Source organism: Melitaea cinxia, chromosome 22 (assembly GCF_905220565.1).
Source record: "Melitaea cinxia chromosome 22, ilMelCinx1.1, whole genome shotgun sequence".
Classification (NCBI taxonomy): Eukaryota; Metazoa; Arthropoda; class Insecta; order Lepidoptera; family Nymphalidae; genus Melitaea; species Melitaea cinxia.
In genome coordinates this window covers 7617346-7728655 of record NC_059415.1, presented here as the reverse complement: position 1 = coordinate 7728655, position 111310 = coordinate 7617346, and the positions used below count along the sequence as shown (strand labels likewise).

At 32.2% G+C, this 111310-nt stretch overlaps 3 protein-coding genes across 3 annotated transcripts; all 3 read right to left on the bottom strand.

The window, feature by feature from the left end:
• Positions 1–56945: 56945 nt before the first annotated feature.
• LOC123664435 (glucose dehydrogenase [FAD, quinone]-like) lies at positions 56946–64659 on the bottom strand. Its single transcript, XM_045598979.1, has 4 exons — positions 64114–64659; positions 58961–59118; positions 58456–58570; positions 56946–58268 (listed from the first exon to the last, which is right to left on the bottom strand). The coding sequence occupies exons 1-4, from the start codon at positions 64657–64659 to the stop codon at positions 56946–56948; spliced, it is 2142 nt and encodes a 713-aa protein (XP_045454935.1).
• A 6409-nt stretch (positions 64660–71068) lies between these two features.
• On the bottom strand, positions 71069–95140 carry LOC123664434 (glucose dehydrogenase [FAD, quinone]-like). Its single transcript, XM_045598978.1, has 5 exons — positions 95123–95140; positions 92075–92647; positions 81665–81822; positions 73583–73697; positions 71069–72709 (listed from the first exon to the last, which is right to left on the bottom strand). Exons 1-5 carry the CDS (start codon positions 95138–95140, stop codon positions 71384–71386), a joined length of 2190 nt encoding a protein of 729 aa, XP_045454934.1. The 3' UTR covers positions 71069–71383.
• A 247-nt stretch (positions 95141–95387) lies between these two features.
• Positions 95388–98518, bottom strand: LOC123664433 (UDP-glycosyltransferase UGT5-like). The gene is made up of 4 exons (XM_045598977.1): positions 97709–98518; positions 97380–97602; positions 96722–96941; positions 95388–95714 (listed from the first exon to the last, which is right to left on the bottom strand). The coding sequence occupies exons 1-4, from the start codon at positions 98516–98518 to the stop codon at positions 95435–95437; spliced, it is 1533 nt and encodes a 510-aa protein (XP_045454933.1). The 3' UTR covers positions 95388–95434.
• Between the last annotated feature and the right edge of the window lie 12792 nt (positions 98519–111310).

The following is a 111310-nucleotide window of genomic DNA, read 5'->3' as shown; positions in this document are numbered from 1 at the left end:
GTGGAATTGCGTTGTTAATTAAACTTCTCCTACACAGAGAAGAGGCCTATGCTAAATTACATAGTAGGATGTTACAATTGTGTTGTTGATGTGTTTATTTCTTTAATCACACCAGTAAATATATATAAATATCACTGATCAATTTCTTTCTATTTTGTTTACACACACATATATATATATATAATTTTAAAGTACACTTCTATGGCGCTTTATTCTCATTAATGTCGTTTTTCTAAAGGTTGTCTTGAAGAGATCGTATCTTTAGCGATACCACCACCTTCTGTACACATTACTTTTTTCGTTTTCTTTTCTTGCATATTTTATGTTACATGTATTGTTTTTGGTTGTACAATACAGTATATTTGTATATGTGTATCAATCTCTTTCGTGTCTTCTCCATTCTACGTAACGGCACGTAAATTTCTGTCTGATTGTCTATATGAACTCGTAAATATCTCACATCTAGGCAAAATTCACTCTCCTATTAAGATAAAGGAGAAAATTCTACTCCACTGCGGATTTGCGAAAACACGTAACATTACAGACATTTATTAGAATTATCCTCGTGACGACATAGATTTTTATGATGTTATAACCTGTGCGCATTTTTTTTGTATATATTGCCATTTTCATTCATTCATCCATTCATTTCATTGCCTATTGCTGTGATACTTTTACGAAAATACATAAAAGTGTATATTGGATATTATATATATTTTTTTGTATTTATTATTCAGAAAAAGGTTTGCATAAAGGAAAATTTTAAAAAATCTGACACGTTCACGGAAAGAATTTCGGTACGAACTTCAAGTCAAATATATTTAAAATACTTTAGAATTTCATTCTAATCTGTCAGTCATGTCTACGTGCAGTTACTACATACGGGATGCAAATTCAACTGAAATGGTCTGACAAGTATCTAGCAGTTACCGAGTATGAGAACGTATTTTTTGACTAGAAAGAAAATGCTATGAGTCTTTTGTAAGATCGTTTCGTATTAGGAAACAGTTCAAAGATATTGATAATGTTACGTGCAGTTGTTAGAATACGAGTACGTGGATTAAAATCGATTGTGGTAGTCTAGAAATCCAAATTATAAACAGTTCAACTCATCTCGGCATGTTTGTGTAAAAGAATACAAAAACAAGAATAGAAAACTAGAAAACAACAACAACAACACAACAACAACAAGAATAGAAAACGTTGCGATTGTGTAATATTAAAAATTGAGCTCTAAATAGTGTAAATTTAACGCAAAAGTTAATGTCTTTTACATTACGATGATTGCAAACAAGTTTTTATTTTATATATTTTTTATTTCTTTATTTTATTTAGGGACATTTATACACTAGTACATGTCAGTCCCATCGTAAGCTTATATTAACAATACAATGAGACGATGCTTCTGAGCCTGAATAATATTATGGCCTCATTACAAGTTGGGCGCGCGAGTATACCATGGAATATTCCAGTATCTAATCTATTTAAAATTTCATCCAACAAGTTTATGATCCTCCACATGATCATACCACAGATATATAGAGTCACGGGTATTTTTCTAAGAAACTGTTCGCTAACATCCAGACCACATTACACAACTGTTTGACTTATATCAATGTTTATCATAAACGGAAATTGAACCAACGACAGCTAGTAAACAGCCGAAACCGATTATAAAAATACATTATACATTACATTGAAATTCTATTGAAAATATAAGTTAATTACTTCTTCCTACTCGCATTGCACCAATAGCATTCAATCGAATACAAATCAATCATAAAAAATATATATAAAAACACCACACCAACTCTCCGTTGATACTCAAACAAAAAATCAGAAGGCAGCAGTCAATGTAAAGTTTTTATATTTAAACTTTTCAACTTGTTGAAATAATATTAATGGTATCATTAAAACCTAAAAACAAATTACGAAGCGACGGTTACATTTGAGGACGTCTTGAAAACTTTTAATATAGACATTTGTATGAGATGTAGTGTGCTCGTAATTTGCTTAAATGTTCCACTGTTTAAGTGAAGGTCGATGCATGCATCTCGCAAAGCGCTCGCAGTCTGAAACGCTATCGTGCGCACTTGATTGCCGAGGGCTTGTGGAACGGGAGCTTGCTATGTTTTTGTTAATACATTTGTGATTTTTTAAAATGTATGTTTTTTGAATGCTTTTAATACTTGTTGTCCTATTATTCGAATAAATTGTATAGTTGTTACAGTTATACTAGTTACGGCATTATTGATTAAGAATTGTTAACGAAAATGGAAATAAAAAAATGTACATACGTCTCACCTTAGTAGGATTTTCCTCTGTGTCGGGGTACAGATACTCACACTGCAAGCATATGTATCTCCAATACAAATATTTGCCGTGAGCGGGGATCGAACCCGCACTCACCAGCGAAACAGCCAGTGCTATGATCGCTGCGTCAATGCGTCGTCAGATATTTTGTTAATTTATAACTTACGTTAAATATAAAGTAAGTAGTTAAATATAAAGTAAAAGTTAAGTTAGTAGTTAAATATAAAGTAGCTTTTTGTCGATCATTTGTTCTACAAAATCTCGTTTTACATACAAATCATCAAATCAGGCCGACGCGACGCACAGAAATTTAAAAAGATCAACAATACGTTTTACAACCATAGCAATGTAAAACTTTATCGCGACGCATTCTCATTTAACCACTATTAAAAAATAAGTATATATATAAACGATACTGTGTACTAGTAAAGATGGAGCTCTAAATAGCACGAATTTGACGCAAAAGTTAATGTCCTTTCTACATTACGAGGATTGCAAACAAGTTCTTTTTTTAATAATATATAAATTCGTGAAAATTTGTCATCAGCTCTCGGCCTATCCTCACTGCACGTCTCCGCAGTAACAGCGCGTAATTAGACAAAAGCGTCGTGTAAATGCGACTGCACTTAATACCGACAATTACTCGTGTTCCCGAAAACTTGCAACATTTTCAATACGGACTACATTCCTTTCCTTTTTTTAAATTTAAAGTTATGTCTTTTGTATATTATCATTTATAGTTTGAAATACGAAGTAGTTGCTGATGGTAATGGTGACACATTGAACTAGATTTGGTTTCTTATTTATTAATAGTTTATAACTTCTTTATTATTAACAGAATTTTAAATACAGATATAATAATTGTGTTTGCTCGCAAACGAAAAAAAAACCGACTTCAATTACATCGACGAGTAATACAACGTAGATTGACGAAAAAATAGTCAAGTAACTACGCGTTATCAAAGATTACTCAAAAAGTAGTTATCAGATCTCGATAAAATTTATATTTGACCACATGATAAACATCAGCTTTCGATTAAATTAAAAATTATCAAAATCGATATACCCATAAAAAAGTTATTGCGGATTTTCGAGAGTTTCCCTCGATTTCTCTAAGATTTCATCATCAGATCCTGGTTTCCTTATCATGGTACTAAACTAGGAATATCTTCTTTCCAATAAAAAAAGAATTATCAAAATTGGTACATCTAGTAGAAAGTTATGCGGTATAATACAACGTAGGTCGACGAAAAAAGCGTCAAGTAAAAACGCATTATTAGATATAACTCGAAAAGTAGTTGTTAGATCTCAAATAAATTTAAATGGGACCAATTGACACACACCACCTTTCGATTAAAACAAAATTTGTCGAAATCGGTCCACCCGGTCAAAAGTTCTGAAGTAACATACATAAAAAAAATACAGTCGAATTGAGAACCCCCCCCCCCCCCTTTTTTTTGGAAGTCGGTTAATAAAGTGAATAAAAAAAGAATTATGTTAAAAATGAGGTTTCATCGTGAAATCAGCAGTCTTCCAAGAATCTTAGGTTGGAGGAACGAATAAGTACCTTGATATCCTCAACTACCTACCAACTACTAACCTCGTATATAAGCAGGTAATATAATACAAATATTTATCTAAAAAAACTTATACATTACGATGTCTTTTTAGTTACATATTCAAGTTGTTTTAATTTCGTTCATTTGTAGTTTACGGCTGCCTCTCAATTTTACCCGCATTGTATCAGATTGAATTGCTATCAGATAATTAAAGTTTATGATTAGATCTTGAGTATTTACAAATAAAATCATTGTTTACTTACTTTTTTACGAGTAATGTCATAGATTACATTTTAAATTCGGATTTAAATAAATACCATGTATTTTTTTAAATAACAATTCAAATTTTCAAAAATATTTTTTGGAGAATTTCAACAAAATCCCTACACCTGAGATTCATCTTACACCACCGAAAGCGTGATGCGAAAGAATAGCACCCCGTTTAAATATTTCCTTTAAAAATATGTGCTTCAGAAAAAAAAATATAAATTAAAGTTTATGAACTTACGAGACTTGTAAATGATCTGATTTTTTATTATTTTTTAATTATCTGTTGTGATAAAAAATATTTTAACCAGAACAAAAATCTTAGGTATAGATTTAATTACGCAAAACTGAAAATGATATTGTGCGGGCTTTAAAATTTACTAAAGACAAGAAGTTGAAAACGTGTGTTCTAGTCACATTAGCTTAGACGGGAAAATTTAAAAACTTATACTAAAATCGATCTTATCCTATTTATCCTACTGCTACTTTCCAAGCGATTATTATATTAATATAGCGTTTACACTTTATACAAAATTATCAAAGTCAAAATTTCTATTTACTTATAACCTTCGTAATGAAGTAAATTGTAACGAGCTTAAACTTGAAAATGGTAAATTCGGTGAGAATCAAAGTAAATCGGTTGCTTCAACAATAAGTAATTCCGGGACTAGGGATTAATTTTGCAAATGAGATCTTATTATGAATATTCAGATTTGTTAGCAGTCTTAAGATACGCAGATTGTACACATTTATTTTAATATTATTGAAAATATACTACAAAATTTATTATCTGAAATTTTTGTTACCAGTAAAAAATGTCCGGCAATAGGAATAAATCTATTTTAAGAGATTTACCCCAAAGTATACTGGTCAAATACATATATTGATCTAAAACGAATTTGACACAGCGCAGGATTGTGACTGTTGCGCTGGTGGTTGTGGGTTCGATATCCGTACACGGCACACATTTGTATTGGCCATACAGATGTTTTCCGTGGTCTGGGCTTTTGTACTGGGGTATTGTATATGTTTCTGGACCCTCGATACAGGAGATAATCCTAGCGACCGTTGAGTGTGAGACGTTATTTGTTTAGTTATTAAGCTAAAAAAAAATTAAGGCATCTTGGTCGTTATTGTTGGAATTCTAAGTCATATGACAGCTATCGTATAAGCTTACCATGTTACCATGTACCTGTTACCGTACTGTAATATACGTTACGGCTATACTTATATACGTATTGCCGAAACAAAGCGTCAAAACATTTTTTTTATACACATATAACTTTTATACTTTTGTACTTTTTAACAAAAAATTAAACCGCTGTAAAGACTGAAAAGCAAAAAATAATAAACCTTTTTTATTTAACCTTAATAACTAACTTCTTAAAGTAATGAAACTAAGTATATCTAAGTATATATTTTTGTAAATAGTTGAGTTTTTAATTAACCTTAATAACTAAGTTCTTAAACTAATGTAAGTCTCGCTACAGCCTGTAATATCCAACTACTGGGCATAGGCCTCTTTCTCCATGTAGGAGAAGGATCAGAGCTTAATCCACCACGCTGCTTCAATGCGGGTTGGCGGATATATTCCCTACTATGAGTAACGATCGCTATCAGGTGTACATGATAACAACCGGGACCGACGGCTTAACGTGTTCTCCGAGGCACGGTGGGGAGACCCACAAGGACTGCACAAACACCCAGACCACGGCAAACACCCGTATGGCCAATACAAATGTTTGTCGTGTGCGGGGATCGAACCCGCAACCGCCAGCGCAACAGGTACAATCCATAGTTGTAACCGTTGCGCCAACGCGGCGTCATGTAAGTAGAGCTAAGTAATTTTGAGTCGGCGCCAAACAATCAATGTACAAAGATCACTAAACTAGCTTAAATTTAACGAAATAATCAAATCTAATTAACAATACTCTGTAAAAAGTTATGCGTGGTCATACAGTATGAACTTTTTACTGTATGTCTCATACATAAAAAAAAATACGCGTCGACTATATGAAGCCTCACTTCAATAGAATCGTTTTCAAGGTTTTTGATTCAACACATAGACTGAAACGTACCTTTACAACATAAAAACAAGAAAAAAAAATAATTTACTTTTTTAACGACTAGTGTTCAAAGAAAATTTATTCGTACGTGAAAAATCTATCGCTGTCAGGTAATAAAAATATAGGCTCACAAGTAATTCTGTTTTCGTCCTTCTTTTTTGAAGTAGGTTAAAACTGCTTTATATTTCATAATTCCCATGATATTTTATAGCCTAAAATCTCTGTTACCAGCAAAACTATTTTCGTGCAAGTTACGAGGTTAGCGCGTTTAAATAAAATAATAAAACTTTATTGTCTTTTATTAATATAGCAGTGTATTTTTCTAACTTTAAACAAAAACGAAAAAAGGTCCAAAGTAAACAGGTAAAGATAAGCTGTGACCTAATTAATAACAGTACACAAAGCGTTAAAAATCCTTTTAATTTTTCACTCATTCTTATAGCGGTAGAACTTAATCGAGATTTTTTTCTCAAATATTTCAAAGGCAAACAAAACGGGATATTAAGGCGAAGACACTTCGAAGCGACCTCACATAAATTTCCCGGTAGCTTTGCTAAGATTGGTAAAGCTAATTATCCATTGAGTAAAGCTTGATATAGCTTACTTTTAATTTTTTTATTTATTTAACAAACTTTTAGACATAAGCCGTACAGTATTATAAAAGATACATGTCACTTAAAATCCAAATGAAAAATTAATACATTTAAGTAGGCTTCAACAGCAATTTCAAACCGTCATTCTAATAATTTAAATATTTATTTTAATTAATTAACTATTGTTAAAAGTAAAACTACCACCAAATCGGAATTTATATTCTGAAGAAAAGAATTGGCAAGAAACTCCGTAGTTAAAAACAAGTAAAAAGGGTTTGCTTATTCATAAAAATAATAATAAAGGGGTTGCTTATTCATAAAGTACTGTGTGGCTACGGTACTAAAGAATATAGCCACCCCCTCTCTTCCCGTGGGTGTCGTAAGAGGCAACTAAGGGATAACTCTGTTCCACTACGACCTTGGAACTTAAAAAGCCGACCGGTGCCGGGATAACCATTCAACTGCTGGCTTTGAAATACACAGGCCGAAGACGGGCAGCAGCGTCTTCGGTGCGACAAAGCCAGTACTGCGGTCACCAAACCGCCTGCCCAGCGTGGTGACTATGGGTAGCATACATGAGTTCACGTTATTTTTGGCGTAAACTTGTGGAGGCCTATGTCCAGCAGTGGACTGTATAGGCTGTAATGATATTCATAAAAAAGTTAGCAATATATATTCAAAACTAGCCTCGATAGGCTTCCTATTTTCCTAACTGTCAAATGTGTAAAGTTAAAATAATCGGTACGTTTCTTGAAATTTCCTAATCACCAGAAATGGAATAAAAAAATAAATAAATGGCAGGCACAATTTTCTTGATTTTTAATTTCGTAAGAATATTGAACAAAGCATTAGAGAAATAAAAAATTATGATATTGGTGAATTATATAATTTCAAATATAGCTTTGAATCGCTGTATTTCAGTGGTTAAGCAGATTTACAGTATATAGAAATGTACAGAGACTAACGCGGATTTAAGTAACGCATTACTTGCAAACCGGTCTCGTCCGCGGATAAAAGAATCTCAGGACATTAATATTTCAGGTGGCGTTCTTTGTTCTCTTTGCGACTGATTTAAGATTGAGAATGATAATATATAATTATTACTTTTTTATTTATTAATAAAAGTTGCATTTTAATACTATTAGGAGATCCGAACTAACGAACTTCACCCATCTGTTTAATGGATGAAAATTATTTTATATTTATTTTAGTATATTAGAATAAAAAACTGTGTAAGTGGTGGATGAAAAATTCCTGGCGGGAAATTGAAAAATTATAGGCTATACTTAATGCAAAATTGAAAATTTTATTTTTATTTAAAAATGCACGTATAAATAAATTAATAATACCTACGGACTACTGTTACGCATTATTTTTCTAGCATAGCTATTAGGTTGGCAGGAATAAACAAATATATTAATATATATTGATACTAGTTATTTTTACTCACATGTTTAAAAAATTAATCTTACATCAATATACAATGACATAGGTTGCTAAGTCTGGTTTGAATGTCATTTGCCGAATATAATATATCCTGGCCAGGAATTTTCCAGCCAAATTTTTCGCGAATTATCTCTTACATACTAAAGAAGATAATTTTTACCCATTAAGCAGATGAGCAGAAGCAGATCTTTTTTGTCTTTATTTATATTCGTATCTTAGACTATACGTTTTAATTAGTCTTATTATATGGATTGTAGGTGCATGTGATAATTTGTTATCAAGTGGTTCACAAGTTCGTTTTTTGGTATTATAAAGAGAAGAAAATGCTGAATAGACTTGGTTATTATTATAGTTTGCGTCATTTGTACATTAATATTTAAATTTCTTTCAAAATTTGATGGACTAACTTATTGTTAACTTATTACTCAAATAGCAATCACCACATTAGACATTTATTATTTTATAGTAATTAAATACCATATTCATATCGACGCTAGAAAGCGAACAGGTAGTAACCCACAAAAGTACAATTGTTCACCAGAGCCGAAAAACTTTTTATTTTTTTTTAATTTTAATCATAACTTGCGTATTTATGGACCTAGAGTTGCCATTTTTTGACACTATATTTATGATTTTTTGCTAAATAGCTTATCTTAAATGGATTTAATCTAAAGTTTATTTAAAATAATATTTTGTGGGTTACGACATTTGACAATATATTTTACAATCCATTAAAACGTAGTAACTGAAGTAAGTAAACGTATGGAACGACGAAAATCGCACTTTTTTTTGGAAAGCAAAAAGTTGGTAACCATCATTACTTTAGGTAACATCACATATAAAAACCTCATAATAATGAACAATGTTTGATATTTTGTAATCAGTATGTAGTAACTAGCATTGTTTTGCATAATCCGAAAAATCTAATTGTAGTAAAGGTAAATCAATTGAACTGAGGTTGCTAAACAGCCTACAGTAAGAGTCAAAGAAATAAAACGTATATACTAGAAATAAATGTATTTTTGATATGTTTATTTAAAAAAATCAAAAAGTATTTTTTAACCGACTTCCAAAAAAGGAGGAGGTTCTCAATTCGACTGTATTTTTTTTAAATGTATGTTACATCAGAATTTTTGACCGGGTAGAGCGATTTCGACAAATTTTGTTTTAATCGAAAGGTGGTGTGTGCCAATTGGTCCCATTTAAATTTATTTGAGATCTAACAACTACTTTTCGAGTTATATCTAATAATGCGTTTTTACTTGACGCTTTTTTCGTCGACCTACGTTGTATTATACCGCATAACTTTCTACTGGATGTACCGATTTTGATAATTCTTTTTTTGTTGGAAAGGGGATATCCCTAGTTTGGTACCATAATAAGGAAACTAGGATCTGATGATGGGATCCTAGATAAATCAAGGGAAACTCTCGAAAATCCGCAATAACTTTTTACTGGGTGTACCGATTTTGATAATTTTTAATTTAATCGAAAGCTAATGTTTATCATGTAGTCACATATAAATTTTATCGAGATCTGATAACTACTTTTTGAGTAATCTTTGATAACGCGTAGTTGCTTGACTATTTTTTCGTCGATCTACGTTGTATTACTTGTCGATGTAATTGAAAGTCGGTTTTTTTCGTTTGCGAGCAAACACAATTATTAACATGTTGTTTCGTTTTTTAAACCATTATTTGACCAATTGAATTTAAGAATACAAATCAGTTTAATTTAATATTTGCAAAAAAAAATGCAATTAGACCTAAACAAAACATGATGTACCTTCTTGCATTAATCTAAATTAAAACAATCATTATTACGTATTTATCCATAAAACATTAACAATCAACAGTTTCTGTCATAATATATAAAAATAAATAAAAAATAATTTTTGTTATAATAAACCCTACAAACCTTTAAAAATAATCAGTATTTTCTTTAGCTTCTATAAACTAAAAATAATTACTTTAACAATCGTCTTCAGCATCGGTGTCAGGTAAACAATCTTTGACTTTTGCGCTGGTCTTAAAATCTAAATATTCTTTAGTGAATCTTTTCGGAATTACCAGTTTTTCTACTATTTTTTTTAAATCTACATATTTCTTTTGACAAATTGGCAACTTTGAAGAGTACAACTTCTGTTTTGGGGTCGCATTGCTCAACGCACTGAGTTTAACTTCATTGGTGTCTGCATCTGGCATCATGGAGGTTTTCACGAACATTTTTTCGGGGTGTTTCTTCCGGAATGTAACAATTGATATTTTAGAGATTTGTATGTTCTGGTTTTTTTTTGAATGTGTGTTCCACAATATCTTCAAATCCTGAAAAGTCTTCTCCATTCAGAACGTTCACAATATACAAAGGCGATCTTATCGCTGAAGAGCGATTTCTTCCAGATAACCTTTGGGCACAGGACATGATATAGTAGTGACGGATAGGAAGTGTACAATATTCTTAAGGATGAATAAAAATATAAAATATGCATGTTAAAATTCTGAATGTTATTATATATTAAGGGACATATATAGTACTTCTTTAGACGTTGCTTAAAACAGGCTGGAGTAGAAGCACGTCTTATTGAAAGCGGAAGAGAATTCCAAAGGCGGACAGCTTTAGCAGTGAAGGAATTACAATAGAGGGAGGATTTATGGGAAGGAACTTTTAGAAGTAAATTGGAATCAGATCTAAGGGAACGTTCATGGGAATTGCAAAGATACGTGAACCGTTCTTTAAGATATTGAGGGGAAAACGAATCGGGAGCCACTTGAGTTTCTTGCGGAAATCGGAGACGTGGTCGTATTTGCGAATCCCAAATACGAACCTTATACAAAGATTCTGGAGTCGCTCAAGCTTATTCAGGATATATGCGTTGTGTTGAACCTAAAATCGTTAGTAATGTTGTGAAACAAAGTTACTTGTTTCATTAGATCCTTGTAAATGGTGTAAATAAAGAGAAAAAAAATAACTAAAATTAACCGTGTAAAGCGTTATAAGCATCACAATATAAAAAAATATCACCTACTAAAAGGTATTAAACGCAAGTGACCATAACTTTACGAGCAGCAAAACTGTAGTAACCCGCATTAGATATGGAATTATTGATGTTGTAACTTTTAGATTAGTTTTTTTTGTAGAAAACAAATTGTCGTAAGAAACAGAGTAAAAAATAATACCTGTTTTTTTGTTATTTACATCGTTTTATTGGTGCAAAAATGAAAAAAATATGGCAATTTTGAAAATCCTATATTCCATTCGACGCGTAATTTTTTTCTTATTCTAATGACGCAATAAAAAAATATTTCGATGTGTGTTGGTTACTACTTGTTTGCTTTCTCGCGTCGATATTATGAACAAGAATTTAACAAATGTCTTTTACGTTCGTCGTTTGTTCCGTGTCAAGCACACCTTAATAGCTAAAGTACAGCATTATTCCTTCTACTTTTATATCGACCCACAAAAGATATTTACTATTTTAAAATTTCGTGATAGTTCAAAACAAAGAAATATTTAGAAATAATATTAACTATACATACATCTTAATGATGACAAGGCTGTATTAAATTTTGAGCGAAATATTTTGTTAAAAGGTTAAGACAGTTTGTAAACGGAACCAAAAATAAAGAGTAGGAGTAAATAGAACTAATATGATCGATAACAGATATGCTGTCTGTCGCAACTTCCCCCTTACTCAGCTAACTGTGAAATTAAGCTCCCATGCCTCGAGGGGTTAGCAGCTTTGAGCACGACATCGCACAGATGACCTCACAAGTAGGATTCTAACTGTTGTAATTAGGGCGTTCTTTGGAAGAGAAGTCTAATAAGCAGAAATGTAAATTTAAATTTATAATGATCAAAGTATAAATTTCTTGTTTGTTTTTATTTTATTTTATATATAAAAAAAATTGTTTTTTTCTGATTGAGAAATCAGAAGATATGAACTATTAATGGAAATAATACATTTTACGATATATTGCAAATAAGATATTGTGAGTGTGCCAGTGACTGCATGCAATAGTGCTGAAATTTCAATTTTTTTTTTAAATATATTCAGTTTACTTCACATTAACTATAATTCATTGATTAAAAATAAATATAATTTTAATTTGTAAAGTGCTTTTTAAATACTATATTCTTGTATATACTTGAATGAAGTAATTTTTGATTTTGAAAAATACTTTCATTGATCATGAAAGTTAAAAAAATCATGAAAATCATGTTTGAAAATTTGTTTACAAAAAAGCAATTCTTAATAATTTATTCTATTTCATATACCTATTTGCCTTATTAATCGAAATATTTATGTGATTTCTACAATAACCTTTGTTAGTTACATCTCGTGCAGATCTAATCTTGTCATCCGAATTGAAAATTTTATCTAAAGTGATATTATAAATCCGAAGAGTTTGTTTGTTTGAACGCGCTAATGTCAGGAACTACTGGCCCGATTTGAAAATTTTTTTCAGCGTTAGATATCTCATTTGTCGCGGAAGGCTATAAGCTATATATCATCACGCTAACATCAATAAGAGCGGAGCGCTAATGAAGAATGTTTCAAAATCGGTTTCTTTTTAATAAAGTTAGCATAATGCAAATTTCTTAAAAAGTTTTTGAATATTTTTCTAGAAAATCCACTGAGGTCGTCCCGTGATTTTATTTCTTCATGCTTTATAATTATAAATTCGAATAATAATCTATTTTACTTTTATAAACGCCTATGACGCCTATAAATATATATATGTGTGTGTGTGTGTATGAGTGTGTAATGTGTATATGTATGTATATTTACGTATTATATGTATATATTATGTATGTATACCTCCATGCCGTCTAATTCTTTTGTCATGTCCTTTTCATGGTAGAGGTTGTCTGGAAGAGATCGCTCTTTTAGCGATAAGACCGCCTTTTGTACATGTCTATATTTTCTTTTTCGGTGTAAATTTTTTTTTCTCTGATAGTGTACAATAAAGAGTATTTGTATTGTATTGTATTGTAAACGCCTGTAACAGTTCCTAAGTTGGAAGTTGATAATAAAAGAAAGTTTAGTATTAAAACGCAAATGTTTATTTATACTTTTAAATATAAATAAATATTAATCTTATATTATTTACAAAAGTAGGATAAAAAAAATTCTTAATAATATATAACAATATCTTAGGAGAAAAATTGTAACACTATATACACTAAAGTTTTCTGTATTATCAGCAATTTACAGAAAAACTACTTCGAAGACTTTATACCATTCGCAGACTTATTTATTCGTATTTTACCCAAAATTAGTTATATGTTTAAACAGAGTCAAAATAAAATCTGTATTCTTAAAAATTTCAATTCTCAATGCAAGCATCAAATCGCGCTTTTATATACTTTTTTTAACACCTTTACTTTTCTAATGTTCATTAATATCGTCTCGCCGCCTCCACACTTCATACTGGGTAATCCTCAACTGCCACAGATGCGATTTTGATAATTCTTTTTTTGTAGGAAAGAAGATATCCCTAGTTTAGTACCATGATAAGAAAACCAGGATCTGATGATGGGATCCCAGAGAAATCGAGGGAAACTCTTGAAAATCCGCAATAACTTTTTTCTGGGTGTACCGATTTTAATACTTTTTAATTTAATCGAAAGCTGATGTTTGTCATGTGGTCACATATAAATTTTATTGAGATCTGATAACTACTTTTTGAGTAATCTTTGATAACGCGTAGTTACTTGACTATTTTTTCGTCGATCTACGTTGTATTACTCGTCGATGTAATTGAAGTCGGTTTTTTTTTCGTTTGCGAGTAAACACAATTATTTAAATATTTACATTGAAAATCAATACAATCGTAAAAACTCTAATAAATATCTTTAAACCGTTTTTCTTAGAGCAGCCGTGTATTTATGGTTATTTTGTCTGCAACTGAAAATTTTGGCTCACAGCGGTCTGAGGTTAAATTAGTTGGAATTGTCTTTAACATTATCTTTTACCATTATGTTTTACTATAATGATATCTTTAATGCATGTTGCAATATTTTAGGAAAAATAATATGTAATGATATTTGCAATATTTGTGATAAAAATACTTAATGTTTAATATCAATGAATAGTATGGTTAATAATTGTGTTTGCTCGCAAACAAAAAAAAAAAGCTTCAATTACATCGACGAGTAATACAACGTAGATCGACGAAAAAATAGTCAAGTAACTACGCGTTTAAAATTTATATGTGACCACATGATAAACGTCAGCTTTCGATAAAATTAAAAATTATTAAAATCGGTATACCCAGTAAAAAGTTATTGCGGATTTTCAAGAGTTTGCCTCGATTTCTCTGGGATCCCATCACCAGATCCTGGTTTCCTTACCATTGTACCAAACTAGGGATATCTCCTTTCAACAAAAAAAAAAAAAAAGAATTATAAAAATCGGTACATCCGGTAGAAAGTTATGCGGTATAATACAACGTAGGTCGACGAAAAAAGCGTCAAGTAAAAACGCATTATTAGATATAACTCAAAAAGTAGTTGTTAGATCTCAAATAAATTTAAATGGGACCAAATGACATACACCACCTTTCGATTAAAAAAAATGTCGAAATCGGTCCACCCAGTCAAAAGTTCTGAAGTAACATACATAAAAAAAAATACAGTCGACTTACTAAATACTATTTTACGGATAATTTGTCTTGCTTGTGATTTGAAAGAAAGATTAATGAAATGTTTAATGTTTTCTTCCAAACGTAATATTTCATTATTCATCTTCCTGTATGGTTATGTTTGGTGCTGTATATCCAAAAAGAGATAAAAGAGAGAGATTAGAAATTTTCATACTGCAAAATACAGTGTTAAGTCTAAGCCCTTCCTATAGGAATGAGTTAATTCGTGTACGTGGGAATATGTTTGTTTTGATATACTTATATTATGGGAAGTGAAAATTAGTTGGAATTTCCAAGACAAGATCTGGTCAACATTTTAATTAATAAATTTTAATATTATAAAAGATTTACAAACAAAATCTTAAAGTAAACACTTAATATCAAACTTCTCAAGTTAATGATAAAGTTAATTCATTAAATTTATATTTAGAAATAACAAAATCTTTTCGACTGTTGTTTAAATAAAACTAGAAAATTGAATAACTTTTAGATACAAATTAGAGGGTTTACGTCTTTAGGATTTTAAATATTTATCCTGTTTTAAGTTAGGCTCTTGTTACTTCGTGGGAGCAACAATTAATGATAAATTTTAATAAAATAACCTATAAGTCAATAAATGATTTACACTCAGTGACCAATGATAATAATCCCATTTATGAGGAGTCTGGAACCATAACAAACGTTCAAACTATGACAAATATTTGTATGGTCTACTTATACCGCGAAAAAAAGTCCACTACTGCAAAAAAAAATCTTTCTCTCTCTCTGGCTACCATACTTAATACGCGAACACACAGAGCAGTGTTATTTAGCTGTAATCTTCTGTAAGGTCCTGAAGGTAATCCAGTTGGGCTCCAAAGATTGCGGAAGACATTTCCCTCTATGCTTTAGCTCAATTAACATATGTCTATCCTTAAAAAATGTATGTAAACTGACAAAAAAAAAATTCTATACAAATAAAACCTTAAATAAAGTCCAGTAGCACATCTCTCGGTCACTTCGCTCGCTTTAACCTGTAATATTCCACTGGTGGGCATAGACCTCTTTCCCTATGTAGCAAAAAACTGAATCCACCACTCTGCTCCAACGCGGGTTAACGGACACATACTTAACAGAAATTAACATGTGTTCATTACGATCCCTTATACTCTTGAATCGTTAACTCTCATAATGACGTACTTATGTATTTGTTTTATACGTATTGCTTTCGTTTGACATTCGGGAGGTAATTCAGAAGGATAACGACTCATAATGCGACCCGGGTAATGTACGTTTGTTTATTGTGATTGTACATATTTATACACTGGAATAAATTAATGTTTGTTTTAACTGAAGGAAATAATACATAAAACCTTTTTTTACATCCAACAAAGTTGACAAACAATCGTACGGCTCACCTGATGGTAAGCGATTACCGTTATAGACGCCTGCGACACCAGTAGCATCGCAAGCGCGTGGTTGACCCTACCCCCAATCCTACTAGGACCTCTGGCCACCTTACTAGCCACAGGAATACAGCACTGGTTGGAATAAGCAGTATTATTTATGTGTGATCTTCTGTAATGTCGAGGTACTTCCCCTAGTCGGGCAGCTCCAGATTTTGAGCAGGATATTTCTTGCTGTGCCCTACCTCAATTAAATTATGAACCTGGGAATAAACTTTAAAGAAAATGAGTGCGTCTCGGGACGCCCTGGAGATAGATAAATTAAACTAAATGTTCACTGTCAACAGCATACTAAACACTGAATAGAAAGGGGGGAAACGTCTTTTTAAAATATGGCTAGCGCTGTGGGTTTAGCGTTAGAGAGGAGGAACCTGGCTGCCGCTGCCGTATGCCTGAGCGAATGGAAAGCCAGGTAGACTGGCGCCGTAACGCGTGACGTAACAAAGCGGCTTACCCTCCCATTAGAAATTATCACTTCAAATTATTGCTGATTTAATACTAGATTACCAGTCAGACGTTGTTCTGTATTCCGAACTTTCAAACGTGTAAATTGATATCGTTAATTGTTTAAGAACAAACGCAGTTAATAGTTTAAGGAGCATTTTTATAACAAAATCTGTGCATATGTTTCTTCCAATCCTGTACAACTCCAAAACTAAAATATAAAAGGCAGTAATTGAAAGAAAGGACCACTAAGGTTTGATCGTCGCTAAAATTGTGCACATTTTGAGCCAGAACAAGATAAGGTTTAGTCTATCTGATACTAGTAGAGTAGTTAATATGGGACGGTAAATTAGGTTAATCGGTAATTATTTTTTAAAGAGTTTCTTGCCGATTTTTCTCTGCAGAATCTACATTCCAAATCGGAGGTAGTTTCACTTTTAACCATAATTAAAATGTTATTTTGTAAAATGACGATTAGAACGTGCTTTTGAAGCCTATTTGAATAAAGTTATTTTTTATTTTGATTTTTAATTCTATTAGTATGTACAGTCACCGTATTAAGGTAAGGGATTATTCAAAACCGGACGAACGTATTGCTCTCCTGAGGCTAGCGGCTTACCTGTGTTGTAACAATTTGTGATTGTTATTACTGTTGCGACATATCGTATGTGAGAGTTCGCGAATATAAATATTGAGAATTTATTTTGAGTTTTCAAATTGTAAATATTGTTTTTATTTTTTAAATACGAAACATATTGTTTTAATCATATTATCTTTACTAATATTATAAAGCTAAAATGTTTGTTTAAATGTTTGTTTAAAAATAGTTGTCACGCTAATCTCAGGCACTACTGGTTGCAAATCTACATGGTATATGGAATTTAAGCTTGTATTGCCTTAAAATATTAAAAATACTGCATAAAATATTAAAGTTACGTAAAAAAATAAACATTTGTTATTATACACAATCGTTTTTGTGTACTGACCGTTTTGAGTTAGTACAAATATTTTTTTCCCGTACGTCCTTGTGGGTCTCTCCATCATGCCTCGGAGAGTACGTTAAGCTGTCGGACCCGATTGTTGTCATAAACACCTGCGATCGTTACTCGTAGTAGTGGGAATATGTTCGCCAACCGATAAAGCTCCGACCCTTCCTACGTGAAGAAACAGGTATGCCCAGCAGTGAGATGTTACACGCTGAACCGATCCATCGAATCTATGAATTCCAAAATGTTATGTAAAGTTGTAAAAGACTTGCATGATAAAATTTATTGTTACTATAAAATTTTTAATTGTGAATTTTGTATACGTGTGTTATAAGTGCACTTTTAAAATCAATAAATAAATAAAGAGTCAAAATAACATTATATATATATATATATATATATATATATATATATATATATATAAAGTAAGTTTAACCAGAAAAAATAACGAATTATCTTACGAAATTATTTAATAAAGTTTTTTAGAACTAACTGTGTATTTTTTTTACCACTGAGCAGCTATGTATCAAGCAATATCAATACAGCGGTGTAATGGAAAGTATATAACTCTTAAAATATTATGAACGTTTTTACCAAACCTTTAAGGTCTTGTCACGTTGACTTGATTGAAAATTTATTTAGGATTCTGAAGAAATTTTAATTTATTTAAATAATGGTATCACTAACAGTGTATACAATAAAAAAAATCCAATAAAATTATATTAACATTATTATATTATATTAACATTTATTTCATGAGTAATTGCTTGTCTAGTTACAAGCAACACTGCATTCATAAATATAAAATATGACTAACAAAAACTTGGAAAATGAAAACTAGCAAAAACAAATGACAATTCAAACTGTGATATCTCGTAGTCCGTTTATATTTAATATTAATTTTAAATTAACAAAGTTTTGACATTTTTAATCTTTGCCATTGATAACATTTTCAGATTGAAGAAACAGCAACTTTACTCATTTTTAACCGAATTAAAAAAAGGGGTGGTTTATGAACCGTTTTTACTCATTCTTTTTTTATTCGAAGCGAGATATCCCAAGCGTTATACCATGATAAAGAAACCAGGATCTGATGATGGTATCCCAATGAAATCGAGGAGAAATCTTCGGAAATCGTAGTGACGACTAGTGCGTTTGTTAATTTTTTTCGTCTGCTTACTTTGTATTACTTGTCGATGTAATTGAAGTTGGTATTTTTCGTTTGCTATCAAACAAAATTTTTATTAAATGAAATCGCTAAACTAATTTTACGAAAGGTTAGGAATGATAATTTTCGGCTGTAGGTACCTATAGAGAAATACTTCGTAGCGAACTCAAAAAGTGCTTGTCAGATTTCGACCTAATTTAAATGGGATCACCACACGGACCGTTCCAGATTTCGTTTAAAAAAATCAACATCTAAATCGCTACTCCCTGTAATAAGTTATGAAATAGCACACGTTAAAAATACAGTTAAATCGAGAATCTCCTCTTTTTTTTGAAGTCGGTTAATAATAACGCATTTTTAGGTATAACTCAAAAAGTACTCGTCAGATTTTGATCAATTATCAAAGATGCAACACGACAAGTAACAGCTTTCGATTTAAAATAATCATTCACCCACAGTAAAAAATTTTGAGGTAAAAACGTAAAACCTAGTTAAGTTGAAAATCTCCTCCTTTTTTGAACTCGGTTAAAAATATCCTTTTTTTATGTCACTAGGTCGGCAAACAAGCCTACGGCTCACCTGATGGTAAGCGATTACCGCAGCTTATAGACACCTGCAACACCAGAAGCATCGCAAGCGCGTTGCCGACCCAATCCCCAATCCCCCAGGAGCTCTGGTCACCTTACTCACCAACAGGAACACAATACTGATTGAAAACAGTATTATTTAGCTGTGGTCTTCTGTAAGGTCGAGGTACTACCCCAGTCGGGCTGCTCCATATTTTGAGCAGGAAATTCCTGCTGTGCCATATTTTGAGCAGGAAAATCCTAACGGTTGTCTTAAAAACTTTACGCTTAGCACCGCATTTAACGTTTTATTTTAAGAAAGATTTATTTAGATTTTTATAATGTACGAGCCAATATTACACAGTCGATACGTCAGGTCCCGCAGAAGTACACTTTACTGCCATACGTTCGAATATAGAATTTATAGCGGTTTGGTAATTTAGAAGGGATAAGAGCTTTATTTTATGACCGTTTTGAGTTAAAGCTGTTTGCTTGTTTGCGTCTTGTGTTTCGTTATTCGTCAATTTACTTCGAATGCCGTTAAAATATTAATCGCGTGTATTAAATTGATATATCGCATACGTTTGTTTTTAAAGGTGGTAAATATCAAGTTTTTGTTTTATTTACGGTTCAGCGTGTGTGTCCCACTGCTAGGAATATGCCTCTTTCTCCATGTAGGAGAAGGGTCAGAGCTTAATCCAACACACTGCTCTAATGCGGGTTGGCGGATATAAGTACTCGTATTATTCCTTACTATGAATAACGATCGCTACCAGGTGTACATGATACAGCGGGGACTGAAAGCTTAACGTGCTCTCTAAGGTACGGTGAGGAGACCCAAGTGGACTAACAATCAAACCGGAAATAAATATTTGTACGAACACAAATATCCACTCCGAGCGGGAATTGAACCGGCGACCGTCGGTGCTTAGGTGCCGCCGACATGGCACACGCATCATGATTAATGGTAGCTTTTATTAATATACTAGCTTTACACAATTTTGGCAGTTTCATTTTCTCCCATTATTGTTTATGTCAATTAGTGAATAACGAACGAACTGTAATTATTTGACAAGTAATACAAAGTAGATCGACAAAAAGTTAGTCAAGTAAATACGCATTATTAGAGATAACTCAAAAAGTACTTGCCAGATATCCATTAAATTTAAATGGGACTACATAACAAGCACCAAATTTCGATCGAAAAAAAAAAATCGGTCAACATAGAAAAAAGTTACGAGGTTCCATAAAAAAAAACCTTGATAACCTTTTCTTTTTTGAAGTCAGGCGACAAGTAGCATTCTCGTGGTGATATAATTTTTAAAATAAGTTATACCTAGTTTAAAAAACTAAAAAAACACGCTTCTATAGCTAATCGAACTAAAAAGTAGAAAATTAATTTTAATTACAAAGAGTTTGTATTACAGTTGTAGAAGATCGAACAATCAATCATAATTAATTACTTCAAAATAAAATTATAACAAAATTTAAGTTATTAAGAGAATAATTCAATTCAGAGTAAAAAACATGCATACATACATACAACCCAAGCTAATAAAAGCATGGAAATAAGTTCAAGATTTGACTTTATCCATTACAAACATTAAAAATATAAACCCTTCTCTTTTTTCTTATTTTTTATAATATTAAAATAGAGTAGCAAAGTGTAATTGACGGGAATAATAGATTCAATTGACTTGATTTATATATAAGTTAGTAGAGAGCTCATTGATTTTAATTTTTCTTTCTATTTATAATAAACTAATATAAGAAATGTACCCATTTAGTAGAAATAGTTTAAGTTCAGTTATATTTCGGTGCTGTGTGGCTACGGCACCAAAGAATATAGCCACCCCCTCTCTTCCCGTGGGTGTCGTAAGAGGCGACTAAGGGATAACAAGGTTCCACTACCACCTTGGAACTTAAGAAGCCGACCGATGGCGGGATAACCATCCAACTGCTGGCTTTCAAACCCACAGGCCGAAGACGGCAGCAGCGTCTTCGGTGCGAGAAAGCCAGCCCTGCCGTCACCAACCCGCCTGCCCAGCGTGGTGACTATGGGCAAAATCCATGAGTTCGCACATTTTTGGCGCGAACTTGTGGAGGCCTATGTCCAGCAGTGGACTGCAATAGGCTGGAATGATGATGATGATGATGATGATGATATTTAGGTTTTGTGCCTAAACTGCAGCTTCTTACTTCCTTGCTTACTTCCAGTGGCGCTATAACCCTTTGTGGGTCTTGGCCTCTTCCACGATTTTTTTCCACTTGTCACGATCGCAGGCGACCCTCCTCCAGTTCATAAACTTGCCCATCGTCCTCAGATCCTACTCCATGCAGTCCATCCATCTTTTCCTGGGTCTTCCTCTCGGTCTCTTCTGCTGTGGTGTTCACTCAGATATAATTTTGGCTGCCCTGGTTTTCGGAATTCTTTCTAAGAAACTACAGTTTCCATTTGGCTGATTTATTTGTATACCCATGGCTTAGAAATGTTATTTAGTAGGCGTATGTACTCGTATATCATAAACTGTTTAGTGTTTTTTATACTAATTTGGAACAATGAAAGTTTTATTAAAGTATCATCATAAATGATTTCCATTTTTATATTTCCATACTATAAATTACAACCGATCTAGTGTAGTGGTGCGAGTAGTCGCCTAAAACATCGACGGTTTGCGGATTCGATTCCCTAGCGGGATGGATATTTTATTTGCACAATTATTTCTTTCCGGTTTGGATGTCTGTGCTTGTGAGCCTTCCCACCGCGCCTCGAAGGGAACGTTAAGCCGTCGGTCCCGTTGGTTATCATAAATACCTGATAGCGATCGTCACTCATAGTAGAAAACATCTGCGAGCCCGCAGTAGAGCAGCGTGATGGATTAAACTCCAATCCTTCTCCTGCATGGAAAAAGAGGCCTATGTGCCTAGCAGTGTGTTGGAAGTTTTTGGTTTGTTATACTTTGAATATAATATTCTCACGTTCTCAAAATACTTCAGTGAGAACAATTAGTAAGGGCTTTGAGGAATAGATTATCACACATAAAAATTCTGGCCAGTAGATTATTTAATACTATGAATTTGCTTTGAATGGTTGTTATTGGTACACATGTATGTATATTAAAATCTGTAAAAATAAAAATGAATTAGGTAAGTTATTCTTGTTATGTGTTCGGTGATACGTACCTATTTAAATAAATATTTATGAGAATCACATACTCACACCAGAATCGAACCCATAATCTTTATGTTGAATGAGTAGAGAACAAAGCAGGATCACTAAAATAGAATTAAATTATAAACTAATTACATTCATTATAAACATTCAGACATTACAAAACAAATAATTGTGTTTGCAGGCAAACGAAAAAAAAACCGACTTCAATTATATCGACAAGTAATACAACGTAGGTAGACGAAAAATTAGTCAAGTAAATACGCATTATCAAAGATTAGTCCAAAAGTTGTAATCAGATCTCGATGAAATATAAATGTGACCATATGATAAACATCGGCTTTCGATTAAATTGAAAATCATCAAAATCAGTACATCCAGTAAAAAGTTATGCGGAATTGCGAAGGTTTCCCTCGATTTATCTGGGATCCCATCTTCAGATCCTGGTTTCCTTATCATGGTATCACACTTAGAATATCTCCTTTCCAACAAAAATAGAATTTTCAAAATCGGTTTTTAAACGACGAATCTATTTCCAAACATATATATATATATACGGTCGAATTGAGTAACTTCCTCCTTTTTTTAAGTCGGTTGAGAAATTGTTCCATATTTATGTCAATAAATAAGACTGGAATTACACAATAAATTGAAATAAATATAATTCAGTAAAAAAAGAAAATACGAGTAGGTTCCTAAGGATATGGATGAATAGGTACCCTAAGGAAATAAATATTGGACTACCTCCCGACGTAGATATTATCAAATTACATTAACCCTAAACTTGGCAGCGTATCTAATAATGCACATTTTATTTAAAAAAATCTGCTGGGTTACAGCGATTGCTTTATAATATATTTTTGTCATATAATGGTAGCATGACTTATAAACTTTCTACCAATAAATATATTTTTGTGCCCTGGTTACACAATTTGACAGTAGCTCGCAAGATCTCAGACCCTGCGCGTGCGGCTACGAGGCTCAAGGCAAGAATTCACTAAATTTTCTTATTTTGCTTATTTAGGAAGTAGCTAATGTATTTATTTTATAGTTCAATAATTGAACTATAGGTTTTAATTTGTATCTGATAGTAAATAGTTTAATTTCCTGGTAAAATACAGACGTCTTTCCTGATGTATCCATAAATGCACATTGCCAGGTTCATTGACGGATTACATTGATTTTGTCGTGTGCACTTAGAGATACATTGCCATGTTATGAATATTATTGCTTGGGAGTGGTAATGTGCATTTTTGGATGCATTGACAGTGATTCGGTGAAATAAATAAATACATTTTTTTATCTTTTTCTTGACATAATTAATAAAATAAACACTATTTAGTTAATTAAGTCTTGTTTGAATCTTCTACGTTGTTTTATCATTAAATAATTTCATGGTTTGCAATCAATCACAAGATCTCAGCGAATTTTGGCATTAGTAACTAAGCCAGGAGCAGATTCATATTTAGAAAAAAGCGAAACTTCGGAAGACGAATTGAAACTTCCTGCACATATATCTGATTCTAACAGCTCACCTGTTCCATCTAAAGCTCCATCGTTAGAAAACTTACATTTGCTTTTAGATAATGATAGCGAAACAGAAGAAAATGTAGTATCAACTAAAGATGGAAATCAATCAGTCGTTCTACCTACATCGACTTCGTCTTGTCCTGATGTTATTACGTGTAGTCCACTGGCTCCAACACATTCACCTCTGACTCCATTAGTACAGTCTAATTCTCCAGCTGCTCGAAATGTACAGTTCCAACATAATGTAGCAGTTTTTGACATAAATCCACACTTACCATCAGTTGCAACAAATAGCTTGAGCAGTTGTCCGGCCGTTTCCTCTTCTAATGCAACTCAGTCCGGATTTAAAAAAATCTACAGTTGTCATAAAAAAACCTTCAAACAAAAAACCTAGGAAAAAAATGGACAACCCAACATTTTCGTGGGAACGCAGAAATCGAAAAATATTTAGCAAACCTCCTAATACACAGTCTCCTACAGAATATTTTGCTATCTTCCTATCTGACGATATAATACAAATGATGGTGGAACAAACGACCTTGTACCATTTCCAATTAAAAGGTACATTGTTGGCGTACAATACTACTGACTATTGGTCAGCCTTTTTAAGATTCGATAAAGTAGCTGATGTAATGAGCATTAAACGGTTCCAGCAAATTCGAAGATATCTGCATTTTGCAGATAATCTACGAGACAACGGTGATCGATATTACAAAATCCGACCATTTCTTGAAAGTGTTCGTCTTAGTTGTTTGATAGTCGATTTATGACGGAAGGTCGTAGGAAGAAGGAAGGTAGAAGCCACAGAAAACACATTTTATGTGTGCCATGATAGAAAAAAGTACGTTAATTTTTTAAGTTTTGTTTTGTAATTGTTCTGACGTGAAAAAAGATGTTAATAAGCATTATTATTCTTCATATTTCATGTTTAAAAAGTCATGTCATATTAAAGTAATTTGTCTTAAAAAAAAATATTTTTCTCTCTTCCCTAGGCAATGTATCCTTAAGGACACACATTGATTTTCAAATAAAATGTAGAAGACTTGGCAATGTATCTTATAAGATACATGCTATATATCATAATATATAAAAAATATATTTTTTTTTAGATTTTTCTCATATATTATTATGCCTTATTAACTATATAGATTAAAAAAAATATGATAAATCGATCACTTTTATCGCTGCCAAGTTTAGGGTTAAATACATTAATTAATTTGATACAGGTAACTATCGTTTAAGTACGTGATAAAGTTAGTGTAACTTATTCTCTTACTGTAACTGATTCCGATTCTGTAACTGCAACTAATTATAATCTGTTACGTATCAGATATCATCATATCAAATGTTACGATTCGTATCTAATCGTTGGTAAGTGAAACTAATCACTCAAATTGTTTTGATAGACGACTTAATCTTCTCAACTCTAAAGTGTTTGACTAATAGACTCTGACTCTTACTCTTGAATACAAGACTATTTTCGCGGTTTCACCCGAGTTGACATTTTGGAGTTTACTTCGTAAAAAACGATACGACATGGCTTGAAGAAAAAAATTTTTTAGTCCACACGACGGAAGTAAAGTTTTCTATCTTCACTAACTTATATCTCCCTCAAAACTTCCGTTCGCCGGACCTGATCGCACTTTTCGTAACGTTCTCGTCACTCATTCACCAGCTTAATCAAGAACTTTTACTTTGAAAATAAAAACGAAACCAAGAATAAAAATAAAGCATAAATGTAGGTAATTTAGACATACTTAAATTAAAAAAATATATATATTCTCGTGCAATTTCGCAACACAATTAAAATAGTTCAAAAGTTTCGAGGATAAGTGAATAATTTAGGTTATTCAGAATTAATTTGCAAAGGAGACGAACTCGAGACGTTGAATTAAAATCTTAAAAGTTTTTTAATAAAAGTCGCAACCGACAGGTGGCTAGAGATTTATTGGCTTCCCGAAATCACCGGTAGTCTGTTTGGCTACCGCATACTTAAGTGTGTTACCTCCATATTAAAAAGTTTGACAGAAACTGATAAATTTCGTCCTTCATACTTTGTAACTTCAAAATTGAATTTTAATCTTAAAATGTTTTCCTTAAATTTATTTTTCTTGAATCACCTAGAGCTTAAATAATAAATGTTCATACTTTTTTTTGTCTATGCTATAAATTTTTTCACTATTGCTAGGGGTTGTCAGTAAGAGATTACTATTAGTAATAAGAGTAACTTTGCACTTTGTTAAGTTAGAATGTTATTACTTTTTTATTTTAATATTAAATGTGTAATTCTGAGTGAATAGATTTAAATAAAAATGTAATGTGAAATCATTGATCGTTTAACGATGTAAAATTCAAGTCTAAGTAGCTTTCATTAACACAAAAAATTAAATACATCACTATTATTGTATTGTTAGGAAAAAATTGGTACAAAAATTATTGTGTTTTCTTTCGTTTCTTTATCAACAATATATTTTTTTCGGGAATAAGTTTAGGACCATATCTGTATAAATAGAATGTCTGAAAATATTTTTATTGTAAAATTGTATACACTAAAAGCGTCGACAAAAATTGAAAGTCTGTTATAAAAAACCCTTCAGGGTTTTCCGCTTCACCATAACAGACGTGTTTTAGTCAATTTGTTTTGTACCGTGTAGTGATTTAACAAAACATAATCTATTCGATTTTTCCGTTGAAATCATAAAATAGAATTTTTCTTTGTTTTCAACTAACTTAAAAAAGGAGGTGCTTCTCATTATATTATTTTTTATGAGTGTTATTTCATAACTTTGTTTTGGGTGTACGGATTTTGATGATTATTTTTTCAAATCGAATGTTAGTGCTTTCTAAGTGGTTGAATTTAAATTTTATCAAGTCTTGACGAGTACTTTTTGAGCTATCTCTAATAATGCGTATTTAATAAATTATTTTTTCACGTTGCATTACTTGTCCATGTAAATTTATATCGGATCGCTTTCAAAACGCGAAACAGAATTCTTTTCCGTTTTACAGTACAAAAAACATTTCCCCCCATCCAGTGACTTGTAGGAAAGTTTAATTCGTGTCCGTAAGATGACTCGCAAATCGATCGGATCGCTTATGTATTCGTACCGTGACGCGCGATCATCGTTTTATTATACGATACCTTTGATACATTCGGAATACCCGATGAATGTTTCGTTTCATCGTATTTTAATTAAATATATTCGAGATGTTTATTATAACTGCTTAATTCTGGTATTATCCAGTTTTATCCTGTATCAGCTTAACCGACTGATGCTTTACTGTCTTGGAAAACTTTATACTTCTTCTTTTTCTTGTCTACAAATTTTTGAATTATCTTAATTCTTCTTCCCATTATTTTTTTTAAAGTTAACTGAATTAATCCAGCTATCCCATTTTTTTTACCAGGTGAACTCTTCAGACGTTTTCCTATATTGTGAACTATGAGACGCATAAAGTTTAAATATTAATTTCATTTTTCGGAAATTTGTGCTCAATTTTCTTAATTTTTCATTTCATTAATAACATGTACAAAGTATTTACAAGAAAAAAAAAAAACGATTTAAATTAGTCGAGCCGTTTTTGAGTTTCGCAAAGCAACATATTTAGCGATTCAAAGTTATTTATATATATTTACTTACCGGCAATGAAGTAAATTAAACGTAATGGACATCAATTAGAATTTTGACGGTTATATTTGTTTCAGTGTTGCGAGGTGGACGAGATTGGAAGCAGAGGGATTAATTAGGAGATAACCTTGTAGCGACAACTTTTTGAATTCTGTCAACTGTAAATGTCTATAAATATCGTATCAAGGTCAAAGAATTCATGTTCTGTTATGGTTGGTTAAGCTGCAACATTGCTTGCTTTAATTACTTATGTGTTTTTAAAAATATATTTTGAATAACATCTTATAAGATATTTTTACCTTTGTAATTTACAAATTTTGTTTTTTAAGAGTTTTATTTCAGTTAAAAATAAAAATATTATCAACGTTTCTGTAAGATCATTGATGCCTGCTCGAGTATCTTGATAAAGTATTTACGCCATTGATTCAGATTAAGCCAGTGACTTGGCCAAATGATGTTTAGTATATACAGTCGGTATTTACGTCTTATAGGTTATTTACATAAGATTTTTTCTTCATAATCACTTTTAATGTGATCATACAAAGAGGCACATTATACGCCTTCATTGCTGGTAGTAAAATTAATACACGTGACGCGGCTGTATGTTTTAATGCAGTCATAAAACTCTTGAACATGATGATTGTCTATAAAACGTTTTAAAATCCAGTTTTAACCGGTATAAACGAGTTAATTGCGCGCATCCGAATTGAGGACATAACTTTTCTGCGTATATTTTAGGATTTTTTGACTATGATATTCATAAATAAATCAATTTAAATGTGTACCTTCGACGCACTGTTCATTTTTCTAGATTGAAGATTTAAAAATGTGTTACTATTTTTTAGTGATTTATTTTTACGACTGGGTTTTGATTTATTTTATAGGAATATTTTTCGAGTTCGATGAAATTTGTATCTGTCTATATATGTTTATTTGTAGTTCTAAAAATTTAGAATTTTTCAGAGTAATGTTGTGCGTCTATATATAAAAAAGGTCAAACCCACAGGTTAACCCCTATCGCCTTTATATATTTAGCTTCCGAAACAGAGTTGTACGTTTGTACATGTAGTTTTGTGTTTATTTGTCATCAGCATAGTTAGTTTCAGGAAGGTTTGGTGGAGTAGTTATAGGAACTGGAGGTTGCATTAACGTTCACTAATTCGATTACCACTCATGACATAATAATATTAATGAAGTCCATTCAAACACCTGAGTGTACACATATTCTCTATTATGAACTATTAACATGAAGGACTTGAGTGTAGGCATTAATTATTGGTTTATAACAACCGCTGATTTGGTTACAGTAGTTCGACTGCCGATCAAAATGGATAATTGTATTTGTACAAATATTTCTTTCCGGTTTGGATATCCTGTCCTGGTGGGTCGCCCCAACGTGCCTCGGAGAGCACGTTAAGCTGTCGATCCCGGTTGTTATCACTGACACCTAATAGCGATCGTTACTCATAGTAGGGAATATGTCAACCTGCAGTGGAGCAGTGTGGTGGATTAAGCTCCAATTCATTTCTTACTTGGAGAAAGAGGTCTATGGCCAGAAGAGGGATATTACAGGCTGAGTCGTGTAGTCATGTAATTGAAGCATTTACTACTTGTACTTGTATCTTGACTCGGTGAAGCATAATGTACTATTGTAAGCTCTTCAACTGTATAATGTCGGTACTTGACATGTGCATGAACATAACTGTCTTATTGTTGCATGTGTGCACATATTGCGATGCATATTATATTGAATTTCGCTATACCAATCTAATGTTTCGGGTCTCGTAAATACATAGTTAAATACGTTTTACAAATTTGCTTGTTAAATTTCAATTTTTATCAAACAACAGCTTACATACACGACCAAACCAACAATTGTTTGATAAACCAAGAATCAAAAATTTTTTGATGAACATGAGTCTTCCAGCGTTCTACATATCTATTTTCATTACAGCCTATACAGTCCACTGCTGGACATAGGCCTCCACAAGTTTACGCCAAAAATAACGTGAACTCGTGTGTTTTGCCCATAGTCACCACGCTGGGCAGGCGGGTTGGTGACCGCAGGGCTGGCTTTGTCGCACCGAAGACGCTGACTACATATCTATTTTATACGCCGTAAAACTAATCAAAACATTTTCAAATTATTTTATTATTTATTTATTTAATTTATTTTATAAAGATATATGAAAGAATATAAATTAAAATCACCAATAATAATATGCCACGAACTTATTCGAACTCATTCGAATTTTACCGGACATCCGTGTTGTCAACATTTTCAATAGGTAACTAACTAGGTACATAATAAATTCGACTACTTACTTTTAGAATCAAAGTACTTATATTAAATTAATTATATAATAATCGTCACACATTAATCAGTTAAACGCTGTATGCCCATAGACCGAAATAATAAAATAAATTATTAATAAATATACTCTTTAGAAACTTGTTATTAAGATCGCGTGTGATCAAATGTTTTTTCAAATAAGTTAAGTTCGACAAATAGATCCTTCATTTATATCAAAATTACTCTTATTTATTACATACAAGGAAACAGGAAAAAAGATTATCATAAAATCTGATAATAAAATAAAATTCTGTAGTGAGAAACATTAAAATATTACTTTTAATATAAAACAAACAAACGCTGTTCATGAAGTCAAAGTTTTAATTTCGCTTAATTGGTAAAATCTCTTATTTGACTTGGCTCTGGCTTCTTGGCGCTTCTTCATAGCTAGTTAATGCTACGGTCAGAAAGGGTACGGGTTAAAGCTTAAATTTAAAATAGAGTATTGAAGAAAACAGTGAACAGGAAGCGTTGAGTGTGAAACTTCGAGACAGATTTCAAGGATAGTATATGAAAATATCTTTGGGAAAGCTATAGAAAACTAAGGAGGGCCTTCCTTCGCAAAATTGATCTATAATAATAATTCAACAGAACACTCTAAGTAAGAGCTCCAAATTTAACAGGAATTATTCTGTCGTTTTACAGGGTATAAAGGCACAGTCATCATATAGTTGTGTATTACACGCCTCCAAGGAGGCTGAGCTTAACTTTCACAAAATGAAAAGTACGGGAAGCGTAAACACTTTAACCTCTATAGTTTTATAACAATTTATTAATATGCTATAAAATACATACTGTTATACAGAATACACATCTAACTATAAATTAAATATCATATGAAGTCTTTTTAATACTATTATCATTAAAAGAATCGATTAAAAAAAATGATGTTGGACATCAACATTTTGAATGTACGAAGGATAACAAAATAACGCTAGAACCACTTGACGAAATATATTTTTTTTATTATGTCAGGAAATTATAAACATAGAAGCCTATTGAATATGAAGTCTAAACAATTCTTCAATTTATTACAACAAATACTTTTACAATATCATCATCATTCATCATCATCTTCATCATTTCAGCCTATCACAGTCCACTGCTGGACATAGGCCTCACAAGTTCACGCCAAAAATGGCATGAACTCATGCGTTTTGCCCATAGTCACCACGCTGTGCAGGCGGGTTGGTGACCGCAGGGCTGGTTTTGTCGCACCGAAGACGCTGCTGCCCGTCTTCGGCCTGTGTATTTTAAAACCAACAGTTGGATGGTTATCCCGCCATCGGTCGGATACGAAACTCTCGGGAAGAGAGGGGGTGGTTATATTCTTTACTGCCATAGTCATACACAATAGACGATCTATCTAATAAACTAATTTCTACCATAATAAATAAATTTTTGATGATTACAGAATTTTTCTGTTAATTTATCTGCAAAATATCCTGGTTCGCACATTTGGTTCACATTAATTGAATAATGTTTATAGTTGGATTGAGGGGTGAGGTGGGACATTTCATCACATTGGAGGCATGCACTTTTGGAGTTTCCAAATATTTAAAAATACTTTCTATGTAAATATATATTTTAAATAGAAGCCTGTGCCGTTCGCTTGCATTTTACAAAGTCAAGAAAGTGTTAAAGTGTATTTAAATTTAAAAATTAAATATTTATATGTTGAAACATTGTGAACTAATGTTAATTCTAAATTAATCACATAGATGGCAGCACTACGTTTTGGTTGTAGACTCGCCGTACTCGCGACTTCATTCACGAGAACTCTTTCGAAGCTAATCCCGCATTTCAAGTGGACGACACATAATTTCGGAATAAAAGTCTAGTATTTTAGAAATTGTTATGACTCAAATTATGGCACGTTTCATTTAAATTTGTCCAGAATGGCGTTATGTGTGGCTAAGATACAAACACTGAAAAATTCAAAATATTCAATTTTGGCTTCGGTATTGATGAAATATTTTTTGATTTTAAACATCTATAGGTGAGCTCAGATTAATAAACAATAGGTGAGGATAAACCTGATTGTTGGCGTGGCGATACAGGCCGTGGCGACGCATCACCACGCTATATGTTGGAATATATGTTCTATACTATACTATAAAATTGAGTTTTCGCGATTTTAAAGAAATTTTGGAATTAATTTTTTTTGTATATAATAAAATAAATGTTTAATCAACGTTTTACATCAGACGGCCGTCATGTGACGGCTCACATTTTTTTATTCAAATATTTTTGACGTGCGAAATAAAACCTCTTACAGTTTTATTTAGCATAGAAACTAGTACTTACTAATATGTTCCTTGTTTCCTTCAAACGTAAATTAAAGGAGCACTTTATTTCACAAGTCAATTTACAATCATCTACTTAGTGAATATGTAAGTATATAATTAACTATCTATTATGTTATGTATTTGTATGTATTTATGTGTGTATGTATATATGTGTGTATGTAAATATGTGTATATGTATGTATGTATAAATGTAAGGTATGTATATATATGTATGATATGTATGTGTGTATGTATTTATACTTATAAGTTTGTAATACATTACAGTTATTCAACTATATTCTTAATATTGTTATTTCTTGCACTGTGTCCCCCGCTATATGACACTCTCTCTCATGACCATTGGTTGACTGGAAGAGACCTCTTCTAGGGATAAGTCCACCTTTGCCATCAACTATATATGTAATTTTCTGTATATTCTGTTGTTAAGTGCAATAAAGTATATAATATGTTACTTAATAATTATCATATACATATACGAAACACACTAATTTATATCTCAAAATCTCTCTTTAATTGAGTCGATTGTGTTCAGTACGTTACTGAACACAGCTCACAGAAACGATGTAATATCCTCAAGACTGTGTTACAATGCATGCGCAATGATGAGCAGATGTTTACTCCAAGTGGCTTTCAATAGTAATCTAAGAATTAGATTGAGCGTTTGAGAGAGAGAGAGCGAATGCAATACTTGATTGATGCATATCATCTGTGGATTTGAATGGAGTGGATAAGATTGTTATTAGATTAAGATTTAGCATATTGTTTGCGGAAATCGTTTATGAATAAGTTAACTTGAATAATAATAAAATTAAAGCTTTAAAGAAAAGTCATGTAAGTTATCAGGGCACATAAGGATATGTCCTGCTCAAAATCTGGAGTAACCCATCTGGGGAAGTATCGTAACTTAACAGAAAATCACAGCTACAACACTGTTCTCAAGTAGTCTTGTGTTCCTGTAGTGAGCAAGGTGCCCAGAGTTCCTGGAGGGGATCAGGGGTAGGGTCGGCAACGCGTTTGCGATGCTTCTGGTATTGCAGGCGTCTATAGGCTACCTAGTCGTAAAAAAAGGTTTGATCGTTTGTCAACATTTTTGTAACAGTTACCCACGTCATATATTATGTTTTCGCAAACAGATTATATGTATGTGTTTTAACAATAGAAGGTGAAAAATAAAGATGAACGGCTGAGTGTAAAGTTGATTGAATACCTTTTTGTCTTACCTTTATGTACTTGCTTACTCCTCTGGCTCAGCAACCCGTAGTAGATAGATCTCGGCCTCCGACACCAAAAGTTTCCAGCGATCCCGGTCCAGAGCTATCTCGCGCCAGTCCGCCGTCACCAGCTAGCGCAAGTCTCTCTGTATCTCGTGTTCCCAGCGGTACTTGGGGCGCCCCACGGGTCTACAGCCGTCAGGTGGCTCTCTTTGCAGCGCGATCGTCTCCCATCCTTACTACGTGGCCGAGCCAGCGAAGTCGTGCTGCTTTGGTTTCTCCGATGATATCGGGTTCTGCCACTAGGTCTTCGATCTCTTGGTTCTTTCTCACCCGTCATCTTCCGTCAGCTTTTTGGGTCGGCCCTAAAATCTACGATAAGGCTGATATTAAGATTAAATTGCCCGAGCGTAATCTGCACTAATACATCCCGTATAAGTTGAAATTCTCATACTTTGTTTAATCACAAATTTGTTTTGAATTAAAAATGTATATATGGATATACTTTCAATGAATTTCCGAGTTACAAGTGCAACGAACGCGGCGGGAACACTGGTGAGGCGGAAGGGTTCTCGAGTGGCGACCGCGTATCGGGCGCCGCAGCGTTGGCAGGCCCCCCACGAGGTGGACCGACGATCTGATCAGGGTCGCGGGAAGCTGCTGGATGCATGCTACGCAGAACCGATCGTCGTGGAAAGCTTTAGGGGAGGCTTATGATGATGATGATGTATTATACATTTCATATTCATTATATGCAAATTTTGCAAACCAGTAAAATCTTGAAAAGGTTAATAATTATAATACGCAATAACGATAAATAACTTACTGAGAATCTCTTAATATTAACTTAATAATAAAAGCAATAAGTTTATTACGATAAAAGACATTCTTTAGTTTCTAAACGCGGATTATTCTCTGATATTTCAGTTCATTTTGATGCTGTCAACAATCTGACAGTTTTTATATCATTTCTCATCCACGATTCCAAGATTTTTCCATACCATATGTACTTTGTTACTATCTTAACGTATGTCTATATATAAACACCTGAAAAAGCGACTTTATGATTCCTAGTCATAAGACTCTAAATTCCGGTCCTTAATATAGTTTCTTTTGACATTTCGACTTGGTAATGTATCTCTATTTGTCCAGGAAAGGCCTTCCAGCGTCCTAGCCCTTTGTAGTCCGATTTTGGTTTATATTTCGAAGAGGTTTCATTAATCAAAAATAAATTACATAGTAATATTTTATAACGGGTTTTTCAGCGATAAAAGGTTTCTTCACATATGTAAATATATTTCTGATTAATTTATATGTGGTGGTTTAGAGGAAAAAATTGTTTATATCTATTTACATAGTATAACATATGAAACTTTTTACTTCCAAATTACAGTAGATTTTAAATGATTGGTAGAAATCCACAAACAGAAACCTGGATCATAGTGAAATATTAAGAAGAACAGAACGCATTGCAGCCGTGGTTTTTTATCTTTTAAGCAACCGGTTTACTTGCATCTATTCTATCAGATGTTAAAAAATATATTCTATGTAATTAAAGTTGTAATCATTCATCATCATCATCATTTCAGCCTATCACAGTCCACTGCTGGACATAGCCTCCATAAATTTGCGCCAAAAATGGCGTGAACTCATGTGTATTGCCCATAGTCACCTTGCTGGGCAGGCGGGTTGGTGACCGCAGGGCTGACTTTGTCGCACCGAAAACGCTGCTGCCCGTCTCTGGCCTATGTATTTCAAAACCAGCAGTTGGATGGTTATCCCGTCATCAGTCGGCCTTTTTAAGTTCCAAGGTGGCAGTGGAACTGTTTTATCCTTTAGTCGTCTCTTACTACACCCACGGGAAGAAATGGGATGGTTTAATTTTTTACTGCCGTAGCCACACAACAGAAAGTTGTAATATTGTTTTATATTTCTAAACGACTTCCAAAACAGGAAAAGGTTCTCAATTCGACTGTATTTTTATGTACGTTACCTCAGTACTTTTTACTGTGTGGACCGATTTTGATTATTCTTTTTTAAATCAAAATGTGGCGCTAGTCAAGTGGCCCCATTTAAATTTAATCGAGATGTAACTAATTCATTTTGAGTTATCTTTAATGCGTATGTAATAATAATGCGTATTTACTTGACCATTTTTTTGTCTATCTGCGTTGTTTTACTTTGTTCGATGTTGTTGAAGTCAGTTTTTTTTCATTTACGAGCAAACACAATTATATTTAAAACAAGATGACCTGGTGAACTTCATATAACCTACATATTCTTATGAAAAGTATGGACAAAGGACATACTGAACGCACCTATAAATATTTGACAACCAAATGAAAATTTTGTGAATAAGTATTATATTTCACATCTTGTTTTGGAAAATTAAATTGTCGTTTTTAGTATTTTCCATTACTGAATATTTATGTTTCTTACCGTTGAAATCTCTCCTGAACTTCCACAAATATTTCAAGATCAAAATAAGCCAAATCGGTCCAGCCTCTCTCGAGTTTTAGCTAGACAAACGAACAGCAATGATCAACAATATCCACGGATTTTATTTTTGACATATCGATTGCTGTATTCTGGTTGCTCTGGCTGATATAGCTAGGAAGTGGTCGACGCGGAACGTGTTTATATTCTACTTTCATTTTTCTTTTCTTGTACATTCTCAATTACTCTCAGATTATAGCCTTGGTCAAGCGATGGTGTAAACGGCTTTTTTATTCGTTTTTTTTTTTTTAAATCTGATTACTCACATTAATAATCTATTTGGCAAAAAAAGTGGATGATGTAGGGGACATCCCCCATTGCATCTAAAGCATGTCAAGTTTAGATGCATCTTATTAATTGTATGTTGCCAATTGTGTTGTCACCGTAGTCAGCGTAGTAGACACATATTATGTTAGTAGTGTCTTGTCACCGCTAATACCACATGAGGCACACTTTCATGGATTTGAAGTTTCCCGGCCTTTGTCTGCATAAAGACTATGTCGCTGTGGGCATAACATCGTTAAGCAGTTTTTATTATGATGGATAAATCAAGTTGACTGATATAACGTATTGATAGAAACTAAAATAAGAGATTTATATTTTAAATAATTATATTTTGGTTGTTTTTAATCAATTGCTTTAAAATACATTAACATATATATATATATATATATATATATATATATATATATATATATATATATATATATATATTGGTATTTGGTATTTGGTATATATATATATATATATATATACCAAATCGTAAAATCATTTCGACGGAATTTATTATCTTGTTAAAAGTAAATCTTTTCACAGTATAAAGAATGATCAGGGCTCATTTCAAAGTTTACGGCGATATAACTCAAGAGAAACGGCCCGGTGTTAAGAGCGAGTGAGATTAAAAGAAGCCCCTGAATATTTATTACTTTAGCTCAATTTGCAAGATATTAATCCTGGTCGAATTAAAGAAACCGTTAAAACCTTGAACACCGCTTTCATTTGAAACAATATTGACCTAACTGAATTGACTAAAAGAGTTATTCAAACAACGCTGTTTCAACTTTATTCAAGTTAATATTAGAGTTTATTCGTACACATTAATAATATAAAATAGCTGTTTACAGGTAGTAACGGGCTACATTTTCATTGTGAAGTTACCATCCTGATTCATTAAGGAAATAAAAGGCTATACATCTTTTTCAGCGTTTTGCTGCGACTCTAACTTTTAAATATTTTCATTGCAAACTGTCGAAAGATTTAATTTGGGATAAGCAGTAAACATAATACGGATTAACTAAAACTATTTATGAAATATTTAAAAAAGCTGATAATATAGCGTCTGTGGTTCAGATGAACGTGTTAAGAAAAAGAAAGTAAAATATAAATAATAAAACAATTTATAATATATCATACTTTATTAATCTAAGAATTATTATCTGATCAGTAAAATTAAATACTTTTATTTTTAAGAAGCGTATAATGAATTAAATATCTTGTAACCATTTATTCCTAATATTATTACATAATACTTATTCATTATAATTATATATATATACCATAACTATAATACTTATCTTTTTTCCCGAGAGCTCCGCACCGGTCGACGTCTCAAACGAGAATGCCCAATCGAGTCGGAACACTCGTTTTATAGACGACGACAAACAAGTATGACTCCTACCCACTTCTTATATTATCAAATATTACATTTATTTATTTACTTATTTACACTTTATTGTACACCAAACAAGAAATAAAATAAACAAACAACATTAACAATAATTAGTAGACAAAAATGTACAAAAGCAAAGTACATGATATATTGACGGTAGGTGTACAGTTTAATTTTATAAAAAATAATGTGAAACAACTCTATAGACATACATACATTCCTATAGATAGATACATTATAAATTAACTATTTCGTTACTTAATATAAAATAAACTGACAAACGCAAGATTTTTAAAAAGCTAGCGTTTTCAAAATTGCATTATTGGCTTATAGCCATTTCATGCTGATACTCTGAGAGAAAATGATAGTAGTAAAACATTAATTACTAACAAATAAAGAGACTGTAGCTAATTATATTGATACAAACTGATTCAGGTAGCTTTAGCGTAACACCATACTTCTCTAGTGACATTTTTTTAGAAACACCTTGTTATGACGAAAACAAAAAAGCTATTCGATTTAATCAGCTATTTGTTTTTTTATAATACTAGAGTAGCAAACAAGCATAAGGCTCGTCTAATTGCATTCAGTTAACAGCCTATGTGGACTATGTGGATCTCTGTAATAACAGAAGCATCGCAAGTGAAAAAAAATTAATGCTCTATCTCTCTGCTTCTCTTCTCTCTTTTTCTCTATCATACTACAAATCAATTCTGGTGTTAAAAAGAAAGAATTTTAACCATAATCAAGAACGGAATTAATTCCTAAGCATGCAATATCCTCCCGATATTTCTTTTCATCTTAGCGCATGAGATGAATTTTAATGTAGAACACAGTGGTTTGTTATTGGAATTTAAACGCTCGATTATCTAAATATCTACGTGTTTTATCTGTGATCTAGGTCCCATTTTGATTTTATTTTCCAGTTCAGAATATCTGGTAATAACTTTGTGTAAATTTTAATAACAAATTTTAATAAGATCTAAAGTATATTTGGGTCTAAATTTAATCAACTGCGTACTTTTTATCTTTCGTAATCTATAGTTAAGCTTATGACCAGTCTAAATTAGTATTTTGTGTACAAAAGTACATCTGTTTATTTTTCTATGTTGTACTACTATATACCTACTTATAATAAGTACATGGAATTAAAACGAAATAAAAGCATTTTTTTTTTAAATGGGTCTCTTGTTACATGTATGTGAATATAGACCTAAATCTAATTACGCTACAAACTCGAATAAGTTAGTCACAGCCTGACCTTTATTACTGTGCTTAATGGATTCCTTCTATATAAACAAAACTGAATTGTTGAAAGCTTTCTAATATTTTGTTGAAGATTTTTATGAAATGGAATATTAAAAAAATTGCGTGGAGAATTAAAAAAAATCCGAAACAATTAACAAACACTTCAAGCTACAAAAAAAGGAGGAGGTTACTCAATTCGACCGTATATATATATATATATTTTAAATCAAGGGAAACTCGAAAATCCGCATAACATTTTACTGGGTGTACCGATTTTAATGATTTAATCGAAAGCCGATATTTATCATGTGGTCACATTTAAATTTCATCGAGATCTGATTACAACTTTTGGGGTAATCTTTGATAATGCGTATTTACTTTACTATTTTTTCGTCTACCTACGTTGTATTACTTGTCAGTATAATTGAAGTCGATTTTTCTTCGTTCAACACAAACACAATTATAGAGGGTAACGTGTGTGGGATCAAATAGTTAAAATATATATATATTTTTATATATATATGTATGTATGTATAAAATTAAGTCGCCGGAATGTATGTACGTGTGTAACTTCTGAAAAACTGCACCGAATTGAACAATTCTATTTTTGTTGTGTACTTTATTGTCCGGTCACGCTTTGTATAAAATAAAATTTATTAAAATCGATAATTTGATCAAGAAATGGCGTTACTAAATTGGCTCGGTTAGCTATTATAGTTTATTTTATATTTCAGTAATTTCATATCGTTTCATGTGTATCGGGTAATACCCGTATACGTAGAGGAAGTACAAAGTACGTGGAGCTTAACCACTCCCGTTAGTTTTGACGCTTCGGAACTTGCTATAATCTATTAATAAAACTATTATAAGTAGCTGAATGCAATCTAGGGTTACGAAGTTTAAGCTGTTATCTATTTTGCTAACTTCTTTCAAAGTGTATTTAATATATAACCCCCGAGCTATATTAGGTTTTAGAGTACTTGCATGTCTTTATCAAATTAATTGCTTGAAAAATTATTGTATGTAATGTTAAAAGGAATCTAGAGAAAATTATCTCTTTTAGGACGAGATTTGATTCTCTTATTAAGCATATTTTATCGATGTAGGGTAGGTACAGCAGAAAATAACTTGATCAAATTTGAAGCAGCCGTACCCTCAGCCTTACAGAAGAGCAAAGCTGCATAATGCTCTCAACTAGTGTTGTCTTTCTATTGTTAGTAAGGAGCCAGAGTTCCTGGACGCTTAGGTTCAACAAACGGCTTGTAATACTCCTTAGATTCAGGCGTACGCTTGTTTTATATCATTATAGTATAGAGATAAAAGATGACTTAATCTGCGCCAGCTCAAAGTTCCAACATTTATTTAGAAGAGAAGTGACATCCACCCAGAAATAGTGTGATTTCAGACAGTACAATACAAACTACAGACAAAAATATCAAATGATTTTACATACTAAACGATCAAAATTATAATATATATATTAAGAATTACATACTAAATGATCTTAAAATCTAAACCAAAATCTACGCAATAAAGAAAAGTAGAATAAAAATTAAAACAACTCATTGAAATATAATTAGGATAACCGGACGGCGTGAAGAATGAATATTCAAACACATGTTCAAAATTAATTTATAAGAATCGAAAATGTAAAAGGACCGACTTACAAAGACTCCTCGAGTAAGACAACTTAGTGAATCTTTCGAGTTTTGGATTTTCCTAAAATTTACTCTGTTATGGAGCTGGAATGGGAGGTTATTTTACCAACCAAAAACAAAGTGATAGGTAAATTATATATTGTAAAAATTAAATACAGCAATATGGGAAATGTAATAGCAATCGCGACATGTTCTAGGAAAAATGATTTGGTATTTCTCTGAAGATAATTAAAATATTACTAAAATAAATTAACGTCGATGCGATGTATGTGAAGCGTGTTTGTTATATTTTAATGCAAAAAAATATAAGTATCATACAGGCTCTGGAATTTGTAACTAATACTAAAGTAAGTAGCACTGACTTTATAAAAGTAAACCACCCATTAAACTAGTAAATTTTATCCTTAAATATGACATTACAAAAAAAAAAACGAATATTCGAAGTATCAACACTAACTTATAATCTTTAATGCTTTTTTGTTAACTTCTAAGTTTAGTTTAAGTTCTCTCAATTCTTTCATCTCATAATATTTTTAATAGCCCTTCATCGTTTTCAATTAAATTGTAAAATAAAATACAGTTGTAGAGTGTTTGTAGATTTATTTTAATCCCAACTTTAAAAAATAAGAAAAGCTAAATGCTTATTTTTACTATTCTATTATTTATTATTCTTAGTACTCAAATTGTTTTCCAAAGTTAAATTTACAAATAAATTAAAAACGTTTGGTAAATGAGGTTCTAAATAAAAGCAATATAAATTTCAATACTTTTTAAGACAATCTCTTAAATAGCTTATTAACTTAACATTAAGACAATCTGAGTATGTACTTGTGTATCCTTCGGTGTGGTAAGTAACAAAAGATAAAGGATTTAAAACATAAAAATTAAAGTTGAAAAGGAAAGTAAAGGGGGTTGACACAGATAAAGTAGTGGGGTTGCAGTGTAAAATTGAGCAAAGTGGTAGACTATTAAGGTGTCTTCTCGGTGTAATAGTGATGTGCTTTTGTATTTATCGATAGTGGTTTTTTTTTGTAAAATTTTACTATAGTAGTAGGTTAAATGAAAAGATAAATGATAATAATTAATATATATTACAAAATATTCTACGAGCTTACTTAGAATATAAAATTCAGCCTGTGATTTTTATATTGATTCGTTTGCATATGTGAAAGATAAGGTGATAAAAACATAATGAGCATAATATATCATCACTGCACCATATCCAAGCTTAAAGAATTTCGGAATGTAACTTACTTCAGTAAATATTCAAAAAGTTAAGTAATTAAAAAATTGTTAAAACCTATTTCATTGGCCTTTTAAAATTCCTATACGTAGCATAATAAAAATAAAACTATACTTTTCAACCAAATAAGTTGCAAAAGTGTCAGAAAATCTTTGAGCTGTATCGTGTAATGTCATGACAATTTCGAATTACTTGACACTTAAGATGTTATTATAAAAATTGGTAGTTTTAAATTTAAATATTTATTCTAAATGTAAAAATAACCAATCAATAAATAAATTGATTAACCCATATTTCTGTATCTAAAAATTTTGTATTCTTATCGTCATCGTAGTATTTCGTATTTCGACAAAGCATTTATTAATCGAAAATAACGACACATTCGAAATTATATTTTTGTCGATATAACGTTACCATCACTAAAATGCATTCGTGCACAATGGTCTCCGGTTAGACGCAAATAGGTGGGAGAGCAAACAAAGTGCTTGCGATGTTCACAACTCTATTAGATGTGATCGTCTCATAGAGGTCATCATTACAGCCTATACAGTCCACTGCTGGACATAGGCCTCCACAAGTTCACGCCAAAAATAACGTGAACTCATGTGTTTTGCCCATAGTCACCACGCTGGGCAGGCGGGTTGGTGACCGCAGTACTGGCTTTGTCGCACCGAAGACGCTGCTGCCCGTCTTCGGCCTGTGTATTTCAAAGCCAGCAGTTAGATGGTTATCCCGCCATCGGTCGGCTTCTTAAGTTCCAAGGTGGTTGTGGAACCTTGTTATCCCTCATATCTCATAGAGGTATCGAGGTATAATCTCTCTAGTGAATATGTGTTACAGAGATATTGAGACTGTATTGAGTGATATTTATGGCAAAGATATTAGTTTTTCATTGTTTCTTTTTTTGTAATCATCAATTTTAATTATATTTTGACGTAATAAATCGATGAACGACGGCGGCATGCACGAAAAAGGTTGACTCATTGCGTTACTCCCATTGTCCCGTTACGCTCAATCATATGGAATATACGGCTTGCACCGCATCTATTTATATTCCATATTCTAACACATGATTGACCTAAACGTCCGAGGAGATGTTTTGTTATAACGTTGTCACGTTAAACTATCGTCCGTAAACCAACTTTACAGAGAACCATTTTTTTTAAGTGAATTTAATAAAAAAGAAAACAAATTACAATTTAGATCGATAAGTAATGAAATGAGAACAACCAACGTAGTCGAAATCAATTAAATACTGATTTTTTATGAGACATAGTTCAAAAACTACAAGTCAGATCTTTTTTAAATTTAAACACGTCACATGAGAAACACTAAATTTCGAATAACAATAGAGTCAAAATCGGTACACCTAGTAAAAAATTAGTAGTACACAAGAGTAAATACAGTCAAATTAAAAACCTCCTCCCTTTTTTAATTCGGTTAGTGTACTTTTTTCTTTTTACGAATTACACAAAAGAAACTCTAATAGCTCTGTTGAGTCAAATTACGTAAGAATTTTAATAACAGAAAACAAAGTACCCCTTGGAGAATAGTAAAAAAATCTCTAATTTACTTCGTCCAAACGATGTCGTAAGCACTGCAGCTAATTATTTATTATTTACTTAGAAAAAAACTTTGTTGAAAATCTACAAGGCCGCATTCACCACTTGGAATTAAGTTTTCCTGCACATAAGTTACGAATCGATTTTAATATTAAGAGGTAGAGGACGGCGGTAGGCCTTTGGACGTGTTTCTCCTCAATTAATAAACTAAAACTCTTAGATGCATATTTGGAAATCGAAATATCTCATAATTATAGTGGAATTTGACGGTAAAAAAATAACTTCTATATGTATACTAGCTGACCTGGCGAACTTCGTATCACCTTATTTTTTTCTGAAATATAATAATAACATAATATATCAAAATAAAATATAGCCTATCTTTTAAGTTGGATCAAACTGCACACGGTGTGCAAATTTGACTAAAATCGGTTAAGTAGTTTAGGAGTCCATTGAGGACAAACATTGTGACACGAGATTTATATATATTAAGATATATAAAAATAAATGTTTATATGTATGTCCTTTATAGAATAGTAAACTATTCATTTGATCATGTTGTGATCTTCAGCAAAGTGTTGTGCATGAGCCCACAAGAGGTTTCTGAGTTGGTACGACTAAAAAAAAAAGCGTAGCAACGCGCGCAGGGTACAGCTAAGCTCTCTTCTTCAACCTCATTCGCTACAAAATACTAGCTTCTGCCGGAGCATCTTACATGATTAGTGTATTAACTTCCTATTGTGAGAACGAAATTTAAAAAAATGTGTACCAAATTATTTAATAAAAAAAAATATATATATATGCTAGTAATATATAAACTTGTATCTGTTGGATACCGACTGCCTCGGTGAAACGTACCAGGTTTTTTAGTATTATTATTTTTAATTTTCATGACTTTTATTTTAAATTTTTGAAACTTAATTGTTTTTTTTTTAATATCATTGTTTCTTTTTTTTAGTTTAATTTTATTTACTGTTTATTTTGGTAATCTTTATATGTTAAAAAATGTTTGTGAATTTGTGATGGCCCAAATAAATGTTTTTATTTCGTTCTTCCTTAAATGTTATAAAACAACAATTTTCTTTAAAGGATAAAATTTTATTCTTTTTACCAACTTGATTCAGAATATAACTTCGGTGTTCGTCATTTACATTATTTCTAGAATTGTCGACCGCTCGGAATGACAAAAGGATGTAGAATTAGGGTACCTGGGCTCATTTAAATTTCATATCGAAGTTGCATTTTGCTTTTATTCTGCGAACTTTTCAGGGGTTTGAATTAGAATGAAATAAACTAGGGTTCCGTCGAGATTACCATAGATTATTTGTATTTATGATAATTTATAACAACCTTCATATAAATAATTCTAAATCTGACATGACCCTGAAATTTGCGATGGCTTAACATTATGAGTTTTCGCCTTAATAATGGTGTCAAGCATTAGAAACCAATTTATTCTAAGACGAAAATTTTCAGTCGCCGACATTATACCGCTTTCGTATTTTTTAAAACATATTACCAGTAAGCAAGTAAGCCCTTTACCTAATATTGTGTAATAAATATGTGTGATGTACATTATTTTTACGAGAGCTACAAAACTTTGTGTTATACTATCTGGATATGTTCACTATATACAGCTAAGCTCTACGCTTATAATAGTTCCTAATTCTTTTATTCTATCACTAGCTGACCCGGCGAACTTCGTATCGCCTAACACAAACTTTATCGTATGGTATTAAAGTTCAAATTGACGTTTAAGTATTATCACAAATCTTTTGTATGGGAGTATAGAAAAGTGTTGTTTTTAGACTTTTTCAGGAAATTTAATTTTTTTTTTTTTAGAATTTTTCTCTCCGTAAGAACCATCCTCGTACTTCAAGGAATATTTTAAAAACAAAATTAGCGAAATCGGTCCAACCGTTCTCGAGTTTTGCGCTTAGCAACACATTCAGCGACTCATTTTTATATTATAGATTAATGACTGTTGAGTTTAAGTCTGTAGCAATTTGAAGATACCTAGTTTCCTAATAATAGCCATCAGGTACTTGTTTGCCACCCTTGTCGTATAAGAATAATAAATATAAGGAGGTAATTTTACTAAAATAGAATTTGAGATTATTGTTGAATTGCAGTCATTTGACTTTTTTTATAAGTTTGATTTATTTATTTATTCACACTTTCGCAAAGACACTTTTTATTTATTTCGCACCAATACAATATTTTAACAATATATGAAATTACGAAAATACAAGTTGCAACAGGCGGGCTTATCGCTAATACAGCGATCTCTTCCAGGCAACCTTTGAGCAGAGTACTAACATAAGGAGTGTGGGATGGGGCGCAACATTTTTATGTAACAGGAATATACACATAGACACAAATAAACATACTCATATACTTATATCTTATATGTATATAAAATTCTCGTGTCACCATGTTAGTTAAATACTCCTCCGAAACAGTAGACCGATTTTTATAAAATATCGTGTGCACATCAGGTAGGTCTGAGAATCGGCCAACATCTATTTTTCATACCCCCAAGTTATAAGGGGGGATTAAGGGGGTTAATAACATATATATATATATATATATATATATATATATATATATATATAATGAATTATATCATATATATAATAAATGACAAAACATCATTGCGTAAAGTACGGAAATAATATATGTATATATATATATATACGGTCGAATTGAGTAAACTTCTCCTTTTTTTGAAGTCGGTTAAAAAATACAATAAATTACGACGATAAATACATTCCTTCAAGAGTTTGATTCTTTCTCTATAATATTTAAATGCTGTTTGTCACACCACTTGATCATCAGAATAAATGTACTCTCAAATTTCTTGTAAAATTTTAAGTTTAAAATTTAGAGCTAGAAGTGCTTTAAACTGCGCTTTAAAAATGCTTTAAGCGCTTACATGAACGCATAAATAAAACACAAAAGTATAAAATAATTTTTAACAAAAAAAAAACCGACTTCAAATAGGAAACTAAAAAGTGAAAAATAAATTTACTTAGTACAAAGTAATTCGTATTTTGATTTAGTTAATCAGAAATGATTAAATAAATATTTTATAATTTTGATGTCGGTGCCAAGTAAAACAATATCTACTCTAGTATCTACTCGTAAGTTGTATTCAGTTTTCTTTCATAATTTGTTTCATTGACTATTAGGTTGAATACTGTTATTATTCTGTTATTGTTTTGACATATCTAATAATATTTTTTGTACTTGTTTGTTGTGTGTGTGTGTGTGCTGTTTGTATTTGTTATTGTAGCCAGGTTGTTGTAGTATTTACTTGGCACCAACTTCAAAATTATAAAATATTTATTTAATCATTTTTGATTAACTAAATCAAAATACGAATTACTTTGTTCTAAGTAAATTTATTTTTCACTTTTTAGTTTCCTATTTGAAGTCGGTTTTTTTTTGTTAAAAATTATTTTATTTTACAATTTTTAGTGATGGGTAAACCTAACAAGGATGCTTTTTCACATACACAATACACAAGCACAAACACCTAGATCATGACAAACATCTATATGGCCAATACAAATGTCTCTCGTGCGCGGGGATTGAACCCACTAACGCCAGTGCAACAGCCGGTGCTGTGACCGCTGCGCTAACGCGTCGACATACTATGAGTAAAGTTCGCTATCAGGTGTACGTAATAACAACCGGGACTGACAGCCTAGCGTGTTCTCCGAGGCTAGGTTGGAAGAACCACAAAGATTAACAACTAGACCGAAAATAAATATTTGTATAAACATAAATATCCTCTCCGAGCGGGAATTGAACCCGCGACCGTCGGTGTTTAGGCGCCGCCGACACGGCACATGCACCATTATATCAAAGCGGTCGTCAAACAGCAAAAGGTAACTGCTGTAAATTGTTGAGAAATTCCCTCGAGTGTTTATGGGCTCCATCATCAAACCTGGTCCAGCGACACAGATGATCACACAGAAGGTAATTGCTATAAATCGTTGAAAAGTTCCCTCGACTATCTTTCGTCTCCATCATCAGACTTTAATGGCACTTGTAACTCATATAGGTGCAAAGTTCTCATCAATAGAAACGAATTAAGTTCAAACAGCAGGTAATTGCTATAAATCGTTAAAGAGTTCCCTTGACTATCTTTCGTCTCCATCATCAGACTTTAATGGCACTTGTAACTCATATAGGTGCAAAGTTCTCATCAATAGAAACGAATTAAGTTCAAACAGGAGGTAATTGCTATAAGTCGTTGAAGAGTTCCCTCGACTATCTTTCGTCTCCATCATCAGACTGAAATGGCCCTTATAACTCATATATATGCAAAGTTTTCATCAATAGAAACGAATTAAGTTCAAACAGCAGGTAATTGCTATAAATCGTTAAAGAGTTCCCTCGACTAACTTTTGTCTCCATCATCAGACTGTAATGGCACTTATAACTCATACAGGTACAAATTTTTCATCAATAAAAACGAATTAAGTTCAAAAAGCAGGTAATTGCTATAAATTGTTGAAGAGTTCCCTCGACTATCTTTCTTCTCCATCATCAGATCGACTCCAGACCTTTGTTAAATAGTAGTGCTTTATAGTACTTAATGAAAACATGATTAAATTTACTAGTCACCCTTACGATTTTTGAAAGTTTCCCTCGATTTCTCTGGGATCCCATCATCAGATCCTGGTTTCCTTGTCATGGTACCAAACTATGAATATCTCCTTTCGAACAAAAAAAGAATTATCAAAATCGGTTCATAAACGAAGAAGTTATCTCCGAACATACATAAAAAAAAATATATATATACGGTCGAATTGAGTAACCTCCTCCTTTTTTTGAAGTCGGTTAAAAATAGATTATAGTTCGGATTTGATCAACTAGTTCGTTGAATTTTATTTTTAGCAGACTTTTGACAGCGAGTCACTGTAAGGCTAGTTTTTATGGTTACCGTTAAATGTCACGAATTGTTGGAAAAGTAATTAATTAAATGATTTAACACATGATTTCACATTATTTTTGGCGGGAACTTGTGGAGGCCTATGTCCAGCAGTGGACTGTATAGGCTGTAATGATGAATTAATTAAATTAAATATTAATTCCAATTTTAAAAATATCTTGAGATAAATTTATGTTGGTACCAACACAAATATACACTGTAAGAAAGTACCGTGCACATTACGTCAAAGTCTCTATACGAATTTTTGTTCAAAAATATACACGAGATCTTTTTTCTTAAAAATATGAAAAAGAAACCGTGCTCTGACTTGGTGGGTTTAACATTTATTTGAATAGTAATTGGCTTAGTAATTCTTTAAACCTTGGTCCGTCAGTGACGCTCCGAGAAATTTTCTTAAATAAAATGTCGGACGACGGTTTATAAATTTAAAATTCATAGGAAACAATGCATTTCTATTTGAGTTTCCGAGCTCAGCTGACTTCAATGAAAAAAGCGACATTCTATTTCGAGTGCATTAAAGTTGCTTCTCTACTTGTAGTTCTCGCTCTTTGTCTTTACTGTGTCAGATTTTTCTTGAAGTGAATTATGTTTGACATGATTTCTTAACCAACTTCTACGTAATTTTTTTTCCTTTGTTGTTTGGTGAAGTTGTTTTAATGAGGAAAACGTGTCTTTATATAATTATGTAACAGTCAGAACTGAAAGAAATTGAACCAGTCTGTCCCTATTCTACTGCTGTAAAAATACGTTTTTCAATATAACATATTCTTAGTTCATTCTGCCTATAGTTGGTGGATAATTGTCCTACCTCATGGCTCTCCGAGGCACGGTGGGTCAATCAGAAACAAATGTTTGTACATATAAATCGTCAGCTCAGACTGAGAAATGAATCCGCAACTGCTGGCATAAAAGCGACGTCTCGCACTACTACAGCACTATTACGAGTATATACTATATCACTCGTAGCTAGTATTATGTTTAATACCGATAAAATAATGTACTATGTAATACTGATTGGTCACTATGTAACAAAATAATATATACACATAAAGCATACAGCAAATATTAATATTCAACTCAATAGAGCAAACTTGAAATATGATAATTACACTCGTAACCTCATTATTGTACTCAGTATTGTTACATATATTTGTATTTTAACACATCTTAATTTATAATTACGAGCTGTGTCGTTACGATAGTATAGAATATAGTCACCCCCTCTTTTCCCGTGGGTGTCGTAAGAGGCGACTAAGCGATAACACAGTTCCACTACCACCTTGGAACTTATAAGACAGACAATGGCGGGATAACCATTCAACTGCCGGCTTTCAAATACACAGGCCGAAGACAGGCAACAGAGTCTTTCGTCTTTTATTTTTTAATGCATTCAGTATTTTAACCGAATTTTTTTCAGCTCCGTTTAATATATTTCTTGAGTAACGGTCCATTTCACCAAAATTTCTGGTAACGAAATAGTTTCGAAACTCACAGTTCCGCGGACAGTAATAAAACTGCAATCTATGTAATACGTTTTTTTTTTAATAATCTCTAAATATAATTATTTCTTTAAGCAACTTGTCTGAAGAAAAAATAAACAAAAAAACTGATCTAATAATTTCTGAGATGAGTGCGTTCTATTAGACACGAATCCCAGAATTGTGATATTGCAATTCACTTATGTATATAAATTATGTTATAATGTTAAACTACCTTTTTACCTTATAGCTTCTAATTAAAGGAAATATAAAGTATTGTTGAGAGAACATATGTTCTTCTGGATCGTCATCTACGTACAAAGCCTTATTACAATCTATGCAAACTTTTGCACCTAGACGCCTGAACCGGGCGCGTAATTTCCTATCCCAGGTCGGGATAAAAAGAATTTCATTCATCATTTTCGATGTAAAAATGTCATCTCTTTACGTTCAATAAAGCATATAATTATGTATTTGTTCCAAGTTCCATTACAATCATTTTAGTAGTCCGCGACAGAGAGTAACAAAAATCCAAATACATTTATGATAGTAGTATCAATTGTGTGTCAGTCTGAATCCGCCTTTAGCCTTCAATATGGAAACCTAATAACATTTGCATGAGCTAATCGAGACAGCATTATATATATGTTTCAATTAAGCGATACGAATAATCCGAGCTAGTAACTGTTTACCAGCGCGTTACAATTATATCATAACGGTAAATACGGGTTTAGTTTTATGTGTGAGTGAATTGTTGAAATTAAGGGTGAGTTTGTATGTGTATGAACAGGCTGGAAATATTTCTGGACTAATGCCCATTAGGCCCAAATCATCATCATCATCATCATCATTACAGCCTATACAGTCCACTGCTGGACATAGGCCTCCACAAGTTTACGCCAAAAATAACGTGAACTCATGTGTTTTGCCCATAGTCACCACGCTGGGCAGGCGGGTTGGTGACCGCAGTACTGGCTTTGTCGCACCAAAGATGCTGCTGCCCGTCTTCGGCCTGTGTATTTCAAAGCCAGCAGTTGGATGGTTATCCCGCCATCGGTCGGCTTCTTAAGTTCCAAGGTGGTTGTAGAACCTTGTTATCCCTTAGTCGCCTCTTACGACACCCACGGGAAGAGAGGGGGTGGCTAAATTCTTTAGTGCCGTAGCCACACAGCACAAATGCCTCATTTTAACTCGAATTAAAAAAAAAGGTGTGATACCTCATAACTTTTTACTAGGTCAACTGATTTTGACAATTCCTTTCATATTTGAAAACTAGTGGTGCTTGTCATGTGGTCCCATATAAATATTAGTGATATCAGCAAGTAATTTTTGAATTATTCTTAATAATGCGAGTTTAATTGACTTCGACGACGTTGATGATTTTCTCGTTTTGTTACGATTTAAATGGAGGTCGGTTATTTTGTTTGATAACAAACGCTTATTTCAGCCTATCGTAGTCCACTGCTGTACATAGGTCTCCTCAAGTTCGCCCAAGACATTATGGTGCGAGCTCAAGTGTTTTGTCCCATAATCACCACACAGCGCTGGCTTTGTCGTACCGAAGACGTTCTGCCCGTCTTCAGCTTATGTATTTGAATGGCAGCAGTTGGATGGTTATTCTGCCATCGGTCGGCTTTATAAGTATTTGTATTTGCATAATGGGGGAAAATTAACGTTGCTTTATTGCAAGTGGACAATTACTTTTCCTGTCAAAAGAATCGATCGTTATCAGGTGTTTGTGATGAAATCGCGATTATTTGCATGCACCACGACGCATACGGGCGAAGTCCACAAGAATAGACATTCAGACTAAAAGCAAATATTTGTCCGAACACAAATCTTTTCTGATCGGTAATTCTAGTAGTGACTATTGCTTTGGACCTTACGCACCAGGTACTAGAATGATGATCTTTCTAACTAATCCTATTATCAAAAACGGGTGCATTGAAAGCGTTATTAAAAAGGCATTTGTACAAGCTTATGCTACCTGTTAAGCTCTTATAAAAAATAGAATATAACTTGTGATATAAAGATTTAATACTAAAACAATTTTTAAAATTGGTTGAATAAAATTTTTTAAATTTGAAACAATACAAATGATTTCTCCAGACTTATCATTAAGAGACAAGTTCGTATATAATACCATAGAATTTTTCTTTACTCGAAAAAGGAACAGAAATGCCAACAAAAGTCCATAATGAAGAAAATCCGTAAAGACTACTTTGTAGAGATTTATCACAAGAACATGCTGCGGATAAAACACAAAACAGTTTCGAATCGTATTAACTGGAGTTATACTGTTTGACTCGAAGTTAACGTGACAGTGAATGAACCAAATGATTGAATTACTATAGATGTATTATAACTAGATAAGATACACTTTTTCTGACGCTGATGTATGATCGTAGAGCTCTTGATACGTCAAAACGTGCTAGACTACCCATAAAAATTCAGCGGTGACCTTGTAGTCACGTTTCTGCCTTTCGCTCTGGTCGTCTCCTGCAGAATAGGTCAGCATGGACGTCGGCCTCGCACTGCCGTTCCGCGTCTTTCTCTATTTGCCATGAGCTCCTCGCAGAAGTAGGTCACGGCCGAAAAGCACCTCTCGCTACCGAACACGGTTATATGTAATGTTCAAATGCAGACAACCAATGTTATATATTTTAATCGACTTTAAAAAGAATGATGTTCTCAATTCGATAGTATGTTTTTTTTGCATATTTGTTAACTCATAATTTTTTACTGTGAGTACTAATTTTGATGATTCTTTTCATATATTAAGTCTTCTAAATTAATTTCGCACTCCGTTGTAAACAACTAGGTAAGGAAATATAAATGTTTCGAAATATATTTTAGCGGTATATATATAAAAGAGGCTAGTTTACGATTAATTACTTACTCTTCTCCTTGTTAGCAAAACAGAACTTGCCAGTGGAATACAGTATTACACGCGTTATCCGGTAATGATTGTAGGCTTTACGAACTATTAAAGACAAAATTTTGTCGAACTTCTCTTAAAGAAAAGCAACAATATGTATCTGTCAAGATAAAGGTGAATTGAATCTACAAATTCATCATAGGCTATTTATTATTTTAATCAACAATGATTCTTCCAGCAAGACTGATGTTATAAATCCTCGACAAGCCCTAACAAGGGTATACAATTAGAGTCACGATCGCGATGCATTGTTTCGTTTTATCTCGTTAGCCGTCAAGATTTACAACTTCAGCTGACGTGACTTTTCAAGAAAAACCTAAAAGAAATGTCTTTTTTAAAAATGTGTACAAAAATACAATGATACTTTATGTTGACGCTAGTCATAGTTCCATGTTTATTTTTAGGAAATATTTTTTTAAGAAAAAAAAACAATAAAGTAAGAAATGCTTAACTACACAAAGACTGATCTCTATCGTAATTAAGTGTAAATAATATTTAAATTATAAATCTTCAAGAGACTTACCTTTTAAAGGAGACAATGCCACCTTGACGCATGACGTAATTATTTGTAATTTTTTTTTGTGTGGTTACAGCAGTGAAGAATATAGCCACCCCTTTTCTTCCCGTGGGTGTCATTAGAGACGACTAAGGGATAACACAGTTCTAGTATCACCTTGGAAATTAAAAAGCCGATCGATGGAGACGAAGATGGGCAGCAGCGTCTTTGGTGCGACAAAGCCAGCCCTGTCACCAACCCGCCTACCCAGCGTGGTGACTATGGGCAACACGAATGAGTTCACGCCATTTTTGGCGCAAACTTGTAGAGGCCTGTGTCCAGCAGTAGACTGCGACAGGCTGAAGTGACTATTATTTTTAAGTTTCGCGTTGCATAATATTGTAAAATGTTAAAATAAAATAATTATGTGTAGTTTTACTTTAATTACTTTACGAGTTATTTACCATTAGATAAAGCGCTAAAATAATTTTGTAATTCATAGCGATGATTTTTGTAGTGGAATTATGTAGTTAATGCATAGGTCGAACCGACTACCGGTGTATGACTTGTAGAGTGAAAAATTAAGAACAAGACGCGTATTTTTATTAATATTTATTACGTTATTGCAATAGCTTTACAAACAATACAACAACCTCCATCTTTAATCGAGAATTTATCTACTTATTGTTCCTATCTTACTTGCTTTATTCATTGTATTTTGAGATACTTTAAAGGGAGTATAAAAATTTATAATGTCTAATTGTTGATATTTCATTTTGGAACTCTCTCACACATATTAGATTGAAAAGAGATGATACAAGTTTGCGGTGGATCAACGCAAGGACAAAGTCCTGGTTTGGATTGTTTGTGTTTCAGCGGTTTATGGAGGCAGATAATGGGTGTGTAGCAACCGCAGATGGGTCTTGATTTGGGCCAGTAATACCGCGGTTATTGCTTTCCGCTGATACAGAAACCACTTATGTATAAAAGTCACAGACAGATATATCAATTCGTTACAGCTTGTTGCACTGAACTGAAAAGAGATAAATTTTTTATACGTTAACCATAATGAAGAAATTGAGTCTAAATACTATTTTTATAAATTCCTGGGAAAAAGTTGCCATTGTTAAGACAATGAACAGGAAAAATTCTCACATAACACATGCTTGTACCTCAGAAACAGTCAAACCGAAATTTTTATCATTTTATAAGAATTTGAAGGAAATAAAAAATAAAACTTGAATATAGTACTAAAATATCATATTCTCATTATTATGGGTAATAAATGTATTGGCTTAAACATAAAGAGACGATTTCTCTTTTTTGTGAATCTCACTAGTATTAAAGATAAATTTATATTTATAATATATAGTGGGCAAAACACATGAGTTCACGTTATTTTTGGCGTAAACTTGTGGAGGCCTATGTCCAGCAGTGGACTGTATAGGCTGTAATGATGATAATGATGATATATTTATAATATTCAATTGAATATTATGTATTACTTAAACGTTTAAACTCATTTTCTAAAACTTACTTAAAATAAATATAGGTACTAATGGTTCAATAATATCGAGTAATGATAAAAAATATATATTTTTACAGGTAATATTAAAATTTAGGTAGACAAATTATAATTCACAATTTATCGAACCATTACAACAATAGTTACAACAATATCGTAACGCGGTCATACTTGTATATTTCTAATGGCCACATTTACAAATGTCTTGGTATTCCTTCGAGATGATTCAGCCGGAGAAATTATTCCGTTGGTCTTTGTTCGAAACTTTCTTGTTTTACTCTACTCGCACAATAGATGTAGGATTACATTGAAAATACAGGTAGGATACATAGTAGGATTACATTGAAAAGTGTCCTTTTGTTTCGTTGCTGATGTATGATATTTGTTCACGAATTCGTCAAGATTTTTTACTTAAAATCAAATATATATATTAATGTTAAAGTGTATGTTGGTTTAATGGCGCTGTAACTCATACAAGATGTGAAAAACTTTTTAAGAAAAGACAGTTTTTAAGCTTAACTGCAGAGTTTCTTGCTGATTCTTCTTTGCAAAATAAAAATTCCTAATCGGTGGGACTTTAACCTTTAACAAAATACTTGAACTATAATTTATTTGCGGCATGAAAACTTAAAGTGTTGTAAAATGTTATGGTAAAAGGAGTAAATAAATAATTATTATCATCAATAAAGTCAATATTAAAGGGAGACAATTATCTGTATATAGACATGGTGCCTAGTAACTTTTATAGCACTAAGCAATTGAATTTACATCAATTACACTTTATGTCTAGATCATATACATAATGATATCATTACCTTTATAACGGCAATTTAAACAAATTTACAATAAAAATCTGACGCTCACAACGTAGAATATCGTGATATAATTTACATACTCATTAAGGAATTCTTTTTAGTTTCTATCGTCATTAAAATTCACATTCGATTTACTGGAAGCCTGTGATATATATTAGACTTGCAAATTTAGAGACTTGCAAAATTAGAGTAGAAAAATAAAAATTTTCAACCAATTAAAAAACATCAACTGTGAGATAATTGGTAAAAAAATGTCAAAATTACTCAGATTCATAAAATTATAGTATATTTAAATGGGGTCGATATTGTGAATCGACAAAATACATTTTATGTATAAAATTGAACTCCATTTATTGTCCATTATTTTGTAAGTTGATAATCGAAATAACTAAATTACCCATAATGAACGATTGGTTTTTTTTTTTTGATGACGGAGTAAAACTTCAATATGTTGTGTGTTAGTATATAATAGTTGGAGTTTATTTGTAATATCTCAAACTTTTTTAATCAACTAAATATTTTAAATAAATAAACGTATGGGTAATGTTCATTTATTCATTCATTCCTTTAGTATAATGCTTCAGCCTGTAATATCCCACTACTGGGCATAGGCCTCTTTCCCCATGTAGGAGAAGGGTCAGAGCTTAATCCACCACGCTGCTCCAATGCGGGTTGGCGGATATATTCTCTACTATGAGTAACGATCGCTATCAGGTGTACATGATAACAACCGAGACCGACGGCTTAACGTGCTCTCCGAGGCACGATGGGGAGACCCACAAGGACTGCACAAACACCCAGACCACGGCAAATACCTGTATGACCAATACAAATGTTTGTTATGAGCGGGGATCGAACCCGCAACCGCCAGCGCAACAGGTACAATCCATGGCTGTGACCGTTGCGCCAACGTGCCGTCCTTTAGTATAAAAGCTTCCAATAGCGTGAACGGCACAGATGATTTCATCTGTGTCACGTAGAATGGAGAATACACGAAAAGTGTCATATTTAAAAAAAAAAACATTTTCTTTAGTGCGATAATAACCATTTAGTTTTACGTTTCAATAAAAATACTAAAACTATCATACTCAAACACCTGATTGTTCTTATACTATATTCACAAATGTAAGAATTTAACCATTTCTAATACAATTTATAACCAATCTTCCTTAATCATATCTGACCCCTTTTCTCCTATCATTATTGTCGGAGCATTCGTATTACCCCTTACTATTACTGGCATTATTGATGCGTCAATAACTCTTAAGTTATCTATACCATATACTCTTAATCTGGGGTCAACGACGGCGTCTTCATCCCACGCCGGTCCCATTTTACAAGTTCCTACAGGATGAAATATAGTTGTCGTATATTGGGTAAGTAAACAAGAGAAATAGTCACGAGTACCCCAAATATATTGCTTACAACCTTTTACTGGATTTTTGACAAATTTGACCCCAAAAAATTGGAAAGTTTTTGTCTTTTCTAAGCTAACGACATATTTCATTCCTTCAACCAACACATCGACGTCATTTTTAACTGTAAAAAAGTTTGTATATATCAAAGGTTGTCCATAAATTGGATGCGTTTTATTTAGAAGAAGATAGCCCTTACTTTTGGGTACAAGTAAAAGTGGTCTTGCTCCAATGCCATTATAAAAAGGTAAGGGAAGAAAATCTGCTGCTAAATAAGTCGTAGTATCAGCGAAAAAATCCTCTACATTACGACCATTAAAATGAATTTGAATATCTGGCACATTTTCTGTTGCATATTTTGTTTTAATAAAGGCAACACTATTTAGTACACTCGTTGAACTTAAGGGTCCAGTTTTTTTAAGATATTGTTTATAATATTTACGGATTTTGTTAAACATTTTTGATTGATCAGTTGCGGTAGATGTTTTATTTGTAAGTGACATAATTAGTGCATTAGTTGTGACATGATCTTGTAAGTTTTGTCCGACGCTAAGATCTGAAAGGACGGATATATTTAAACTATGTAACTCATCTTTAGGACCTATACCAGACAACATAAGTAGTTTTGGAGAATTCAGTGAACCACTGCTAACAATTACTTCTTTTTTTGCAAACACTTTGTAATGGATTCCATTTTTTACATAAGTTACTCCCTTAGCTACTTTAGTTTCTGAATCTATATTTATTTTGATCACATGTGCGTTTGTTACTATATGTAAATTTTTACGTTTATTTCGAATAGGTTTGATAAAAGCAACGTTTGTAGACACTCTTTGACCATTCTTAGACGTTGATAGACCTATGTCCGTTCCGAAATTATCTTCTTGATTTAAATCTCTCACTGGGAGACCTTTTTCTCTAAAAGCGGCAACAAGCATAACTGTGTTTACATCGGTGTAAGGATATCTTTCCACAGTGAGTGGTCCATCGACTGAGTGATAATACGAGTCTTTCGATTCTTTATCACGATTATCTTCAGATTTTTTGAAATAGGGCAGGACCTGAAGTTAAAAACGTGGCATAATTATAATATTGTGTACATATTATTTTTAAATATGTTAAATTTTGCATCAAGTATTTTTCTTCTTGTAAAAATTACAAAAACTAAAAGTTCAGTCCAGCCAAATGTATGTGCACTACAATAATGTGTATTCACTGAAACAAAAACTTGAATGTCTTATAATTAACCTCATTGTAGCTCCAGCCGTAGTTTCCCATCTCAGCCCAGTTATCATAGTCGCGCTTGTTTCCTCTCATGTAGACTAAATAGTTGATTGCGCTCGAACCTCCCATAGTTTTACCACTATAAACAGTATACATATAGAAAAAAAAAAAAAAACAAATCAGGTAAACATTTAACCTTTACCGTTGATTTATATGAGTCGCCATGTTTATTACTTCGGTTTTTTCAATTCTGAAGAATTTTTAATTATTTAGATTGTACTGATCAATCATAATCATTTAGTTTGTAAAGTTCCATTGAATTCTACTTTATGAAATAAACAAACTGCACAGTAATGTGTGATATAGTGCAAATGAATATAACCTTAAATGAATCATCAAAAATCTCATAATTATTTTCTTTTCTTATTTAGACATACTTGGTTGCACTATACCAATGACAGAAAAACTAGAAACCGATGATAAGAAAAAGAAATAATATTTAGATAAATGAAATTAGTAAGATATTTACCTTGTCCATGTACATGTTTGACCCCGCAAAGAGCGACATGTCAGTTTTTCTGGTTGAGTTCTATATTGCCAGTCGATGCTAGAACTTCCCAATGCCGTTGCAAACGCTGGAACGCTTGTGACATCGGGCTCTTCCCCACCAGCTTCTAATAGCAGTATCTAAAAACGTTTAATTAAATCTATTTTAATATATCTTCTTGTACCTTAACCATTTAACATTTATGTGCTACAGTTAAAAAGTGTTTATTTAGACGCAAAACCGAGTAATTGTGTTTTGTATTAACTATAAATAATAAAAAAAAAAAATAATAATAAAAAGCAATGCAGTAGTGATAACTGCTACTACAACATCAGACTATCGTAGTCCACTACTGGACATAGGCTTCCACAAGTTCGAGCAAAAAATGGCGTGAACTCATGTTTTTTGCCCATAGTCACCACGCTGGGCAGGCAGGTTGGTGACCGCAGGGCTGGCTTTGTCGCACCGAAGACGCTGCTGCCCGTCCTCGGCCTGTGTATTTCAAAGCCAGCAGTTGGATGGTTATCCCGCTATCGGTCGGCTTTATAAGTTCCAAGGTGGTAGTGGAATTGTATTACTGATAACTGCTACTATTTGAATTAAATGATAACTCACTAAAGTCACAAATACGGCTAGCTTAGTAATGTGTCTGCATTTTATCTTAACAGTTATATTTGCATAATATTACTTAATTGGGTTTTAAGTGGAAAACGAAATGAGAGAGTTTGAAGATAGTGAAAAATCAAGTTGTGAAGAGTCGAACAGATCGATCGTAAAAAATAAAAATAATATGTCGTTACTTGTCAAGATGGAGTAAGTAGTATATACGTAGCAACTTACTGAGTCAGTTTATTTTGGTTTAAATTAATGTAATACAACACAACTTATTATTTTAAACTTTTATCTTAAGATAAGTATCCTTTTATATACATATATACGGAGGGTATATGTCAAGACTGTTGAGCACTATATATATAATTTCAGGACAAACGCAACTAAATGATAGGCTTCAAGAGAAAAATATTAGGTATAAAGTTTGAAACACTATTAAAATGGACAGCAGATGACTACATCCTATCATACCTTTTAAACTTTGCAATTCGTTTGTAATCGAATTAGATCCCATATTAATAAAGCAAGTCTCTTCATTAATTGTAAAAAAGAACATAAATAGAAACATAAATAAAAACATAAATAGAAAAGAGCTCTTCAATAATTTTCAAATGTGTTTCAGCAGGAAGGAACAAGTTACTTTTGATTCTCGGGAAGTTCGGATATTAATTGAGAAACTACGAGTGCTATAGATAGCGTTCAGAGTAAATGTTTTGACTTAACAAAGTAAAGAGATATTGTCGAACTGTACATCCCCAATACATATAGTAAAAATGTAACGGATTGCTGTCTGTACATGGAAGATATAATTATGAGAAAAAATATTATTGGGACCTTTATCAACGCAAATAGCATCCAAAACAATGATTGTTAAAAATTTTGTCTGTTTGTCTGTGTGTTTGTGATTTAGATGTGGTTTTCATTTCTATATTGTGGTAGGCTTCACTTGAAATTTAGTGTTTGTTTCATGTCAGTCGGTACATAAATAAAAAAGTTATGCATATTTAAAGAATCACGCTGATTATGTAAATACCAAAAATGCGGACGAAGTCGCAGGCATAGCTAGTCTTAAATATATTCATATCTTGTAAATTATTTCCTATATTATGTTTTTTTTTTTACTGTATAATTATAAAGAATTGGAGCTTGATCTGCCTCGCCGCTTCTGTAAGGCCTGGCAGGTTGGTATATGCAGGTAAGGGCATCTCACAGAAGTTGTCCCGAAACATTAGAATATTTCATATGATGTTTTTCTTGAGTCGTGAAAGGAATGTAGACTTGAACCTGCAGTCAAACTGCTGTGTTTTCTATGTTGAAATACCTAGGTTCAATACAATACATGATTGCCAAAATGGTTTTAATTTTTTTATGCTACCATGAAAAATATCGAATACCGGTATTTAAACTTAATTTGAGTAACCTTTTTTTCTTATTCAAAAATAAGGTATTGAATAGCCTTGAGGAATGGGATACCGAAAACCCCGAAACGCCGACATTTTACGGAAATCGTAAATAATAAATATGAATTATTACATCCCTAATGTTAGAAATGATGGGTCCACGACAAAAGGTAACCCGTGTCCTTAAAATACGTGATATTTTGGCATTAACGAAAAATATATTTGAAACACTATAGACGAATTCGCGCAAAACTTCCACTGAATAAAAAAATTGTAACCTAAATTTACTTTAAATTGCACCACTTTACAAATTCAAGGTCGATTCATGTGTTTAAAAAAAAAGTTGACAGAAACATGTCAAGATCCAAAGTCACAATGAATGAACTGGGCAATCGAGCGCATTGCTCTATTTACTAATACACTTTTCATGTCAAAAATACACAGATATTGAAATTAAATTGCATTGCACGACGTATTCATCTTAATAGGTATTTTTAACCGACTTCAAAAAAAGGATGAGGTAACTCAATTCGACCGTATATATATATATATATACATTAAAATATATATATATATATATATATATATATATATTAATGTATGTTCGGAGATAACTTCTTTGTTTATGAACCGATTTTGATAATTCTTTTTTTGTTGGAAAGGAGATATCCCTAGTTTGGTACCATGTTAAGGAAACCAGGATCTGATGATGGGATCTTAGAGAAATCGAGGGAAACTTTCAAAAATAGTACGGGTGACTAGTAAATTTAATCATGTTTTCATTAAGTACTATAAAGCACTACTATTTAATAAAGGTCTGGAGTCGATCTGATGATGGAGAAGAAAGATAGTCGAGGAAACTCAACAATTTATAGCAATTACCTGCTGTTTGAACTTAATTCGTTTCAATTGATGAAAACTTTGCATATATATGAGTTGTAAGTGCCATTTCAGTCTGATGATGGAGACGGAAGATAGTCGAGGGAACTTTTCAACGATTTATAGCAATTACCTGCTGTGTGGTCATCTATGTCGCAGGATCAGGTTTGATGATGGAGCTCATAAACACTTGAGGGAATTTCTCAACAATTTACTGCAGTTACCTTTTGCTGTTTGACGACCGCTTTGATATAATGGTGCATGTGCCGTGTCGGCGGCGCCTAAACACCGATGGTCGCGGGTTCAATTCCCGCTCGGAGAGGATATTTATGTTTATACAAATATTTATTTTCGGTCTAGTTGTTAATCTTTGTGGTTCTTCCAACCTAGCCTCGGAGAACACGCTAGGCTGTCAGTCCCGGATGTTATTACGTACACCTGATAGCGAACTTTACTCATAGTATGTCGACGCGTTAGCGCAGCGGTCACAGCACTGGCTGTTGCCCTGGCGTTAGTGTGTTCAATCTCCGCGCACGACAGACATTTGCATTAAATACTACAACAACCTGACTACAATAACAAATACAAACAACACACACACAACAAACAAGTACAAAAAATATTATTAGATATATCAAAACAATAACAGAATATTAACAGTATTCAAACTAATAGTCAATGAAACAAATTATGAAAGAAAACTGAATACAACTTACGAGTAGATACTAGAGTAGTTATTGTTTTACTTGGCACCGACTTCAAAATTATAAAATATTCATTTAATCATTTATGATTAACTAAATCAAAATATGAATTACTTTGTACTAACTAAATTTATTTTTCACTTTTTAGTTTCCTGTTTGAAGTCGGTTTTTTTTTGTTAAAAATTATTTTATGTATTTACATTCAATGCATTGTTCCGATGTAGTTACGACTATTGGATCATTATTATAAAATGACATGACAAAATAAACTGTACTAATACAAATTTTAAAAAGTTATGATACATTTAATAAAATGCATTGTATATGTAATAGGTACAGGCATTAGACACACACGTACAGACGAGACACGTACTGTGTGGCTACGGGTACTGTGTGGCTACGGTACTAAAGAATATAGCCACCCCCTCTCTTCCCGTGGGTGTCGTAAGAGGCGACTAAGGCATAACACAGTTCCACTACCACCTTGGAACTTTAAAAGCCGACCGGTGGCGGGATAACCATCCAACTGCTGGCTTTGAAATACACAGGCCGAAGACGGGCAGCAGGGTCTTTGGTGCGACAAAGCCAGTTCTACGGTCACCAACCCGCCTGCCCAGCGTGGTGACTATGGGCAAAACACATGAGTTCACGTTATTTTTGGCGTTAACTTGTGGAGGCCGATGTCCAGCAGTGGACTGTATAGGCTGTAATGATGTACAGACGTTGGCTAGGCCTCGTGTAATTCGTAACATTTAGTAACGAAAGGTTATATGTGTTAATATTTAGGTGTCATATAAAATGGATACAAGCACATTAAGTTAAATGATATACATATATACACAGACCACAGTAAAGCACTTCTACATCATATGTTAGTTTGTTTTGTTACATCATACGTACATTACATACATATACATTATAGTATATCATACAAGATAAATTATTTTTGTACAACATTATTTTGTTAACTCACGTGACAGATTTACAACAAAACATTAAACTACTGTTTATATTTGATTTTTTTAATTTAAGTTGGAAATTGTACGTTAATGTTTGTAGCTTAATTTAAATCTTCTCGTTTGTGTCCAACTTGTACTTACATTCATGTACATAATTATATACAATATCTTTTGATTCATTTTTAAGGTGTACGTAATTAAATTTTTTATTTTTTATTAAGCGTGTTACATTAGTAGTTAAAAACACAAACTGTTTCATTTTATACTGCTAAAATAACAAGCTCTTTCTTCTAAAAACATAGTAATAAAGTACAAATTTTAGACAAGAAATCTTAATATAAATTAGGTCAAATTAAAAAGAGTCGTTCAAAATAAAACTTAGTATAGGAGTGATAATCACAGTTGCGTACGTATAATACAGACAGTATAATGATTCAATTAAAAAAAATGTGTGTAATGTATTTAGCGTCTAGTATAATATTAATAGGTCAGTGATTACAAACTGTATCATCTATTAATAAACATTTTTGAGAATTTTAGAGTTTTCATTGATATTTAACCATACTACATACAACACTTACCTTCCATTGCTTTATTTCTGATAAGCGATTAGCCACAACACATCCGGCGGTACCACCTCCGACAATTATGAAATCATATTCCTGTATCTTTCTTGTTCTATCGCTCTTTTTATTTTTCTTCAGCTTCAAATCTTCATTTACGAGCTCTTTATTAGAAACTTCATCATCAAAATATTTGTCGGATTCAAGGTCATTTGTTTTAAAGGGTACTTTATTAAAAAAATCACCATCCGTAAATGGATTTTCGGAAAAAGTTTTTAAGAACTTATTATAATCGTTTGAATAACTCCCACTCAAATACGATGACGAATATTCTGGAACATTTTTAGATTCTGAAAAATTTTCAGAAAATGGTGACTCAAAATAATCTGAGTTTTGTATATTATCAGAAGAGCGTTTTTTCTTTTCACATGGAAGACTATATGAGGCACCACCGAAGAGTTTCATTACTAATGCTAAAAGCATAAATCCCGTCGATGAACATTGTGTTAATGTTGCCTGTTTCTCCAAACAAACTGCACTTAAATTTAATGGCTTCCACGACATATTCAAAACACTCATTCACTGTATTATTAAATAACCTATTTCTAGATTTTAGCATATAATTGTCGGATTCATATAAAAAGATACATTGTTATTGATATTTAATAATTATGATTCTAATCACTCGTTGTTACCTCAGTCAACGCAACGTTCAAATGATTTTTAAGACGAATGCAAGAAAATAAACATTGGAAAGATCGCTGATTATGCAAGACATTATCTTTTTGTGACAATGTCATTGAAGGAATGATATAATTTATTTTAAAATTTTGACTCCGTGTCGAGTATGTTTACTAAAGCCTATAACAAAAAATGTCTTTCAGTCCTTATTATATTTCTGTAATGTAAGAGTCAGTCTAAAGTACCGAGGGTATCTAAATTTCGTTGCGATGTGTCTAATTAATTTTATGAATAGTGACCTTTTATAATTTTTGTGTTTGAAACAGAACTTAAACCGACTATAAATGCAATATATAAACTGCTGGGCAAATTTCCGTTTTTTTGTATGAGAGATGGGTTTAAGCTTAGTCAGACGCACAGCTCCTCTACAAGGAGAATGGTTCATCATCAAGTGCTTTTAATAACAACTAACAGCAACAACTTAAGAAACTAATAAAGGACAGATCGAATAATTGTGTTTGCTCGCAAACAAGAAAAACCGACTTCAATTAGATAGACAAGTAATACAACGTAAATTGACGAAAAAAAAAACAAGCGCCCTAGTCGTCACTACGATTTTCGAGGATTTCCCTCGATTTCTTTGGGATTCCATCACCAGATCCTGGTTTCTTTATTATGGCACCACCCTTGGGATGTCCTTTCCAACAAATTTTTATAATCAAAATCGGTTTATAAACGACGAAGTTATCCCCGAACATACATTAAAAAATATATATATATATACATACACATACGGTCGAATTGAGTAACCTTCTCCTTTTTTGAGGCTGGTTAAATATAAATCTTTGTATATTCTCAAAAATTTCTTGCGAGCGGGAATTCTTGCGGGGAAGCATACTATGCATATGTTGACTGTCTGAAGCGGTGCGTATCTAAGTAACTACAACAAAATGAATAAAAACTAATAATTGAAAAAAAATACATACAATTTTATAATCTTTAAAGCATCAGGGTGATTAGGCTTGGAAAATTAAGACGCCATGGAGTTTTAACATCTGAGCCTTCTGAGACTGGGTTTCAAAAATGAGAAATCTAAGGTAAAATTTTAGGAAGCAATGAATGGCTTTTTTGTCATTCTAGTGCTATAAAAAACAATAATTACAATGGTGATTAATGAGCAGAAAATATCCCAGAATTGCTTCGGAGAATAATTATTGAGGTAGACTAGAAAATTTATGGTACCACCCGGATCTGAACTCGCAACTTTACAATTAAGCTCCACGTGATCTATCTGATTTGTACCGAATGTAGTTCATTACGGAAAGAATCTAAAGTCGGATCAGTGTCTGATATAATTGGATGTTAAGATTTAGAGAAAAGGAAATATTATATAAGAAATAAAAATTTACTGCTCTTATGAGAAGCCTGATGATATATATACAGTAAATGGTAGTTAAGACATCAATGTAAAAAATTTTATCGAACCGCATGTTTGTATCGTCATTGAACTATGCTTTTAAAATATGATAAATAAATAAAATTAATGTTACAAATCGTCATTTATTTTATAGAGTAACTCAAGAGCGTACTCGAAACCTATTTTTAAAAATTCAGTAAAATGAATTTAAATATCTGAAATCGAGTTGAATTAATGTGATACCAATATCTTTTTAATTCTCAGGTATGGATTTACTGTGTTAGATTATATATTGTATTTTTTATTTTATTTATTTATTGCCATTAATATAACTACCATTACAGGTTAATTACCTAATGTGATAGTACAAACTAAAATATTGTAACCAAAATAATCACTAACCATAACCTATAATAAATAATGCAGCTCTTGTGAATTCATTCAGAGTACAACAGAATAGGTCCACCTGATCTGACAGCTTATTCAGAAGGCGTGTGGCACGAGAGTGGCGCCCTGGCGAGCTACTAAGCTGCGGCCGCCGACTCCTCTGTTATATAATTAAAGCTTAGATATATGTTCTAATCGACGATGCGTTGGCTTAACTGTCACATCACTGGCTTGTGGCTATTGCACTGGCGGTTGCGGGTTCGATCCCCGCACACGACAATCATTTGTATTGATTGGCCATACAGTTGTTTGCCGTGAAAAGCACGTTAAGCTATCGGTCCCGGTTGTAATTATGTATACCAGATAGCGATCGTTACTCATAGTAGGGAATCTATCCGCCAACCCGCATTGGAGCAGCGTGGTAGATTAAGCTCTGATCCTTCTCCTACTTGGGGAAAGAGGCCTATGCCTAGCAGTCTAGCAGTGGGATATTACAGGCTGAAGCGTAGATGTATTAATCTGTGATTCTTTGATTTTTTTCTTAGGTCCTCTCCTACAGGATAATAGATTTTCTGCATATGTATATGTAGAACTAATTGTATTAAAATACAAAATAACTTCTAACTTAAGTAGGTACCTAGACGCATTTTAGCCTACAACGTCTTCCAGACAACCTTTACTTATGTTAGCTATTACGAGAAAGAAATGAAGCAGTAAATGTTCATATTTTATAGAGTATAACTATAGAGGTTCATATAGTAGATACCTAATTCATTTATAGCTTTAGTTTAGAAACTTTTTTTACCGACGTCAAAAAAGGAGGAGGTTACTCAATTCGACCGTATATATATATATTTAATGTATTTTCGGGGATAACTTCGTCGTTTATGAACCGATTTTGACAATATTTTTTTTTGGAAAGGAGATATCCTTGGAGTGGTACCATAATAAGGAAACCAGGATCTGATGATGGGATCCCAGAGAAATCGGCGGAAACTCATATATCCGGATAATTTTTTACTGAGTGCACCGATTTTGATAATTTTAATTTAATCGAAAGCCGACATTTATCACGTAATCACATTTAAATTTCATTGAGATCTGATTACAACTTTTGCAGTAATCTTTGATAATGTGTACTTACTTGACAAATTTTTCGTCTATCTACGTTGTATTATTTGTCGATATAATTGAAGTCGGTTTTTTTTTTCGTTTGCCTGCAAACACAATTATGTAAACCTTACTCACGAAAGTCAAACCAAAAAGAAAAAAGTCATACGGTAAGTTAAGTAAATATGGTATATTCATGGTTCGATTTTCGTGAGCTAGAACCACCAACCTACTCGCAGATCTACATAGAACTGTTTATGCAAAGTCTATTTTATCCTTAAGTCTCGTTTTAATTAATTTTAGTACTATGTATTTCATAAATTATCATAAATTATAGTGATTAGGCTAACTCATAAATATTTATTTTATACTAGCGGACCCCGCAAACGTTGTTTTGCCATATACGTTATTAACCTCCCTTAATCCCCCCCCCCATAATAGCTGTATGAAAAAAGATGTTGACCGATTCTTAGACCTACCCGATATGCACAAAAAAAAATCATAAAAATCAGTCCAGCCGTTTCGGAGGAGTATTGTAACTAACATTGTGACACGAGAATTTTATATATAAAGATTTTTCACTGAATTTTTTATTCGATCACAATATAGCCTATGTCATTCCTGAATAGTGTAGCTTTCTGTTAATGAAAGAATTTTCGTGATCTCTAAAAACAAACAAAGTAAGAAACTTTACCTGTTTATAATATTAGTATAGATGATTACTTGACAATTAATTTTGGTGAAAAAAAGATCTAAGTCAATTGATTTTGTAATTGTGGTGTTTCTTGTCCTAGTTTTTTACGTTGCATTCTGTCCTCGACCCTATAGTGGAGATAGTTTTATAATTTTCGTAATGATATTTTATGGGTTAAGGTGTTTTCTTATAAAAAAATATGTTGGAACAATTTTTTAGAGCTTGTTAAACCATGTTGATATTTTTTTGTGATTAAAACTGAACTCATTATTAAAATATCTAAATAGGGTACTTTCGGTAGTGAAAAATAAATTATAAAATTTGATAAAAATTAAAATGTATGTAAAAATACACTTAAATATTCTGATTTGGAATCATAAAAGCACATTATTGTTTTATTATATTGAAATTAAAAGTCGTATATTTTAATCTGTATATCACGTGACCCAAAACACGACCCGCCATGGTATGACGTCATACTGGCAAAAACAAAGTTCTGTCAGTGCTGTAAACAGCTAGGTTCATATCTATCAACTTTAACTTCAAGAAGTAATAGTTATGCTTTTTCGTTAGTGAATTTCTATGTACCTATTTATTTATTAAAATTCAAAAAGGTTTTGTAAAAGCAGATAGTACGAATCTGCTAAAAATTGATTCAACGATGTTTGCAAAGTTTTTTGCATGTAACCCAGATTTCTGTTCTGTCGAATTTCGGAATGTTAAAACATCTTTTTTAAGTATTACTTGTTAATATAACAAGTAATATATATAATACTGTTTTTTTTTTAATGTAAGTGCCAGGTATACCTAATTTGAAAAATAATGGTAGAAAGTGTTAGGTTTTATTCCTTATGTTAGTGCCAAATTAAGACTTAATAGCTTTTTTAATGCTAGTATTTGTACAGCTAGACACTACACACCAACGATAGCTATTGTAATTCATTATTTTACACAAAAAAAAAACCAAATATTTGTAGCTGTTAACGTTGAACGACAAAGAGTGTATGTATAAGGTACTGAACTTTTGACATACGTCATACACGACTTTTGTTATTAACCATATCACGTCACTAAAATGGCTGATAGCGTTTTCGCGAAAATAAAAAAGGTTTAAAATGCAATTTAATTTTGTGGCATGAAAGCGTGCTTATTTCGCCGAAATATATTTATTTTGTGGCTTTTTTTTGTAAAATCAACATTTGAAATTTTTCAAACATAGACACACACACATAGTATTTTTCAACCCCATTAATCAGATGGCCTAATGTAAACAAAGTTATAAAAATATAAATTATAAAGTTAAAAAAAAAACATCCATATACATACAATAACTGCTGTCTTTAAGACAAATAAATCATGTCTTTGTCGTAGGTAATACTTGGCATTGAGGTATCTTTATACAAATATTCTTCTTTTACATTAGCTTACGTATTACATATATCTTTTTACTCAATAGATTAAACAAGGAATCATTTGTCTGTAGTCGTTAGATCTTAACTTTTGAAAAAAAAATCGGCATCAATATATATAGCTAATATAGTATATAATATATATTTTTACTGAGGTAGGGCACAGCAGGAAATTCCTGCTCAAAATATGGAGCAGCCCGACTGGGGTAGTACCTCGACCTTACCTACAGAAGATCACAGCAAAATAATACTGTTTTCAAGCAGTATTGTGTTCCTGTTGGTGAGTAGAGTGACCAGAGCTCCTGGGGGGATTGGGGATTGGGTCGGCAACGCGCTTGCGATGCTTCTGGTGTTGCAGGTATTTATAAGCTACGGTAATCGCTTACTATCAGGTGAGCCGTACGCTTGTTTGCCGACCTAGTGACATAAAAAAAAAAAAAAAATTTCGTGCTGTAAATAAGTGTATTTATTTTATTTCTTTAACTCCTATTCTTCAGATGGCATTGCTAATGCGGCATCATTTCTACGTAGCTTAAACTTTTATAGACGGCGTTAACCACACAACATCAGGTGAATTTTCTGCTCGTTTGCAGTTTATTTACCGTTAAAAAAGAAAATTTGTTGACGTATTTATTAGGTGTAGAAGTAAGTAATTACATAATGTATTTGCAAAATTTTTAATTTTTATGATTAAAACAAAATATTAGTAGAACAGTGTGGCCATCTACTTGTATGTTGATAAACTATACTTATATTCATAATCGATTTATTGCTTTGAATTATAGTTAGTACTGTTGTCACTAGATGTCACTGTACACGAATTACACATATTGTTAATAATTGATAATTGATATTATTATTAATAATTAAATTCTTATCGTTTATTTCATCGTTTATATCGTGCTTTTATAATTTTAATTTGAGCTTCTATTTTATTTGTTTGAACCGGTTACGTACTCGTCCCACAAAATATTTGAACGAATATTACGAGCTGACACAGATTTAAGTCAAATTAGGTTACCACTTTTGTTACATGGTTCACAGTTTAATTAATTTAATTCAAGTGCCTGTACCTACTTTTTTCCCTGACGGATTTTAAAAGCTGTATTTTAAATTATTAACAGTTTTTTTTTAATAAATTGGAGTTAAAAAAGAAATGTTTTCTTAATTATTTATTGAAATAGGTTGTAAACCACTTGCAAAAATGAAATTAAAACTAAAACCATAGAAGTATATGTGTTAAAATACTCTTTCAGTACAATAAAACAATATATGTATAATTATTAAAATGTATTATAAAATAATATAATAAGAATATACATTAAATCGTAAAAATGCGAATAATAAAAAATAGAAATCTTATACAAAAAACGCTTAGCATTTTACTCGTCTTTTGTTAAAAAGTTAATGTAGCAATAACAAATTTTTAAACCTAAAATTTTAAATATTAATTATACATATTAGGAAGTGGAGCGTGTACAGGTATTACAATATAATACAGTTGATTTAGGTACATTATATTATAATTTAATAACTTATCTTTATTTACAAACATTCGTAAAAATAATTACTTTCTATTAACTAAAATAGTTACGACAGCCAATGCTGTTTAATAATATCTGATGCTTTTTCTGCTATCATAATGGTTGGCGCGTTGGTATTACCTCTGACTATAACTGGCATTATAGACGAGTCAATCACTCTTAGCTTCTTTATACCATATACTCGCAACATCGGATCAACGACTGCATCTTTATCCCATTTTGGACCCATCTTGCACGTACCAACTGGATGGTAAATTGTCGCAGTGTATTCTATAAGCAAACAAGCAAAGTAGTCAAATGTTCCCCAAATATATTCTGTACAACCTTCAACTGGAATCTTAACGTAACTCGCACCGCTCCGCTTGAACGCCTCTGTTTCTTCCAAACTTACAGCGTAGCGCAAACCTTCTATTAAAACATCTAAATCTCCGGGAACTGTAAAAAATCTCGGGTAGATTAATGGCGGTCCGAATACAGGATCGGTATGGTTTAACAAAATCAAGCCTCTACTTTTCGGCACAAGTAGAAGTGGTCTTGCTGCAAGACCGTTATAGAATGATAGAGGTAAAACGTTTGTAGCTAAATATGTTGCAGGATCTGAATAAAATTCCTCCACATTTCTACCATCAAAGTGGAATTGAATATCTGGTACATTATCAAATTCATATTTGGTTCTGACAAATGCGATACCATTTAGAGTACTAGTTGTTGCTAAAGGGCCATTCTTTTTTGGATATTGTTGTTTATATCCATACACTTCACTCGATAATTGTTCTTCGTTTACTAATGTCGAAGTTTTGTTTGACAGAGATATAATTAATGCTTCCGTAGTTGCATGATCTTGTAAATTATGGCCAACGTTTAAATCAGCTAGTATAGGTATGTTCAAACTTTCAAGATGATATTTAGGACCTATACCCGAGAGCATAAGTATTTTCGGAGAGTTTATAGATCCGCTACTAAGTATTACTTCTTTCTTAGCATATACGTAGTGTTCCAAACCATCTTTGATGTAAGTTACTCCTTGAGCTATCTTTGTGATTGGATCTATAATTACTTTAGTAACAAATGTGTCTACGATGATGTGCAAATTTGGCCTCACATTACGTATAGGCTTTATAAAAGCAACATTGGCTGATACTCTCCGTCCATCTTTAGAAGTAGATAGGCCAATATCAGTTCCAATATTATCTTCTTTTGTCAAATCTTTTATTGGTACACCTTTCTCTTTAAATGCTTCTACCAACATCATGGTAGCATCATCAACATAAGAAAATCTTTCTACGTTCAATGGACCACCAACAGAGTGATAATATTTATCGTGAGATTCAATATCTCTATTATTTTCCGATTTCTTGAAGTAAGGTAAGACCTGGTACAAAAAAAAAAGAATTAGTATTGAACTGAATTAATTTGTTCTAAAAACAATCCCGTGTAGACAACTGTTGATATAAAGAAAAAAACAAAAAAAAAAAAAAACGTAACAAGACTTATTCTCAACATTTTTTGCTATAGTATGAAATTAGATATGAAACATTTATCATATTCTAATACCACAAACCAATTATTACTGTGATTGTTGAAAATGTTGATTCTTACCTTTTGTTTACTTTTATAATAAATAATAATTAATGTTTTTTTCTAAAATTAAAAAATAAATAAATACAGATCCTAATTTTTATTTGTCACTAATTTAATTATCCTCCATCATTCAGTGTTTAATGTATCACTGTTTTTTTTTATTCATTTATTCCATGTATAGCTTTCTGCTTTCTACATAATTATACCCTTTATTCTTTACACTAAATCATTATATAGAAATAAATATATTTGAAAAGAAAATTTAAATTTAACTCTGTAAACTTGATATTTTACAATATAAATTGTGACTGTACAGCAAACGTCTACCACAAAAGCAAAACGAACTTCGTTCCGACCGGTCCATAGACCCTGACGCCGTTTTTTCTTTAACTTAAACTCTGAGTTCGGTATAGAATTTTTATGGGCTAGGCTTTAGATTAAGAATCGTCATTTTGAAGTTAGATAGGTTAAGGTTTTTTTTTGTAACACAATTAATGTCGATAAACGGTCTAATTTGAAAGATACATAGGTTATTTTTTTTTTGTAACGAAATTATGCCAACAAACGGGCAAATTTTGAGCTTAGATAATTCGACGGTTCTTAATCTAAAGCCTTATCTTTTTATGTAACGGCTTATACAAAGTACTGAGCAAAATAAAATTACTTCTCTGTAGCTCCAACCATAGTTGCCGAGCTCTGCCCAGTTGTCGTAATCACGTTTATTCCCTCTCATATACACCAAATAGTTCACTGCACTTGATCCACCCATAGTTTTTCCTCTGTAAATTACATTAGATGAGGTTAATACTCGTATTGTTAAAATGCTTTGTTTATTGTACTGTGTATCGTGCTGTAATATTTATAAAAGCTTGGTAAACTATATTTTCAGTTTCGTAAATTTTGTTGTAATTTGATATGCATTGTGTAAGAAAATTTCTACTGAATATTAAGTAGTTTTGTAGTTTTGATGACTGAAGTGATTTTGTTTTCTAATCTTTACGCGAATTTCACTCATTATAATGAAACAACTTTTTCGGATTTCATCGCGGTTTATTAGGTTTTTCAGATGCCCGACGTTTCGGATACTTTACAGCAACCATGGCCACGGGAGGACTGACTGATAATATCTGAAAAAGTTGTTTCATTATAATGACTGGAGTGAAGTTATGAGTCACATTTCTTTACCATCTTAGTTATTTATTTATAGTGCGGACTTTAATTACACTATTTAATTATTATGGAATTTACACCTGATAACAATCATTACTCGTGATAGGGAATATATCCACCAACCCGCATTGGAGCATCGTGGTGGATTAAGCTCTGAATCGTCTCCTACACGGGAAAGAGGCCTATGTCCAGCAGTGGTATGTTACAAACTGAAGCGAATGATTCTGGACTCCAGTCATAGGACATTGTCTAAGGGTCGTTGAGTGTTGGAGATTTATTTAAATTTTTATTACACTAAATTCTACCTAAAACTCTTAATAATAATTACTTTCTTCATTTAATGAACACACTGTAGTTTCCCGCTTAAGGGAAGCCATTACTCGACCGCTGAGTTCTACCGATCGTGAACTTGTAATTTATCTTCACTGAACTTAACCTTTAATGGGCCCTTTTCTTCGGTACAAGGACAAGCAAATACATTTAGCTTGTACACAGTACTTGAATAATGTTTTGTAAAAACTTTTCTTTTTATTTATACCAGTGTGTATAGCGACCTCTGTCTGTCCATATTTTTTTCCCAAGATAAGTAATCACCAGCATATCATATACTAAAATCTTGTCCGAAACACGCTGCATCTTATGGTAAAAGTATTACTCCGGTCATTCAGTAGTTTTCGCCGTAGTTTCGTTTTAAAAAAACCGGCTCTTCATTTATTAGTATATATAGATAGATTCGTTATATAAATTTAATCGTTATCTGTAAATGTAAATAACTAATTGATGGTAGCTACATCGGTGATACCATTTATGTATGTTATATGTAATGTGAGTTTCATTCCCTATTTCACACCTTTAGGGGAGGAATTTCCATTTTTTTTCTTTAAAGACTACCACCATATGAAATTAATATCTCATCAGAACATTAAACTTCTGCTATTATCCTTATGATAGTTTATTAAAATCACTCTGATATGTATTATTTCTGTTTTGGTGTACAATAAAGTGTATTGTTGTTGTTGTTGTTAGTGGTTTGCTTCAACCATTAAGTCAAATCACATCAATTAAAAGTAAAATAAAATCCTCTTAAATCTTGTTATCATAAGGCCCTTGATAGCGTTTGTTATTCTTGGTATAAAATATATCCACCAATCCGCAATGGAGTAGCATGGTGAATTAAGCTCAGTAACTCTTAACTAGCAGTGGTAAGAACCAGTGATCCACGGACAATCGGTGGTCCCTGGCAACAGAAAAACACAACTGAAAGCGACTTGCAGAATGAGTGGGTATCACTAGGGTACAACTAATAATAATTAGTAACAAAACCAAGTACTCTATATTTTTCACAAAAACAGGTGGTCCGTGGAAAAACGTGCATTTGACGAATTGTCCCCCATCACAAGGTAAATAGCTACCGATATGATGCATTCGACCAGCAGTGGGACGTTTAAAATCTGATTCATTTAATTTCAGTATAAGCAGTAAATATGTCAAGCGTGGTAGTGATATAAAATTATGTAGTATTCGTTCAAACAACGACTATCATTTTAAATGAGTACTTTTGCCAGAGATTCATCTTTATTCAGACGTGAGTTCAATTCATGACTTTAATCACGTGGAAACTGATGTGTGATATACGAACTATGTAAAAAAATATTAAAATCTGCAATGTACCCACACTGTTAATATGTCATTTAAGCATCATGCAATGCATTAATGAAATGTTGATGTATAACCAATAACTTGTGTATCCCTTTAGTAAAGAAGAGTAAAGAATATCTAACCTCTTTAAATATAGGTCCTGTGAATAATAAACAACGCTTCACATTCACAATTCAAGCTAAGGTATAAAACCTGTATTAGGGGGGTAGACGCACAACATAGATTGATTAGTTCTTTTTTTTGATATTGTTCCAATTATTGTAAGAAGATCGCATGTGGTGATTTCGACACACACGATTGCCTGTCTCGTGTTTTTCCTGTTCATTTCATGGTTATGTTGTGAGTTTTTTATATCGAATTAAAATTTCTTAACGCACGCTTAACTTGGGGTGTAAGCTGGTGAATACGTGATGAGAGCGTAATGAAAAGTCTGATAGACGGAGGCGAACGGAACAAGAGAGAGAGATGCGAGCACACATTTTCTTTCTCTCTTTCTCTCATAGCCAGTTTTCATATTTATCTAAGAAATATTGCAGGCACATTATCCAGAAGTTGTACTTCATTCGTGTGTTTAGACCACACTTTTTATTTTATTTATCTGACGATATTAAATTTTTGGAAACAATATCGAGCGTTTTGCCTCCCGCTTTTTTCCCTCTCGCCCAACACTAGGGTCATTAGTTTAAGTAATTTGTTGTAACATTTAATAAAGCCGGTGACATAATAGAAAGACGTCCTACCGAGATATTTGAGATTAGAGCAAAATAAAAAAAAATATTGTTGTTTATTCCATAACATTGGGCGCACATTAGTTTGTAATGTACCAAATGTCACATTGTAGCAATTTTGAAATTGTTGGTTGATTTGCTACTATTGGTCTTTATTTTGAAATATGTGTGTAATCATGCTATGGCAAAATAAATATTTAAATTTCATTTCATTTTGCATTCAAATTCAAATTCAAATTCAAAATATTTTATTCAGCATAAAATTATTACAATTTCTTACTGAACGTCATGAGTCTACTACCAGTTCGGAAAGAAGAAGCCTCTGACCTGAGAAGAACTGGCGGAAGAAACTCAGCGGGACTAATATCATATTTTTTTTTTTTTACAGTAATGTTTTTTTTTTTTTTCCCAAGGCAAATCGAATTGAACAATAATTTTATAAGTTGAAATAGCCTGGAAGCGATCACATCATTCCCAAGGCGTACTGTCTTCTAGAAAATCATTAATCGAATAATATCCTTTACTACACAATCGTTTTTTCACAATTTTTTTAAATTTAGCAATAGAAGCTTTTTGAACGTTTTCTGGGAGCCTGTTGTATAAGCGTATACATTGTCCATAAAAGGAATTACTGACTCGGCGTAAGCGAGTTACAGGCACTGCAAGTTTATGTTTGTTCCTAGTATTAATGCTATGCATGTCGCAATTCCTGGGAAATTCGTGTATATTTTTATGAACATACATAACATTTTCGTACACATATTGAGAAGCAACAGTCAATATTTTTATTTCTTTAAACTTATCTCTTAATGATACTCTAGGGCCTAAACTATAAATTGCACGAATAGCTCTTTTCTGCAGGACAAAAATAGTATTGACAGTAGCTGCATTTCCCCATAATAAGATTCCATATGACATAATGCTATGGAAATAACTAAAATATACTACGCGAGCTGTATCTACGTCAGTAATAAGTCTAATTTTTTTAACCGCGAACGCTGCAGAGCTGAGCCTATTCGCTATCCCCTCAATATGAAGATCCCACCGCAATTTCGAATCTATAGTGATGCCTAGGAATTTAGTGGACTCCACCGGTTTTAACATCTCTCCTCCCAATTCTACACCATTATCAACAAGTTTAACATTAGGTGTCGTGAATTTTATTAATTTTGTTTTTTTTTTTATTTAATAATAAATTATTTGAATCAAACCAGTAGACAACCTTTGAGAGAGCATCGTTTACATCGTCGTATATAAGTAAATTACGTTTCACCTTAAAAATAAGTGAAGTGTCATCAGCGAACAATACTATCTCATGCTTGTCCTGTACAAAAAATGGCAAATCATTTATGTAAATAAGGAAGAGAAATGGGCCAAGGATAGAGCCCTGTGGAACCCCCATATCCAGAGGAGCCCCAGGAGATCTCTTACCATTTATATCAACCCTCTGTATTCTATTATTCAAATAGGAATTCAGGAGGTCGAGTGCCTTATCTCTAATCCCATAATGATGCAGTTTCCTGATCAACGTCTCATGGTGCACACAATCAAAGGCCTTGGATAAGTCACAGAATATCCCAAGAGCATCCTGCGACCTCTCCCATGCCTCAAAAATATTTTTAATTAGCTCAACACTAGCATCTGTTGTGGAGCGACCTTTTGTAAAACCAAACTGTTTCTTATGTAGTAGATTGTGTGCATTAAAATGCGATAACATTTGCCCGAGGATGATTTTTTCAAAAATTTTACTAAATGTTGGGAGTACTGAAATTGGTCTGAAATTATTAGGATCTAGGGTACTGCCTGATTTAAAAATAGGAATTACTTTACTGTGTTTCATTAGATCAGGAAACACACCATGTTCTATACAGCCATTAAATATAGTAGCTAGATGAGGTGCGACAACATCAATTATCGAACTAACGACTTTTACAGATAAACCCCATAGATCAGCTGTTTTCTTGACGTCCAGGCTTCTGAAGGCTATTATTATATCTTTGGGGTTTACAGGTTTAAATGTAAATATTACATTACATTCTTTAACGTTTTTCTTTAGCAAAAATTCGGCAATGCCTGGAGACGAATTAAGTGATTGCGTTGTAGAAAGCGGAATGTCAGTGAAAAATTTTTCAAACTCAGATGCAACTTCTCGGTCTGAGGTAACAAATTTATCATTGACATTTAACTTAAAATCGAAGCTGCGATCTGTGACTCTTCCACTTTCACAAGCAATTATGTTCCATGTCATTTTAATTTTATTATGCGCATTTCTTATTTTGTCTTTAATATACAAGGATTTTGCCATGGAACATACTCTTCTAAACATTTTTGAGTAGGCACTTACAAAAGAAGCAAACGATACACTATGATTATAGGCTTTTTCACTGTACAATTCATAAAGCCTTTGCCTGCTCTTGTATATGCCAGTAGTTGCCCATTCACCAAATGTCAAGAGACCCCCTGAATTGACTGTTTTTGAAGTGAATATTGTAGAAAATTCAGTTTTTACTAATTTAAATAAAGAGTTATATAAGTAGTTAGGGTCATTAATGTATGATAAATAAGGAAGTTTTGCCACAATACTACCTCTAAACTTCTCCACACGTGTAGCACTTATAGGTACAAAGGTCTTTTTTAAAATATTTTTGTTGACATTTAAAGAATAAGAAAAGGAAGCTAACTGGCCACAATGGTCTGAGCTTAACTTATTAATAATAGCTTTAGAATAAGGTTTACAGTTTGTAAATATGTTGTCAATACATGTAGCACTAGTAGCAGTGATTCTAGTGGGTTCAGTAAATAAGTTATGTAGGTTATATGATAGAAGCATAGACTTAAATCTCAGACTTATATTAGAATTATCTAATAAATCAATATTAAAATCCCCACATACAACAATAGCCTTATTAGAATTATTTGATTTTAACAAAACTTCTTCCAATACTTTCTCAAAGTACTCATATAACCCACTAGGAGGTCTGTATACGCATACAACAATGAAGTGCTCAAGCTCTACGCAGGCTAATTCAATAGTTTGCTCAACAGAGAGGCTCACAATGTCTTTACGTTCTTTATATTTAAAAAGTTTACTTACAATTATTAAAGAGCCACCGCGTATAGCTTTTTCTCTGTTGAACATACTAGCTACCTGGTGACCGCTGAAGTTAAATATGGACTGGGAAATAGAGAGCCAGTGTTCTGTTAAACATAAAATATTGATATTTTCACCATTCATAAATAACTCCAGTTCAAGATCTTTACCTAGCATGCCCTGTATATTTTGGTGCACCAGGTTTACAGTATATAAATTTTTACAACTGTGGGCTTTCCTTACCAAATTATTATGACATTTATCTGATTTAATGTCATGGATTATTAATATGCTAGAGGTTTCCTCTGTTGTCTTAATAATTAATTTAAATTATTATTTGGAACGGATTCCACGTCAGAAAATGTCATATTACAGTTTTGCTCAATATGAGCAGATATCAAAGTAACCAGATTATTGGCTATGTCTGTTTGTATATAATATGATAGCACAGATGCTATCTGTCGTTTAAAGAAAAATGGTAGGCTCAGCCTACTATATGTCAACATATAATTATTATTGTTCCATAAATTATTTATGTCAATAACATCAATTTTGTTACTTTTTTTAATATTTACATTTAAATACTTACAAGTAGTTATTGTGTGCATTAGATTATTAATGTCATATCTTAACCTATTTTCCTGTGGCAATTTAGCTAAATAAGGTAGTGTAAACAATAAAATTTTATTTATATTTAACTGATTCAATCTATTTAAAATGTTTTCCATTAGGTGTTTGTTTACATTACCCCTTCTCCCAATTAATAAAATAATAGTTGTGTTGGGACAGTGAGCCTCACTCAAAATGCTATTTACTATTTGATTATAAGTGGCTCCGGGCATGCAATGATTGATTACTCGCTGGCCCACACAAAAATCACTCAATAATACTCCCATACCTTTTCCTAACTCATCACTGTAAATTTTTATTTTATTTTTTTCCTCAGGAATAGATATGGAATGTACAGGTAGTTGTACATTATAATATTTGGGGTCGGTGTGAGTCCCCGCAGGCCGAGTAAGGGATTCACTAGTTAAGCTAGTATCTATCTGCCCTGTTGGACCGGAGGCTGAAATGTGGCATTCGCAATTATGATAATTAATAAAAGAGTCAAAACGCTCGAGGTTATTGTTGCCAAGTTTCACCAGGTCATCCATGGCAGATATGTGTTCAGCAATTTCTTTCTGAGCAGTACTGTATTTAGATGTTAATATTTCTAAACTATGCTTTAAATTTCCAATCTCAGACTGCAGTGAGCTAACATCCGCCTCATAGTCTTTTTTTAATATATTAATTTCTTGACAGTATGATATCATTTTTGTTTTAATTTCTATTTTCTCTTTACAAATATTATTATACTTTTTATAAATATTTTTTGTTTTTAAGAATTTGTGACATTTTTTGATGAGTTTATTAATTTTGATATATTTTTTTAATTTATTTTTACTTGGCATAGGGATGGTAGTGTTCGAGTCATCACTGGTTAAATCTATTACACTAATATTATTTTTCAAGTTTGAGACAGAAGACACTAAGTTTGGTGCGTTTTCAACCAATTCATTGGTTACAATCACCACTACGTAAACGAGTTGTTAACCGGTAGTTTAAGGTAACTAAATATTATTTATAATATGATTTTTTGTATAATGATGATTCACTTCGTAAATTTTCATATCTTTAGATATTTACAAAAAGTGGTACAGTTAGGTTCTTCACTATTTATAGATTGCACTAAGAGGAAGTTACCAAATAGTTGGAAGTTACAGAATAGTGTTATGCTTAAGGTTTCTCTTATCTACAAGTTCCAGTTCACGTGTTACAAATAATTATAATACCTATGTAATACATTATTGGTACAACGATATTGATGTTATTGAGTTAAAGAGAATATATGATTATATTTTATTAAAAAATTATTATTAAAATATATTCGCTAAATATTATAAGATCTAATAATTACAATCAAGGAGTTGTGGTGGCGTTTAGCCTTTTGTATTTATTTTAGTAAGAAGAATACAGTATATATAGTTACCGTGACCACTGGTCTGATCACAACAATGTTATACAAGATATTTGATAAGAATAAAAAATAGATCACCTTATCCACGCACAGCTTTGACCTCTAATAGACCGGCATGTTAGTTTTTCCGGCTGAGTTCTATAGTTCCAGTCGATGCTGGACCTTCCGAGCACTGGAGGGAAAGCTGGAACCATTGTTACATCCGGCTCCTCAGGGCCAGCTTCTATGAGCAGTACCTAGAACATAAAAATGAAGGTAACAATATATATAAATATATGTCAAAATTATATTATTTAGGTAAAACACAACAGGTAATACCTAGCTAAATATTTGGAACAGCCTGACTGAAGCCTCAACCTTACAGAAGATCACAACTAAATAATATTTCTTTCAAGCAGTGTTGTGTTACTATGGTAAGTTAAGTATCCAGGGTTCTGGCGAATGGTTAGTATATGTATGGTATAAAAAAATCTCAGCTGGACAAAAATGAAGGAAAAATTTGGAGTTTTCCTCCACCTAACTCACAACAGAACAGCATTATTTTCAGTACTTCTCTCAATTGGAGAGCGTCTGTTTTCATTAGTATTACGTTTACAGTTTGGTTCATTGTATGTTTTAAAAATTAATACAAATATTTACCAACGCATCCATATTCTAAGTGATACAAATAAAACATAAGCTATGAAAAACAGTGTTGTTATTTCCAACAAAAAATCCATTTAAACTCGGAACAAAATGTAACATCAACAGTTAACATGAAAAATGAGCGTCACAATCTGTAAACGAAAAGTTTGATTGAGTTCGAACTATTAAAATTGAATAAATTGCCATCGAGCGGACGCGGGTTGCTTAATTAAGTTTTACACTTTCAAATTTTCATTACGCTATATTCATCGTTTGCGTCTAACTTCAATAACTTTTGATAATTATTATTTCAATTTATAAAATCAACATCGCATGAGGTTAAGTGAATTCTCTTTTGTGTACTTTTAATGCAATAATTTGGCACAATCATCCGATTTCCAAAAACAACTAAAAAATATTATGATAAAATTTTGCCTGTATTACGGGATATTATCCATTTTTGTCGATTATTTATTTTTATTAAAATTGCAAAGCGCCTATGCCGGGAACATTTATTTTTGTTATATAGAACTATATAATTCGACAAACAACTGCTCAGCTGCAACGGCTCAGCTGATGGTAAGTATTTAACGTAGGTTATATACGCCTACATCACCAGAAGCATCGCAAGCGCATTGCCGATCCTACCCGCAACTAAGAGCTCTGGCCACCTTACTTACCACAGGAATACACCGCTACATGAAAGCAGTATTTTTAGCCGTAATTATCTGTACTTTCCCAATCAGACGGCTCCAGAATTTGAGCAGGTTACCTGCTGTGGCATACCTAAATTTATGGTTTAATATCTCTTTTGACATGTAAATTGTAACACCATTACTGTCAATATCTCGATAAAAAATACCAAAAATATAACTTTAACGTAGATCTTGATTCAATTTAATATTCATAAATCGAACATTGTCAAAACATTTCCATTCTAAAAATCAGATATCCGAATCCAATTATCACAAAAAAAAACAAAATTAAAAATTGTGAAAGCGTTTTTCGTTTGCAGTTAATTCTATGTACATCGTTTACAAGCTATCACGATTTTATGTGTTTTATGATTATAGCGTCTGTTACGCTACGTTACGTTATGTTATGTTAACGTTACGTGCTTTAACTTGTTATGTGTGTTTTAACGTGTATTGTATAATATTACAGTTGACATCGGTTGTAAGACCGCGTATACAATGCTTTTTTTACATGTTTTACTTAAAACTGTTGTAACTGTAGCGAGTTTTGTTGCATATATAGAACATCGGTTTATGTATGTTGAGGTGTAGCCAAAGTAAATAACATAAACCTCAAAATGTTGCTTTTATGGGTATTAGTTATCGATGGTTTTGAAAATGGAATATGGCTAACAATTTTTATTCAAATGTTAAAAGTTCACGTAAATATAACGTAATAAGTGAAATTCGAATATACCCATTTATTTTATTACAATTATGACGTTTGAAATATGAAAATTATGACATTAAACAATATCCGGATTCAAAGGTATCGACCGGTTATTAATAATGAAACAATAGTAATTCTGTTTTAATTAATCAATGTGTAATAAACGCGCTTAATTTACATTGCGGATTGAAAATTATACACGAAATAACGAAATTATGGTTATTGAAGAAATTTAAAAGTTACAATTTCGTATGAAATTCTCATAAAAATTTGTCGTATTTCTAAATTGAAGAAAAAAAAAAGTGTTTATTTTGCTTTTGCAGGATAGAAAATTAATTATTTATTATATTTTTTTTTAATAATGGTACATAACGTCATGCTGATGGAGTGTCTTCTTTTTATTCTGTTGCAAAATGACTATTTTTATACCACTAGGGCAGCAAACATGACCTATAATTCGCCTGATGGTTAGCGGTTATCGTAGCCTATGGACACCTGTAACATCAAAAGGATCACAAGCGCGTTGCGTTGTTAATGTAAATGTTTAAAAGTTTTTTTTGTATCACGCAAAAATACAAATACATTTCCCCCCTGCTTCCTCCAAGTATACTTAAGTAATTATTCTCGTTATGCAATGTAAGTCTTAATTAATTGTTTACCGTATAAAATATTCTGAACTGCTATTTCCACATTTCATTAAATTAAAATACAAACATTAGTGGACCCAATGCAAAAAAGTCGCCTTTGTTACTTTTATTATTAAATACAACGTTCAACTGTCAATACAAAATTAGACGCAATTCGTCACGCAATTGCAATGTAAATAAAAATAAAACAGAAAACCTCAAGGTCAAGACCGTTACACAGAATTAAGTCAGTGATATGATAGAAATTAGGTCATGTTTTTTTTAAGATTTTGTTTAATTGTGCAATGTATGTTGGTATGTTTGTATGAATTTACGTATGTATGTATGTATGTATTTATGTATGTATGTATATTTGTATATATGTATGTATGTATGTATGTATTTATGCATGTATGTATGTTTGTATGTATGTATGTATATATGTATGCATGTATGTATGTATGTATGTATGTTTGTTAGGGTTCAATCTTGCAACTCGATTTTGAAGTATGTTTTCAAATTTATTTTATAAGTAGTTATCCGAGATTTTTTATTATTTTTTATATAAACAAAGAAATTAAGTAACTTGATCAAATTCATTTTAATTAAAAAAAATTTAAACCAAGTAAATACGAGTACTTAAATGTCGCGACAAGCTTTTATATCATATACTCGTAAATAGTGTAAGGTGACGTTATATGTTGGTAGTAAAAGTTTTAAAGAAAAAGTTCATTTCATTCTTTTTAGCGTATTAAAAATACAAGCTTGTCTTTTAAAAAGTTTCTTACGTTTAATTTATTATGTCCGAGAGTTTTCGCTACTTTACAATAGGTGTATGGCATAGAAACGAATTTTGCACAATTTAAAAATTAATTGCTTTTTTTCGTAAAATCATTTTGGAATCGATGTATTTGTAAATATTTCTTAATCTATTAAATTAATAAGATAAGATTTTTTTTTGTTTTCACTTAAACAGTTTTATAGGAGATATTGTTATAAATATTGGACTTCAATTGACTCCTTAAAACTAATTTTAAAAGTATATATAAATTGTTCTTAACAATTTAAATTATAAAACACCTAATTTAAACACACACTATTAAAACTACTATCTAGACAACAGCTCGACAACTTAGGTTTTCTTTTTTACTCATATATAATACTAGCCGATCCGGGCCCACTTCGTTGGTCGTTAATTATTTTTGTGATGCAAATATGTAGTAAAGTTTTCATCTCGCTCGTATTACTCCGACTTGATTTACATATACTATTATTTTTCATTGAATTTTTTGTTCAATAACAAATTAAATATAGCCTATATCACTCCTGAATAGTGTAGCTTTCTGTTAGTAAAAGAATTTTCATGATCGGATTAGTATTTGCGAAGATTACCCCCTACAAACAAACAAAGTTAGAAACGTCACCTCTTTGTAATATTAGTACAGATTGCATGGTACATTATACCTGTTGTACATTATATATAATAAAATTGCTTTGTGATAGCATAGAGCAAAATTTAAGATTGAGTCGATGATTATGGTTGCATATGGGAAACAGGTGTGGCGGGTTTATGAGTTTTTATCACGCGAACGGAGTTCCATTCTGCAGTTATCTACCGATGTAAAGCGCACTCTATCAAGATTACGCGAATCGAACGATTTTACGATTCACGAAGAGTTATTACCGTTAAATGTGTAAATGTTTTATTGTTTACCTGTAAAATATATTTTTTATTTATTATTATTAATTACTTATTAAACTAATTTTTAAGTCTCGTTTATATTTATGAAAATCTAAAGCCTTAAATTTCCGTTTCAGCGCCATCTAGTTAGTGTGCAATGTAATACTATCGATATTAATGTTAACAACCTTTGTAGTTTCTATAGTACACGCTAGGTGGCTCTGTTGTTCGACAAATACGTTGCACATCTTCTTGACGCTAATATTATTATTATTGCGTTTCATCCGTAAAAAAAATACCCTCATGCACCTAAAGAAGCTTCACTTCAAAAATTGTTTATTTAAATATTTTGTATACGTTTTCCTAGAAACTAAAATTTTATATAAGATGACAAAGGCTCATATTTAAATATAAAATACAAGATGTGCACCGCGGTTTCACCCACGTTAATTTAAGAAAAAAGAGGTACTAATATGTTATATAGCTTATAACCTTCCTCGATAAATGGGTTATCTAACACTGAAGGAAATTTCAAAATCGGACCAGTAGTTCCTTAGATTAGCAAACAAACAAACAAACTCTTCAGCTTCATAATATAAGTATACATTTATAATCAAACGCAGTATAACTCGTTTGAACGTAACGAAACAGAAATGTTAAACTCATTCACGGTACCCACTCGTGCATTTAATTCGCGCAATCAACAAGTTTGGGCAACCAATCTGTTCAATTACTAGGTATTATGTTTATATTTTTTGCTGTTATGTCTATCATTTTTAGACTACTACATCCTAAAAACTTCAAAAATTTTCAGACATTTGTTGAATTGATTAATTCATAAAAAATTACTATTTTATTATTTGTACTTGGGACTAGTTGTACCATGCACGCGTTGCATGTTACTACTATCTTTATCATGTAAAAACTTCATGAAAACTGTTCTTGTGTAGTGATTTACAAGTTTGGACAACAAATCTGTTCAATTAATAATATAATTGCGGTGTTCTTGTATTATTATCCAAAAATGCATGTTAGGTTGTGAAATATTTCTCGGACACAACAACAAACAATTCTGTTTCTTTATATTTATTTATCAATAAAATAAAAAAAATGTATCAGAAACACCTTTATTTGGTATTTATAAAAAATATATATAAAAAAAAGATACAATACAAGATGTACAAAGGCGATCTTATCGCTAAAGAGCGATTTCTTCCAGATAGCGTTTGGGCATAGGACACGATACAGTAGCAGCGGTTAACAGTGTACACATATTAGATTTTGCAGAGAAGAAACGGCACGGCCTTCGCAGTTACTCTATTAAAAAACTGTGTTTTGCTAAGACCGTTTGAAGCAGTTTTATTATACTTTGCATAAACAAAATGAAACTCGCGATAGTCGTCTGTTATTTGTATCTCTGTCTCCAGCGTATTTATGAACTAAAACCGAGTTGTCAGCCGAAGTTCCGACCAACCGCCAGTTTTAAGATCTTAAAACGTTTCTCTATTAAGATAGTATTACCAGCCGAGAAACAGCGCCAAGAACTAACAACAGAAAGCGATTGTAAAAGTTTTTCGCTTTAGGATTCACTGTCATTGTTTTAGTTTTATCATGGATAGCTTGAACTGGATGTGACTACATTCTTCATATTTTACTAGCTTTTCACGCAGCATACGACGAAATTGATGCGGAATTTACAATTCCGCAGTTTAAACTACAATATATTTAAGGTTGTCTCGATCAGATTGCTCTTTAGCGATAACATCGCCTATTGTAAAAAAAAATTTTGTTATTTGTTTTCTTGCATATTTTATGTTACATGTACACACATCTGGTTACATCTGGTTGTAAAATAAAGTATATTTGTATTTTTATTGTATAATTATTCTAAAGCCAAAATAAAACAACTGAAAAAATAAATAAATCGAACAATATAAATTAAACTGGCAAACAATATTCATAGAAAACATTACTTAATTTGGAATGCATGCCAAACACGGTGTACGGAAATTTCAGGCCATGTCTTTGAGCAACAGCGAGTTGACGTTGTAATTTAGTAAATAACGTAATAATATGTTCAACGCCATCTTTGTCATAGAACGAGTTTCAATTATTCATTAATTTTACAACAGTATCATAGTTTTTGTGCGAAATTAAATATTTTGGAACAACATTTTAATGCATAGATTTAGCCTTTCTGCTTAGTTAGCTCAAGCTGTTATATTAAAAAAAATATGCAGACGAAATACATGTTTTTATTATATTTAGTATTTCAATGGCTGATATCTAGGTCTGCTTTATTAAATATTTTAGATGGTATAGTATTGGAAAAAGTCAACAAACTACGAGGTGAGCAAAAAAAGGAATCGTGATCTCTGCTTTTACACTTGTGACGTTGTGAACCACAAAAGTAGGAGGTAGGAGGATGTAAGCTTGAAAAAGTCAGTCAGTCAGTCAGTTCAGCCTATCGTAGTCCACTGCTGGACATGGGCCACCACAAGTTCGCGCCAAAAATGGCGGAACTCATGTGTAATTGAAATAGTAGTAAAATATAAATTCACCGCACAAATAAATTAAATATAAATATTATGTAACCACCATACAAGTTTTACATAAAGGCCGATAATAACAGACCTCAATACAGTTGTAATACACGCTATTTACTTTTTTGGCTTTATTGTTCTAATGTAATGGATATTTTCTGAATATTTTGTAAATAATTTCATTGTTCGGATAAAAAAGTTTTGCAGGGAGAGAAATTTAGCGGTGAAAATAAATATTCACATTTGTGTATTTATTTTAAACTTCGTATTTTGTGAGTCAATAATGCTTTGGTGAAGTTACATGTAATTTACGTATATAAATCGTTGTTTCATTTTACTAGTACCTACAATCATTTTAAAAAGAATTTTTCTGACGAATTATGCGTTTCGAACGTCGAAACTATTATCTCATCGATTATACAGCGCTAAAATACGCGCCGAATTCGTAGTCATTAAAGGTTTAAGTAATAATTGTATGTGTCCTCAAAACCGACTACAATTTACTTCGCAATTATCCGTATTTTTTCATAAATTACTTATAAAACTACTCGTTAGATCCCACTTCAATTTCAATGGGACCAAATGGTAAGCAGTGGCTTTTGAAAAAAAAAAAAGAAAACATCGAAATCTGTAATCGCAGTAAAAACTATGAGATATATGTATCTGTGAAGTTCCTTTTTTTTGGAAGTAGGTTTAAAAGATAAACTGTGTCTTTTCCAGTGTCTTTATATCGAATTTACTATCATTCTGAAGTTTTTGAAGAGGCGATAAGTAGTTTCTAGAAAACGTCTCTGAATGTATAAATATTAATTACTATCTTAAATGTTTAATTATTTATTTATGGAGATAAGTCTAAAATAAAAAAATATTTTTTTTTATTAATACACTTTAAAATAACTGGTTAAAACAAACTCTCTATACAACTAAAAATATATCTGTACATGGTAATTTGTTTAAAAAAAAACCCTCGAATATTAGGGACTTATAACAGGAATGGCAACATTTTTTTTATTTGGAGCTATTTAATCTTAACAAAACAGGCTTTACATGGCAGGTATTAATAATATCATAAGATTTTATTTAAAAAAAATATTGTCTAAAGCCATCACGAGATATTGAATGCTATTTTCATTGAGGTCTAAATTAAAATAATAAGTATTGTTCATTTTGCGATTTATTTGTATTAATCATTGTCTTTGTAATTAGTAAGCCTTGGTTGTTATCATTAATTTCTCTTTACACGCAAAGAAAAAAAAAACAAAGTAAATGATTACCTAGATAAAAACTATGTCGTAACTACATAATAGATTTACTTAAGGCATAGCCTTTTTATAACATGATTGTATATGTCTATACTAATATTATAAAGCTGAAGAGTTTGTTTTTTTGTTTGAAAGCGCTAATCTCAGCAACTACTGGTCCGATTTGAAAAATCATTTCAGCGTTAGATAGCCAATTTATCGAGAAAGGCTATATATTATAACGCTAAAACCAATAGGAGTGGAGCACCATTAAAGAATATTTCAAAATCGGTTTTTTCCTTTTGAGAGCTTCCGCTGCGTGCCCTGCGTAAACAGTAAAAGTCTTGCAAAAAGCATGTATGTATAAGAAATAGGTCCAATGGGACGAATAGTTCTCAAATAAAAACGATATCAAATTACATTGGCAAGTAATATAACGTTAAAATCATCATCGTAATTAGACGAAGAAATAGTCAATGAAGTAGGTACCCATTATTTGAGTTATCTGAAAGAAATGACTAAATAGCCATGTCTTTCACTGGCTTTAGATTAAGAAAAGAATCATCAAATTCGGTACACCCAGTAAAAAATACCTAATGAGGTAACTAAAAGACATATAAAAGCAATCGAATTGAGAACTAGCATTTCCTTGACTTCAATCAGTTAATTAATTAAGACGGATTACATACACAGTCGCGTGTAAATTATCAGATATATATATATATATATATATATTAATTGTAAAGATAATCTGAAATTAGACATACTACGTATAAATTTTATTGTTGTCCCGGCTGTATTAGTGAATTTTTGTTCTAAGATATTCGTGGTTATGATAGAATTTTGGACTCTTTCGTTCTTTATTTATGAATCGTACAGTGAAATGATTAACTCAAATGTTAATTTTAAACTTAAACAAATTGATGCAGACGTAGTAATAATTTAATTTAAAACGTGGTTTTACTTATTTTAATTTTCTAAACACTAAAAAAAATGTAGTAAATTTTCATATAAATATAAATTAATTGTACTGAAATGATTTTGCCGAGGATTGTTAACCTGTTATAGGAAGTTCGCAATACCGCGTGTGAAGCCACTGTCTTTACTATAATACTATGTAAAATATTGTAATTACTATGAACAAATAGCGGTAGTTCTCACAACACAGCGTCGATTACATATTAAAGACATTATATTCCATCGATAAAAAAACGGAACAGTACGGGACGAACATACGAATGAACATTTTATATGTAAAATAATTTCTAATTATTGTTATTTAAGTTGTTATTAATATATAATACAAACTATAATGTATTTAATTAAAAATAATTGAAATGAGCTGTGAAAAATTTGCGTCGCTCTTTTTTTTTTAATAAATAAATATTCACACAATACACACGGTCGTCTGTTCCTAAAGTAAGCAACTTAATGTTTGTGTTATAGGTAAAAGCCGACTGGTATATAGCAACATTTTTTTTTTTCGATAAACATACTTATAAATACCTTATACGAGTTCAACGTATAACGAGAAAATTTTTTAAAATGCAATTATAAATATTTAATATATTGATTATTATTACAATGAAAAAAATACAATACTTTTTATAATGTGTATGTAATTAAAAAAAATAATTAAAACCATTATCGACAAAATATTACCGTGCTTATTACCTAACAATATTACATTTTATAAACTAAGATTCGGTCTTATATAAATTAGTAATAGCTCTAGAGCAGATAATTGCTCTTTCTCTTACACTTTACACGTTGTTAATCGATATAAATAAAAATGAATGTTGCTAAGCGCATTACTTGAGAATAGCTCGACCAATTCGGCAATTTTTTTTTTTTGTTTTTTTAAGGCCCACGGAAGGTTTTAATAATTGAAAAAAAAAATTAAAAAAATACCATTAACTTTTGACAGAACTAAGTTTGCTCGGGCAGCTGGTTATAAATAAATAATATTGCTTTACTTAATTACTGTACTATCGTGTACTCCAACATCTTTCAACCGTCAACTATTCTGTAATCATTGCATGAAATTTAGGAAAATTATTGAAATTAGAAAATAATTTAAGGTAAAAATGTAAAAATACCTAAGAAATCATATTAACAGAATTTTTATACTTTCAGCACGTTGTATTTTGGTTTTTAAATTATTATTTTTTTCGTTGTTCCGATTAAATTATCTTTAAGGAAACAGACGACTCTATTTTCTTTATAAAAAAATATTTATTTAAAAATACGATCTTCAACTTGTTCGCAAGTTTTTGTTTGTTTTTGCTGTAGATTGCTTTTGAAAACTAGTATGTTTTATATTGTTGCATTGAATACTTATAAACTAAGATAAAATTTTGTACATATACCTTCCATTTCTTCACTTCCGATAGACGGTTAGCAAGGACACATCCAGCAGAACCAGCTCCGACTATAATAAAATCGTATTCTTCTGCCTGTCTACTCCTTCTAGACCTTTTTTCCCTTTTAGCTCTCTTCTTTTCAGTTTGTATCGGAACCTTCTTAGAATCAGCTGTATCAGAATCTCCAAAAGAATCTTTCAGGTATTCGAAATCAAAAATCGGTAGTTTTGGATCGTTGGAAAAACTACTTTTAAAAATATCGCTAAAAGATGTCCTTTGGGTATATGGATTTGGAGATCTTATATTCAATAAGCTGTTTCCGTGATATGAAATCGGGTGGCTAGATTCTATACTATAGCTGGATTTATAAGCCTGTGGATAGTAAGAAGTTCCAAAATATCCTGGCGATGTGTAGTGTGGGTTACTGTATCTTGAATAATCCGGTACGCTATACGAGACGCCTCCGAATAATTGCGTGACTAGGGATAAAAACATTAGTCCTGTAGATGAGCATTGCGTCAACGGGGCTTGCTGCTCCAGACATATTGTGCTCACGTCCAAAGGCCGCCAGCTCTCCATCTTTATCACAAATCACATCACTTATTGAACATTTCTAATTATTATTTTTTTGTACTTATTATTTGTGTTCTCCGCGTGAATGCTGCACTTCGAATGGTTGTCGTGCATTGTTTGTGAAAGAAGTGGATGTAAAGTGCTCTTGAAAGTCAGCCTTACAGCCGTAAGGTTAATGCAATAGACTAGACTTTGTAATTACTATCTAGATATTTGTAATAGCTTATTCTTCGCGTACCGAGTAGATATATATGTATGTATATTTTTTTCACATATCACTGTAGTATACATTTGTGTTTTTTTTTATATATACTCGTATGACGTGAGAATTTAACTAAAGTTCTTAAATTTTTCCTTTATTTATATTTATTAGTATCATTTTTATCACCTTTTAGGATTTTTGTTTTAGGCAAAGATAATGGCAAGTATTTCAGATCATACTTAGAAATTTTTGAACCCATTTTCCTAATAAATTTTATAATAAGAAATAAGTTTTAGTTTCATTGATATAAAATTACTAAATTATGAAAACATTTAAATTGATTCTTTAAATATTACGTCTCTCGACTATCTCCTTCTCTACTTGCCTCTACTACAAAGCGCTAATTTTCATTATTATAATAAAAAATTTCATTATTTAAAATAAAATTTCAATTTTTTTTTAATAATAATCCTATTATTTTGTATTTCCAACTGATTTACAACTTTGATTATAATTTATTTAAATATTATTTCAAAGTATAACTGTGACCATTTAGGAAAAAAAGTTTTAATGCCGATAAATGACTATGAGTATGCCAATTATGTTAATAAATCTTTCAGAGTAAAATAAAAATACTTTTAACATTGGTTTAATCATAAAATAAATTTCAAAGATGATTAATAATGTATTTGTGAGGTAATTAAAGGGAAAAACTGTTTATGAAGATATTCTATATGTATATATATATATATATATTTATCTACTTTTGCACAATCCCGCACTTTGTTACTCCTCTTTACCCGACTCCTTTTACCTGAGGTTGTCTGGAAGAGATTGCTTAAAGCAATAAGGCCGCTTTTGCATGCTGTCATTGTAACTACTTTTTGTTTATTTTTTTTTCTTTTTTTTTATTGCGTAAAGTATTTGATTATATGCATGCAAGAAGTAATAAATAAATAAATAAATATAATCACAGTACAGACGACAGTATCTAAGTTCTAACTACTAATAAATTCTGACGAAAACTGAGGTAGGGCAGAGCAGGAAATTTCCTGCTCAAAAAATGGAGCAGCCCTACTGGGGTAGTACCTCGACCTTACAGAAGATCACAGCTAAATAATACTGCTTTTAAGCAGTGTTGTGTTCCTGCTGGTGAGTAAGGTGACCAGAGTTTCTGGGGGGAAATTGAGGATAGGGTTGGCAACGCGCTTGCGATGCTTCTGGTGTTGCAGATGTCTATAGGCCGAGAGCCATACGCTTGTTTGTCGACTTGGTTATATATTAAGAAGAAAAAAAAAAATACCACGATTGTCATTTTGAAACTCCACGCGGACGAAGTCGCGACACAGCTAGTATATTATATCTAGCAGATAGAGGAAATGAACTAGTTAATGGTAAATATATGACTTCACTAAAATCCAGGTTCTCTCTATGGATTTGTAACACGTCGAGACCTATCTCTGCAGTCTGAGACAGTTCTAATGGTCCTTAATTGAAACCCTGTCTAGTAAGCCTTACCTTCGTATTGTAAGATCCCACAAAATTACATATTATATAATAAAATTAATAAAAGTTCCGTTATTTTTTACTTATTGTTTTATTCTTTTAATTATATTTATTTATATCAAGTTTATATTTTTGATTTAATACAATTAAAAGACTTATTAAGAGCGATGTTATTGCTAAAATAGTGAATAACATATTTTTTTGTTTAATTCATAACAATTTCTTTAATACAGATACTTTTGTGTGTGTTTATAGAGTCGTAAATTTGTTTTTAGACGACGAACTTGAACTATAATTTGTAAAATTGTTAAGTGCAACAAAGAATGTATAGCACATTATTTAACAAAATAAATTACATTAAATTAAAAAAAATCCTTAAGTATATTATATATACATAATAAATATGTCATATTTATATAATATTTATATATTATCCTGAAAAAAAGTCACTAAAATGCTTAGCAAGTTCCAGAAAAATTCTTATGTCAGAAATCAGTATATCATGATATATACCTCAGCACATAAATAAAAATACCCAAACTGCGATAAACACTTTTGTCAAACTGTTGACCCATACGAATATTTGTTTTTTGAAAGGGGACTGAAACTGTGTTATTAGTACAACACACATTTGCCGAGACCACTACGTCAACTCGTCGTCAAAATAAAATTTAAACATTAGATCGTAAAGTTTTGAAATGTTAAGATTTTCTCGCATATGTATTTTGTTTAACAGCATTATAATTCTAATAAAAGACTGCAGACTGTTTTACCACAGCAATAATACTCATTTTTTTTTATTCATTGATTGCTTCAGCCCGTAACGTCCCATTGCTGCACACAGATCTTTTCTCTATGTAGAAGGGTCGCAGTTACTCTACCACACTGTTCGACTGTGGGTTGGTAATAATTAATTTTTAATTATAACGTTCGTAAAATAAAATACTTACCCTAATTAATGTAGCGCAATTATAATAACTAATTATTACAATAAATAGACAATTAGCTTTTGAAATATTTTATATGTACGAAAAAATCGAAATTTAAACAATATAATACTAAAAAATAAAAATAAAAATACTTCATTAATTGACTTTAACCTTGCCACGCGTACAGTTTAAAAGTCTACGAACAATCAAACGCAAAATGAATACTGTGAATATTATAAATATAATAAACGCTGTTAAAAGTATTAATACTAAGTCTAGTTCATAGTACTCAGCGCAGCTGATCCCTCCACTTCTTGCTCTTAAGTATGAACCACCATGTCGAAGAACGTGCTCAGTCCACCATACTGCTCGTTCTAAGGGTGGTTCTGATCGGTCACGCATTATGTTGCGTAGCTTGACAATGTTATGACGATAGCTGGAAATAACGTAATTATTAAATTTATTAACCAACAAAAAAGGTATACGTAGGTATATTAGCTGGCACAGAAATACAAAAAATAATATTATGTAGCTATATCAGCCAGCTGTGAACTAAAACAAAGGTTTGACCAGCTTAAGGTTTGAGTTGTCCTCCCTAGGAATAGACAATCATGTGTGTATTTTAAATATATATTCATTTACTCTGTTAATAACATTACTAATGGCATAGTTCAAAAAAAAAGACAAGCGCATAAGCTAGTTGCTTAGGTACTTTTTTAAATGAAACAACTTTTTCGGATTTTATCGCGGTTTATTAACTTTTTTGATTTCCGACGTTTCAGATACTTTACAGCAACCATGGTCACGGGAGGACTGAGGTGTCAGACGTCCTAGCGTTACAAAGTTATTCGAAACTACCCGACATACATCAATATTTTATTTAGTCCTATCTACGCAGAATGTGCTAATTGAGTCTTTAATGTTTGGTAAATTATGCTTGGTTTTTGATTTAATTATATTAATAATGGGATCCCAAGCAGGTGGTAATAGCCAGCTATCTTCTCTATTGAAATTTGGATGTTTTTTAATTTCAATAGCCTCACGGATCATCCTTGGTTGGAATCGGTGTTCTTTTGCGAGGATCTGTCGTTTATCGAATCTAATATAATGGCTAACTGTGTCTAGACTATGTTCACAGATTGTGGACTCAGTATAGTGACGACGTTTCAAGTCAGCTATATGTTGAACTTGAATCCGAAAAAAGTTGTTTCATTTAAATGAGTAAAATTCGCGTAAACATTAGAAAAAAATAGTTGCTTACTATTCAGGATATTTTGACCTGTTTTATAATAAAACACGTGATATATAAAACTCACAATTATTTTTTAACAGTTGGCTCAGTATATATAATATATCAGTATATACATATAATAAATAGTATATATAATAAATAGGCTCAGTATATATATAATACTGATACCTTATTTAATAATATTTAGTTACCTCTCATCATTAATTATAGTTGTTATAGCGTCCTTAAGTTGTTCTTCTGTCAATGTTTCCATCAGTAATTGTTTGCCAATTTTAAAATAAACATACTGTTCCGAATTAAGCCACTGGTCTCCGAGCTGCGGTATACCGATTAGAGGTACTCCTGCAGTTATGGCTTCATCTGTAGACTGTAAGCCAGCTTGTGTTATGAATAGCTTGACCTTTGGGTGTCCTGATTGGGAAAGAGAGAACGAACGACATATTATCATTTGCGTTTGAATAAAAAAAATATAAATTAAAAATAAATTGTTAGGGATAATTTAAGAACAGTCAGATCGCGCTCAAGTTTGTATGAGACCACACTAAAAATGCCGGTTTTTGAACACAAAAATAATCATCAAAATCGGTACACCGAGTAAAAAATTGCGAGTTCAACACTCAAAAAAAAAACAGTCGAAGTGAGAACCTTCTCTTTTTTAATTCGGTTAAAAATATTATTATTTGTATTATTTTCCAATCAAACAAACGTGGTTTATATATTTAAAACTTTTTGTAACAGAACACCGCGGAACATTGATAAACAATCGAAAATATTATATCGATATGAATATTCGTGTATTCGTATAATTAATTAATATTTCACTTTAACTACGGCAATGAGATGACTTACGTAAAAGATCAGACTGCGGTAGCCATTTCGAAGTCCTGATGTTCTCAGAGCGTCCTGGAAGCTCATCTCTATTCCATTTCCATAGAATATCGTAATCAAGTTGAGAAAAGACACGCGTAAAGATCTTTAATTTTTCCAATGAAAACATTGAATCCTTGTAGTTGGTACCAAAACTCATGTATATTACTCCATTTTTAGAAGAATCAAGGTACGATTTTAGATCCTAGAAGTACACTTTATGTGAATAAGATGACTGAAATAAAGTAAAATATATTTATATTATCGAAACTATTCAAGTAGTTTAGTATTACTTAATTGACTATAGTTACCTCTGGTAGCTCTCGTTGAGGGTTCTGATGTAGTCCTCCTAAGTACACTACATTTGGAGGAACAGGTCGATTGAAATCCCAAATAGGATGTACATTTAAAAACAGTGCCTTAACTTTTCGCCTCAAGTCATTTAAATCAGGAGTGTCTGGTCCAAACATTGTCTTCATTAAATTATTTTCTGTTTGAACATATTGAGAAAAAATACGTTCAGTGGAGTAGTGAATGTATAACTTCTTTATTTTCTCCCATAAGGTCAAATTGTAAATTCTTCTGTGCATTGGATTAGGATAAAGTAAAGGATGCGTGGCAGCTCCTATCATATCAAAAGCCGAAACGAATCCACTTAAGGAACTGAATTCGATAACTGGGGCGTTAAAAATGTGTGAGAATATAAGAGCTGGTCGTATGTAAGATTCGACGAATATCAAGTCAAATTTCTTATTATCTTGAAGCAGTTTTTGAACTTCAGGCGACTTTATTTGTTTTTCAACTAACCTTAAAAGCAGCTCGCATAACAATTCCGTGTACTCGATGGGACCTTTCTCATATCTGTTCACTTTGAGGTAGTTGTTCCAATGGTCATACGATATATCGTGGACATCGATTTCGGTGAAATTTCGAGGTGCTTGACCTTTCGGATACGCTGGATCTGTTGTTATCATTGTAACTTCATGTCGTTTAGCCAGTTCTAGCATCAGAGGTCGAAATACCACTTGATGGCTTATAGATGCAGTTGGGAATACACCCAATATTTTCGCAGATTCACTGAGAACGAACACAGAAATAAAACAAAACACCGATTTCAACATTTTCGACGTGTTATTACAGCGGTGATAATTGAAAGACTTGTTTTTTCTTCGTACAAATATACAGCGGCGCGATAACGTGTTATCTATTTTTATCTTGTGTGTGTCGGTATTTATATTTTAAGTATTACGCTACCGGACTCACTAACATGTCTTAAAAATGCTGAGCTATTTACGGTTATGTAATCTACTTATTTTCATATTAATATCATTTTTTAGAACATGTTAGCTACATATCAAATGTTCTACTTTATTTTCAAAAGAGATAAGTTTACATGAATATCATTTGTGTATTGTTAAAGATAAAAGTAGTATAATAACCTAATCATTCGCCGTACAAAATGTCGATTACACATTATAAGGAAATATTATAAGTTTACGTATGTAATGCGTTATTTTTAGCTTATATGTAGCTAGCATATTATATCAATTAGATATACAAATAGTATTCAATTTTTTTTGTATTTTCTAAGTATTATATTGACAAGAATTATTATATTATAATATATAAGGTTAGGTAATATGTATAGTTTTTAAATTGGTTAAATAAATCCTTTTGTGCGAATGCGCTTGTCTCTGAACTAATTGGGCGTTTTTGCATTTTTTTAAATTATAGCTATATAATTAAACCTGGACATAACTTAGCAATTAGGTACCTTATCTTTATTTTATTACCTTCTTTACAGTTACTTAACTTAGAGGTAGAGGTTTTTAAAAAGGAAAAACCACCGTTAATTACCTGGAAAAAGAAAGCAAAGTCTTGTTTCTTAGTAATACCAAGAAGATTTAAATATCATTCATCATATAATTATATGGCAATATGGCAACGCCGTTTTCTTTGCGCTAAAGTAATGCATGCATATATGGATGCATATCTCAAATAGTAATAGGGAATAATTGATTGAGTTGCACGAAAAGAAATTAAAATTTAAGTACTAATTAAACTAATTTAATCGCAAGAATTGTATGGAATTCTTGTTATTAAATTAGTTTAATCTCTACTTAAATTTTAATTTTGTTTCGTGCAACTCGGGTTAAGACATATATCCGTGTAAAGTTAATTGTTCGAGTAATTGTTCAATGCAATTGTTCAAGTACTACATAGACGACGTGGTTGTTCAACGACTACTAAACTAGCTCGTGGATGTAGTGATGTTGAGTGCGGGTTCGATCCCCGCACATGGCAAGCATTTTACTGGCCACACAGATATTTGCCATGGCCGTGGCGTTTGTAGCTATTTATTGTGTGTTTTCAGACTTCTGATACAGGGGAATGCTGAGTGTCAGGACGTTAATACAAAGATGAGCCTGATAAATTAAGTTAGTTAAATGTAAATTTAAACTTAGGTCATGAATAACTTAGTACTTGGTCGTTTACGGGCTTGCGACCTTCATTAAGATCCGCGTTTTCTATTCAATAGACCTTAATTGAATACAAGAGAGTATTGTTACCCAACGTTTATTTCACAGGAACATGAAATAATATAACAATTGCTGGCGGGTTTATAATGTTAATTTCGTAATAATTGTTCTGATATTTCACTTCCAGTTTATTATTATTAGTATTTGTTTAAAATGCAAAGAATCTTAACTAAAAACATTAGCATTCAACGGTGTGACAAAAATCATTGTCGATTTATCCGCACACCGGCATTCGACATAGTACGCTCGAAACATTAAAAATAAGTCAATATAAAAATTTAACAGTAACAATACGGTTAAAATTTTTCATGACTACCCGCCAAGTTTTACAAATCAATTAATCAAAATTTATCATCATTATCACTTCAGCCTATCGCAGTCTACAGCTGGACATAGGCCTCCACAAGTTCGCCAAAAATGGCGTGAACTCATGTGTGTTGCCTATAGTCACCACGCTGGGCAGGCGGGTTGTTGACCGCAGAGCTGGCTTTGTTGCACCGAAATTGACCGGTTTTATAGGTTTCAAGGTGGTAGTGGAACTGTGTTATCCCTTAGTCGCCTCTTATGACACCCACGGGAAAAGATGGGGTTGCTATATTTACTGCCGCAGCTACACAGCTACACATAAAATTTATATATTATATTATTTATATTAGTTATTTAAAAAAAATGGTGCAGTTCGAGAAAGGATATTCCAAATAGTAATAATCAAGTGCCGCTCGTGAGCGTGTTACTTGGAGTTAGCGCGATTGAAAACTTTTGGTCCTGTAGAACATTAAGTTAATGTCTGTCGTGTCTCAGTTAGATTTTTAAGAGGAAAGTAGTTTTAAAAGTTAGCAGAGATCTTCTGTAAGGTTGAGTTACTTCCCCAGTTGGGTAGCTGCAGGTTTTGAGCAGGATGTTTCCTGCTGTACCCAACGTTTATTCGTTAAATTAAATGCCTATTAAAATGCGTAAAACAAAATAACATATAAAGATATTTAACGTCCGTTCGCACGACTCCCATTTAATTTTAAAGTAATTTATTCATAGCTCATGTAAAAAGTAGATTGCTTTCATGTTCCTTTCCAAGTGACCCATATACGTAAATACAAGGATGTAATTACCTTAATCTTGTATAAATAAATTACATATTAATTACTATTCATATTAGACTAAGTAGGTATATGAACAATTATTATTACGGAGAACCTATTACATAAACAGATTAATAATGTGTTAATTACTATAAAAGAAAAAATAAATAAAAATAATGAGACTACTACGAGATACCTAATCTTTATTTTTATAACTGAGATAGGGTGTAGCAGGGAATATCGTGCTTAGACCTGGAGTTACTTTACAGGGGAAGTACTGGAACCTTACATTTGTAAGGTCCACCAAACACGCCCGAAATACTGATCTCAAGCAGTTTTATAGATCTATGCCTGGAAACAAGCGTATGGCCAATCTGATGTTAAGCGGTTACCGTAGCCTGTAGACGCCTGCAATACCGGAAGCTTCGCAAGCGCGTTGGCGAGCCTATCCCAGACCCTATTCAGTAGCTCTAACTATCTCACTCACCACAGGTAAACAATATTGTTTTGTACGTGTACACAGTATACCAGCCTTTGCTATACCTTTATTGTTATGAATTAATTATTATTTGATTCATTTAATGGAAGATTTTAATTCTAATATATTACTGTAATAATTCTTAGGAAGTAAACTGCAGTCACCTGTCGGTAGTGACACACACATAGACTTATTCAAACAATTTTAATATTAAAAATAAAATGCAACAATTGTTTTTTTCGGAATGAATCCAATTCAATTTCGTTCGCCTCGATTTAAAATTTTTTAATCTTTATACAGTTCGGAATTTTAAAATTAAATTTGGAAAAAACAATAACGTTAAAAAAGTATGGTATTTTAAGTATAGTATATTATTTTTTGTTCAGATTGGAAAGACAACGTGAAACAACGACGACGATTGAAGACGCGTTGGCGCAGCGGTCACAGCACTAGCTGTTGAGCTGGCGGTCGCGGGCCCGATACTCACTCACGACAGACATTTGTATTGGCCATATAGACGTTTGTCGTAGTCTGGGCGTTTGTGGTTGTGTATTGTTTGTGTTCCCGGATTCTACACGGGAGAAAATTACCACAAAAATTACAATAAAACCACTATATTATACAATATATCGTGATAGACTTAACATAATGTAATCTCTAAAATAAAATGAAAACAAATATTTGTTGTTGCATAAATATAAATACTTTTTTGTGATCTTCATTCATATTGTAATTAGCTGCCGTTAGAATGAGACAGATATAATTTACACACAAAGTATTTAAAGCGTTCTTTTAAATGCAATTTATTTTATTAATAATAATATATGAATTCTAATTGGTTGTAAATCGAGATCTTATTTTCACTATTGATGTAAACCTAAATTGTTCTCCGTATCTAATACTATAGCGAACAATCTTATAATTCCCACTAACCATTTTTTAAAATTCGAATTCGCTAAAACTAAAGACTAAGGTAAGTACATCGAAACCAGTTCGATGCGCTGGGACGACTCCAAACTTGCGTTTTTATGTACATTACGATGGAAATTTGCATCGTCGACATTTGATCGCATCGCCCAGCCCTATGTCGCGTTTGATGAGTGGGATTCCTAATAAAATTCTAAAATAAGCGCATAGTATAACCAATTATTATTTTAAGACTCTTTTACACGTATATTATTTCATTGTTGTTAGAACGAGACGTATACTTTCAACTATAAATTTTTTTTTCTCTATAATGAATTTCATCGCATTCAGTCTAACGGAAACTATGAGAATAGATGTTACAAATATTATACTAGAGGTCTAGAGTACTAGAAGGTCAAAATACTAAAGTAAGCTACATTATAAATACCTTAAATAGTTACCTAGGACAATTCAATAAGAGCTGACAGAGATATCTAAGTAAACTCTCAAGTATATTACCAAACATTTTACAAATCCAGCCGGAAGCGCTGCACCCGGTACACGTTTTTTTACGAGCGATTACTCTACAGCACTTGTAGCTGAAATTCAACAACAAGACAACATAAAAAAAGTTTTAGCCGTACTAATACGGATAATAAAATTGACATTGTATGTTACGTCCGTTGACCGTAACAGCCGTAACGATATAACCGGACCGCGGACATAATGTTATTATCGTTGTTATCGTCCCCGTAACAATTTAATTACATTCACAAAGCTTTAAATTTACGGAATAACGTTATAATGGGTGTATATTGTAATATCATTTTAATTTGGTGGCTTGAAGTATAGAATTATTTTTATATTTACACTGCAAGGCGTAATCCTACGTTGATTATTTTATGAAATCTATACTAATATTATAAAGCTGAAAAAAAAGTTTGTTTGTTTTAATGCCCTAATCTCAGGAACTACAGGTTCGAACTGAAAAAAAATATTTTGTGTTGGTTAGCCCATTACTGAGGATACGTTAAATTTTCTTCAATTTAACGCAGTTTTTGGGCTAGTTACTTTTGACATTTGCAAATACGCAAAAGTAAAAATAAATAAATAAATTCGCTATGAACCTGTAGTATAAGGTATCCACCGAGAAATTACTTTTAATTGAGGAACAATAATTTTTAATAAGCCTTTTAGTAATTTAAAATAAATAAATAAATTTTAAATTTAGAAATGCTTAAAGTTATGAGTTACTAGACTAAATAACTTTTAGCGGTTTAAGTAAAAAATAAATGAACTGTCATTACAGCAATACACTACCGTAACAAGACTTAGGTAATCTAGAAAAATAATTTGTGGTAACCTGTACTGTTTGATAGTTTCACTCTTACCTTGAATATATCGATTTCTTTTGTTATGAAATTTTAATTGTAACTCATATTGCACGTGACATGCCGCGCGTCGTTCGTAACGCGATTTCCACGTCTGCTCCAGCGGCCATCTTTCCTGCGACAGAGTTTATATTTATATTGGTGTAGGTAGATAATTATCATTTCCATTTTAAATTAAAATAACGAAATATTCTCATCATTTAACATCAGATTATTCAATAAAAGCTTATTAATATGCTGCAAAACAGCATCGCTGCCTGTTTATGTTCCATATTTGTTTTTGAGAAATTACGTAAATGATAAAAAAACACACGGTGGACTATGCAGCTGTATGCATATTTACCTCACATATGATTATGTATGATATTGATATATATAAAATGATAAACTTAATAATTTTTTTAGCGACAAAAAAGTAGGTTCACATATCAACTGTAATTTTTATGTGTTAACTCATAACTTTTTTACTAATAATGTTTATTGTATAATACTTGTCTATGTAAATTGAAGTCGGTTTTTTTTCTTATAAGTAGTTTATATTTTATTGTTATGTTAAGTAATTTATATTAATATAATGTATGGTAAATTATTTTTTACGACTAATTTAGTCATAGATGTCAAAAAAGATCTGCCCTCAGTATATGTATTATTTAATGGAAAATGCTAACGTTTGATATAAATGGTTCAGCAGTATTTTTAAATTTAACCTTTTAGAAATGAAACTTAAGTAGAATTCCCATTTGTCCTTAACGGAGACCCCTCCGCAGCGCGTGGTTAGAGAAATTCTAGTGATTATTGTTAGTTCTAACAATTACGGGAATTTATAAAACTTACATAGAATAAATTAATGATATAACAAATTTTTCATAGTCCCTTTTTAAATGAGTAGAAATATGTATTTGGTGTTGGCGGTTCATGCTCCTTAGCAATTGACATTTTTGTAAAGTTCCTAGATAATGGATTTACGATAGGAGTGAGTGTTTTAATCGAATTTTTTCGTCATAGACGGTACAAACAGCGTAGTGAAGGTTACAAAACAGCACGCTGTTGCTAGCAATTTTTATTAAAACGAGAGTAATAGGTGCAATGCTAAACATTTAAGATATTTTGGCAATGTTATTGGAGAGAGAAAAATAAACATCAACATTTTTTTAGTTGGCTTTTTTTATTGGTCTATATACTCTATAACGTGACAGAGCATCACATCATCACAAAACATACTAAATGGATTTGAATATAATTGTATTTGCTCGCAAAAAAAAAACAACTTTAATTACATCGACAAGTAATACAACATAGGTAGTCAAAAAAATAGTAGTACGCGTTATCAAATATTACTCAAAACATACCCCTTAGGTCTCAATCTAATTTAAAAAGGACCACATGGTAAGCACCACATTTCAATTGAAAAGGATTCCTCGAAATCGGTCCATCAGTGAGAACCTCCTCCTTTTTAAATCGGTTTGTTTGATCAATTCAAATCTAGGTCTCAACATACTTAGTTGTTTTTATCCATAAATTTAGTCCAGTTAACTTAGGAGAAGAATAATAATAATTTTCTTCCGTAGCGGGAGTACGGAAACACAAAAATATACAACTAAAAACACACAGACATTTGTGTTATATGTATGATACAAATGTTTGTCATGATCGGGGATCAAGCCCGCGACTACAAGCGTTACCGCTAGAACAGTAACCGCTGCGCCAACGCGCCAATATAATAATCATTTACACTCCTCAACACGTAGTGATCATTATGAAGTACGCCGCAGTAACTTTCTTTATTATATCGGGATGATCTATAAGTATCATTGATCGGGTAAGTTTCCCATTTAACTCCTTCAAACTTTAACATTGTGTTATGAAAGTTACTGGTTTCCTTACAAATTTAATTTTAAAATATCTTCGACCGTGTTGTAAATTTTCTATATTTTTAATAGCTAAAATGTAGCATATTTCTAAATAAATTATTTAATAAATATTGTAATTCTACTATACAAGAACTACACTGGGTACATTTAATTATAAAATTACATACCTAATTTTTTATAATGTAATTGTGGCCTTGTTCATAGCTCAATTTGCTCTTTTTTTTTGAAATATAATTTTTTTGATGATCTTAAAAAAATATGTATCTTAACTTAATCTTATACCGAAATAACTTTTGTCACTTCGTTTCATTTCATTTGTGATGGAAGAGTTGGTAATTTTTGCTCAGAAATTCAAAAATTTATTATTTAAAAATAATATCGATTACAAAAATATGCTGCTCTTATTGCCACTATTCCACACGTGATTTATATCATAATGAGACTTCAGTAATAATTATTGTTATAGCAATGTAAATACTATTTCACAATATTTTCTTTATTAAAAATACATTTTATTCGAAAGGAACATTTAGTTTCATCTCAGTTTTAATATTTTAGTTGTGACTATTATCATAAATAATCGCAATATTTGTTCATATTTATACAGTTTTTTGTTTAATCAATTAAAATCGAAGTGAGTGCAAAAGTGCTTTTGAATCATCGTTTTACATTATGATAGGTATGAAAAAGAAAACAAAAGGCTATTATAAGTTTAAAGCATATTGATATAAACTTCAAAGCAACATTTACTCTTCATTTTTTCATTACAGTTTTTAAATATTAAAATTTTTATTTGAATCCATATTAATATATAATATTAATATGGATTCAAATAAAAATTAATATTATATTAATATTATAAATGTGAAAGTGAGTTTGTTTGTTCCACTTTCACAACTAAACGGCTTGAATGATCGCCATGAAATTTGCCATGCACATAGCTTACGAGCCCAGAACGGATATAGTACCTTTCATACCGGAGAAAAACGTAGTTCAATACACCGGTTCGCGCAGCGCGTACGCCAGGGGGCGCGCACGCATGAACACCGGCCACGCTCCCTCTCGTATGTCATCTACAAATACTTCACAATATTTGGAACTGAAATCATTGATATTAAAATTATAATTTGTTATATAATTCACTGCATCAATTTCTAGTTAAGGTAATTTTATGTTTAATTCTATTAACCATTGCTACACACTACATATAGGTCCAAATATTTTTCTTGCTTATTTTTCTTTGTATTTAACCAGAGGTCTAATGACCCCAACCGGGCGGACCGTCTCCCCCGTGTAATACTTTAAAATTAATCTACGATCTCCTAATTTTAAATCATATAAATCTAATATTTAAAATTCTCATGTTGCGATGTTTGTAGTTAAACTCCTCCGAAACGGCTTGACCGATTCTCATGAAATTTTGTGTGCATATTGGGTAGGTTTGAGAATCGAACAACATCTATATTTCATACATCGAAGTTATAAGTTTGGGGGGGGGGGGGGGGTGTGTTAAGGGGTTAATAACGTATATGGCAAAACAACGTTGGCGGGGTCAGCTAGTATTTTTTATAAAATTCACTACTTATACATGACACTGTACTACCCGTATCACATTCCATAGAAATGGATTTATTTTGAACATTCAAGGTTACTATGAATAGTTTACATTGTTCTAAGGCTAATTGCTTAAGTTCAACTACTATTACCTCATCATTCTCTTCGCTATCTATAGTCGTTTCCGCTTTTATCGTATTCCCCGTCTCGATGTTATAAGTGCCCGTCACATTTGCACAGACCCGCTACAGGTGCCCTTGCTGCTTGCACGCCCTGCACACATAGCGCGCAAATCTGCACGGTAACCCCCCGTGCAGATTGCCACAGGCGCGACAGCGCGCCCCGGCCGCCTGGCGCCGCGATGACTCCGCCGCCACCGCTGTCTGCTCCGCCGGCCGAGCGCACCGCTCGTGCCTGACGGTCTCACCGCAGCCGCTAATGGTGCCAGACACACTGCCGTCACCGCCCGCACTCCGCCTGACGCCACAGCCGGACTCTCCACTGCCGCATCATCGCTTCTCAGCTGCCTCCATGCTGACGGCCAAACGAAACGCCTTCGAAAAATCGAGATGATCCTCTTGAAATAGACGCTACCGTATCGCTTCACACTGTATACCGCAGACAAATTAATCCCTCAGGCTTTCTTCCGACTGTAGTGTATGCGCAACCCGACTACGTCACTAGCTCACCGATCGTGTCCGCGGGTAGACGTGCTCGGTGTTCCGCATATATTATTATCGTGTAATTAATATAGAAAACTGTGTTTTATTGCTACAAGTAGACACGAGACATTACAAGTGGCGACTAGGACAAATGGTGAGTACCCGTGTTGAAAAAAAAAGAAGGAATAATAAAGAAAGATGAATGATAACTTTATTATAACCTACAAAACGGTTATTTACGTATTCTTTGGTTTTAAAATAAATAACTAAAAGATGAGAAACAGTTTTCATTTACAATTAATATCTATATCAAATGACAATACGTAAATAATCGTTACGGTACTATAAACAAATGCATTGGAAAACAAATTCAATTTCGCTATTAAGGGTCACGCATCAGATCTAAATAGATAAAGGCTACGCAAATACGAAAACAATATTAATTACGATATAACATCAAACCTATGTAGCATCTACTATAAATTGTGTTAGTATGCAATCATACGGCGCTTGCGATCACATTAGTGAAATAAATTAACTGAAATAACTATCACATTGGTATTTTATACTTTCATCCATACTAATTTTATACTTAATTGAACCATAAAACTGAACAATAAAATATAAAATTGTACTTAAATTTCAATAGAACTAATTTTAGATATTTTATTATGTCATTTTCAATTCTACCCACTACTTTATTAGTTATGTTATCTAATTATTTTTATTTTTCTTGTAAAACGTAATTGATTGCAAATTAACACAAGCATGTTTATAAGATCGTAATTATATTAAAGGTTTAAAACCACGCAATAATTCAATGACAAAAAGGGCCATGCACATTGCAATAAAGAATGTACATATTATGCAAATTTGTGATTAATTTAACTAATATTACAAACAAAACAAAAGTTGGTAGTATAATTACAAAAAATTAAAAGGGCTATGTGTATTTACAAAAATACAGTCGAATTGAGAACCTCCTCCTTTTTTGGAAGTCGGTTAAAAAATAAAAAGGGCTATGCAGATAAATACTGTTACATACTGATGTAAAGTAAAAGCCATGCAAGAATAAAAGATACATTTGTTTGCAGGCCGCCCCAATGTCTCAAGCATCACTCACACTTACAAACTTAGACCATTTTGATTGCGAAGGCGATCCAACATCCGTTGGCTCTCGTTGGGAAAAATGGAAGAGGGCACTTGAAATTTATTTACTGGCTGCTAATATTGACATACCCTTAAAAAAACGAGCGACACTTCTTCATGTAGGAGGATTAGCACTCCAAGAAGTTTATTATAACTTGCCCGGTGCTCATGCTGAAGAAGAAGAAGGTGTTGATGTATATAGAATAGCTTTAGATAAATTAGATAGTTACTTTGCTCCAAAACAAAGTCGAATTTATGAAAGATACTTATTCCGACTTATGAAACAGGAAGAAGGAGAACAATTCGAAAGATTTCTGTTGAGATTGAGAAATCAGGCTGAAAAGTGTCAATTTTATAAAAAAGAAGATCATATTATAGACCAAATAACTGAAAAGTGCCGATTAGTTGACCTGAGGAAAAAAATCTTAGAAATCGGGGATTCAATCACTCTTGATGAAATTATAAGCAAAGCAAACGCATTAGAAGTTGTAGCCAGACAGTTAGAACAATTTAAAAGTGATAATAGACACAACTCAAACAATTTTACAAAAACAGATATTAACAAAATCGATAACAAGAAAAAATTTGGCAGACCGATCCGACACAAACCGTTTAACACAAACTGCTGTAGATGTGGTAGCCCCACGCATTCATCCGATGCCCCAAAATGTCCTGCAAGGGACAAACGATGCGTGAAGTGCGGTTTTATCGGGCATTTTAGGGAACATTGTAGAACAAGACAAAAAAGGAAATTTTGTGACTACAGGACTGAGACTGTACATAAAAAACCTAGAACAGAGACAAAAAATGATACTGATAAATCTGAAATTGATTATATCTTTCATCTTGACGACAATGAAACTATAAAGTGTAACATTGGAGGAGTAATCGTTGATATGTTGATAGATTCGGGAAGCAAGTGTAACGTAATTACTGACAAAACATGGCTATATTTAAAAAACAATGGTGTACAAGCCTCTAACATGATACGCAATCCTAACAAGACACTTATCTCTTATGGCAGTAAAACACCATTAGATATTATGGGTTGTTTTGATGCAAACATTTCAGTTATTGGTGATAATAGTATAAAATCTACTTTTTATGTAATAAAAAATGGGACACGTGATTTATTAGGCAAGGAGTCTGCGATTTTATTACACGTGCTTAAAATCGGACTTCAAATTAATGCTTTAAGTAAATCACATTTAAACAAATCGTTCCCGAAGTTTAGAGAAGTAACTGTTCAGATCCCAATAGATCAATCCGTTAAACCAGTCGTCCAACCCTATAGAAGAATTCCTATTCCTTTAGAAGAAAAGGTTGCTAAAAAATTAAAGGAACTGGAGGAAGCTGATATAATTGAAGAAGTAAACGAACCATCGCCGTGGGTATCTCCAATCGTTCCCGTTCTAAAAGAAGGTTAAGAAGAGGTACGTATTTGTGTGGATATGAGGAGAGCCAACGAAGCAATTATAAGGGAAAACCATCCCCTTCCAACAATGAATGAACTACTTCCTCATTTCCGTAAAGCTAAATACTTTAGGTCTCTTGATATAAAACATGCCTTTCATCAACTAGAAATTCATAAAGATTGTCGGTATATTACTACTTTTAGCACTAGCAAAGGACTATTTAGATACAAAAGATTAATGTTTGGAATTTCTTGTGCTCCAGAAATGTTTCAAAAAATTTTAGAAAAGATGTTATTAGGTTGTGAAGGAACATTCAACTTTATCAATGATATTATAGTTTACGGGTCCACAGAAAAAGAACACGATGTAAGGTTAAATAAGGTATTACAAGTTTTGAAAGAAAATGACGTGCTACTAAATGAAAAGAAATGCATCTATAAAACCAAAAGTATAGAATTTCTTGGTCATGAACTTTCAGGTAGTGGAGTCAGACCACTAGATAAATACTTAACTGCAATAAAAATAGTAGAACCCCCAATACCATAGAAGAAATTCAAAGCTTTTTAGGATTAGTTAATTTCGTTAGTAAATGGATCCCAGATTTAGCAACTCTTACTGAACCTTTGCGCGAAATGTTACGGTTAGGCTTAGGAAAGTCAGTAAATATACAAAAATATTGGACAGCTAGGCAAGACAAGGCATTTCAAGCTCTAAAGAAAAACTTAGCCAATATTAGATCCTTAGGGTATTATAATCCTTCTGATAGGACCCAAGTTATTGCTGATGCCTCTCCTGTGGGTTTAGGTGCAGTATTGATCCAGATTGGCGAAGACGGTCCCCGTGTGATCGCTTATGGTCATAAAGCTCTTAC

What these genes read in the sequence shown, in the direction of transcription:
- LOC123664435 (XM_045598979.1), bottom strand. Translation starts at nt 64,659, where the DNA reads ATGTCGTGGAAGCCATTAAATTTAAGTGCAGTTTGTTTGGAGAAACAG. An exon ending in CAGAAATAAAGCAATGGAAG is followed by an intron (nt 59,119 to 64,113) that starts GTAAGTGTTGTA and finishes AAACGTTTTTAG; the next exon opens with ATACTGCTATTAGAAGCTGG. An exon ending in CAAACATGTACATGGACAAG is followed by an intron (nt 58,571 to 58,960) that starts GTAAATATCTTA and finishes TACTGTTTATAG; the next exon opens with TGGTAAAACTATGGGAGGTT.
- LOC123664434 (XM_045598978.1), bottom strand. An exon ending in CGGAAGTGAAGAAATGGAAG is followed by an intron (nt 81,823 to 92,074) that starts GTATATGTACAA and finishes TTTATGTTCTAG; the next exon opens with GTACTGCTCATAGAAGCTGG. An exon ending in ATGGTTGGAGCTACAGAGAA is followed by an intron (nt 72,710 to 73,582) that starts GTAATTTTATTT and finishes TTTTTGTACCAG; the next exon opens with GTCTTACCTTACTTCAAGAA.
- LOC123664433 (XM_045598977.1), bottom strand. Translation starts at nt 98,518, where the DNA reads ATGTTGAAATCGGTGTTTTGTTTTATTTCTGTGTTCGTTCTCAGTGAA. An exon ending in ACCGCAGTCTGATCTTTTAC is followed by an intron (nt 96,942 to 97,379) that starts GTAAGTCATCTC and finishes TTTCCCAATCAG; the next exon opens with GACACCCAAAGGTCAAGCTA. An exon ending in ACTATAATTAATGATGAGAG is followed by an intron (nt 95,715 to 96,721) that starts GTAACTAAATAT and finishes CGTTATTTCCAG; the next exon opens with CTATCGTCATAACATTGTCA.